At 41.9% G+C, this 144179-nt stretch overlaps 5 protein-coding genes across 5 annotated transcripts; 2 read left to right on the top strand and 3 right to left on the bottom strand.

The window, feature by feature from the left end:
• Positions 1-8053: 8053 nt before the first annotated feature.
• wsb1 (WD repeat and SOCS box containing 1) lies at positions 8054-21873 on the bottom strand. Its single transcript, XM_079166176.1, has 9 exons — positions 21524-21873; positions 18998-19166; positions 17279-17562; positions 16768-16899; positions 15832-15932; positions 13105-13277; positions 12637-12750; positions 10947-11054; positions 8054-10744 (listed from the first exon to the last, which is right to left on the bottom strand). Exons 1-9 carry the CDS (start codon positions 21561-21563, stop codon positions 10582-10584), a joined length of 1284 nt encoding a protein of 427 aa, XP_079022302.1. The 5' UTR covers positions 21564-21873; the 3' UTR covers positions 8054-10581.
• A 10489-nt stretch (positions 21874-32362) lies between these two features.
• Positions 32363-51232, bottom strand: cuedc1b (CUE domain containing 1b). The gene is made up of 10 exons (XM_079166002.1): positions 50758-51232; positions 49656-49783; positions 47926-48052; positions 46325-46589; positions 42516-42581; positions 40633-40713; positions 40430-40523; positions 39883-39941; positions 38171-38240; positions 32363-36153 (listed from the first exon to the last, which is right to left on the bottom strand). Coding segments are annotated over exons 1-10 (1203 nt in total). The 5' UTR covers positions 51070-51232; the 3' UTR covers positions 32363-36152.
• A 5546-nt stretch (positions 51233-56778) lies between these two features.
• On the bottom strand, positions 56779-79438 carry akap1b (A kinase (PRKA) anchor protein 1b). The gene is made up of 11 exons (XM_079166091.1): positions 79319-79438; positions 71156-72771; positions 69159-69283; positions 67213-67339; positions 66953-67080; positions 65420-65597; positions 64148-64298; positions 63226-63293; positions 63023-63096; positions 62867-62932; positions 56779-60800 (listed from the first exon to the last, which is right to left on the bottom strand). Exons 2-11 carry the CDS (start codon positions 72744-72746, stop codon positions 60738-60740), a joined length of 2571 nt encoding a protein of 856 aa, XP_079022217.1. The 5' UTR covers positions 72747-72771; positions 79319-79438; the 3' UTR covers positions 56779-60737.
• Positions 79439-85249: 5811 nt separating this feature from the next.
• On the top strand, positions 85250-92007 carry dhrs13b.1 (dehydrogenase/reductase (SDR family) member 13b.1). The gene is made up of 5 exons (XM_079166199.1): positions 85250-85405; positions 88334-88452; positions 88876-88999; positions 90252-90578; positions 90742-92007. The coding sequence occupies exons 1-5, from the start codon at positions 85279-85281 to the stop codon at positions 90999-91001; spliced, it is 957 nt and encodes a 318-aa protein (XP_079022325.1). The 5' UTR covers positions 85250-85278; the 3' UTR covers positions 91002-92007.
• Positions 92008-99250: 7243 nt separating this feature from the next.
• Positions 99251-105971, top strand: dhrs13a.3 (dehydrogenase/reductase (SDR family) member 13a, duplicate 3). The gene is made up of 5 exons (XM_079166200.1): positions 99251-99408; positions 102566-102684; positions 102964-103087; positions 103245-103571; positions 104144-105971. The coding sequence occupies exons 1-5, from the start codon at positions 99282-99284 to the stop codon at positions 104401-104403; spliced, it is 957 nt and encodes a 318-aa protein (XP_079022326.1). The 5' UTR covers positions 99251-99281; the 3' UTR covers positions 104404-105971.
• The last annotated feature ends 38208 nt before the right edge of the window (positions 105972-144179 follow it).

The following is a 144179-nucleotide window of genomic DNA, read 5'->3' on the forward strand; positions in this document are numbered from 1 at the left end:
CGTATGTCTTGGACACTCGGGTGAAGAGAGGAGCAGAGTTGTCAACTGATCACCACCTGGTGGTGAGTTGGATCAGATGGCAGGGGAACCGGTTGGAAAGACCCGGCAAGCCCAAACGTATAGTGAGGGTGAACTGGGAACGTCTGGCGGAGGACCCTGTCCGGGAGGTCTTTAACTCCCACCTCCGGAAGAACTTCTCAAACATCCCGAGGGAGGCTGGGAACATGGAATCCGAATGGACCATGTTCAAAGCCTCTATTGTGGACGCGGCCGCTAGGAGCTGTGGCCGGAAGGTCATCGGTGCCTGTCGTGGCGGCAACCCGAGAACCCGGTGGTGGACACCGGAGGTGAGGGAAGCCGTCAAGCTGAAGAAGGAGGCCTTCAGGGCCTGTTTGGCCCAGGGGTCTCCTGAAGCAGCTGAGAGGTACCGGCAGGCCAGAAGGACTGCAGCTGCGGTGGTCGCGGGTGCTAAAACTCGGGCATGGGAGGAGTTCGGGGAGGCCATGGAGAAGGACTTTCGGTTGGCCTCAAGGAGGTTCTGGCAAACCATCCGACGGCTCAGGAAGGGAAAGCAGGGCCTACCCCAGGCTGTTCTCAGCAGGGGGGGGGAACTGTTGACCCGGACGGGGGACATCGTCGGGCGGTGGAAAGAACACTTTGAGGAACTCCTAAACCCGACCAACATGTCCTCTGCAGAGGAGGCAGCGCCTGAAAACCTGGGGGGCTCACCCATATCCCTGGCAGAGGTCGCTAAGGTAGTCAAAAAGCTCCTTGGTGGCAAGGCGCCGGGGGTGGATGAGATCCGCCCTGAGATGCTGAAGGCGCTGGACACTGTTGGGCTGTCTTGGCTGACACGCCTCTTCAGTGTCGCATGGGGGTCGGGATCAGTGCCCATGGACTGGCAGACCGGGGTGGTGGTTCCCATTTTCAAAAAGGGGGACCGGAGAGTGTGCTCGAATTATCGGGGTATCACACTACTCAGCCTCCCGGGGAAGGCTTATGCCAGGGTGCTGGAAAGGAGGCTCCGACCGTTTGTCGAACCTCGGATTCAAGAGGAGCAGTGCGGATTCCGTCCCAGCCGTGGAACAGTGGACCAGCTCTTCACCCTCGCAAGACTACTGGAGGGGTTCTGGGAGTTTGCCCAACCAGTCTACATGTGTTTTGTGGACTTGGAGAAGGCTTTCGACCGGGTCCCTCGGGGGTTCTTGTGGGGGGTGCTGCGGGAGTATGGGGTGCCGGACCCGTTACAACGGGCGATCCGGTCTCTGTACGACTGCAGTAGGAGCTGTGTCCACATTCTCGGCAATAAGTCAGACACGTTCCCGGTGGGTGTTGGCCTCCGCCAGGGCTGCCCTTTGTCACCGGTCCTGTTCGTGACTTTCATGGACAGGATTTCTAGGCGCAGCCGGGGGGTGGAGAACGTCAGGTTCGGGGGTCTCGGGATCACCTCTCTGCTATTTGCAGACGATGTGGTCCTGTTGGCCTCCTCGGATCGTGACCTCCAGCATTCATTGGGGCGGTTTGCAGCTGAGTGTGAAGCAGCGGGGATGAGAGTTAGCACCTCCAAATCCGAGGCCATGGTGCTCTGCCGGAAACCGGTGGATTGCTCCCTCCAGGTGGGGACGGAGTGCCTACCTCAAGTGAAGGAGTTTAAGTATCTCGGGTCTTGTTCACGAGTGAGGGTAAGATGGAGCGGGAGATCGACAGGCGGATCGGTGCGGCTGCAGCAGTAAAGCAGGCGCTGCACCGGACCGTCTTGGTGAAGAGAGAGCTGAGCCGGAAGGCAAAGCTCTCAATTTACTGGTCGGTCTACGTTCCTACCCTCACCTATGGTCACGAACTCTGGGTCGTGACCGAAAGGACAAGGTCGCGGGTACAAGCGGCCGAAATGAGTTTCCTCCGTAGGGTGGCCGGGCTCAGCCTTAGAGATAGGGTAAGGAGCTCGTACATCAGGAGGGAACTTGGAGTCGAGCCGCTACTCCTTCGCATCGAAAGGAGTCAGCTGAGGTGGTTCGGGCATCTGATTAGGATGCCTCCTGGACGCCTCCCACTGGAGGTTTTCCGGGCACGCCCAACTGGGAGGAGACCCCGGGGAAGACCCAGAACACGCTGGAGGGATTATATCTCCCAGCTGGCCTGGGAACGCCTCGGGATCCCCCAGTATGAGCTGGAAAATGTTGCGGGCGAGAGGGAAGTCTGGGTCAGCCTGCTTGGCCTGCTGCCACCGCGACCCGACCCCGGATAAGCGGAGGAAAATGGATGGATGGATGGATGGCATGGAGACATAAAAAAAAAAAGGTAAACAAAGAGGACGGCTCACGTGTGTTCAGCCTGGAGTATTACATTTACACAGAAACATTAAGGGTTAAAGATGGAACAAAAAATAAACATGAAATCAGAGAATATTTATTTATTTATTCATCAAATATTAGATTTTGTCATTGAAGCTGTTTTGACAAAAACGAGTAAATAGATTATATGAAGTCACTTCTCATCTTGTGAGTAAAGATCCTGGAAGACGTTCAAATCAGGGAGTACAAAGTATAAAATAAATACCCACAATTATACATCATATTTGTTGTCGTTTTCATGGTAATGTGATATGTTGCAGCAAAGTGCTGTCCCGTTCATATTTACACCATCTCAAGCCCTCACAGTCTCTCACACTCAACCACTTACCAGGTGACGTCAGTAAGTCCTTGAGGGTTCAGGGTTTGAGGGTTTAGGGGGACATTGGGATTTGGCCAATGTCTCACCAGCCACGAACCTCACCACACGTCACTGGTCCACTGGTTATCCCGTGTTTAACGTCACATTGCAATGATTTGTGGGTAATTCCCTTAGGCAACGTTAAGGGTTCACAAAGGGCTCAAGATGTCTGCCAGAGAGCCCTCAAACACTCGTTGACTTGACAGTGGGACAGAACTAAACCCTCACGGACTTTGCGGGAGCGCGCCTCAAAGTCCGTGAGTCCGTAAGGGGGGACATTGGGAGAGTTGTTCACTCATGATTGGTCATAGACCATATGAATAACATGTATGAATTGTGTTCCTCTTTAGAGCACATTTGAAGACATAGTGCTTTACAGAGAGATGAAAAGGCATCTGGCTACAGCGTGACCTGTTCTGTGGTGTCCTGTATCATAGGGTAATTCACTTGTAGTGCAAGCCAGACATTTTCAGCGTATGTTTTGTAAACCTTTTAGTTAAACAAGTGTTTCACAGTGATAGGCCTTCTTTTTAGAGGAACGAGTGATTAGTTAGAACACACTGCCATCTGCTGCCAGAGTCGGTCACTGAGGAGGTGAAATAAAGGCCTGTTAGTCAGCCAGCGTACCAGGGGTTAAACCCTCTCACCGAGGGGGGGTCAAACCCTCTCACTGAGGGGGGGTCAAACCCTCTCACCGAGGGGGGGTCAAACCCTCTCACTGAGGGGGGGTCAGTGAAGTATCACATGAGTCTCACTCACCAACCAAGACTTTTCTTCCTGAAACCCACTCCTGCAGTTTTGCCGAGGACTCAGACATTCACCAATGTTTTCTGATTTGGGATCTTTTTCTTGGGTAAGAACAGAACTAACGCACACTCAAGAGCACACTGAACACATTTGAGTGCTGACATGTTTGTGCAAAAAAAATGGAAATGCACTTTCTTTAATTCTACAGTTGTTTAACATAGAATTTAAATCAACAATTAGAAAACTGTTTAATCTTTCTTTTCATTACAATGGCTAATAGTGATCATCATGAATGAATGAATCATATCTGTTATATTTTTAAATATACATCATTTCAATAATAATATAATATGTACACAATATGCTCAAGTAAACACATATATGGTGTAGTTCATTCATACCAAACTACAACTTTGTTATCATCATAAAACTGAATGTAAAATCTTGTCTGAGAGTCATTTTCATCTACACAGACTGAGATTAACCTGACTTTCATATTTTATGATTTTTATTATAAAATGAAGTCAGCTAGTTAGATAATAATATATTTCTTTCTGTTGGTTATTATGTTAATGTGTTAGATGGTGTACATACTTTCTCAGAAATCTAACATTAGCATATTAATTACGTTCGTCATTACATTACACCTATTATGCACCTTGGTAAATGAAGTGGTACAAAGAGACTGTGGACGTCTGAGTCAGATCATTGAGAGGATGAAGGGTCAACTTGTACCATTGAACTCTGTGGAGCGTTCAAACCAGCTGACTTCAGCTCAGTCTGAGACAGCTGCTCTGATTGGATCACAACAGGCCTTAGTGACTTGTATACAGCCAGAAGAGGAAGACACTTCTTATCTATAGTGATCTAATTCATTATTCATTCATTATTGTTATTGGCTGGTAGCTTACACCGGGGGAAGATGTTGTGAGGTGGCTGATAAAAGCTTCTTTCAGACCTGCAGTGAATTTGTGTTTGGCGTGAAGTTGTGAGGGTCTGTGTTTGCTTCTGGGTACTGAATATGAATTTACATAAGACACATTATACGTTCAGAGTCTGTCTAGTAAATCTCAAATGACCTGCTGAGTTGTTTTCATGTTCAGTCTGTCTATCTCCCTGTTGTAAAGCACTTTGTGCTGCATTTCTTAAATGCAAGGTTGTATACAAATAATATGTATTATTGTTATTATTATTATTATCATTATGATTAGTTCAATAATGCAAGATCATTATTCTGATACAGTCACCTGGATGGAAGTTTTTGAGCCTATTGACCAATGACTCTTCTACATTCTAAACCCTAACCTGACTGTTTTTAACCAAACTAAATACATTCAAATAAAAATGATTTCATATATTTTCCACAAGGATTGGTGTACATACACGGCAGTAGAGGCTTAGAAACAACATTTAGACCATAATGCAGGGAGATACAATTTACAGAAAATGCTATTGAATATTGTATGATTGAATAAATATCACATTTGATCAGTGTTTGGAAGTACTCCTGACCCACAAGTCTGTTGGATCAGACAGTCGGTTCAGCTGTCATTAACTCTTCCCTTATGACACTTTGGATCATGGTAATATGATCATTAAACATGAGTCTTTTTTAATATGAATAAACATGAGTAATTATAAAGATAACCACCAAGTTATACAATAAAATAACACTTAGAAACACCAGTTGATCTTTTTGGTTGTTAGAATGGACTTTATTCTGACAGCACCTTGTGCTACAACCTTATACGTGTCTATAAGATCAGATAGAGTGACCCCATCCTCGTGTCCATGCCCTTCAGTAGAATCTTTTATTCATCAAATTTATATTTCATCCCCATTCTGTGTAGGGTAGCTAAGGATTGTGGGTACAGGCTTGTAGTAATGAACTTCCCTCTTTAATTTGCCTTTTGGATGAAGTACTAGAGGTGTGTGGGCCCTTTAGGCGCCATGATTCCAGCCCCTGCATGCCCAAAAACACCTGGTTCACTTTTTGTGGTTTACGAGTCCGTAGGACGGAAACAGCGCCCTCTACTGTGCCTGCAGCAGGTCACAAATATTGCCAAACCCTTCTCCTACTCACACAATCACTTTCACTGATGGACGTTGCAGCCTGTTGGGGTCAGAGCAGATCTTTAAACTGGTCTGGGGCTCTGTTAAGGTGTTGGCTGGTGTCCCTGACCACTGAGCCTTATGGAGAGTGAGGTAAACGCCAATACACAGACATTCTGCAGCATGATGGGTAATCATTTGTGTGTCAAGTGGAAGAAGAATCAAGCTTATTAAGGTGTGTAAACCTGCTCTTACTCTGGAACCTTCCAGCTCATTTATTATGGAGGAATCTTGAGCGTCTTGTTATCTCTCCAGCAGAGCTGAGAGTCTTCTAGTAGCGTGAGCCACGTACACTGAGGACTCCTGCACTTTCTGTTGTGACACATCAGTCCCAAGCTGTCAAGAGGAAGGAATGCCCGGGGTGTGGAGGGACTACTGAACTATTCGCCCTGCATTTCCCCTGACAGCGCATGTTTCATAGTGCTGTGTGTGTGAGGAGAACCACACACACACACAACAACCTTGTACTTCTATCTTCAATGGCTCGTAATTGTTTTTAAGAAAAATAATTAAAAGGATGAGATTTGACAAAATAATTGGAATTAAAAGTAGATGAAGAATGAAGCCTGCTGTTTGTTTGCTTTTCTCTCGACCTGCTCCACCCTCCTGTCCTTGAGAGCCCATAACACGGCGATGACTCACATCCTTTGTTTGTCGAAGTCTCCCTTTCACTGAGTCTCAGATCCTGATGAGCCACATGATGATGATACAGAGATCACAAAGACAGTTTACAATTTAGATTGGATTACTTCACGCACTGTCAACAGGTTCTGTAGCAGAGCTACTCCGCCATCAAACAGATCTATTTTCTTTACTAATTGTAATGTAGGCTTATGCAGGTGTATATGTAAAATGAAAACAATACAAATGCACTCTGAACTGAAATGAAATGAAGCGTTTGTGTCTGTAAACCACATCCTGTGTTCTCCGCAACAGAAACCAAAAGGTAGAACTTCTGTTTTCTGTTTCGCTCTTTTTGTGCTCGCAGGTTTTAGTAGCTGGTGTATTTAATGAGGAGTCAGAGGATGAAAAGTGACCTCTACACAGACACAAGCTGAGCTGTGTGATGTGGTCACTCTTCAGTGTGTGTCCTCCTCCCTTATCTGCCGGTCCCAGCTCATGCGCACACTGAGCACAGCGTGTGTGTGTGTGTGTGTGTGTGTTTTAGATGCTGGTCGATTTCCGTTCCGCTGAAGGAGGATCCCTGAAGGATAAAAGTACTTTTCTAATTCCTGCTGTCAGTTTTATAATGTTCGTGTCCTCACCAGTCATCGTCACATTGTACATCTTCGTGGAATTTCGGTTGAAAAAGCAACAATGATTTCTATATTTAAAAATAATTAAATTATAATGTGCAGTTTCTATCTTTTCTTATTTTCATTGAAACTCTACAAGAATAAGAGAGGGAGAGAGGTAGGTGTCTTATATTTATAAGTCACTCTGGACAAGATGCAGACTGACTGTCACTAGAATGTATTATTCTGAAAATACCAAAACCCAGACGTCATCTGGGTCATACATGTCTGAGGAACAGCTCATAGGTAGCCGTTTGTAAATCCGATACATAGACTGTGTTTTAGTTCTCCATTTTGGATCACGTTTGTTTATTAGCCACATGACCAAGGCCTATGATGTTCTCTGCAGCACATATCTGAATGGATGACAGCAGACAATCATGGTAATGCCTGTCTGTGGTACAGTATGTGAGGAGAGGAGTGCAGAGTCCTGGTGGATAAGAGTGCAGTCATGATTTGACGTGAATGTAAGGAAAAGGAGCAGTTAGTGAAGCATTGTCTTAGTGGACAGAGCTCTGTAGCACCTCCCTGATGGAAGGAGCTGGTGAGCAGGATGTGAAGGGTCCGACATGATCTTCACGGTTCTGTGAGGATGTGGAGTTTAAACTGTGGGGAGTGGTTTCATATGTTCACAAAACAAGAAGCTGTTTGGTCCGGTATGTTTTAAGTACAAAGTACAGTCATTGTTGAGCTTTGGCAATGTTGTGTTCAGTGTTAGTTTAACGTTTAATGTGACGGTGTGTTTCGGTAAAGTCAGCCGTGGTAATGGGGTCTCAGCATTATTGGAGATGAGGCCTACAATGGTTGTAACATCTGCGTGTGAAATTGTTTTCAAAGACACTGGGGCTCCAGGTTCAGCAGACATTTTTGATAGAGACTGTAAATGGAGAGAGGGACATACTGGTTGTATGGAATGGAACCACTCAGCTATGCAGGCATGTCTGTACTCATCCAACTGGTTCAGGCTGAGTCACATATGTAATGAGACATTCAGTTCAATGTGATGACAGTGGTTGTATACAGGTCAATGCTGATCATTAATTCAAAATATTTCATGTTGTAATGAAATATTGTAGACTTGAAACCAGCTTTTCAAGGGCTTGAACTCTTGGACATATTTTCAGAATATAATTTAAAATAATAAATTGTGTTTTTCGCTCAATGCAGACTCAAATTAATAACCATATACATGTTGTCAAAAAGCTTTTACTGAAACTATTAACACAAACAAAAATATACAAGAAAAGAAACTTTATACATTCATATATGTGTTGCTTCATACTGCATCTCACAGAGGCAGAACTGTTTCTCCAATCACAATGGTAACTGGTATACCAACTTCATGTAATGCAGGAGAAGTACGCACTGCAGCCCATTCATGAGACACCTTCCATATCTCAGCACAACATCATGAGCATTCATACACTATCTGAAAAGGAACACATTTGGCATAAGCACTGAGTCAAGACTGATGTTCTGCACCCGCACAAGCAGGACAATACTGAACGCCCTTTCCCTTCTTCAGACCTCACAGCATTCAAGAAGCAGAACGCTCAGTCAGAGGGCCACTGTGGATTATCAGCTGCATAGATTTCTATCAGAGGACATGAACGTCTTTACCGCCACATGGCCAAGGCTGGCAGCTGATTGGTTGGTAGCTTCAGACTACTTTCAGGGTTGCTGGAATTGCTTTTTGTAATTTTTACTACAAATAATGGCGACAGGGCACAGTTATACCTCCACAGTTTAAAATCGAACCCGTTAAGAAATGTAACAACTTTAGTTATTTGTAGACATTTTCACATTTACAAGGAGAACAAAAAGACGGATACAAAAATACAAAAGAAAAACTGGATACCGATCACAAAGTGGAAAACAAAACTTCAAATTTGTTTATAGACATGATATCATTTTACATATACACACACACACACACACACACACACACACACACATACATATATATATATATATATATATATATATATATATATATATATATGGCATGGACCCGAGGCTCTGTACTGGTGTGGTAGGCACGCACCAAGACACACGTAAACTCCAGAACACTTAGATCACCACTCAGACATTTTAGGGGGGCTGTGGGTGGGCTAAACCTGCATCATGTCAGGGTTGGACCACTGTTGTTTTGCCATTTACTGAAACAGTCACAACAGCCAGTTAGTATAGTTTGTCAACACATGTTGGAGGCCGTTTTAGTAGGGTTTTAAAAAGGTGCCCTGTGGAGTCTTCTTGTAACAAAGATAGTACTTTAGAGTTTCTCACCACAACCTTTGTGTGTATCCATCTTGAATCCATGCCTCCCTCATCAATCCTTTGCAAATGCGTTGTTAGACATTTTGGAAGGAGGAACGTTTACATCCACTACCATACAATGACGACCTCAACCAGCCAATCAGAGGCGCTATGTTGAACCATTAGCAGGAATCTGTGGCCTTGCCGAGTGCTCATACATGCAAAAGGAATAAAATGGTGATCTACTCAGAAAACGTTGCTCCATAGTGCTGCTAGTGTTCAAGAACTCCACAGGGTAGCTTTAAAGCAAAGACAAAACTCTGCACCAAACTCAATTCATTTAGAGGAACGCTGTGATGAGTGGACCGCATTGATGTGAAGCCTTGCTGAACCTTTACATGCAAATCTGAGACGTCAACCAACTACAAACCTATTGGTCGTTAGTGGAGCGTTCAGAAACTGTAGATTTGTAAAGGACAACGCACAATAATGCAGCTGAATGAAGGCGTCCTCAGTGCTCTATGGTGCTTCTCTGGTAAACCGATCACATAGCTGGTGTGATGACACTGAATGTTTGAGGCCAATACAGATATTGATATTAGAGAACTCCAAATCCAATAATGATGCACCAGTTACCTTAAATTTCTTTTTATGACAACTGCAACCAAGAGCTGTAGTAGCAGGACATTTTGCAATTGAAAAATAAACTTCACTACTCTGTGGTGGACAAACTATAAAATGCTGACACCGTTTCAAAACATATCTTTGGCATCACTGTACTTCCATTACCGTCACTTACCGGCTGACATAGCTGATACCAATTCATCTGCAATGACTGAATATCTGCCTGCTGGAGTTATCAGTCGGCCTCACTGTCTTGTGAAGTAGCTAGCTAGCTTGATAGCTGTTAAGATAGCATTGGTCCTCAATCAGTAGCTCACAGATCTGAGTATTGGCCTTCCAAACCCTACATTCTGTCAACATCCCATGTGTCTCTTGCCTTTAGCTCACCCACAAACAACAAACCTGACATTAAGAGCAAGCACCGCTGCAGAGCGTCTGACAGGTGGGAAGAGAAGATGAAGGCTTACTGAACCTGGTGGAGAGCTGGATAGATGCTGGCCCCAACACACATTTACTTAAAAGTACTTACAAAAATAAATATTTACGAAACACAATATCCTGCTGTGAGTGGATGTGATGGGCGTTTGAGATGAGGCTCTGGGGTTTTCCTCTGTGTCTGATTGCTTTTGTTTGTTCAGCAGAGATCTATGAAACATTTCTTTTCTCCTAAAAATAATTCATTGGTTTTCCAGCATGATGCTGCTGCAGCAAGTGCAGTTGGGTCAGCAGGTGCTCTGTGTGTGTGTGTGTGTGTGTGTGTGTGTGTGTGTGTGTGTGTGTGTGTGTGTGTGTGTGTGTGTGTGTGTGTGTGTGTGTGTGTGTGTGTGTGTGTGTTTGTTTAGATGACTTTGTAGGTCAGGTAGTCACGGAGCGGCGTAGGAATAGCCAGGGCCTCTACCTGCTGGCTAGTCATCACCCGGCGCAGCGTCATCCTACAGCTGTGCTGCAGACTGGCAACGCTGCGAGGACACTCCCAGAAGTGCACACCACCGTCACGAGTCCTACAACAAAAACAAAGTGAGGTCAGTGGAAATTTCCACCTCAAAACTAAAACTAGCTAAGAATGCATGCAGCCTGCACATGGCACAATCGAGCTGAGCTTTAAAGAAACACTGAGAAGTGGTTGAAGTCAGTACGGTGTGACTGAGGTAATATGATCTGAGTGCTCAGGATGCTGTGTCTGTACATGTGCTGGTGTCTCACCCAGTAGCAAGGACACTTCCTTCAGCAGAGAAGGCACAGCAGAGGCCATTAGAGAGGGAGGCGACGGCCTGAGGAGCCCTTTCCTCTATGCTCCAGAAACGGACCAGTCTGAGCAGAGACGGAAAAAAACAAGCACACTGCTGTCAGAACCCAAACTCACGCAGGAGTCAGGACACTTTCAGAACAGCTTGTAAAAGCGAGAGGAACGTTGCTGTTCTGTGTAGTTCTGGAGAAGTGAGCGTACAGTGGGATTAATCAACAACCACAGAGATCCTGATGATGTCGGCCTTTATTACTGGATCACAGCATATACGAAGATTAAACAGGACGTCATTTGTAAAAGGACACAGTTGTATATTACAGGGCTCTAAAAACCTTTTTCTGTGTACATGCCGCTTTAAAACTTTCATGCATCCAATGCTTTTACCTGCACAAAGAAAATGATTTTAACTGCACCATTTGGTGTATTTGTCGCTTTCTCTGCACTTCCACCACCTCCAGATCTGAACATGAGCAATCCAACATCTGTTCATCTTGTGCTCACTGTGTGAAAGTTCCCAACCACGAATAACAGAGACCGTCTAAAAGATGACATCAGATCTGTGTGGCAAAGGTTGTATCATGATCCACGAAGAGTCACTGAAGTTTTACCAATCGAAAAGAAAAAGTGAACACATTTCATGTATCTTTCTATTGATGGGGCAAAAAGTCACTTCCGCCTCTCTGTTGTGGCAGTGGTTTCCCTGAAATACTAACCAGCATTTTGCAGAGCTTCCTGCCTCTCTTCAACATATTTTCTGCTAACAGTCTCACTTAGCCAGCCATGGGTCAGAGTGATTAATAGCTACCTTGTGACAGTCATGTGACCCAGCCAAACAGAGCAGCATACAGCAGGTCCCATTAAGACTCATGACTCCCAGCGGGAGCAAACAGTGAGTCTTTTCTGTTTACATATCAGCTGAACATGTGGGTTTGTCGAGGCTCATACTGGAATCACTTCACGTTCACAATTTGAACACAGACAGTGCCGTTTGTAATCTACTGTGAAACATTCATCCTGATATATCTAACCTCTTAGAACAGACACCAGGAAACACAACATCCCAGAAGAGAGAGAAGACGTGATAGCGTTTATGCTGATGTCAACATGTTTTCAGTTTACCCCACTCAAAGAAAGACATCACTTCAGTTCTTGACATTCAGCCACTTTCTCAGCTGAGAGGTTTCAATTTCCCGTCAAACTCACGAGTCTGAAAAACAATATACATATTTTTTCCATTTTTACAGATTGGAGCTTGAACACACCACAAGCTCCAATCTGTTACAGTCGGACTGTTCGGGAGAGACTGCTGTCAGCACAACGTTAACATTGACCGACGTTGGCTCTCCTCTTGCCGAATCCAACAGAATTGTTGTTCACAATGAAGCAGTGACAGGGACCGCCCACTAGAAAGCATTAATGGCGATCTCTCCATCGTATGTTCTTAATGGATATCGGCCCCTAATAAAGAGAACATGTATTTTGCACTTGCCCAAACACAGAGTTTACTTGGCCCAGGCAAGTGTTAGAATCAAGCCCTGTAGATTCCTTTAAGAGCAATGAAAACCCAGCACAGCACTAAACTGCTGGGTTGTGTTAAGTTGAGAAAAGATATATAACCAGTGAAGGAATAGTAGTTTGCTGTCATACCTGTCATCCGTAACGCTGGCAATGTGGCGGCCATCAGGGCAGAAGCTCACAGAGCGAACCCAGCGGTCATTTGCCCCTCCAGCAAAGATGGGTGAAGGAGGAGGGAAGAGGTGGCTGGAGAAAGATGAACGCATGAGCTTCATAACCAGAGTATCACAGCACAGTTCCTCAGGTTCAGAATGACCAGTCACCGTTTCAAATGGTGAGGCTGTTAGATAGAACTTTAACTGAAGAAATGCCGTTTCTGCACTTGTGACCACTGTTAAGTAAACTACTTCCACTGAGGAAAACCCTGAGGTATGAAAGCTCCAGACAAAGTTAGTAAGTGGACCTCAAGTGAAAACTAGTTTCCTGAAATACAATACGTTTACCGTAATTAATGGCAACTAGAACTATTTGGGAGGACAGACGGTTTATTGATCCCTAAGTCTTATGAATAATCCTCTATATTGTGTGCTATCTTCTTACCCCAGCTCCAGCAGGATGGTGGCCTTGTGGTGGTCCCACACGATGACCCGGGTGTCATAAGAGGCGGTGGCCAACAGCGCCCCATCTGGTGAGAACTCACAAGACACCACATCATTGTGGTGCCCCTCCAGCTTCCGGATCAAGGTTAACTTATCCATGTTCCATAGGAACACCTGCAACGTGAGGAGAGGACGGTTATAGCCCATGGAATGACTTGGACAGAGAATAGATGTGCTATGATACACGTATTACTATATGCACAGAAAGCATTTAGAAATTAAATTAAGCAACAGGAATTAAAACAGAATTAAATAGTTGAAATCAAGTTATGCTCCGTGTAATTGTTATGATCTGTAACCTTTAACCAGACCGATCAAACAAAGGCTACACAAGCAGCAAGGCTGTGTCAGAATGCAACACTACATCTACATTAGCATCTTAATGGAATAGGATTAAACTACAACATCAAATGTATACATCTTTTTTTTTTTTAATATATATATATATATATATATATATATATATATATATATTACTTAATATTAGAAATAAATACTTCAACAGTTCTACACAAAAAAAGAGAAAATAGAACAAGTAGTAACTTAAGGTAACATAAAGTTACTCCACTGGTTTCCCCTTTCAGAGTTTTAGTTCTCTGTTTACAATAGGCTCGCACCTCCGGCAGAAGCCTACGAAGAGAGACAGATACTGCAAGAGAAAAGAATATTTTATGGCCAAAGGGTTGATACCTCTGGCAAAATACACATATGCTCTTGCGCGCACACACACACACACACACACACACACACACACACACACACACACACACACACACGTAGAAAAGTAATCTATGGAAGATTTTTGCCTAACCCTAACAATCAGCCATGGTCCGAATTTTAAGTATTATTATCTTTTCTCCAGTTTTACAACTTGTCACTCTTTGATAATTAAAAATTGAAAATGCTCTAAAGTGATGCAAACGCTGCTTGTGAACAAATGCAGTTCATGATTTACTAAATAAACAAACAGTGACATGCTTGAGCTGTTTCCTCCTCTCTGTACTGACTAGTTTCCATGTTATAGATTTAACATTTGAGTGAAAAATATAAGCATCTTTTCTAAGCTGTGTTTTCCATCACAAGTGTGCTGATGGAGAAATGTGATGAAACATTAGAATTTATTGCTGTTCCACTGTTGCTGCCAACAGCAGACACACATAAGTGCTTTTTAGAAAAGCAGAAAAATCCACAGAACTGCAGATGAAACATAACTGTTCAATGTGTCGACTGTTTTAAGGAAACAGCGGACATTTTTAGATTACAAGAGCTCTGCAAAGCACAGCAAATAGTAAACCTAAACTACAAAAGCAGTGGGGTTAAACTGTTGTGGCTGGGTGAATTGTTTTCTACAACTTGCCATTAACACCATTACAATGCTACACTGTAAACATTCATACTCAGTAACAGAAATCCTAGTAAGAGAAGCTAGCTTGTGAAGGCAGTGGATGGCTACTTAAAGAGAGAGAGAGAGGGGGGGGGGGGGGGGGGGGGGGGGGGGTGTAGATGGAATATTTAATAACCACTTTAAAAAGGTGCAATGTGTAACAACTGGCCACATGTTCCAAAGAAATGTGGGTATACGGGTCCAGACAATCTCAATTGAATGAAATAAACTACTAACCAACTGCTGGTCAATACAACACTGTTAGAATCTTCCCGTGTTTAGAGTTCATGCGTTTACCGTTCATGTTGTGTTCACTGCACCACCAACTGGGCCGTACTGGAACATTTCTTTGAGATGGTTTCGGATCAGCAAACTCTAAGTTACTGCCATTACACAGGTAGTGATCTTACACATTGCACCTTTCATGACAGTTTGAAACTGAAATAAATAGAGGAACTGCAACAGCAGAGGTAGACAGACACGAAGCAGCACCTACGTACAGACTGGTGCCAGGCTGCCCCTGGCCAGGCCTTTGGGCATTGTGCACTTTGCGTCCCCGATTTACACCGGCTGCTCAAAATGTCAGCGCGGCGCTCCCTTCAAAACCAATCACACACTGAGCTCTGCCACCACCTGTGACAGGGAGAGCAAGACACACACTGTAGGGACACACACAGCCTAACAGAGCTACCACCATGTCTACATCACAACCATGTTCAGATGGATCTACAGCTGCTACATTGTAGATAAGGTGAACAAATGGTGGCCAGTCAATGGAATCAATATCCACAAACATGTCTGCCATAAGGGCTGCAGATGGGTCAATTCAACATGCAATAGAAGAAGGACATGTTTTTCTTATCTGACTTTGATAATATGCAAGGTTTCCATGAGGCCACAATTGGTTTCAAAACTGCATCAGAGTGTTACTTGAAATGAGATTGCCCTGCTGTAATGCAGTAATTTAGTTTCCCTTCATCATACATACATAACCAAATGAAATGATGAAACTAGTTTACAACAATAGTGAAAACTGTTGTCTGCTCTGCATGCAAACTTCAGAACACCAAAAGCCTGTTTTTTTCCCACTGCAAACAAAAGCAAACAGAATCTAGATGCAGGTGGAACAACGCATCATGACATCGAGCAGTTTGATCTACGGTGGGAGTGGAAGGGCAGATGGGAAGTGTTTCCATTTGTAAGATGATTGAGTATAACTGTCACAAGCAATTGAGCAAAGATGATCTAACAATCCCATCACAGTAAGTAAACTTGTGTACGTACTGCTTTGCCAGCGCCGACTGAGCACAGGGTGGAGGAGTCGGGGGAGAAGGCGCTGCAGTAAACCCAGTTCTGATGGCCCCGCAGGACCTTCACCATGTTACCTACAAGACAACACAACTTCATCTCAGCATATCCTTTACCTTCAACGCGTCACATAATGAGTCATGTTAACATTTTCTTAAGACAGTATAGAGTAGAGGCGGGAAACAGGGAGAGAGAAGGGATGTAGGGTACGCCACAAAGGTCCCAGGCCGGAATCGAATCAGTGCGTCAGTGGTATGTACTTAAAACATTTAGTTATTAAAAGACCCTTCTTGTGGTCTGTACTACAAAGGATAAGGCCGGGCTAATTGTGTGTATTTTTCTTTTTGCCAACTTTTTCCAGAAAAAGACCCAAACCACCACCTATAGCTTCATGTTTTAAGAGGCCACAGAATAAAGCCGCGGGTCATTTTTAGAAAACGTTACTAAACAGGAGGAAATGGAGCATTTGTTGGAGACGTTTTTTGCAGCAGTGGATTAATACCCATTTCCCATAACTTAGTAAGATGTAACAAATTGTTGGTTTTGGTCTTTTGATGGGATTTGTGGACAATAAGGAAAATACAGCATATCACCAGACTTTGAGTTGAGATAACATCCATTAACAGTAAACCAAGTCAGTCAGATGTGAACTGACCCATGAACAGTTTGATTGCAGGTCCCACCCCTAATGTTATGGATAGGGCCATCATCCTATGACATGTTCTGTGAAGGCTTGCATGTTGTGGTTCATGCAGATCAAGGACTCTCATAATGTCTGTGGGCCACTGTATCTTCCTCTGCATATACTAAAATAAAGTACCATTACACTTGGCTTGAGCTGGGCTATTCTTCACATTTACAGGCTAAGGCTGTTGGAAAAGACAGTACAATGAGAACAGCTCATTTACATACCATCATCTTTGAGGTCCCACACACGGAGGGTCTTATCTCTGGATGCAGAGACCAGCATCAGACTGCCATCAGGAGCAAAGTTCAAGTCTCGCACTATGTCAGTGTGGTCCATCAGATTCAGCAACAGCTTTCCTGCAGCAAGCCATCAAATCATATAGGCAATCAATAAATAATTTATACTTGTTGAGCTCTTTGAAAGCGGAATGGACGAGGACCGGCTGGTTGTGATGCTGAAATGAGGAGGTATTTTATAGACAACTACAAAAAGCTAAAAAAAAGGTGCCAGCTGGCTGGAGGGAGATCACCTGACCGTTTCCTACTTGCTGTTGACTATATTGTTTGTCATTTCCAGTAAATTTCACAGTATAAAACGGTTTCTGTTTTCTGTTTAAAAAGTACAAACGTAAGCTCAAATCTGAAATAGAAAGTCTTTGTGTAGACATGCTGTAACAAACCAATGGGAAGATCGAGTTGGTTTACTATTTAAATGCTAATGTGCTAGTGTCCTAACCTGTGTAAACATCCCAGATCTTGATGCGACCATTGTTGAGGCCCGTTGCCAGCAGCAGCTGGTCCTGGCCGAACTGGAAGCGGTGCCACTCAATGTTAACACAGCGGCTCTGCTTCTCTGGCACCGAGGAGCCGAAGGCCAGGCCCCAGACGGTGTCACCGCAGTCGATGGTGTGTTCGCGGGTTTCGTTGGCTTGCGGCATCACCTGGCCTTCGCTGCTGTTCTGACGGGACAAATGGCGAGGGCTCAAGGCATTGGTGGCCTCTCCACCATGGCCTATTGCACTACAGCAGCAGAAAACAGAGAAGATACAAGAAGAGGTCAACCAGAGGCAGCCCGGGTGAGCAGCTGAGACACGCTCGCACAGTAAGATGACGTTGTTCATCTCTACGACATGTTGGGGGGGGGGTGTTAGTCCTAAACCACCTCACTGTGGCCGTTTCAGTTTGTACTGATCCACTTACCAAATACGCCCATATTTGGTTGATTAGACCTGCTTCTATTGAAGAATATCATTGATAATGTATCTCAGCTAACTCTGTGATCAACACATTGCATTTCCTATAATTTGTCACAATAATGGAAACCCTACTGGTTTGGAAACAGAAAGCAGGACTAAGTGTGTCAGCTGTGAGGCGTGGCAGAGGAAATAAAACTTTCCACAAACCCTCCCAACCAGACACGTCTGACTCATTTCCTGACTGTCCTCTCCGTCATGTTAGGCTGTTGAATAATACTTTTGAAAAGAAAGCCGATCAGCCACAGCCTGCTGTTTGGGACAAGAAGCACTTGTTCTACAAAAAATTTCAAACAAAGTGTGGCTCAGTGTCACAAGGCTCTAACGAGTGGAAGAAGCGCCTGTTCAGCAGAAAGGGAGCTGATAATAGAAGCCACCTGTCCTTGGCAGTGAGGAGCAGCTCTTTGTGTACATTCTGCTTCATGTGTGGAGGACGGGCAGGGAACCTGAGGGCTAGTACACCGATAGCTTGTTCCATTAGCACATGGAGTCAGACCAACACTATCTATGTACATCTATGAGACTAAATGAGCACAAATGTGACTTGATTTCATGCAGTGCAAGTAAAGATGTGACTATTATCTGCCTTCAGTGGCTTCTTTTATTGTATTAACTATCAATAGAACAGCACAGTGAACACAAACAATTCTCCAGCTGATCATGTTTTCTGCTTCTCCAAAACATTCCACCTGTAATGTAAAATGTGCACACCTGAAAGTGTGTAGCTTTCAATGTGTAAAAACCAGTATGCCCACTGCCTGCATAGAAAAACTAATATAACTAATATATAGAGTTCCAGTGATTTACCCGACTGCAGGATAAGAGCAGTTTGAGAACAGTCAGAGCGGGATGACCGGGGTCCTCTGTCTTTTGCAGAGAGTGCTGTAAATGACCTGGAGGTGTGTTTTAGCTGCTGTCTTTACAGTACTCTTTGCAATCAAGCTGCTGAACCACACTGTGATGCAGCCTGTCGGCACACTCTCACTGGTACATCAGTCCACAAAACAAACATATCATCAGCTGACCTGTTAAGTTTAATTCCCTTTGTCTTGTTGACTTAAGAGATTGTAGTTGGGCTTCGTTTCCTAAACAGCTGGACACGAGGTCCATTTACCATAAAATGGAGTACTCCAAATGTGGATGTTTTGTTATTCATGGTTGCTACATTAAAGTACTGGTAGGGCATTTCAAATGATACTTACAAGTTCTTCAGACATTTTGTCCAGGGAATGAGCCTGACAATGCGATGCCCCTGAGACCAAGCGAAGTAGGAACCATTGGGTGCAAACGCTACCGTCCAAGCCTCGCGCCCAGACTTCTGGTCGAAGGGAGCAACAGGCACCAGGAGTTCACCGATGAACTTTGCCTTACCTGAAAAAAACAACAGCAACACTGTCACTTTAGCCACACCAATCGATATGATGGCATATTTACATGTCACCACCCATCTGCCTGTTCAGGCCAATCATCCCAAAGTAACCCAGTGTTTCCCCTACCATTGTATTGGGGGTAGCAGCCGGGGTCCTAGTATAGAAAGCAGAAAGCCCCCCCACAAGCAGCTAAAGTTCAGTCACCACCGGAGGACAGGTTTTGACCCAGCTTGGCTGTCAGAGGGGAAATACTCCCCCCGACTGTACTAGACTGATCTTGGTAAGTCAGTAAGTAAATGAATACATTACATACATAAATATCAAGAGGCTCTGGAAATGTTCTTCCAGAGGCCCAGAAAGTCACTGCAGTGACAACATTGTGGATAATTGTCATAAAAAGAAATGTTCCGATGTTTAGTTCAATGTACAGTTCAAATAATTGTTCAGTTGTTATATTGACTGCTGTCTTTAAAAGAAACACATGAACACCATGATTGTGTCCGCACCCCCCCAAGCTGTAAACTAGGGCTGCAACTAACGATTATTTTAATAATCGATTAATCTGTCGATTATTTGTTCGATTAATCGATGAATCGGATAAAAAAAAAAAACATTAATTTCCAACCCTGAACTGACAGTGCACATTCACAGAGCAACACATCTTCACAAAGTGCACAAACAGGTTGCTTGAACATCCCTGAGCTGTTAAAGTAATTATTTAAAAAAATAAATGGACTAATATCTGGAATGGGGTTCAGCGGGTTTACCCACGCCTCTCAGTGAAGGGTAGACACGCGCTGATCCACTCAGTGAACAGCTTTCAGGCGGCTTATCTCTCCGGCGCGTCCAGCGCGATGCACGCGAATGAACACAAATACTCCCCCCGCGTTCATCGCGTTTGGTGGTCACACCAAGGTGTGTGAACACCAAACGCGGTGAAGAGGTCCCCGGCGATCGTGACCAAACGCGAGGTCCCCGGCGGCGGCGGCGGCGGCGCGAATGACGCGAAAATAATACAAATCGCGTAAATCAACTTCCGGTGTTTGCTGTTCCATTATTCCAGCTGCTGTGAACATCTCCGCCACTTATTGAGTGGCGTAATAATCGCCGACACAACGAATCGATAATGAAATTCGTTGCTAACTCTTTTAATAATCGATTTTTATCGATTCGTTGTTGCAGCCCTACAGTAAACCTAGGAGAAACACTGATAACCTCTTCACTCACAGAGAGGGCTCGTCACTGATGCAGGGATCCCATTGGCTTACTGGGCTAACCCAACCAGTGGTTGAAAAACAGCAGGAGGGCAACTTTATGAGATAAATAGGTTCACTCCTCTGTGATTGAACGAATTAAAGCAAGAACTGAAATGCATGTAGGTTTTATGAACAAACCGCATATACTGTCTTGACCTTTACGTGCCTATATGTATTAGTAGAGGACAGTCAGATCTCAAATGTAACCGTTGAACAACATTTCCCCTGTGAATTGTATAGATTTATAGATCGCAACACAACTAACAGATTGAGAGACACTTTCATAACTGTTTTGAACACACAAGCAGCACAGACATCAGAGATTAGTTTTAACATCTAACACCGGAATATGGGCCTGTAGATATCAGAGATACGTAACTATTCATGACCAAATGTAAATAAAGTAGAAGCAATTCTTAAAAAAAAAAAAAAAAAAAAAATGCAGTTAGGCGTTAGGAGACAGAGTTATAGATTCTGACAATAAGGAAAAACAGTACAATAAGCTCAAATGTTGAACTGAAACCATCGAAACATGCAGTTTCTTTAGGGTAAAGATTACAGAGACACAAGCTATAGAATTCATATACATCCAAATCGTACACAGTAACTTAGAGCGTGCACGTCTCCTTCGTCTGTGTGTGAAGCAAGATTATGAATCACTCCCAAGCGCGTGGGGGAGGGTAGGGTCTGAGCCGAGGCTCAACGAACAGTTAACGTACCGAAAAACGATTGAAGGGCAAAAATACAACAGGCTGCTGTGACGTTGTATTGTTTAACACACCAAACAATGCACTACTTGTTAACTAAGACACAAGGTTAGAAGTTAAAGACATTAAGTGAGCTAGCGATACTGTGACGCTAGCTGTATTGCTAAGCACCGAGACTCTGTTTAGCTAACGTTACACACCACACACGGCACGTTAGATACTGAGCTGTTACCATAAGGAAACAAACTGCCACCCACAATAATGCATTGTAGTGAAAGACCATTTAAACTAGCTGGTACGTTATACTAACAATGTGTAGTTTGATGCGATATTATTTTTTAGGTTACAACGGACTGTTGATAAATTATAAATCGAACTTTGGGATTTGTACTTACCTATATCATTTTCGTTTATAGTGTCTGGGAAGCTTGCCATCTAAATAAGAGCACAGACCTAAGAGAAAGCTAAGCACGAACTGTAAAGAGAAGATATCTAGAGGAAATCAGCAACGACGCGGCGGCTGTTGCCCTTCCGAATCCCTCCGCCGAGCGTAACAGTCCGGGTGCAAAAACACAGTCCTCGTTTGCCCGGTGTGAACGTCCTGTTTTTCTTTAGTTCCTCGACAATAGGCTTTATTTTGGTGTTAAATCTGTAATAATGCTCTTCAGATTGACTTAAACAGCCTGATTAACACGTTATTACAGGTTTTGCTTCAATAGATTTCAGTACGATCCCTGGTAGTACAATGGCTTCTGACTAATAGGACCAAGCTGTTTTTATCTAGAGGAGTGACCAATAACACCGGGGGAGGGGTTCACTACACGTCAGCAAAGGATTGGCCCATTACATCTTGCTCTCTCTCTCTCTCTCTCTCTCTATCTCTCTCTTTTTTTTTAATAGATCAGAGGTGCATGCCGCCACCTACTGCACAGGAGTGTGTAACGTCACATCAGTTCACTCTCCTCGTTTATCAGCAGCCCTGTGTTGTTTAAAAAGGAAATAAGTGCTATCTTGATGACTTGCCTGCCCAGCCTCTCTGACCCTGGGTACATCCCAAGTCTCTTTGCATACCCGTTTCCCTCACTTGTGTCCTTTCCTTGCGTCTTAGGGATGCATGGAGAGACGCAAGGAAACCATGCGAGGAGAGAGGAAACGAGGAAATATGGTTTAACAGACATGAGACGACCTTTTATCTGAAGCGTCTCATGAAGCGATGTCTGTTTGTGCTGACTGAGGGCTGTCACTTACTTTTGCAGACAGTAAATTCCTTTAAGTTAACTTAATAATCACATAAATTATACATATTCACTAATTAAAGACTGTCCTTGCAATGATAAAACTAAATGTTTAATTTTGGCAATGTTTTTAAAATCCTAAATTCTTGGAATTGTCTTTTTTCATGAATTAAATCTTATTCACATTGAACATTACATATATTAAATAGAAGATGACATTTAAAAATAACATTGAAATAGCTCATTATTATTACCAATATCAAATAAATACCAGTCACACAGAATTACGTCATTGGTGTTACTGCTACACAAAACACTTTTATTTTGAAATACTACACTGACCGTTTGAGGTTCCTCCTGGATTAAGAGGTCCTTGGAGGAAGGGCAAAGGCATTTGGTAAGTCAGATGTCTTACTTCAAGCAGGTTTGAGCGAAGCTTTTAAGTCTGTCATTTGTGTTAGTCATGTATTGGCTGCAGTGGTAAGAAACTGAACATTATAACTGGTTATATTGAACAGTTTAATGATTTTGATTTGCCTGAAAACATGTGGTCTGATACATGGCAGCCATTTTGTTGTAGGCGTTTCTCTATCTTGTCATTGGAGTTATAGTCACTGGTGTTACTCCTCCTCCTGGTAACACCAGTAACACCAGTAACACTCCTGTATAAACGAGCCACATAAAAGCTGCAAAAAGACATGTAAAATAAAAGTACATTAAGCTCAATGTTTTGTGGAATCATTAAGTTTAGATGTTAGTTGATGTTATACAATAAGGTTTTGGTAAATTCCACCGTTTCTGTAGAATGACCCGTCAGTGAAAGAGCTGACTCACATCCTCTTCACAGATCGTGAGTGCCGGTGGGGTGTCGGCAGAGATGGGCAAAAATACATCAAAATGTATTTTGATACAAAATACAAAATACCCCCAAATAAATGTATTACAACAAAATACAAAATACAAAATACTGGTGCCAGAAAATGTAACAAAATACATGTATTTTGTATTTAAAATATAGGAAATACTTTTTACTGGATTTTCCATTTTCTCACAATGTGGTATAGCAGAGCATTCAGGTTTATATAATGTACACAAAGCTCTGGTGAACCCCACAAAAAGGAAGAACAGTCACAGACTGTCAGTGTAACTAAGCAAAGCTATTAAAAGACAACAACTTGATTGATTATGTATATATATATTTTTTATTAATGGGACTTAACAGCCCATAAACTTTGGCTTTGTAGCAACAAGAAAATATTCATCACATATGACATACAAGCTCCCAATCTCCCTCTTCCTATAGCTAGCTACTCGACTGATAAGTTAACTTGCTAAACACTGGCTATGCACTAGCCTAGACAGCATGCTAGCGTCATTAGCATGTTAGCATCGATTGCTAGCTTGATATTATAACCATCACCATGTATATACAATAGGCTATGTAGCCAGACCCAGCATAAATTATACATCAAGCTAGTTGACATCTGTCACACTCAGATACAATATTTAACTTGACAGACAATCAGCTGAACTTGAAGATCTGAAGACTGAACTCGTGAACTGTTTTTTGATTCGTGGAGAAAGTATTTTGAGTATTTTAGATACAAAATTACTCCACTCTAAAGTATTTTGTTACAAATTACGTTCGATTTTTAATCGGCCCTATCAAATACAAATTACAAAATACTCAAAAGTAATTGAAATACGTATTTCAAATACAAGTAATAGAAATACTGCCCATCTCTGGGTGTCGGTTGGGAGAGATGAGCAGGTGGTAGGTGGTAAGGGGTGTAGGTGGTTGTTTGATGATGGGGCAGTTGGAGGGTGTGAGAGTAGGCTTATCAAACCTGCAGTAGAAGACATTCAGGTCGTCAGCCAGTTGGTGATTCTCCATAGGGGTGGGTGGTCTCCTGTAGTTGGTGAGTGCTTCCAGGCCTCTCGAAACTGACGAGGGGTCGTTGGCTGAAAACTTATTTTCCAGCTTTTCAGTGTAGCTCCTCTTTGCTACCTTGATCTCCCCGTCAGTGTGTTTCTGGTCTGGTTCTACAGGATCCTGTCCTTCTGTAGGCCTCCTCTTTAGCCCGTTGGTCCATCGCCTCACAGCCTTCACTACAGGCTTTGCAGATTTAAGTTTCTGCCTGTAGGTCAGGAGAAGATGGACCAGTCAATGATCAGAGAGTGGGGTAGGGCGTCTGCAGGGATGCGGTGTGGAAGGATAACTCTTCCTTCTTAAAAGAGGGAGGATTTCTCCAAGGGGGGCCGAGAGAGGAGGCAGTGGCCTTCTTGCTAGAAGACTGATCTTAGAAGAGGAAGTTATTTCAGAAATCATACCCCCTTCTAATGGGCCACCAGAATAAGCCTTATCTGAAGAGGAGAGATTAAAATGAACTGAGTTCCAAAGCAATTTATGACATGTATCAATAAAAGCAGAGGAAGCCTTTGTAAGTTCAAGGCAGAAATAGATAGACTGTCTGCCTATCTCGTTAAACTAAAGTAAAGTTTAATTATATACGACAGTGGAAGTATATAAGTAGTATTATATACTACATAATATTCATGACAAAACTTTGAGTTTTGTCATGAATATTATTCTACTTGATACAAAACTAAGTTTGATAGGGATGCCATGTCAGCTTTTTGTAATTATTTGGACAGTACATTCAATCAGCCAGGAGGAAGTTAATGTGTGATATTCCAATTACTTTAGAGGAAGTGAAAGTTGCCATAAATCATCTGAAAAAGAATGGTTGCTTGCACCATTCCTTTTGACAGTATTTTCAGAGAGCATTGCAACACAGGCTGTCATTCCTCTTATACCTTTTAGTATAAAGAGTTGCTTGTAATTGACAATTGGCGACTAATTAGTAAGTCAATAATTATTATAAATAGTTTTCTATTATATCTTTACAAGTGTTTTGAACTCAATTATAAATGAAAATCAATCTGTATCCATCCATCCATCCGTTTGCCATTCCAAGTTTTTTGATACATCAAATCAAGTCATTTAGAGGGAATCTCTATTGCTGGGAGACATGTTGTATTGATTTTTTGATTTCTTTGGTTAATACTGTTGACACAGATTTGTTTCTCACCACCCTGTAAGAATAACGACCGAGCCATTCGCCGAGTTTTACCCTATAAAATATTTTCACAAGAAATTTAAGAATGATTTTGATATAACTTGTACTTTTTGCACAGCTCAACCTAAAACTGTGCTTCATGTGTTCTTGTAAATTATGGGAAGATGCTTCTAAATGTACGTTTTTAACAAAGATTTTGCATTATTTTTGGAACATTTGGAATCTGTTCATTATTCTTGCCACGTGTAACTTTATAAGCCAAACATAATTTTTTTGTGTTTTTGACAGAGATTATTAACTGTACATCAAAAACATGAAATGCTGTACAAACTAAAAGGCCATCAGAACTGTAACTGCATGCCTGTGAACTATGGATGTAATCACACAATTAGAGTTTGAGTTCATCTGGGAGGGATACAGTCATAATCCCGGCACTATAGTGTTTTTTCTTTTGTAATCTGTGATGGTTCTTAGTCCAGACCACATGTTTCTGGTGCTGTGGCCCTGGTAGTTAGACCTGTATCGTCTCTCTGGACCTCCTGTCATCGTGCAAGCACAGACTTTCCCATTAACTCAGGGCTTCAGATTTGGGAATGTCTGGACAGTGATTCTTGGTACGTCATCGATGCATTGATGTTTGTCTGATTGCTCGGACCAGCGCTGAGTGGTCCATGTCACTGGAGAGTTTGAGTTTCTGCCCATAGGCGGGCAGAGTTAAGGCCAAAGTTTCAAAGCACAAATCCAAACAGGACAGTTCCAATAAAACCGTCTTTACTTGCAATCAAGTTCGGTTCACGGGAAGGCAGTTAGACCAAGCAAACAAATTCAAACTGGGACAAGGCAAAACGGAGAAGTAAGGAAATCAGGCAAAGAGTCAAACATCCAGGTATCGATGATCACTAGAGAAAAGCTGGAAGGCTACAGAGAGGCATTTAGAGCAACTGGTAACGGACAGAGAATGAGCACAGCCTGAATACGAAGCAAAGGGAAGGATAACAAGGCACAGGTGGACAAATCAGGTCAGGGCAGGCTATCCATCAGGTGGGAAACACACAGGGGCAGGAAGTGGAGATTCTGAAACGAGAGGAGAGTTGAGTAGCAAAAACAGGAAACCGAGAATGACTAAATGCAAAAAACAAGAGAAACAACCTAGGGAGCCTGAAGAGATGTGACGGGAAGCAGAACTGACCTGATGCCAGGAAGGTTCTGTGTTGGTGATGTCCAGGCAGCTCTTTCCTCAGGTTGGCCATGTTAAAATCTCCGGCTGCAATGAAGGCAGCCTCCGGCCGTGAGGTTTCTGTCCTGTAGAAATCTCCACCCAGCTTGTCCAGGGTGTGAGCCAGGGGTTAGGGTTAGCCAGCTTCTTTCATTTTGTTGGTTTGTTAGAGTCAAAGCTTTTGATAGAGGGAATTTGGGATATCTCTTTGGATCACTCAGTAAATCAGAAAATACTTTCAGGAGCCATAACAAGCTTCCGTCATGTTTTTAGAAATAAAACGTTCCATATATTACGCTATGACTGACATATGAACAAAGACCTCTGTAAAAACCTTCAACAATATAGGAATGATACTTGAAAGTGTGGTGTGTGTGCTATGAAGTGGAGATCTAGATATCACCATGAAACTTTTCCACACATTTTCTGAAATGTTATGTTTAAATATGCAAATTAGTCATTATCTAAACTTTTGGTGACTTTAGGAGAAATCCATAGACTCAAATACACAAAGTAGTAAAATAAACACCTGCATGTGTGTTTTGGATGTTAACCACATGTTTACTGTAGTGGAGCGTCATAGTTTAACCGGCTGGCTACCCAGTTAGAAAAGGACGCAGTTTGTGTTGTGACCAGGCATCAGTACGTGATGAGTATACGAACGTGTTGAAACCAAACATTCTCTTCCCCCGGCTGTGTATTGAAATCCTGTTCATGAAAATCAGAATTGGTCAAACCTCACCCACTGAAAACATGTTTTATAATTTTTCTGTTTGCAATTTTAAACACTGATTTTAATACAGCTGTCCCTTTGACAGGAAAAAATAATTTAAATGGCTAGAAATCTGCTTTAAATTACAGTGAATATCTGTTGAATAGATGTAGCTGATTTTACAAAAATAAAACAACGTACATTTACAGTGAAAGTAAATTCCAATCGTCAGAATTTCCATCATAAATTACAGTAAACGTTTGTTGAATAAATGTATATGTAGCTGCTTTTAATAATAATAATGTACTGTTTATGTACTTTTACAAAATTGCCACTTTTGTGTTATATTATTTAACAGATGAGTGAAAAAGAGTAACTGCTCAAAACATGTACAGAATTTTTATTTTGAAGTGCAAAACAGCATGCTTTTGTTTTACGTATTTCCAGAATAAAATGTATGTTAACGCTCCACACCATCCATGTGATACAATACAAGAATGACTAGTGGTTTGGTTACTATGGTCTAGTTGTGGGCTACACAGACTACATTAGACTTGCCTGTCAGGTTGCAAACAACAACAAAGCATTTACTTTTTCATATCTACATCCTTAATGAGCAATGTATCCCAGGAGATACAAACTGTAAAATGTAAACATTAATTTCATATTTTTATAAAAGAAATGGAAATTGCGTTATTTTAGGGGTTTCATTTTGGGCACAACTTATTCAATTACATTTATTTTGTATAGGCCAAAATCACAAATCACAAATTTGCCTCTGAGGGCTTTACAATCTGTACACATGCAACATCCTCTGTCCCGGGACCCTCACATCGGAACAGTAAAAACTCAGGAAGTGAAAAAAAGGAAGAAACCTTAAAGAGAGCAACAGAGAAGGGATCCCTCTACCAGGATGGACAGAAGTGTGATAGATGTCATGTGTACAGAATGAACAACAAAACAGAGTTACAACACATTCAGTGCATATGACAGAAATGATTCATATAATGAGAGTAGTAAGCAGAATAATGATGGAAAAACTACAACTACTAATAATAACGGCAGAAGTGGATATAGTAGAATAATGATAACAAAAGCAGTAATGGTATCGGCAATAGCAATGTGACTACTACTACTAATAATAGTAGCAGTGGGTGTCAGCAGGACCTTAGGTGAATGAAAGACCAGGGTCCAGCTAAAACCACGATCCACGGAAACCTGTGAAGCGAGAAAGCAAAAAGACTCTGGGGAAGAAGCAAAGTCACTAATGTGCATTAATAGGACATACATTCATACAGAAGGAGAGAGAGAAGAGGAGAGAGGAGCTCAGTGTATCCTAGGAAGTCCCCCGGCAGTCTAGGCCTATAGCAGCTTATCTAGGGGCTGGTCCAAGGCAAACCTGAGCCAGCCCTAAATATAAACCTGAGCCAGCCCTAACTATAAACCTGAGCCAGCCCTAACTATAAACCTGAGCCAGCCCTAACTATAAACCTGAGCCAGCCCTAACTATAAACCTGAGCCAGACCTAACTATAAACCTGAGCCAGCCCTAACTATAAACCTGAGCCAGCCCTAACTATAAACCTGAGCCAGCCCTAACTATAAACCTGAGCCAGCCCTAACTATAAACCTGAGCCAGCCCTAACCATAAACCTGAGCCAGCCCTAACTATAAACCTGAGCCAGCCCTAACCATAAACCTGAGCCCGCCCTAACCATAAACCTGAGTCAGCCCTAACTATAAACCTGAGCCAGCCCTAACCATAAACCTGAGCCCGCCCTAACCATAAACCTGAGTCAGCCCTAACTATAAACCTGAGCCAGCCCTAACCATAAACCTGAGCCCGCCCTAACCATAAACCTGAGCCCGCCCTAACCATAAACCTGAGTCAGCCCTAACCATAAACCTGAGTCAGCCCTAACTATAAACCTGAGCCAGCCCTAAATATAAACCTGAGCCAGCCCTAACCATAAACCTGAGCCCGCCCTAACCATAAACCTGAGTCAGCCCTAACCATAAACCTGAGTCAGCCCTAACCATAAACCTGAGCCCGCCCTAACTATAAACCTGAGCCAGTCCTAACTATAAACCTGAGCCAGCCCTAACTATAAACCTGAGCCAGCCCTAACTATAAACCTGAGCCAGCCCTAACTATAAACCTGAGCCAGCCCTAAATATAAACCTGAGCCAGCCCTAACCATAAACCTGAGCCAGCCCTAACTATAAACGTGAGCCAGCCCTAACCATAAACCTGAGCCCGCCCTAACCATAAACCTGAGTCAGCCCTAACCATAAACCTGAGTCAGCCCTAACTATAAACCTGAGCCAGCCCTAAATATAAACCTGAGCCAGCCCTAACCATAAACCTGAGCCCGCCCTAACCATAAACCTGAGTCAGCCCTAACTATAAACCTGAGCCAGTTCTAACTATAAAGCTGAGCCATGTTTTACAGGTTTATATAGGGCCCAGGCTCTCAAAATGATGCCAAACTGCTGTATTAGATAGATTGAACACTATTAGTGATAAAAGAAGTGAAATATATAGTTATATAGTATATAAAAGTACAATAAAACAGCTATATCTGCTGCTTCCAAAATCAGAATTGACGTTGGCTGACCTCAGCTGACCTGTACACCGGCCTTGATTTCTCAGGCATACTTCACTCTATCAAAGCCAATATTTTTTTAAAAGGACTGCTGACATGTTGTGATATGATTTGGGAGAGTTTAGGCCTGCCTGTGCATCATTTAAAATCAATAAAAGTGCTTTTTTGGGCAAAAAAAAAGAAAAGGCGAACCTGAAGATTTTAAATTTGAGCTGTGTGTAACATTCGTTTCAGCATTTACCAGTAACATATACAATGATATGTACACATATTAACAAAGCTCACATTTATTTGTGTTATTATGCCATTTAAATTATTCAAATAGACCTTGTAGTTAGAGATTTACACCCTCTTGAGTATGGGTATGACATTTTCGAGCAGAGGTCTCAAAATAGGCTTAGGGTTTAAGAGGTTAAAAGACAAATCCTGATCAAACATAACTCCGAGATTCTTTACGGTGCTGCTGGATGCCAGACCAATGCCATCTAGAGAAACTATATCATCAGATAGCTGATGTCGGAGGTGTTCTGGGCCTAATAGAATAACTTCAGGTTTGTCTGAGTTCAACATCAGAAAGTTGCAGGTCATCCAGGTTTTTATGTCCTGAAGACATGCTTGCAGTTTAATGAGCTGGTTGGTTTCATCTGGTTTGATCGATAGATATTATTGAGTATCATCTGCATAACAATGAAGGTTTTGGAGTGTTTTCTGATAATATTGCCTGAAGGAAGCATATATAAGGTGAATAAGGTTGGTCCAAGCACAGAACCTTGTGGAACTCCATGACTAACCTGTACAAACTGAAATCGATCTGATAAATAGGACTTGTTAGAGCCATATATTTTTAGTTTCGATTACAAATCATAATTTCAAAATTTGCTAATATATTTGTATGATCTAAATACATTCCTTTGATTTATGAATGGAGGTTACATTCGTATTCTGAATAATCCTTTTTCTTTGGGAACTTTTGTTATTAATCAGATGAGGATCAGCTGGGATGAAAGGAAGGGGTGGGACTGAGTCTCGGGTTGTTTTTCCTTGTGTAGAACGGGGCATCGGCACAGTCTTTGACCTCACGTTCAGCTCACTTTAGGGCGACTGTGGCTGAGTGGAGAGCAGGGCCGTCTTTCAAGCAGAGGGTTGGCGGTTCAAAACCCCGTCTCTGGCGCCACTGGTTGCATGTCGATGTGTCCTTGAGCATTGCTCCCGTAGCTGTGCCTACGGTATGATAGCATCTGAATTATAAGTCGCTTTGGATAAAAGCGTCAGCTAAATGACTGTAATGTAATGTCACTCACTTTAGACAGATTATATGTTGCTGTTAAGTTTGTTGAAAATGAAAATAAATAAATAAAATAACGGCAAAGGACTCATTTGGACTGTTTAAAGTGTGAGTCAAGAAACGGAGCCCCGTAACGTGGCCGAGTATAGAAGAACAAAGAACCACAGGACTTAAACCAGTTTAGTGCGGTTCCTTTGATGCCAATTAAATGTTCTAGTCTACAGGATTATAAATTTATTTATTGGTTTATTTGATAAGGGACATGGCACATTAATAAAAACATTTCTGGAAATGCGCCAGTTAGCCAAAAGGCTGTTTTTCATCTGTAGTCCCAAGAGGCAGATGTTATAAAATAAACCTAAAAACAGAATGTAAGATTACATTTAAAAGGTTATACAATATTGACGCTTTACAATGCCTGCACAAACAATGAAAAAAAGTGAGAATATTAATATATCATCACTCAGGAGAATGATGTTGAACGCAGCACTAAGGTCTAACAAGACAAGTCCTTTGTCTGATGCAATGAGAAGGTCATTAGTAATTCACCAGCGCTGTCTCTGTGCTATGATGCACTCTGAAACCTCAAATAAACTTTTGTTACGCAGAAAATCACACAATTTGCGACTGCTTTCTCAAGGATCTTAGAGAGGAAGGGAAGGTTAGAGAGGTCTATAGTTAGCCAACACCTCTGGATCAAGACGGGCTTCTTAAGAAGAGGTTTAATTACAGCTACTTTGAAGGACTGCGGTACATGGCCTCTTAGTAAAGACAGATTGATCATATCTAGTAAAGAGGTGCTAACTAACGGTAAAACCTATTAAAGCAGCCTAGTCTAGATGGGGTCTAAGAGACAGGTAGAAGGTTCAGCCGTAGACATTGTTGAAGTCAATTGGTGAAGGTCGATGGGAGTAAAGCATCTAAATATATATCAGGTTTCACAGCTCTTTCTAAGATTCCTATATTTGAGGATAAACCGGTACAGGTTGAGGGTAGAGTCATCAGTCATCAAGTTCAAAAAGTTTGACTTTATAGAAAAAACTTTAATGATCAAGTTATTGTATTTCCAAATATAACTCACAAACCAATCAGACAAGGTACAACATATTTACATCAAGGACTAAGAAATGTCCTTGCGTACAAGAAAACGTACAAATGAAAACACAACAATCACTACGAATTGTTGGAGAAGCAAACATGTCTAATGTTCACTTTCATCAGAAAGTCAGAGTTTCAGATCTAACGAGGGCTAATGTTTTCTTCCTGTTGGGCATTTCAAAGACTAACAGCAACAGGAAGAGGTGAGCTCCGTAGAAGAGGTTTGGAGAGTCTAGCCCTGGGTGTGGTTCCTGCTGTGAGGATATGGCCTACATTCTGAAGACATATCACTGTTAACAATGAACAAGTTGCTAAACGGCTCATGCACATTCATGACGTTAGTGTTTCTGTTAGCAGAGTTTGATGATCCAGCTGCTCAGTGTGCTACTGTGGAGAAGAAGAAATCCCCCCGAACATCAATGTCAACAATGTCTGTGAGTATTTGGCAATATTGTGGATCTGGATTGTTTATGTGGCTGGGTGAAAGGTCATGGACTAAAAACAAAAGCCCACCATCTGGTCATGCTTCCTGTGACTTGTGTTGACTGGCTTCTGTCTGAGTATGACATTGTGTCTTTTGTCTTCCAATTTAAACCATTAAATCAATTTAAAGCAGGTTTTTTTTTAATTGAGCCTACTACACAGGTGCAGTGTCTGTTTTCAAGGTTCATTATGCATATGAAATTCCCCAAAAGCCATTAAAGCTAAATCATTTATAGATTTGTATAATATGAATTCATTCCACTTTTGACACGAGGGTCAACTGAATTCTCTGTTAAAGTTCAACATTCAAACAAGCTGCTCAAACTGGACTTCAAAGTCAACATCAGTAAATATTCTGAATGAGAAAAGAGAAGCAGCACCTTCTGATGACGGGGTCATTTAGGGATTTCTCCCTTAAAGCTGGAGTGCAGGACTTTTGTTCTAATCAAGCGTCTTCCAAACGAGTGAACACAATGCTGATTAACACCGTCACCGCCGGGGCAGCTCTCTGTATTTTTCAGTTTATCAGAACTGAGGCTGGGTAATGTTTAAAAAAGATTCATTCAACGGTGCGGCGAGCTCACATCTCTCCTGCAAGCATACATCTAAACTGCTTGTGTAATTACTGTCAGTGCCACGGGGGGAGACGAACGTTCTGCAGTCTTTAAGGAAACACTTAGAACACCTGAACCTGATGACCCTTGAACCCAGCTAGTTTTTTGTTGCAGCCCATTCATTAACGCTGCATTCATTTCTTTTTTCAGCCACCTGGTAGCAGCACAACTGTGAGACAAAACTTTGTAGCTGCTAGATGCTCCTCTGCGTTCACCTGCTAGGCTCTCACTGAGTGTGTGTGTGTGTGTGTGTGTGTGTTGCTGGGCAGTAGAGCACAGCGGCTTTATCAGAGCTGCTTTAAAAGTGATGTCATGTATGACTTATAATACATGTGGAAAACATGCATTCAACAAATTCCTCAGTCATTCCTCAATCAGTCAGTCATCCAAACTTTGTTCATCACTTAATAAGCAAATAGCACATTGAAGTAGTTTAATCAAAGGGATAGATACGTGATAGATAACACACACAATTGAGAAAACAATCCAGAAAAATTCATTTGTGGAGATTTTCTGAAGTGATAAAAAACATGTTATACACAAAGGGAGAAAGAAAAGAGTTGATGATCTAACCTCTCCTAACACCTTCTGTTCACACAGGCAACATCTCACTCTTACTACTTATTGAACCCATGCTAGTTTCACATCTACACATACAAATGGAGGAGCAGTAGAAAAGGGTCATTTTTGTGTTTGCATTTTGTCCAACTTCATTCAGTCTTCACTTCCATGTCCAAACATGACGCCATTGTTTACAGCATTAACTGTGGGATCTAGAAAATGTTTCTCCCTTCACTCAAGGAGATGACATCAACAAAGACATGATTTGCTACAAGGACGATCTGAGGTATGGCAAAGTAGGTGATATTTCCTATTTCCATAACATCTTGCAAACATCTCCCAGGTTTAATGCAAGAGTTCTGGGAACCTGGCAGAATATTATCAAAGTTTTAGTGAAGCAGTGAATGGAGCTCTATGGGCAGACTTCTAGTGTGGTTCAACAGGTGAGGAGATCAATGCCATTCCCCAACAACGCAGGTCTGAGCCAGAGTCCCGCCCACACTGGAAGGGAAAACAATTCACTACTCTCCATTGACTTGGTACCGTGTGAAGGTTCCTCCTCGTCGCTTTCGCTAGAAAACAGATAAATGGCTAAAAGCTGGCGTGTGGTTCAATGCCCTACCAACACATCAAACAACACAGAACTAAGTTTTTAGAAGCTGTCAAACTGAAAGAGGCATCAGCTGGAAGAATGAGAAATACTGTGGGATCAGTTTGAACTATATTTCTGTATATTAAGCTAAAACATGATGACAGTATGCAACTTGTCTTATAGTAGAATATGGATCAATTAGAAAGCTATTCAGTATTATGTTGACAAGTGCCTTAGCCAACAACAGCTTGCTAACGTGTCCCGTTATCGTTGGAGTTTTCAACTGCACCCCTGGAAGACATAGGGTGCTAAATGAACCCTTTGAGATGCTGAACTCTGCAGCTGGCTACAGGCACTTCAGCCCTTGGTTGCTAATTGTTTCCCCTCCTGTAGGCGAGGTATTCAGAGTAGGTCTGTCTCTTTGCTCTGGATGTGGCAGGACTGATAACATAATCCAAGCTAACAGGACATGACCTCAAACATGCAAGGGTTTATGGGTAGGAGGAGGTAGATATTGACATCTGGAATTGGAGTGCCCAATTCACTTTGAACCTTGCCACTGTTAGCAGTAGTGGTGTCCGTTCTTCCTATCGCTAGGACACCACTGGTTTGCTCCCATTACAAACTGCAGCCACCACAATATTACAAACTGAGGAAGGTATAATGCTCAGACTCATTCTCACCAAAGTCATGTTATTGCTGCGTGGGAAAACAACTGAAGGATTTATTTCATCAAAGTCTGAAGGTGACAACAATATGCTGTTATGTCGCATCACATCTGTAGCATTACGTTTGATAAATGATGTTATCATTCAGGTAACACCCATGTTCCGTCATCCTGGATTGCTATTCGGACCACTGTGCTGTTAAAGGGTGCTACAACAGATTGAATGACATCGTTTCCACCTTGCCACCAAAAACTAAAAACTGGTAAACTGCTCTAAACATGCTCTCTACCGACAGTTCTTCAGATCAACTGGTTACATTGGCCAAGTGTTGACATTTGGGCAGCCACAACATTAATGACCACAATATTCAGACATAAGAATTTCAGTTACATAACCCCTGACTTTCAAAAACAGCAGAATATTACAATCTGATAAGAAAAGATGGTAAAAAAAGCTCTACATGGTTTATTGTATAGAAAGGATCTGAAATGCCAAGCCTGAGGGGCACCAATCAGAATACAGTCTGGAAAAGTAACAAAGGTTCATATGGCAAGATCATCACTACTCTAGTGTTCCTCTCACTTAAGGGAAGTAGTTAATACTGGAAAGGACTTATGCATTTTCCTTTACATTTAAAATGATATATTAACAAAGTGTTATAATACAGAGAGAATGCATTTATTGACAGTTAGGCCAGTGCTGGGAACAGTCCAGCTCCTCTCCCTGGGGAGGAGGGGTCTCATTGCTGAGCCTTACATTGGCTGGTTTGATTAGGGTGGGGTGAGCAGGGGGAGACAGGAAGAGCTGCAAGGCCACCACCCGTGAGTCATGCTGCCTTCGCCATGGTAACCCTGATATGGTGCAGCATCAGAGGATCTGAAAGGCAGGAGTGTGTGTGGTTAGGGATTTACATCCCAAAATAAAACTATGAAGACGTTGTCTGTGCCTTATTTTAAAGCTCTTGAAAGTGCTGGACTACAGAAGGCACAGTGATCAAGTAGGACATCTCTGTTTTGAGCTCAGTTGAGAGGAAGAAAGCAGAAACATAGAAGATGATGGTGGTCAGTATACACATTAGATTCAGACACAGATTGATCAATATTGAAAATGTAATTTATTTGAATTGAGGTGTGTGTAACCTTCAGACAAGATGGCCGCAGCCCTTTGTTCCCTAACTTAACAACCGTTCACCTCATTCCTATCTGTCCACGTCTTAGATTTTCTTGCAAGATGCCACACACACCAGACTAAATGGAGCCAGCCATGATGACTCTTACTGGATCACCAATGGCATCAAAGTGGCAACAATAAGACAACAATTTATCTAATTTATCTCTTGATAAAATGTAACTAGATCCATTTGTGCATGCACTCAAGATGTGAAGACCTTTTCTGTCTCTTAAGGAATGGGCAGCATGGCCGTACTTGGCCAGCTGTTCTAGGGTCCCGTTACTTCGATAGTACCACTATGGACAACATGACCGATAGTGTTTGTTTTGAGGATATGGGATAATAGATAAGTTATTGCCTCACCATTTCTTTATTTCCAATTGGCAGAGATTATATCTATTATCTTGTTGTTGTTTTCAAGGCTCGTTCTTCCTCCATGATAGTCATCCACATGGCTGGTTATAAGATTAAACGCTTGCTGCACACACATCAAGTGGACGTAGGATTTATTCATTTGAAATGTAACGATGTGACACATTCCTCTAATGCTGCATTTCCCCTGCATGATACGGCACAGCTCTACTCAACCTGGTACCACCTCGGTGGAGGTTCCAAGAGAGCGAAGCAGATACAAGAAGGTGGAGCTAAAACACAGCAGGCCACTGACTGGTCAGGGAGAATCATCACGAGCACGATACCGGACATCCAGCACAAACCCACCGTCTTTAAATAGCTACCACTGTATTCACTCAACCGAAATGTGATGAACTGGCAGCCTGTAAAACTACGACGTCCACTACTGTATACACATACATGAAGTACACTACATGACGGCGTACAATACACTGTACACCACGTACACTACAGAGTACAAAGGCGGTGCAGACGCTCCTCTGTGTGGTTGCAGATGAAAGGATCCAGCGAGTGTCCCGTTGAAGATGATGTCACAGCAGTCTGACACGGTGTTGCTACGGTGATCAGCTGACAATCCCGTCTACACTGAGGGCTAACTATCTGCAGTGGAAACGAGCCATACACTCAAATACTAGGTCTGTGGTCATTATGTAACACTCTCTCCTTAACCATCAACCACAACGTTCTAGAAGTAAAGATGGCCGTATTTCTTTGATGAAGACAATTATTGCTGTTAAGAAGTTTGCTTTCATCTCAGTCTCTGACACCCAAAACTATTTCAATCCATGTTTTTTTGTATAAGAAATATTCATCAAACTCATACACGCTTAAGAATCACAACTAGAAGCATTAGAGTAACATCAATGCCTTTCTGAGTGACATCAATCATTGACCACATATTACACGTTCCAATACATAGAATAAAGAGAAAGTACTATAATCCCTGTAGTTTTACAGCTCAGACAAAATTAGATTTTATTAAAACTATTCAATCAGACTGTGGCCTACTGACAGATCTCAGGGGAATCTGCTCACCATTTAGTAAATGATATTAACATTATTCTTAGTTTACAAACACCTCTCTCCCCTCTTTTATGTATTCTCCCCACTAACCTCTGGCCCAAACGATGAGACTCTTGTTAATCATATTTTGTCTCCATTGCTTACATATGTTTGACAATAGTTTGATGGAGTTAAGCACACGTTTCCCTTTGAGCAGTGTGTGTTGGTACATATACACTAGTTACAACATAGTCTTAATAGCAGGACTCATTTTTAGCCCACGTGGAATGGCTGAGGAGCACCTTACCATAATATTGGCTCGTTGCGTTGCTCGTTTTCTTCCTGAGTGTTTGCTCTTCTGGGATGACCATCTTCCTCTGGACACAGACACAAAAACACATGAACATAGCTATATGTGCCCTGACTTAGTCACATTTGATCATCTTCATTTTCTTTTATTAATTGTGTTTTGTGGTAATTGTCATTCGACACTGTGGGAATGCTCTTCCTTAGGTATGACACCAAGGTATCTCCTACATCAGGCACAACCTTTATCAGCTCAAATCTCATAAGACGCCAGCTAAACGCTACAATCAGGACTGTTTTAATAAAAATAAAAAAAAACATGCTTTCACATTAATTCTGATGTGAACCCAGCAGGTGTGGACACAGCACACCCAGCTGTGATCAGGCGTGTGGTCAGATGTTCCCTGTGGAGTTTGTGACCACTAGTAATGCTTTAGGACAATGTTTTTATGTGTGGGCCAAATTGGAACCAATGCTAAAGAGCTGCATTCTCTCTAATGTCCACCAGGGGGCGACTCCTCTGGTTGTATAGAAGTCTATGAGAAAATGACTACTTCTCTCTTGATTTATTACCTCAGTAAACATTGTGAACATGAGTTTATGGTCTCAATCTCTAGTTTCAAGTCTTCTTCAATACAGCATGATGTTCATTTAGTAAATGATGGTCAAACAGACCATAAAGCAGGGGATGCTTTAGGGCGGGGCTACCTTTAGATTGACAGGTCTCTACCACGCCGTTGTCCGATCTGGTTTTACAACTTTAACCCTTTGGACCATTTGTTTTCACCTCAATGTTAATTGTAATCGTTCTGGTCGCTTTAAAATGTCGTTGTACTAGGTTCCATCCTCTCCAGTCACTTCTTGTAGCAAAAAACAACCAAAATGCCGATCTTGAAGGGGAGGAAAACATAAAACAGGGAGCCCAGAAAACAGACCGAGCTGTCTCCTTTCAGATTGTGGGTTTGAGGTCACAGCAGAGACCCACATTTATGTGTATGGACTGAAAAAGTGAGTTTTTCTTAACATGTTTCTAGTTATGTTTTCGCTGCAGAAATGTAGCCATTTTGCAATACAATCGAAGAAAAGTTCTATTTTTGAGCAACATTTAGAACACACCCTGAAGCCCGGACTAGAAATCCAAGCTGAAATAGCAGCCTGTAGTTCCAACTACGTCACGGTTAGTGTTGAATTAAATTGGAAAAAACTATATATACACATTACTAGTGCTGGGCAACGATTAACATTTTTAATCGCATGATTTTTTTGCGATTAATCGCATTGTTATGCGCAAAATTCAATAATGAATTCAAAAGTAGTGTATTGCGCATTTTTATTTTAAAAGTACTGCTATATGAACAAAAGTGCAATAACATTTGGTTTGCAAACACTTTAAACACATAAGGTGCTTTTTAACAGCAGTATTCCCTTTACACTGATTGGACATCCAGATAAAAAAGGTGGCAAATTTTCTCTAGAATTTATTACAGTTCTCATCTTGTGAATTCAAATTGAACCACAGCTCAGTGGTCAGCTCGGTCTCCTCCCAATAAGAATGGATGGATGGAAAAGCAGTGAAAGGCTCTCAGGTCGCTCTTTGTGTGGACAGTGACCTGACGTCTGAGGGACCATCCGCACCCTGAAGCTAGATCAGTTAGGAAGCACTGTAACAACAGTAAAATGTTTAACATCGTGTGGGCGACATGCATTTCTTACCACAGGGGTTTCCCTCTACATCGTCGAGGAGATTGGCCGTAGAGTTGGTTGTGCCCAATCTGGAAAGGAAATTGGTTAAGAACACCAAAACCCTGGTCATGTATCAGTCACACAATTCATGCACTCACAGAAATCAGTTAGGGAGGCTGATCGTTGGCTGATGATGTATGTGTGAAGCAGAAACCTTAATTATGGTGTTGATGGCGTATGACAATGCTTTATGTAGATGATGTAAGACTTTAAGAGGCTAATGGCAATGATTTTGCTTTCTTCCATATAGATCAGCATTAAAGAAACAACAGCACTAAGACAAAACATCGGCAGGTTATGTATCTGCTTGTTGCACTCATGGAGGACAAGAATGTGTTGAGTTGAGTCACTGCTGAATCACTTGGTGTTATTGAAGCAAAATGCTTTTATTTGCTCAGGTAAAGTATGCCCACTTCGATGGTGCATATGTTCGGGGTAAATAAACATTGGCTACTTTACTATCTGAGAACAAAATATAAATAGCCAGATAATGTGACCAAGGTAAAGCAAAGGATACGAATGGTGCTTCAGGAGCATCTTCCTTTTCGACTTTCTCCGCTTTGTCTTTTCTGAGAATGTTCTGGCAATTTCAAACAGCTTCTTTCTTGTTGCTGAAGGAGAGAAAACATTCCAGGTCATGGACAATGACCTTAAAAAGGGTAATGCCAATGTAATTGCAATTTGTGAAATATCAGTGGTCTTGTAAATCAGGACACTTACATTTGCCCATGTGTTTGAGCTTGTCTCTGAACAGGGCGTCATCTGAGACAGCCTCCATTGAAGCTGCAGGGTACCGTTCTCCTGCACACAGACACAGCAACACTACCCCACTGTACACTTACAGTGCATCCGGAAAAGTATTCACAACGCTTCACTTTTTCCACATTTTGCTATGTTACAGCCTTATTCTAAAATTGATTAAATTCAGTTTTACACAATACCCCATAATGATAATGTGAAAAAGGGTTGTTTTTTTTAATTCTTGGAAATCTAATAAAAATAAAAAAAATCACATGTACATAAGTATTCACAGCCTTTGCCATGACACTCAAAGTTGAGCTCAGGTGCATCCTGTTTCCACTGATCATCCTTGAGATGTTCCTACAACTTGATTGGAGTCAGCCTGTGGTAAATTCAATTGATTGGACATGATTTGGAAAGGCACACACCTGTCTATATCAGGTCCCACAGTTGACAGTGAGAGTCAGAGCACAAACCAAGCCATGAAGTCCAAGGAATTGTCTGTCGACCTCTAAGACAGGATTGTATCGAGGGACAGATCTGGGGAAGGGTACAGAAAAATGTCTGCAGCATCGAGCAGCACAGTGGCCTCCATCATCTGTAAATGGAAGAAGTTTGGAACCACTAGGACTCTTCCTAGAGTTGGCCGCCCGGCCAAACTGACCGATCGGGGGAGAAGGGCCTTATTCAGGGGGTGACCAAGAACCCGATGGTCACTCTGACAGAGCTCCAGCGTTGCTCTGTGAAGAGAGGAGAACCTTCCAGAAGGACAACCATCTCTGCAGCACTCCACCAATCAGGCCTGTATGGTAGAGTGGCCAGACGGAAGCCACTCCTCAGTAAAAGGCACATGACAGCCCGCCTGGAGTTTGCCAAAAGGCACCTGAAGGACTCTCAGACCATGAGAAACTAAATTCTCTGGTCTGATGAAACAAAGACTGAACTCTTTGGCCTGAATGCCAAGCGTCATGTCTGGAGGAAACCAGGCACTGCTCATCACCTGGCCAATACCATCCCTACAGTGAAGCATGGTCGTGGCAGCGTCATGCTGTGGAGATGCTTTTCAGTGGCACGAACTGGGGGACTAGTCAGGATCGGGGGAAAGATGAATGCAGCAATGTACAGAGACATCCTTGATGAAAACCTGCTCCACAGCGCTCTGGACCTCGGACTGGGGCGAAGGTTCATCTTCCAACAGGACAACGACCCGAAGCAAACAGCCAAGATAACAAAGGAGTGGCTTTGGGACAACTCTGTGACTGTCCCGAGTGGCCCAGCCAGAGCCCACACTTTAACCCAATTGAACATCTCTGAAGAGATCAGAAAATGGCTGTGCACAGACGCTCCCCATCCAACCTGATAGAGTCTGAGAGGTCCTGCAAAGAAAAATGGGAGAAACTGCCCAAAAATAGTTGTGCCAAGCTTGTAGCATCATACTCAAAGACTTGGAAGCTGTAATTTCTGCCAAAGGTGCTTCAACAAAGTATTGAGCGAAGGCTGTGAATACTTATGTACGTATTATATTTTCGTTCTTTATTTTTAATAGATATGCAAACATTTTAAACAAACTTCTTTCACCTTGTCATTATGGGGTATTGTGTGTAGAATTTTGAGGAAAAAATTAATTTAATCCATTTTGGAATAAGGCTGTAACATAGCAAAATGTGAAGCACTGTGAATACTTTCCGGAGGCACTGTATGCACACAAACAGTATTTATAGTAGGATGTCTGGGGCACACAACCTTGACACAACCAACAAATATCACAGTGAATGCACACAGACCAGTATTCAGTCAAATTCAGTGTGCAAAGACACAGTTGCAAATAGCTTGGCAGAGGAAGCTTGATGAGTGATATCTACCTGTGGAATTCTCCATACTAGATGAATGAGTGGACTTTGATTTCTTTGATTCATACTTCAAGCGATCTAAAAACAGAGAGCAGATGTTATGACCACTGATGTGAGGAATCAAGATGTGATGAGTTCTGGTATAATGGTATAATGCCCAGACTTCTAAACCTCCATGTCAATTCATCTCGACTAGTATCAACCTTGTCTTATCTAGCTTGTCTCAGCAAAGTCGGAATCTCAGAAGCGCTAAAAAGGGAGTAGTAACATTTCTCTCTAGTGGACATTCTGAGAATAAAGTCAAAGTCTTATTTTTGTCTCAGAATGTAGAAAAAAACCCTATAAAACCTTGAGCGTGGTTTAGGCCCAACTTGGCCTCTTAATATACCTACTAAACCAATGGAAGCGAGGGCCTTGATCATAAGCTGAGGGATGTGAGACTGTGACAAATGGAGACCTATGGAATTCATTTTGTCCAAGTAAAGAAAAGCAATGAGAAAATAAACACCAGAAACCCAAAATTATTCAACTAAACGTGACAAGAGCCTATATGGGAAAAGCAAGACAATTGTTTTTCTTTTTTTTTAAATAGAGAGTCACAGTTTAAACTAATATAAGACATTTCAGGAAACATGCTAAAATCAATGAGAGAGTCATGTCTGTACAGTAGGCTGGATGCTGAACAGAGCTAGAGGGGAAGCCTGACTGAGTGAGTGACTGAGTTACACCATTTATGGTCAATGTCTTGAGTTTCCCCATTGGTGCTTGGGCACGGACAGTCCTCAATTATTTGACTTAGCTTAAACACGTCATGTGATATGCTACTTGAAAACATTTGAAGAACTAATACCACATGGACAACTCCAGAAAAGTGCAGATGAACATCAATATTTCTAGGGATTCACATTATGGACAACAACGCTGACTTTCCCTGGAACAATTTGGCTACAATTTAGCACACGGACCATACACGGTCCAGCCATATACTAGTTTAGACCTAGTCTTTTTAAGCTAAGCTAGGCTACCTACCTCTATTCCCACTGGAGCACTCAGTTCACTCTCCATCGATCTCCATCACCAAGCTTCCATCGCTGGAAGTTTGGTGACCGTGACTACTAGGCCACTTTTCATTTGAACTGATGTTCAAGTATATGATCTTTAATGATCAAATTAATAATTCACAGTGCATTAGCGCAACAAGCTGTACAACACTGTGTGCACAATTAGGCAAGTGAGTATTTTGACCATATCATCATTTTTATGGATATTTTCCAACTCCCTATATCAAGGTGTGCATAATTATTAGGCAGCTTCTTTTTCTCAGGCAAAATGGGCCAAAAAAGAGATTTAACTGACTCTGAAAAGTCAAAAATGGTAAAAAGTCTTTCAGAGGGATGCAGCACTCTTGAAATTGCTAAGATATTGGGGCTTGATCACAGAACCGAACGTTTTGTTGCAAATAGTCAACAGGATCACAAGAAACATGTTGAGAAAAAAAGACGGAAATTAACTGTCAAAGATTTGAGAAGAATCAAACATGAAGCTACCAGGAAGCCATTATCCTCCAGTGCCGTCATATTCCAGAACTGCAACCTAACTGGAGTGCCCAGAAGTACAAGGTGTTCAGTGCTCAGAGACATGGACACGGTAAGGAAGGCTGAAACACGACCACCACTGAACAAGACACATACAGTAAGTTGAAGCGTCAAGACTGGGCAAAGAAATATCAAGAAAGGTTTTATGGACTGATGAGATGAGAGAGACTCTTGACGGACCAGATGGTTTTTAGAAGACACTTTCTTCAAGCAGTGATACAGGAAAAGGTCTGCATCGTTCAAGAAGACCATGATTTTTATGCAGGACAATGCTCCATCGCATGCATCCAAGTACCAGTAAAGGTCTTAAGATGAAAGAATAATGACATGGCCCCCTTCGTCACCTGACCTAAACCCTATTGAGAAGTTGTGGGCCCTTCTTAAACGGGAGAAACCGTCCACCTCTCTGAACAGTGTCTGGGAGGCTGTGGTTGATCGTCAACAGATCAAGAAAGTGACAGAATCCATGAATGAAGGCTTATTACTGGTATTGAAAAGAAGGGGGGCTATATTGGTCACTGACTTTTTTTTTGAAATGTCAGAAATGTTTTTGTAAATTTTGAGATGTTTGTTTATTATTCTCACTTTAACAGATGAAAATAAACAAGTGAGATGGGAACATTTTCCGTTTTTCATTTAGTTGCATAATAATTCTGCACACAGATATTCTCCTAAGAAAGCAAAAACCTCACTTTTACTTTCTTAAATATTCAGGTTTCAGGTTTATTAACATTTTGGATTGACCGGGAGCACTGTAGTTGTTCAATAATAAAATCAATTCTCAAAAATACAACTTGCCTAATAATTGTGCACACAGTGTAGAGCCAGGGGTCAATAGAGCTGTTCGTCTCAGGGCCTTTGTTCCCTCATGAGTCAGTATCAGTCAACTGATCGCAACTCCATTCACTGGTAATGATTTAATCTGAAACTTCATAGGTTATTAATGCTGGCTTGGCCACACCTTACGAATGGCAGTTTATTTGACCAATAGAAAAGCCAACCTCCACTCTGCTCATAGATCATATAACCAAATTCACAAAACAAAAGTTAGAAACCTAGAGGAATGCTTTCACACCCGGACTGGGATTCCACATTTTAGATTTGAAATTCTTCAGCATGAATGCAACAGTACACGTCACGGGTTAGTTCATATCGCTGTTAGGAGTCATGGTTCACTAATCCATACAAAATAAATCAAATAATACAAAATGTAATTCACCATTAGAATTGTTTCAAATAGTACAGCACTATATTTAAACTTTATCCATTTGCATCCTCTACAGCAACGAGCACGCCGACACGCTGTTATATACACAACTCTCTCCGTTGCTGCTGGTCCTTTGCTAGCTGACCTTTCAGCGCCGCCGTTTCATTTGCACTCGCCATAGTGTGACTGACTTGCATGCCAATCAGCTCGTTGTGCTCACCACAGCATGTTTCTAACGGCCTACGACTAAAAGTTTCTGGGCGGAAAGTGCGCTTTTGAATCTGCATTCCACGCATCAATCAACGTCACGTGTATTCTGCGTGCGTCTGCGTGCACTGGACCAGCTTTGGTATTTTTGCAGTGTGGTTTGTAATCATACATTTAAGTTTCAATACTTGGACAAAATAATTCCAAAGAGACAGGCATAGGACTTGAGCATCAAGGCAAATTATGGGGATAACGGCACAAATAAAGTCTTTTAAAAAGGTGCCCTGTGGAGTTTTACATGGTAACAGTCAGTGTTGCTCACTAAAACCCATCGTGTGCATCATTGAGCTCCAACAAATGGGTGGAATGTATTTCCTCCCTCACAAAACACTTGCCAAGTCGTGTTTTATATTTGAAATCCAGCATTGTTAAAAGTTTTACAGCTGGCAGTCTTCTTCTTCCTGCCTTTGCTGGCACATTGCAGCATATCTTGGTCTGTTACCAACACCTATGGATCAGCAGAATAGTGTGAAACTACTGGTAGGAGTGTGTACTGCTTCACCCAAGTGTCCTCGTGCGCATGCAGGAGACAAACTAAACAGTTCCACAGCACCACTAGAGGTCTAAAACTCCACAGGGAACCTTTGATGATGAAACCCTTAAAAAGGACAATATCTCAATAATATGTGTTCAATATCTCACAACCTCCAATATACATTATTACCAGTGACTAAATATCCTACAGTACAGCTATTGCCACTGACTTCATGCTGACATTGTGAGCAGAATTTCTCGAACAGACACAGTCATACCTCTCTCCAAGGCGACGAGGAACTCGCGGTTGCGCTGCAGCTCTCTCATGAACTCCTCGTTCTGCAGGAACAGGGCGATGCGCTCGTCTTCCAGGTACTGCTTCAGCTTCTTGTCTTGCTCTGTAGCTCCTGTTGTCAGACCTGGACTTCCAGAGGTCCCCGCGGCTCCAGACTGAGAAGCAGACTGGGCCGTCCATTGGCTTATTGAAGAAACTGAGGAAGACGATGACGATGAAGGCTGGGATAGACTGCTCTGAGAGCTTTGCTGAGGTGAAGACAGGAGAGAGTATTGGTTAATAATAACTCCTGCTATTAGTACTGTACAGGCATTGGTAAACATTTTGGAAAATTTTCCTTTCTTTCTGAGAGTTAAGATGAGAAGACATCAAGGCATCATGTCAGTGTGTTAAATACAGAGCTGATGTCAGCACGTAGAGTTAGCCTAGAGTAGCATCCAGACTGGAGGAAGTGGAAAAGCACCTCATCACCTGACCAAGTAACATGTATACTAGACGTATACTAGACGTATACTAATCGCTGAGCTCACAACTGTTTCCTGTCTGGAAACCCTCGCTGTAGCAGAATACTCTGAAGTGTTGGGCGGGTGGATTAACTAGTTCCAGTACGTAGCTCCCCTAAAACCACCGATTCTCATTTAAACACAGCTGACTGTGCATGGATTTAACAAACAAGATCAAACTCATTTAATTTGTTCATTCAGTTTTCAGCATATTTAAACTCAGGCTTCACTTGTCCTTCTATCTGCAGTCTGTATGCTAGGTCAAGCTAATCAACTGCCGGCTTCACATCCATACTTCCAACCATTTTTTTCCATATTATTGTGGTTGGAAAATGCTTAAAAACGGGTTTGAGTTGTGTAATCACTCATGTCTAACGGTACATTATTGTTTAATGCAGTGCAGGTAATGCACTTTAGACCTCTCAAACCAACCTGCTCTCGCAAGCATCACCATAATGTAACACAGACAAATATGCATTTGAACTTGATGTTCACTAATGGACTACTCAACTCCAGCATGTTTCCAACTGATCTCTGTAATGTATGGAAATTAATGGAAACGAATGGTTGGAAAACAAAACAAATGAAAAGAATAAAAGTCATTAGCTTAACTTTGTGGAAACAAAAACAGTGCTTTGACCTCCTACAGCAAAACAGATCATTTAATAAGTCAATTTAAAGACATCGCTGCAGGATGCTGCCCAGGTGATCAGACAGCCAGATCAGTGACCTCATGGCAGTAAATGAGCCAACACAAACTAAAAGTCATCAGTGATTGATAGGGATATCCCTGGCTGTACAGTAGGTACAGTAGGTACCATTGGCTGGCAGTCACTTGAATAAGCTACTGTGCTTGAGTTAATGTAGCTGCTGAAGCCTGGCAGTTAAGAGTGTTGGTCAGTATTGTTCGTGTTTTCTGTTTACGAAGCACTTTGTTTTTACAACCAACACTGCCTTCTGTACTACATTTCATAATGCATATGTATATTTTATGACAAAATGAAAATGCAAGTACATTTTGAAGAAGAACTAAACTAAATGCACCCATTTAACATCTACTGTATATGAGGACATTTGTTACCTTTATGCTTTCCAACTGCTGTGGCAGGATCCGCAGAAAATCATCGGGGAGATTTCCAAGTAAAGGAGGGTTCCAGTTGCGGTAACTTCTGACCTGCTGGTGACCTGGTGGGGGCTGGGCTTCAAATCTATGAGAGCCCATGGAGTAATAGGACACATAAGTAATTCTACCAACTACATTAAGTACATACCAACTTACCTCTACCCATCTCAAAATACTATTCATTATTTTGTGCTTTAAATTGCCCACTCACAAAATGGCAGGTGATGATCTGACAAGATAAACATCTATTCAGTTGCCATATTTCATAAACAGAAAAAAGGACCTTATAAAAGAGGAAATGCCTGATGAGACACTCACAGGAACAATGTCTTACAAATAAAAGTGTTTGATTACATTTTAAGAATGATCTAACCATTAGTGCATTTTGATTGTGTTCTAATGTTAACAAGTGAGCATAAAATGCATTGTCATGTGTTGTCTACCCTCTATTTTAGCCACACAAGCTGTATGGCTGTACGGATGGCAATGCCAGCCAGTCGAGCTATTACTTTGATCTGGACTGAAGTATCTGAACAGCTACAGGATGGACTGCCATGAAGCATTGTGTGGTCTCCAGAGGATGAATCCTACACAAAGGACCTTTCCCATTGTGAGTGAAATATCCCAACAGCGATTGGATGCGTTGCCATGACATTTGGCACTGATGTCCAAAGTCTCTGGAGGATGAAGTCTAATCGCAACATCTACTTGTGATATAAGGCAGGCCACGAGGTTCCAACGGGAGTCAACAGAGGAGTCGCTTCCTCAGGATAGGGGAGACCAGCACCCACAGGCCACCATTTAGGTATCCAGAGGCAGAGAAGGCAAGCTCTGGCTCTGGCTAAGAAGGTGGGACAAGACATGGGGAGCTAGCAACTCCTTAAGTAGTTTAGTTGCAGGGGGTGTCGGAGAGACATCCCGGGTCACTGCCCCGCCACCAGGTGATGTACCGGGGTAAGGGCCGAAACCTCTTAGAACGGTGGTCCAAGAGCCTAGCAGGATTAACACCTACCTGTTCAAGTCAAAGGTTCACCACCAAATATTTGCAGAAATGTGTGTTAGCTACTACTTTGTGTTAGCAAAATAACACCATGCTAAACTAAGACTATGAACATGGTAAACAGTACACCTACAAAACATACACAATGCAGCTGTTATACAGCTGTTTATACTCGCACGCCAGAGAGTATACATTTGAGTATTTATATTTTGCAGCCAAATCAAAATTGATTACATAATATTCAACTTTCGTTTCATTATAATGCATTAAATACTTGACTTCTTTCTTTACAGGGCTTGTACAAAGGCAATAAAGTAGTCCATGAATATGAGATTACAGTTTATTACAGTTCCTCCTAGGCATTGCGGCGGTTGGATTATGGCGTTTTTTTGTTGGTTTGTTTTTTTAATTACACTCGTTGTCTTCTTGCTTCTTCACAGTACACTTTGTTTGGACACTCTCTGGCGTCTGAGAATACTGTAATGAATTGCGCACTGAGCATTGTAATGTGAGTATTGGCAATGTCCTAAACCAGAAGCAACACTATTAAACACAAACTCTCCCAAATACAAACTCTCCATCCATTTAATAAAATCAGAGGTACACTTAATTTGTGATACAAAAACCCAAAGAGAACAAAAAAACGTCTCAGCTTCTTATATGTGAACGTTCAGTCCCTCTTCCTTACCTTGGCGGGGGCGTTGGTGGGGCTTCTGGGTATTTCCTGTCATAAATGTGCATATCATACGTTGGTGGGGAGTAGACTGGAGGTGGTTCCTCATCTGAACTGTCAGGTTCCAGTGTTCGCTCCAGGATCTAGAGAGGAACAGACAGCGCAGCACAAGCCTTGTTTCATTAACCAGTCTTCCTCTCAGTTGATGAACATGATGTTAGCCTCTCTATAGCTACATACATGTCCTGAGTCATTGTGATGGGGGACACACACAAAGGCCATTCGGCAATGCATCGCTGGGATCAAATTCAATCTTCAAATTCAAAATCAATTAGTGCTTGGCTCAGCCTCATGTCATGAAGCCCTGGGTCAATGCCTTGTGACTGAATAGAGTCAACACATGTATTTATAAGTCAAGGTAATGTATAACATCGCGCATGTGACGTGTAACAGGAGAACGCTAGGAACTCCCAAAATAGAACCAGCCTGTCTTAATCTGCAGAAAATAGCAAAGGTCTTTTGTTAGCTCACTGCATACAGCCACTTCTCCTGTACATGGGATGAACGCCAATCAAAAGGACTAATTGTTCAATTTGTGGTTTACATTTGCTGTCAAAAAGGTTATTTACACCAACGGTTGTTGGGGTCTGTGATCGTATGCTGTGAGCCAACAAAGAATTCTGAAATAAAACATAAAAGGATTCAGCGTAAACGACCTATCACGGTTACACGCAGACCAATGTGTCCCTCCTCCCTCTACGCCACTCACCGTTCATCTGCATGCAGTGTCCCACTGCAGGGACACAGAGCGGCCACAAATCGGCAAAGACTAACCAAAGTGAGCAGAACTTGATAACATTTTGCTGATGAAAAACATCCACTCAGTGATCATTTTGACCTGAACAGACAGCATCACTATAAGCGGTTTCTACTGTATCCGAATTTCATGTCCATGAAGTGACGTTAAGTTTTGCATCGTTAAAAAACATTCAATGAATGCCCAAAAGTGGTCAGGTGTATTTTCAATCTTTCCCCCATCATCTCAACATGTGTATCTGTCACAGACACGACTGGTAATCATTGAAATACGTTCGACTGAGTGGACCTTTCCACTGACCTCTGGTGGAATGCTGTCATCAGAGTCTGAGCTGTCGTCTGAGCCCTGTCCGTCGATGCTCATCTGGAGCAGCTGGTCGATAGTGGCGTCCACCGCTCCGTTGTTGGAGCGCAGCACGCACTCTATCACCTCATAGTCCATGGAGGGGAACATGGTCTTGAAGTCCTCCATGGCCTGGTTGAACTCCAGGCGTCGGACCTGCCGGTTGGGCCTGCTGTTGTTGAGCTGCCCCTGGCCACTGGCGCCCCCACCACCACTTCCACTGCTTCCGGAGCCTCCATTGCTGCTGCTGCGCTTGAACAGGCTCGTCATCCTCAGGTCCCGCCAACCTACTGAAAGGATGGCTCTTCTTCTCCGTCACCAACACACGCACTCTGGCCCCTTCAGTCTCACTTGCTGTCCACTTCTCCTCTGCTCAATTTCTCATTCTAACACAAACATGGCAGTCTTTTAAAGGGAGTTTAGAAAAACTTGAGTTCTCCCCCCACCCCTCCCCCTCCAACGCTACTCGTTAATCAGCTGCATCCAGCATGGCTGACTTTATTATAGGGTGTGCAAGGGCTGGAATAGTCCGGTGGTGACAGAAATGGAAAGGTCCGAGGGTCTGTCACCAGGTAGAGATTAGAGTCAAACTCTGCCAGGACACACGCATAGCTACATCATAGTCATTAGCACCTACAGAGAGAAGAAAGGCAGTGTGTTAGTACGAGTTAGCAGACCAAACTTTATATACTTCTAGTTATTAATCTTATAATGAAACTACATCATGTCTTCATGACTGGGACCCAGACAACTGAGAAATAGATTCAAATATGTTAGAGGTCTGGAGGGAGAAGCTGGCTATAGCTTTCTTTAATCCATTTGCAATGGCTGCCTCTCCCTCCCTCCCCCTGCTTCACTGGGGTTCATTGTAGCTGGCGGCTGCCCAGTGCCACATGGCAGTGCCAGGGCCCATCAACAGCCTGTAAACAGAGCCCCTCTCTCAGCCTCCTATTCACCAAGAGGCTTGCTTTGATGTTAACAAGATGCCCATCCTAACAGCCATGCCTTCCTGCCACAGTGAAGCTGTGTGTGTGCGCACAAAGAACAAGAGACACTGTATGATGCAGGAATTGAAAAATAGTCCCAATACATAATTGTGTGCAAACAGATGAACATGAGATAAGGCCCAGGCATACAGTGAGGGTGTAGTTACATCTAGGTCACTCTGAAGGCACTGGTCGGTAGGCTCTAGCCAGAAGTCTTGTTACAACTTCTGCATTTGATCAAGCACATGTTCCCACTGCAGAACTGTAACTCCTGATGGCCACCAATTGTTGCTGAGTCATGTTCCAGCTGAACCACAGCTGCAAACACGTCATGTTAAATATACTTTTCACATGTTACACACAGTTAGGATTTTGATATTGCCAAACTAGTTTATTGTCTTCTTACTTAATCTGAACTATTGTTGTATTGCTTCATGTGACCGGTGCAACAGATTGCAGTTGTGGCTGCGGTCGGCAAGACGTCACCGCATCACGCTTGGAGGTGGGTCAGGCGCACTTTGGCCAGAGTCCGGAGATGGTCTATCTGCACGCCAAAACTGTTAATGGAAAAGCTCTAATGGTCTTTTATTTGTCCACCTTCTTTTTGATCACCAACGGCCATTCTAAGCAACGGGAATGAAGGAAACGTCAACATCCACATTCAACCCGAGGACACCGCAGCACACGAGGAGCCAGAGCACTTTAAAGGGCCCTTTGTGAATTTGTTTGTCTGGATATATGACACAGGTACAGCACTACATGTCACACACACAGATTGCATCAGCTGGATTTAGACAGACACATGCCGAGTCAGCACTCAGCTCCTGCACATGATAGAAATAACACAAAGGATCCCATCCTGCTGTGGGACAGCCAGATGTTCCATGCTCTTACAACATCGGCTTGAAATAAAGGCTTTAACAATAGTTGAAATATATTATTATTAATACTTACATTTTAACATGTCAAATGCATTTGTTTAAGTTGTATGTGAGCATAGGCTACTGATCTCTTCTCAACTGATTGCAAGTACTGACAAAATGAATATGACTGATTTGAATAGAAATTACAATGGCTTCTTGTTGAGAAGTTCTGGGACAAATTGATTTCCTGAGTGGTGAAAACGACCTCAGTTTAAAGCTAACCTTTATTTCATTTGACAAGAGCCCGTACAGCTGGACACTAAGCTATTTCAGTCAAAGCAGAATCAGACCGACTGTAAAAGACCACTTGAAGAGCACACATTTAGGGTACAGTCAACAGGCACATGGTGGCCATAGTGCAGGAGCAGCACTTTCCAAAGCACCTGCCTTTACCTTGGGAACACTACTGTGACTATATGCATTGCCCGTTAACGACGCAGCATCCCTTCATGCTGGCGTCATATTGAGGTTATTAGGAGGTGGGTCAACTGTAGCACAGCCCTGAAGGCCCAGGTATAAAATAAACGGCACGCCACTGATATGTGGACATCCATTGCTTCAGAATATTGCGTCACTGTAACCATAATAGGAGGACTTGTTTGAAGAGGAGTCTATATTATTTATTTACTAATAAGGGCTACTTTTTATTTCAAGTGATTCAGAATCATGTTTTTGTTGGTTCTCTTTGCAACGCTGGGAAATATGTTGGAGAATGTAAGCCTCCAGTTGACACATCTCTTCTGTTTGTTACTAATGCTGTATTAATAAAAGATTGATCTGTTCTATTCTATTAAATACCAATCATTACAAATATGCTATGTTTCCGAATCAAACCGTGAGGTGCCTAGAGATTCCCACCCCTACGTATGACAGCTGAGTGAGGTGCGCTCACGCTTCTACGGGCTGCACTGATCGGTCAGCTCTGAATATCTGACATGAAGGCAGCTACAGCAGGGAGAACTCCCAAACTAAGACGCATCACGTTCTTAACATTTATGTACTGTATGAAAACGTATGGGAAAAAAAATCATATAAAATGAATATGTTCACTCATTAACAGTGAATCATTTAATATTATGGGATTTTTGGGGCTCTAAAGTATGAAAATGCCACTAAGTGTAAGAGTCCCCTTAACTCTCAAACACCAATATTAGTATCAGCCTCAAAAACCCAGTATTGTGTCTGGCTCTAAACCCAATAGGCCCTGGTCCCTCAACAAACAACAGAACCACTGACTTCACAACTGTGACCCCACATACACTGTGGCCATGGTCACCTACAGACGCTGATCTGTGATCCGATTACATGCCATGCACACAAGAGGCAGCTTGATGATCACATTAAGGATACAGAGGTTTCAGCTGTTGCACCTTTATATGACTTGTTTATGCATTGCAACCTAAAATGCGTGTGTTACAGTCATCTAGCATAACATGATGTCCGTTACCAAAAGGTGACCCCGTGGAGTTCAAACAGTGTTACGGATTTTAAGAGCAGTTCCCCCAACAGTGTGCCATGAAGTGTAATCCAGTGGTACTGTAACAGATCATCAGAAGTACCCACGATACAGTAATGGAGACTCCACGGTGGTTTGCACAAGAGATTAATGTAATCTCTGCTACACTGCCCAGCGCGGTGTATTTTAGGTGGAGGGTATTTTGAGAAGAACAGCTGACGAAATAAGAAGTTGATTTTACTTAAATACTTAAGTGCCTCGTGCATCGGATGTATGCTGAATTAATAAGTAGATCATAGGGGGTCGTCAAAGCTCAAACATAATGTACTTGTGTGTGTCAACATGCAGGGCCACATTAAAATACCATTGTTTTTTCAACTTGCTTCTTGTGCATGTGCTCGTATCGGGAACAGGTCGCTGCTAACTGGCTAACGGTACTGTTCAGCTATTAGCCAACTTAGTAGTGGTCTAAATACCGTGAATAACGGTGATGTTCCGAACGGAATTCATACAATACTACAACGTTGACTGAATGCTACAATAGCTAATGTTAGCAGCGAGCTTTAGTTAGCCAATGGTTAGCGGCGATACGGTAGCTCTTCCAGCTAACTAAACACAAGCAGGCTCTTACGGTCCTGCGGACAGAGGCTTGTCATCGACCGTTAACGTTACAAGGCCTCGGCCAGTGACTCTCGATCGCAGCATATGAGCTCTGTCTGAATATGTCATCGAATACGAGGCACGAATGCTCCGCTTGGAGTGGAACAAATGCCTGCTATTGAAAACGACACTGGCATAGAATATCCACACATAAGCCATTAACGTTAGTTAAAGCGGTGCATCGTCAAACACGGAGCAGTGTTAGCGGTACTCACCGAGGCGCACAGGGTCCTGCAGAACCGATAATACCCGCAGAAGCTCAGCCGAACAGCGGGGCGGCGGGTTAGAGCATTCTAATGGGAACCAGAAAGATAGCGTTCCTCAACAACACACCAATAGATATGCCATTAAATTCAACCGGATGTTTCAAGTCAGCCACAACACACTCAAAGCTTCAAAATAATGGATTGGATAATACTTTTCTATTTTTAATAAATTAAAATAATCAACGCCTTTCAAAGATCAATGTGTGCATACACACTTGTAATAATTATGAATGGATTCCAGTAAATATATGCAACATGATAAGCATGTACTCACTGTAGGGAAGTTCATCCTGCATGTTGAATGTTGAGTTTGGGTTTATTTAACCATACTGAATGACATTTTGAACACTCATCTGATCATTTGATGTGATAAGGACTTTGTTTTGCACATATTCAATTTTCACCATTATGGATGAATCCAGAATAGGAACACAGATGTACATACATACATGTAATTGTGGTATGCTCCTATATTCATGTTGTGCAGTTAACCATTTTTCAAATCTGCAATTCTAAAACATACCAAATGTGAATTTTGGGGCAATTAATGTCATGATGACAAATATATTAAGAATATTATCCTTTTATTTAGAATAGTATAGCCATAAATGGCATCCTGAGGTTGAATTATTAACTGACTAATTACTAATTGAGTATCTACTGTCACTGGTGTGGAAAAGTCTTTGTACACAGTAATTCGAGAATTTAAAAGATAAATAGAAACGTAATGTTCACTACATCACCATTCTTTTTGGACACATTTTGAAGTTTATTTTGAAGGCCACATTCTTTTGTATCCGGTCTTATTTTGGTACAGCCTCTGGTCCTCTGGGCCTTGAACCAGCACAGCAGACTAATGATCACTAGTCAGACAACACAGGCTCCAAATAAATGGCAACTTGGAAAAACGTACACGGATTTCAGTGTGAAACTGCTCCCACTATGAGGTTAGACTTCTCCCATCATGCATTTCAGCATGTCTGTAACAATAAGCTTTCTCAGATGGGTGAAAACAGGTAATCTAACGTAATACAGTCTAATACCAATAATTCAGTGTCAATTACAGTCACATTTAGATATTGATGAAAGTATTATTACGGTTATTATCAACATGGTGGCCAGGTCACAAAACTTCTCATTTTACAGCTACACACAGTAACATTTGTTTCAGAAAACCTTTGAGGTGAGAAATAGGCAACACTGTAACAACATCTTGATTTATATTTGATCAGCTCTGCCTAGTTTGACAGTTGGATCAGAGCTTCTTGTGCAGTGATTGACAGCTGCGTTACAGACTCGTTGGCACTGATTGGATGGTTTCTTGCCGTTGCTGCAGAATCTTGCAAATGCCATTAGGAGCAGTAAAAGGACGCAGAGGAACCAGATTCACATATTATCTGTCTCAGGATATAGTGACTGTTTGAGTACATGTGACAACAACTTATTTTCATCAGATCAGTTCATCCTAGAGTTCAAGTGGACGTTTGCTCCAATTTTAAAGAAATTCTCTCAAGGAGTTCCTGAGATATCGTGTTTAGAATGAAGCGGAGGGACAACCCGTGAACATGACTGTCTCCAGCAAAAAACTGTTCTCTTTAAATGTCCATTGGCCAACAAAACTATGTGACCAAGACTGGCCATCAATCCTTTCATTTTAATGAACATGTGGGGTGAAAAAGTACCATAAACACTTTCAATAACTTTATTTTTTTTCCCTTAATAGATCTGTACAATCAAGAAATCAAACTTAAGATGAGCCTAGCAAAACTGGTCTGTACATGTTAAATGCTTTTGGGCAGACGACCTTAACACTCATTTAAATAATGAAATGATGACTTGTCTAGCTATGCGAACACCTATCTCACAGCTTGAGAACATTGACTGAAAAAGGGGAGGCAGGAAGAACCAGAACAAACCAAACAGAAAAAAAATACCAATAATGTTCCCTTTATACCTCTTTCTCTCCAGTGTTATAGAAAAGTACAGTCAAACATCTTATTTACAGAGAAATGAACAAAACTCTAGTTCGATTAAAATGATGTTTTAAGGTGTGGTGAGGGTTATTTATCTGGATTTAAAAAAGGGGGACAGACGGGATTAGACAGTTTGTATGGAACAGAGAGGAAGTATGCACACAAGCCAACAAGAGACAATATGGCTACTGCTCCGATTCCAGCACCAACATAAGGACACCTTCTTCAAGAACTCATAAATGTCTTTTATGTTATTCTTCGTCAAAATGCCTAATTTCCTTTACATCGGAATTCTCTCTGTTCAAGCACAATCACGCCCCGTTCCTCCATCAGCTGCCCTCAGGCCTGTTGAGTCCCTAACCAACCACCGAATCAACCATTCCTGAGATACATTATTGACAAGATGTATTATTGAGGAGTTTTTAAAGTGTCGTTTACATGTGTTATGTTATGCAGACAACGTGCTCTGTTTGTAGTGGTGTTATATGGAGCACTTAAAGCCCAACCCTTTCCACATTCTGTCCTTCAATTTCAAAATAAAGCTGCCTTATTGCTTGGGTAACAGTGATTTCATTTTCATTGAAAAGAAACTTAATAGAAAATAAGAAATAGACAAGAGTTTATGTTATTTAGAATTACATTATTATTTAGAACATTATGATTCAATGTCTGAAAAATAATGTAATCTATACTACAGTAGCAAGACTGGACTGAAAATCAGCATGTAGGACTGTGGGTCTCCCTGCTCAGCAGGACCTTGTTCTTCATACGTAGTTTAGCTAATCCAGAGGGGGCTTTCATCAAAACATTACAAGGACGGCTGAAATAGATCAAGCTCATTTACAGTTTCATAAAGTCATAATCATCACAGTTTTCTCTTCGGCGTGTTGAATTGAGGTGATCCGTCCTTCATGTCTGTGTTCTATCACCATGTTTCTATTAATCTGGCCACATTCATTTTGGGTTGGGTGAGAAGAAAACTCAACCCTGGTTTGTTAGGCTCACTCAAGCCAAGGCTAACGTGACGATAGACAGCTATAATGGTCTCATCCAGAAGACTTGGTTTGTCAAACAGGAAAAGAATTGATTTGTTAAACTTGGATTACATTATGAGTGACACCGTGCTCTTATTTTGGAATGAAGACATGCTTTTGAAGAAATGTAGAATTACACCCACATTGTGATCATTCTCAAAAACTAGAAAGGTTTCCATCAGGGGCCTGTATCACAAAGTGAGATTAGTGGCTGACTGGCTCACTTCTAAAGAGGGAGAGATTACCATGGTAACATATGCTGCACTGCTACTTCAGGAGATCCAATCAAAATCTGTCAACTGCCCTTCCAACCAATCAGATCACTAGAAAAGGAGTCATCCCTCCTCCAGGATGCTGACTTAGATTCCCCTGGCCTATAGAAACATGACGCTCGTATTACTGTAGCCCTTTGAATCTCTGTGTTTCCGCTGTGGGTTGAAACAGGGCTTCTAACAAACAGCAGTGTGTATCTCACTAAAGAGTAATGAACTGTGACTTCATCTGCACCTTCAGCTTCCAGACAGTGTGGATGAATTTACACTTATTCCATCACTTCAGCGCACATTAACATGACGTATACATTGCTGTCTTTTGTTAGAAAATATTACATTAAATATATTAAATATATACACTGTTAACTAGCTCCCATTCAATTATAAATGTTTTGGTCAGTTAGACCTGATCAGCTATGATCACTTTTCACGTGCATCACATATCAGATTTGAAGTTTATCTTGGGAGAACTACATGTTAAAAGCCAAACATAATTTAAAAAGCCATCACTCCAACACGTATTTATATCCTTACTTAAATTGGGTTTTCTTCAAGTTGTGCATTTCTACTCTAAACATTTCTTTTGCTGCCTCAATAAGCCACTATCCTCACGCCTTTCAGCTGTAAAGTGTTTTTTAATGCTTCATGAGACCAGTCATCCTGCATCACCAACGTCAGGCTCAGTGAAGCCACTTCTCTCAAAGAAAGCCAGTCGAAGTTGAATTAGCTTGTTGATACAGGCCCCGAAAATCAGAATTATGTCAGCGTTTCAGGTTTGGGTTGAGGACTTATTGCCATGACAACTGATCCATATATTTAAGCCAAAGAAGTGATGAATCATCTCATCCACATGAAGAACAAGACCCTGCTGTCTGTGGTGACACACACAGGTGGACAGTGAGAATGCTTTACCATGCGCTCCAATGACACAAACTGGATTTAGACCAACAGTTCATATTAGGTCCATACTGACGAGCAGCACTGAAAACTAACTTGTGTAGTGCTTCCTTCCCATGTCAGTCAGTTTGGTGGTTCCCTCAAGTCCTTGTACTGAAACTCACTAACCGTATGATTGCGCCATCCTTTTCTTTGGAATTATGAAACCAGAGGACAACCATGAGACATTGACCAACATGTGAAAATGAGTCAACACAGACCTCTAGCCGCTTCGCTTCAGATTGAAATGTTTGATCATTTGTTAGAGTTTTGATAGAGAAAAAATAAATAAAAAATGGCAACTCAGTAATGGTGCCGTTAATCAGCAACATTTTACAAGTAGTTTTTGTAGTACAGAATTGTCTTTTAACTGTTTTTATCTCAACTGTGGGGATACTTAATTTAGAGGCGCCATCACACAATGGGAGTGGATCTTTACAGTCCTGTCAGTCTTTAACAAACAGCCCCTCCGTGATGATCTGCATCGTCAGCCACACGTTGCCTTGCTGACATGCTGTCTGAAAAATGCTTCTTGGAAATATTGAGTTAAGGAAATCTTGCCCAACTTAGAGGTCCAATATGAAAAACTGGTCAACTGCATTTTGTCTAGTACGTTGAAATCCCTGGCTCCTCTATAACGCAGTGCAAGTTGGTGGAGAAAGGCAGAGCAAAGGGAAGCAGCTCTGTCCTCCGTCCTGGTTGGAGGTGGAGCAGCAGCTCTGGACGTACACCCCAGAGAAGTCCATGTCTCTTAATGCCACACTGCTGGGCAGACCAGCTGGGTGCTCCACCAGGGACCAGCCTCTGGCCTTGTCTCTTCTGTGCTGTCACTCAGTCTTTCTTCCCCCCACATTCTATCCAGACAAGAACCCCAAAATATCAGATAAATCTTCTTTGAAATGTAGTGAGCTACAGACGACGATAACCGAGGTGTCAATGAAAGTCAAAACTGTTCACAAGTGTCGACAAGTCTGATGGAGGCGTTTGTCCTTCCACACAGCACGATGATCCAGTCAGTGAGCAAAGGCCCGGAGCAAAAATTAAGTTGGGATGTGGGAGGAAAAAAATATTGGTTGAACCTTTATTTAGTTACAATATAGATTTAAAAATGTTTTTTTTTTTTATTTTCTTTTTTAACAAGTACCTGTTCCTTTCCTTCTTTAAGTTATTTTTGTGTACAAGAACAAGAGGGGAGTTCGTCTTATTTTGAAGCAGTGCTGTTCTTGTAGATTTTGCCTGAAAACAATTTTTAATTTCTTTTCAAAGAAATGGGGGTCGGGAAAAAAAATAGGACAAAAAAGAGCAATGAAAGAAAAAACAATCTTCTTAGATCCACCGGCGTGTCTGGTGGGGCTGGGACCTCAGGATGACCCGGGTCCAAGACAGCTGTTCACAAGAGAATACCGGGGTGGCGCTCAGAACATGAGGGAGTTCAAAATCCATCCACCCAAACACCCAGGGCCCTCTCTGCTAGCGTACGGTTCACTGAAATCACCTGAAATGAGAGGAAATGGAATTGGTGAGGGCTCGACATTAAGGCTCGTTAATCAGCAAGCTGTTTGGGCAACAGAAAAATAAATGTGATCTTTATTCAGGACTGATATTCATGAAAAACATGCCATTGGGAGATCGTCATGAATGCTTAAAATCACACTATGAGCTTAAAATCAATGTTGAAATCAGCAGGAGAGCTCGTTAACATTAGCCGTTAGCAGCACCGCCCTCCTCGGCTACATAACGCAGCTAACGTTAACAGAGGATGCATTGAAGTGCATTATGATGTGTTCAAGCTCTATTCAGTAAAAATGTGTTGAATGAAGTCAATTATAAAAGCGTGAAGATGTTTTTTCACCGCAACATAAAATAGACTTGTTTAATTTCCTACAGATTATTATACATAATAGAAACTACTAATGTCAAGAATGTAATCATAGCAAACATTAAAATAGAAATACAATGATTTATTTTCTGATCATTTGAATTGTATATTTTTATACAAATAACCACTAAAGAAAACAATAATGAAGTGAAACGCTTTCTGCAGCCACGGTATCGGTTTGCAGAGAGCTAAAGGAAATAAAAAGCTCAACATTTTCCCCCAGAGGACAATATTGTAGTAAAGACACGACTACCGTCACTTTCACTGGTTGAAATGACAAATGTCACCAGCAGGAGGTCACACCAGCGGTCAATACTTCCAGTAAACTGTAACCTGATGGCTGCTTGTGTGCTCTCTGCAGGACCTTCACTCTGTGGCACCACCGTACAACAGCCGGTGGACACAGTGGTTTTTTGAGTCCCAACAACTCCAACAGAGTGATACATCTTTCGTCTAGTGGATCGTGTAATGTCAATTTCACATCATCTAGCAAAACTTTCTTTATCATATCAATAACTGAAAACAAAAAGGTGTTGATCTGGAATACAAAACAATGTTGCCTGAATAGCGACAGCTTGTTCTTGGTGTTGGCATGTTGAATCCGTAGGAGCTTCAGTTGATGCATGTCCAATGAGGAGTCATGCCTCGGGGATAACATTTAGAGTTGTTGGCCTTTTTTGGTCCAATTGTTCAGATCCCTGTTGATTTTCACTCATTTTCCATTCATGAGATAGCACGGTTCTGTTGTACTGACACAATTAGGGACTGGTTTTTTTTCTCCAGCGGAAAAAGTCAAGACTCTTCTGAAAATGCACTTTGGAGGTGCAACTTCTTTCAGCGGAGATGCTTTGGTTGCTATGATACGTGAAAACGTTGGCTCTGGATGAAGCACGCAGGGAGAGAGGACAGGTCTGTCTTTATGACAGTCTATGGCTAATGAGATGTGCTGGGCGAGGAAACGTCTAATAAAACACATTTGATCATGTCTCCATGCTAGGCTATCTGTCCCTCCTCCACTGGGATTGGATGGCTGGGTAAAAAGCCAAAGAGACAAGCGGAGCGTTTTTAAAGAAAAAAGAAAAAAGGTGTAGCCCTCAGCTCCTCGTCACACTGCTGCCGTTTGTAGCATGGCGTCAATACGATATGTTTCAGAACTTACAGTATAAAACTTTATCAAGAGGAATACAAAGTGCATTTCCTGATTACTATGCTTGGTGAAATGGTGCACCCTCTTTACAAATATGCAGATGTAACACGATCCCATTCATTCCTTATTTTCAGTTCATTGTATGTATTGATGCCAGCTTTCCAGAGACAGCTGTGGTGTAGAAATGTGTATGCAAGTGGTCATTTTAACAAAGTATTTTGTGTGGCTGCAGGGCTTTACACTGCGGGGGAAGACGATGATATTTAGGGCACAACGGCATTGGTTCAGGCCTTTATTCACTGTGTGAAAGCTCAGAAGGTGAAACGGTGGGCTTTTCACAGCGGAACATTCACGTTCTATGTACAGAAACATCTATTGACGTGTGAATTAAATCACACAAAGTAAAACCTCCCTCTGTGTGTTAAGGCCTTGCCACCGACACCCTCAACTTTAAAACTACCAGTACAATTATACAACATAAATACCCCTCAAACTACAAGTACATGTCTCAGACAGGTGCATTGAAGCATCGTACCTCTTCTCCGACCATGTTCCACAGGTGGACCAGAGGGAGGCCTGTGTTGTTGTCGTAGTTTGACACCTTCACAGAGAGAGAGAGAGAGACACATGGTGAGTCAGTTACAGTACACCGACCCTCTGGAGTTCAGCTCAGTGAGGAAGGTGGTCTAACCTGTGCAAGCAATGCCACTCCTCTGGTCATCTCCTCCAGCGCTGCTGTGGCCTCTGGTGAAAAACGATCCTCTCCTGGTAACAGGGCATTTTAAACACATGTGAGAACAACCACAGAGGAACAATAGTTCCAGCTATACACGATCTGCAGCTTTCAGACCGCAACATTAAGACACTAAAATGGTGTATTAAACAATGTTGTACCTGGAAGTGGGGCGATGTTGTCAAGCAATACTTCAGCCCCTTGAAATGGTAGTGTTACAAAATCAGACCTGGAAAATAAAATGGAGGAATCAGTCAAATAAAATCTTTCACAAATCTTCTCATCCACAATGTCCCTTAGTCAGCAATTTGTTGAACCACCAGAAGGACTGCTTTGGCTCTGCCTTTACCAGCTCCACAGTGCATCTCCTCCACACTCTGGTGAGTCAATTACAACTGATGGTGGCAGTAGTGAGAAGGTCAGGGTTCACTGATCAATGCTGCAACAATCACAGAGTTAGAGAAGATGTTTGGAAGTGTGATATACAGCAATTTGCATTTGAAATTCCAAAATGAAAACATTTCGGTATGATTGCACCTCAGGAAACACACTGCTATTTTTTGACTTTGTGGAGATAAACCGACTCAGACACTAAAGTTCTGAGTCTGACAGAGCACAACCACAGCTACACAGCCCGCTGCCAGGGACAAGACAGAACGCAGACATACCGGAGCTGTACAGGGAGAGGATGGACACCAGGCAGCAGCACCAAGTGTGTGCAGCTCTCAGTCTCTGGAATATTACCAGCACCATAGTGAAATGGCTCAAAATGCAGGAGGACCAACAACAAACAACCCCAGAGTCTCAAACTTCTCTTTAAAACTGATGTTTTAAGTGAGAGATATTACAATATGCGTGATAAAGTTAATTTACTCAAATTTGTACACACACACACACACACACACACACACACACACACACACACACACACACACACACACACACACACACACACACACACACACACAGGAAGAATTTGGAATACTTCTCCCACAGCGAGCGCCACAAAGCAGAAGGAAACTATTTCCAGAGAAGCACTTGCATCCTGTTTGTATTGTAAATGGCGAGACCTCCGACACTCACCGTATTTGCCGTAGTGAGTCGATCTTAACTCGGTCGTAGCCGCCATAGTCGACGTATCTGATCTCCACTTCATTAGTTTCTTTATAGAAGGTGATGACCTGAGCTCTCCACCAGGCTTCCTCCGCCGCAGGAGCTGCACAGATCACACCCACTGGAGGACAAACAGACACAAAGACCATTCTTTTCCAGAATATTCAAATTCAAAAAGAATTACAAAACATATTAAAACGATAAAGTTTAACTGGGATTAAGATTCCTATTTCAGTGGTATTTTTTTCTACTTTTGTATTTGTTGATTGTTCAAATATTCACACTGAAGACAAATGTTCCTTTGTTGCTGCATTTTGTGTCCAAAACAGAATTATTAGCAATTGTCTGTTGGCTGAGATTAGTTTTTTTTCGCTGACCTTCTTTATGGGGCCACAACTTGTTGCATATTTTAGACATTTTTCTTCAGCATTTGGTGAACCGAACCTTTATCAAAACATCCGTTTACAAACTCTTACACAACTCTGCAGTATAATCCACATGTCATTTACCCATCATGTGCTCATTACTTCACAAACAACCTACAGTTTTACCGTTGTTCATTTACTTCAATCCATCAAGACTTTTATCTGTTTTTTGGATTCTCTGTTCATGAGAGAACAACTAAGTTTCCTTCAAGAATCACCACGAGGTGAGGAAGTGATAAAGACGTCGTCGCTTTCCTTTCTGAATTATGTGGGATGTTGTTTGTCTGAAGTGTGGCATTGATCCCTGTAAAATGGGAAGGGGACCTAATGTCAGATCCACAGACAAACACATGCTGTCATCTTGGTGTTAGAAGTCAAAGTGAAAACAGTATTATCTGGATTGGTGGAATGTTGGTCTCAAGAGAGGCAATTGGCTTTTTGTTTGGGAAATACACAAATATATGAATGATTTTTTTTTACAGAAAAGAAAAGGCGATTTTTATCAATTTTGAAAACCTCTGTTCAGATGTATTCATTGAGATTTTTGAAGAAGCTCAGGTGCATCAACCATACTGCCTTTAGCTGTAGTGTGGATCAAATAGATACGACTGTGGTGTTAGCTTGGACTCAAACACCAGTTCCTTAAAAATATAATATAATATAATATAATATTGGTGCAATTTCATTTTTCTCTCTCGAATTTTCACTAATTCGATAAGAGAAAAATGCAGCTAGGCATGTTTACGGTGTCTGAAGATGCCCGTGGAGTCTAAGGTTTACTGAACTGCAGACACATCATCAGTGTGGCCATGGTTACCTTCAGCAGGGGAGGGCAGGGCAGGGGTGCCCGGCTGCGAGTAGCAGAGGAACATCTGCTGGTCGAGGCTGCGCAGAGCGTGGTAGGTGGGATGGGTGTGCTGCTGGACAAAGACGTGACCGGCTGACACGATGTTCACCACGATCACTTCAACGGTCACGCCACTGGGGAGCAGGAGCTGAGGACACAAATGACACGAGAGGAAGTGTTACTCTTCCATGATACAGTGGGAATTCCCTTTGGCTTCATCACTGAAAAACAATACTGCATCCTAAATTATTATTAATGAGACCTGTGCAGTGCCAGAGTGCACAGAACAAGCTGAACCTTTTCTACCGTGAAATGCACCGTTATCCAGGCAGAACACCTCGTAGGATGTAGCTTGTTATGTTATGGTCATTTCACTGTCAGTGGTTGTAGAGTCCTGCCTAAAATGAGAATAAAGCCATGTGCAGTGTGTTCGTGTCCAATGAGCTATGAGCCTTGGGACTGGACGTTGTGGGTTGTACCGACTCTTCTGTAGCAGACTCCTGTGGTGTTTTGCCATGTGTCTACTGGGACTTCAGAGTCCGCTTACTGAATCAGAATACTGTTGAATCCCATAATCAAATTGTTTTAGGTTTGTTTGGTGAGGAAGGTAGACAAGTAATGAAGACAAGTATGAACTATTTATTTCTCGCGGCATCCGAACTAAACCGCATGGATTCCAACGGGCTGAGGGGATATAGCTGCTTTCATGAACCTTATCCCGACTCATTTCTCCTTTGGCTGCTCCCTTTAAATGACTGTGGTGGTGCCACAACATACAGCACCATGTTCTGTTTAACATCATCTTATCACAATCACTAGGACTGTACTGAATAGCTCAAAGCTTCATTCATAACGTTGACAACCTCAAAGCTTTGAATGTAGAAATACAAAGACTTTCCATAACGTTAACTTCTCTTACCACGTTTTGGTGAGCAGCCATATGGAGAACAGAGATGTGGGGGTCACCTCCATGGAGAAGAGACAGAAAACTGGTTTGTAATAAAGGATTCACGATTCACTGGTGCTGATTTGGGGCTCAGCGGGGGGACATACCACTCCACCAGAAACATCTCTGAATCATTCTAGAGACTATTTTGAAAACATCTTAGTTCTGATAGTCTGTTAAAATGACATTTTAATCAGTGTAGGAAAAAACAGTTGATCATCCTTCAATTGTGGATAAATGATTCAAAAGCCAGTCGTCACAAGACTACCACATAACCGAGACTGTTATAGAAGTTAAGCAACTAAAGGCAGGGTTAGCACTTCCCACTAGTTGTTCAGAGGTTCTTATCACATTTGACAAGTTCACTCTGCAGAAGGACAAATAAAGAGATGCAAAAAACCTAACTGCTGAGAAACTAGTATGTGATAAACTCCATCTAGCACTGTGATGTGGCTATAATGTGTTTGAAGCCTGGGTGGACATATGCCCTGATCTTTAGCCTCACTCTTCTGCCAATATATCGTAGGCTAAAAATCTGCCAGAGAGCCCACCCTTACCCAGGAGGTCATGGGAAGCGATGGCAATGTTAGTGGGGGCGGCGGCGGTGCATAGAGGTTGGTCATGTCCAGATCTTTAAACTTCTTCCCAATCAAGGACAGGGCTTTGTCAACCTGCTGCTGCGTACCTGGAGAGAAACACAAGTGGTTCAGAACAGCACTGATAAAAAACATGGAGGTCAACAGCTCCTTTGAAATACATCAAGATTTGTACCCCCCTCTCACAAATGGGATGCAGGGATCTAAACCCCCTAACTCACCCTCTATGTGGCAGATCTGGAACTCCTGTGTATAAGGCAGGGTGGAGATGTAGATCTTTGCGCCAGAGTTCTGCTTCAGGAAACTCACATATCTTCCCTGCTTCCCTATTAACCGCCCCACAAGATGCTGGTACAGGAAGAAAGGCAGGAATGACAGGAACATATTAAAATAACAGTTGATTCATACAAAACTGGAGTGGTAACATGTTATAAGAATGTGGACCAAGCTCTGAAAGAAAATCTAAATCCTGTGTTAGAGAGGAAAACACGGAGGTCGAACGGCTACTTTAAAGGTTTCTCTGAGAGACTCCAGAGTTCAGTGTGGATTCACCTGCATACTCCCACACACGGCACTGGCTCTACACACCCCATAATGCTGTCAACTCTGGAAAACTATTAGTTGCAGGTATATCTATCTAGCAAGAGTCAGCATATGCATGAACAACTTTCCACTTTTCAGAGACAGATTCTAGCCTTTTACATTCTATTTAAATGGATGAGGCTGGCGTTACTCTAGATCAGGGGTCACCGATAGGTGGACTGCGGTCCGGATCTGAACCCAGATGCTGTTGTATCCGGACCTGGACATCAAACCAATAGATAATTGAGAATCATTACATTTTGAGAGAGCACTTCTATTTTAACCTGCGCAGCTTTTCCAGAGAGACCAGAGTCTTTAATAGACTCTTCAATGTAATTCTTCCCACAACCACTTTAAATCCAGTGTTCCCACACATGAATCCACTGCCCAACAGAGATGTTAACAGAGAGGAATAGAGGTGAAACAAGTGGTTTAATAACAACAGATGAAGTCCCTGCAAACCAATTTATCTTATTAGAAGAATATAATATTGTGGCTTTTATGATTGACATCACTTCACCGTGAATGAACTGAATTTAAAGCTGCAGGAAAATTCAGTGAAATTCATTTTTTCTAAAAATGAATTACTTTATTTTAAGCTGTAATGTAATTTATTCTGGAATGTATCCCTGATTTTACTTAAAATTAGACATTTATTGATTATTAGAGTATGTACTATTTATAATTCATCCAGTTCAATTTGAAAACTGACAATAATTATTATTGAGGCATTACTCAATTGAACTTTATTTGATTTGACAGTCAGTTGTTGACTACATACAGACGTTAATACAGATGTTAGGCTACTTCATCAAACGCCAGTTAGACATTACTGTGATGTTCTGGACCTTTGTGTGATTCTCTGTAAATGGACGTTGTTGAAGTTTTCATCTTAACAAACCAACAATGTGTTAGTCTCAATGGGAAAAGTGTCTATGCCACAAATCCACTGGTTCATACATCTTAAGATAAAAACATCCAAATATATGATTTCATTTTTAAAACGGCTGATTTCCTAAAACAGCTGATCAATGTACCATTTAGTAAACGTCAAGTTATTTGGGGCCCAGATGATGAGTCGAAACTCAGTCAAAGTGACAATCTTTGCCCTTGGACCTGGACATGCCTGCCACCCTATAATGTAAATTATTAACTGGTTGACTGTGTGACCATCAAAAAGGAGGAAAGCACCATTGACCTGACTGGAGTAGCATGAGTGCTGTGTGTTGTCTGCTCCGATACTAACAGTCAAACACGTTCAAACCCACACACGCAATACAACCCCGACATTGGAGACCGATTAAAACTGAAGTTAGCCAAAATGTTGTGCCTATATTCCATTTCATGAAACATGATCAACATCAAATATGAACTTGTTTATACCAAACTTCAGCATTTTGTGAGAATGTAAAAGCCGTTGTTATTTTGAAACATTCCACTGACACTGGTACAGAGGAAGCTGCTTGGTGCCAGTTCACACTGACAGGACTTCTCTGGTGAACTGGTGCACGGCGTGAAAGGGATTGATATCATGTCCCACTGATAACTTATGGTTTTACTTTGCATGCCCTTTGTACTGACTCACCTTCGGCACCTCAATCTCCCAGATGACCAGCTCAGAGCTCGAGGAGGCAGCATGGTTGGTCTGGCTTTCCCCAGCACCCATAGTGCAGCCGCTGTCCACCGAGTCCATACTGTTCACATCAGATCCTAGACACAGAATCATCACCACCTTTAATATTTACAGCAACATTAGACGTTTTCTACAGCGCGTCTGGTGCATCAGACAGAAATCATCGCTTTAGTTGAGAAACATCAGCATGATACTGGAAAGAACAATAGCTACTCTTTTACATGACATGAAATCATTTCATTCAATCTGTGTCACAATCAAAGCTTTCCATCCCCTAACAATTAGATTAAAGATGCACCGCTATCGGTTGACACTGTGCTCATGTACTCGTAAAACTACTCCTGTATGCATTGTGGTGGAAACATGCAGCCCCTTTCCCAGTCAGTCTCCCCTGCATTACTAGATCAGCTGTGAGGCTGTCAGCCGTGTGTCTGCCTGGTGTGTACTCTGTCACGGTTTCAGCTAGTGTCGCAAGCTCCGCATTACTAATAGTAGTAGTATTATTAACAGTAACATTATAGCTGTGAACGTAGCAGTGCAGCGTGTGTACAGTTTATTTGTCAATAAATTAATGCTTCAACTTCTCAAGATTCAAGGTCAGTCCCCATGTCTTGCTTGTCAGCCACCTGCTTTGTCTCAGCCAGCAGAGAAGTTTACAACAACAAAACAGAACTGGACTGTACTTGCATAGCGCTTTTATAGTCTTCTGACTTTAACACTACATGTCATTCACCCATGCATACACTGATGGCAGGGGCTACCATGCAAGGTGCCACCTGCCCATCAGGATTTCCTAAGCATTCAGGGTTAAGTGTCTTGCCCAAGGAGGAGCCGGGGATCGAACCGCCGATCTTCTAATTGAGGGACGACACCTTCTCCCTTCTTCTCCCTCACTTGTGTAAACATATCGGCGGTGGGTAGGTTTCACTTTTATTTATATGTTCACAGATATTGAACGATAAAGTATTGATAAAGTATTGGCTTTGTACTATTTTATTGCACGTACAGTAACAAGTGTAGTTACCGTCAACTCCAGTATACTTCACCACAGCGGTGTCTCTGCTCATGCCTGTCTGTGTATGTTTGTGTCCGTGTGTGCGTGTCCATCTGTGTGTGTATATATATATATATGCGTGTATATGTGTGAATGACTGTCTGTCTATGGATGTGTGCCTTTGTGTTTATGTATAAGAGTCTGTGTGTGTGTGTGTGTGCGTGCGTGCGTGCGTGTGTGTGTTTATGTATATGAGTCTGTGTGTGTGTGTTTATGTATGTGTGTGTGTTTGTGTTTATGTATACGAGTCTGTGTGTGTGTGTGTGTGTGTGTGTGTGTGTGTTTATGTATGTGTGTGTGTTTGTGTTTATGTATACGAGTCTGTGTGTGTGTGTGTGTGTGTGTTTGTGTGTGTTTATGTATATGAGTCTGTGTGTGTGTTTGTGTGTGTTTATGTATACGAGTCTGTGTGTGTGTGTGTGTGTGTGTGTTTGTGTGTGTTTATGTATATGAGTCTGTGTGTGTGTTTGTGTGTGTGTGTGTGTTTGTGTGTGTTTATGTATATGAGTCTGTGTGTGTGTTTGTGTGTGTTTATGTATATGAGTCTGTGTGTGTGTGTGTGTGTGTTTGTGTGTGTTTATGTATACGAGTCTGTGTGTGTGTGTGTAGTTGGAGGAGCTCAGCCCGACAGAGAGCAGAGTAGATGTGCGCTGCAGCTTCATAATAAATGACATCAAAACATTATAATAAAAAGCACCAGTAACATCTAGGCGGATCAATACTACGATCTTCAATAATTTAGCAGGGGGCCCGTTTGAGCCCTAAACAATTGGGCGATATGTCAATGTCCAATTTATAAAATGCTCAAATATCAGTATCGGCCTTAGGAAATGCAGTATCAGTGTGGCTGTACTCTGCAACACCAATACAGAGAATCAACAGATTGATGTCTCACCTCCAGACTGGTCCGTCTCCACCTCACATGTCCCGTGAGCTCCATTCCTGAGGCCCATTCCATTGAGCCTCTTTCTCATCTCGCACACAGCCAGGGAGTTTTCTTCAGTTGCCTCCGTGGCAGTCTCCAGAGATTGAGGCTGTGTGGCTTCTTTTTCTGACAAGTCTGTAACCTGGATCACATCAATTTGGTTTTTGAACATGCTGTTCTGGAGGTCCTCATTGCTGATGCCATCCTCAGAGTGGCATGTGCTGCAGGCCGAGTCGTCGGCCAGCACTGCTGCTTCATCACCTTTCAGTTTCATGTTTAGCAAAAGGGTACTTTGTGCTGCTTGATGCGAGGGCGTTAGCCAATGGCCTCTCTGTGCATGGTTTGTCTGATGAACCCTGTGACTGACCTCAATCGGCTCCCATACTGGAGCCGAGGAGCATCCGTTCGGCATCCCTTGTTCTCCCTTCTCTCTGGCCTCTCTAGACTCATTGCCTATCTGAGAGGGGCTAGTCAGTAGATGGTGGTGCTGCTGTGTTGCTGTGATTGGCTCCTGTTGGGAGCACAGTCTGCCGCTAGCCAGTGGTGTGCTGCTACTGCAGCTGGGCAGTGTGACTTGGCAGCTGGTGACACCAAGGATCTCCTGGGTAGCTGCTGAGATGACCTCAGTTATGAGTCCAGCCGCTAATCGTTCCAGATCCTGCTCCTCTCCATGGCCGCTGTGTACCTGGCTGTCCTCTTGGGTCTCCGATATGGTGGCGATGTCTTGGACCGTTGTCAGGGCTGTGGAGGTCGGGGTCAGGGAGGTAGGTGTGCTGGTTAGAATGTGTTGGTGGAACTCACGTGCTGAAGGGGGTGTCTCTAGAGAGTCTCCCTCTGATGGGATCAATCTCTGCACTTTGGCTGGGGTGGCTGCACAAACAACCAGCTCATCTTGCGTATTAACAGTGCTGTAGTGCTTTGCAACTTCCCCTTCTGGCTCCGGCCTCTCTGCATCAGAAAGGTGTGTTGTTGTGGGGGAGGAGCTGGTGACTTTGGTAGACTGGCAGGTCAAGATGACCTCTTCTACAGTGGCTTCTGGAGCACAGGCTGGATCTTTGACTAGGTGCTTCTCCAGCTCTTTTACCAAGGCAGGCGTTGAGCTTTTCTCTGGGTCTGTGTGGTCCGTCAATGACACCTGCAGACTGTCTTCTTTGCCAGGTGATAGCAGAGTCGAGACTGAGGGTTTATGGACTTCCTCTTGTTGTATTCTGTCAAGCTGAGGGACAGCTTCTTCAGAATTGGGTTTCATTGAAGGTGCTGCTTCAGTGCCATGGACATGGATTTGGGAAATATTCTCATGTTCTGTTCTCAAGTTACTGACCTTTGGGGGTCTGTGGGTGGGGCTTTCTGTGTCATTTGTGGGAGTTATAGTGCCTTTCTCAACCAAACCGTTGCTACCCTCTGCTGGAGATGCTCTAAGACCCGGAGCTGTTGGTGCCCCGTCTGGGCTGTCATGGCTGATGAGCCGCTCTTTCTTCCGCGAGATGTACCACCACCAGCCGATCAGTGCAAGGACTCCAGGCAGTGTGTAGGGCACAACAGAGCGTAACCTCAGCGGCATTTCCTCAGGACACTAACAGCTACACCTGAAAGACACACATATTTGTATTAGTGAGGGAAAAGTGGTCTGGATCTGCCCGTTGATTGCATGCTGATGGAAGGGTTAAGTTTTAGTCTTTCACTACCGCTGGACCTGAATATTTTATTATTTAAATACTCTTTGTGAAAGGTATTCCATTTTGGTAATCAGATATTCTTTTTTACATATATGGATTAGAAACACACCAAACCTTTTGTAAAATACTTATTTTTCAATAACAAAAAGAAAGTATACAAACAACAATACTATAGAATAACAATCCTTAAAAAATAATGCATTTAATTCAATTCAAAGACAAGTGTAACGCTATGCCGTCCATCTCAGCTGGGAAACGTCTGGCAGAATCCTAACAGAGTCATGAGATGAGCTGAGCCAGAGCGCTCATCGCCGTGCTGCGACCGACAAGTAAAACAAGTCCTCTGCTCACTGGGTCCTGCTGGTGCTGCAGGTCGAGTCGATAACACCTCTCTTCCATCATGACGAAAATACTGAAACGCAAATGTCGTTTGGAAGTGCCGCTCCCCTGTGGCTTTGGGTTAAGATGGCGACCATGAACCAGGGCATCCCCACTTTACGTTGGATTGCTGCATGTCCTTCACTCACCCCTCATTTCCTGCCATTTCTTAAAAAATGCATTCAAATATTGCCCACAAAAAGTTCTGTGTAATTTATGCGCTCCATTGTACATGCAGCAATCCACAAAAAAAATAAAACGCCTCAATGACAACCCTGCAATTGGCTTGGGATATCCCTACTAACAACAAAAAGGTACAACTCGTCTCTCCCTGAAGGTGGCAAAGAAAGTAACAGGCGAATCAGGGACATGTCAATCTAACCCAGCCAGAACTTCCTACAATCAGTCTAAGGCAGTGTTCAGACTGCAGCACGGGTGCCACAGCAGAGGGCTTTAGCGTCGCTAAAAAGTGGAATGAGTCACAACTTTTGCTGCAACACGTCATTCAGCAAGACGCAGCATTGGCCAATCAAATAAATCACCACATTCCCGATTGATTCCTCTGTAACATGAACGTCACATTACTGTTCATCTTGTTACCTTCACAACGAATGATAAAATAATTGCCATGTGTAAGATTTCGTTTCTGCATATTATCAATTCCAGCTGAGCGGTTCATCTTATTTAAAGCTCTTACATGACCAAATCATATTGTGTGGAAAAAGAATGAAATGGAGCAAGAACACAGACTGGGTTGAAAGTCTTAGTTACAAAAGGGTCAGCGTGTACTAGGAAACCAGCCCCAACAGAAGACACTGGAACAGCCCTCTGCATACCCAATTCTTGGTGTGCCGCCTAACAGGAGGAGACTCTGTCCATGTTAAAAAAAGGACATGTGCACATGCCTTTCCTTAACAAACCTGGCCAGGCCTGCCTCCACCAGGAGGAATGCATCACATGATCTGGATGACGCAATCATATCCTGCCCCCCCCCCCCCCCCCCCCCCCCCCCCACACACACACACACACACACACACACACACACACACACACACACACACACACAATAATCAACTGTTGGCCCTCTGCAGAATCCAGGGATATACTTTCAACATTAAATAGGCAATCTCAAAGATTTTCAGTTAAATAAATGTCTGTTAAGTTCCTATCACCAGAGGCAACACAATGGTGATTGAGCATATGTCTTACTAATGAAAGGATGGCAATATTTTTGGCAGTGTTACAAACTGGGAGTCTGTGGCGACACTCTCATTAAAAAACGCTGTATTACAGTTTTACTCCATTATACACACGCACTTCTGAAAAATGCCCAAGACTCCAGACTGCTAACGCTAAGCACAATTCCATTGTGTTCACTGAAATCCAAATCAACCAGGACTGAAATCTTCAGGATTGCCACATTAAATAACAACAGAACGAGCTGATGAATAGCAATAAGAGACCGTCCTGTCAACATTTAGGCTAAAAGGGTGCAGACACATGAATGTGGCCCACGTCTTGAATATTGCACAGTCATGAAGACTCATTCCCAAAAAGGTGGGACAGAGTCTACCAGCCTCAGGGTGATACAAGGACACGTTTAATGTCAAGCCCCGTCTCTCCTAAGAGAGATTCACACTTGATCAGTACTTGTTCCAGTCCCGATAACGATAGCTGGGCTTTTGGTAGGAAAAGGCAATAGGGAGAAAATCAAAGATCACAATACGTTTGACTAAATACCTCAATTGCAACGATATTCTACAGTTGACCAGTGGTGCTTTCACAAAAATATTCATGAGATTTTTGATAATCATCAGTAATGTGGAATAATAATGAATAATAAATGGTTAAAGGCAAATAATAGAACAGCTAACAGTCTGGTAAGACTGACATCACGTTACTGTAATGCAGCCCTTAAAACCAGGAAAAGAGAACACTTCTGCCATATTACAATATTATGATGGCCAAAAGCTAAGGCAACAATATGCCCAGCCCTAGCTTTGGTATCAGCTGATACCAAGTACTGATCTGATGCCAGTGTTTAATTAATAAGCCTCACTCTGTGGAAGTGACCGTTCTTTACGTGCAGGTCAACATCATGCTTGACTTGAGCATTGCTTTCTAAAACAAAATGTTCAAAGATATTAGAGATTGATATTTCTCCCAAAATGAGACAGTCTCTCTCCCGGGAGCAGAAGCACACCATCCCGATCAATCCTGGGAAATGTAAGGTTCAACTTCAGCTACAGTCAAAAACACATCGGGCATCTTTCAAGCAACACTAAATGCAACAAGGAGACATTTGCATAAACCTGTGGATTCCCAACCTGACCGCATAAACTTGACACAGGAAACTAAACTTTTAACTTCTGAAATAATCATTGAAGTTTTGCTGATTTCCCATGAGTGAAAATACGTACAGTGCCTCTCTGCCATGTTCACATTTTAGAGACCGTACCGTAGTTAATATTTTCCTCATTGATGATGTATTATTTCAATTAAGGGTGCAACGGATCAAAAAACTCACGGTTCGGATTGTATCACGGATCAGATGGGATCTGCTCAAAAGAAAAAATGGAGCAAATAGAACTTTAAGAGATGTCCCCATCACGTTGTTTGGCTGATACCATTTGCCAATCATCAATAATCAATATCTGCTGACACAGTTCATTTTTGTGGTTATGTTTTGAAATAGCAGCTGGTCTACAAGGCTCCAGACAATTTCTTTTCACCACCATCCCAAAATTATAACTGCTCTGAGGTCAGTGTAAACCATCAAAGCATGAGGGGGATCTGTACAGATCAACTACAGTTCGTTACATCATTAACTTCAACCATCCACAACCCATCTGCTATTAATCAGAATGTGAATTCTTATGACTCACCCCGCCCCATCTGCAGATGTCTAATGCACAAGTTAAAGGAACTGACAGGGTTGCATTTCACTGGAGTTCTACCATGTACAATATTTTGCAGGCATCTGGATTTTTGGTTTATGTCTAGAATAAACTAGTTTTCCCTTTTTCACGTTCTATTTCCCGAAAAATGTGAATGCGTATTCCCGGGAATCTCGTTTCCTGGGAATAAACCCTAATAGATGTAAATGTACTGAATTGTTCTTTATTATTAAAATACTAAATCCTGCAACTTGGTACGAACTCTTCACATTTAAGTATAAAGCTTTTTAATGCTGCAACATTTTTTTTAACTTTTAATAGACTGGTCCCATTGTCACTGATGTCACTGATGCCCAATTTAGCTATGATATCAGTACATCCACTAATCAATACTTGATTCATTATTTGAAATATATATTTACACTATATTTATAATTTACCTTGGTAATTTTACAGCACAACCCAATTTAACTAGGTCATTAATCACAAATCAAAGACTTAACAAAAATTGATTGTATTTAAAAATCACATTCACTCAAAATTGCTGCTCTGGCTTTAATTTTAATCAAATGTCCTGCAATATGAATTCAGATAAGACTTGCAGGGCACTTTAAACAAAGCCAAAGCAAACAATTGATAGAACTGTAGCCTGCAAATATCTTTATCAAGTAAAAAAAATGTAATGGACTTTCCCTGAGCTCCAAGAATATAATCACATCCATGTGATAGGGGTGAGTTGTATGTGCAGCATGTTCAGCAGTGTTCAGTAATGCCATTCTGACAAGTCAGCAGTTCAGTCCTGCAATGACTAATATCATCTGCGATGTTAAATGTACCAAACGTAACACAAGTCACTATTAAATCAGCAACTGAATGGTCCATGTGGACACCTAAAGGTCAATCCTGATGAGCCTGTATACTGTACATGTGCCTATGCAATGGTGGCCCACACTCCATTCACCTTGTCAAGGTTACTAGAGCAGCCCAGCAGTCAAACTAATCTTGAGCTCTCTCCACAGGTCACACAATGTTCATTGGTGCTTTCCTTCATGATTCAGCTGACCTCTGCTTCACAGAGGGGAGTGGTCCGGCTGTATTTACATGTCACAAACCCTACCACTGCTGAGCAAAGGCAACCTAAGCAGCTTGCACAATGGATACGGAGCAGTGGTGGTATACATTTCACACTAGCAACACACCAACACCCTGCACTAGTTAAATGTGACATCTTAACAGTCCCGCAGACTGTAGAGCACACCTGTAAAACTTGACCATTATAATTCGTTCACACTGTTCGCAGACGTGCGGGGTTACCCGGAAACTCAGATCGAAAGAGTGACATTATATAACCATTAACCGATGTGGGAATTGCGTGTACACTGTACAGTGGCCCTGATTACCGCACAGTAACACTTCAGGAGACTTCAAGGAGCCTGTGTGTGTCAGTACGCCGTCTAATGCTGCATGCAGTCTGGCAAACGATAGGACCGAACGTACAGGGGGCTCCACTGCTAGAGCCAAGTTTGAATAGACCAGCGTTGATGTTAGCCACAACTAGCTACAGGCTAATCCTTCAATTTAGCTGACCGAACCAAAGCTCGTATGATTGTACTTTACAATCCCATGACACGAAGATCATTTTCACTTTAACTGACGACGGTGTCTATGTTCACGAGGGCCATAACACCAACGTTAAACTACCTAATGTAAAAACATTTAGCGTTAGCTTACGTGGTAATAACCCACAGTGAGACGTAGTTACGTGTGGCTCACAACACGTGCCGTTTTTCAGTTATTAACGTTATTTTACAAGACCGCGTCGTGTAAGGTTCCGACCATTTCATCACAACATAGACCGGTTCATGGGATGAGCTAGTTGGCTAGCATGTTCCGTTACACAGACCCCAACGTGAAACTACACTTAGCATTCTGGTATTTTAATGCTTCCTCACAGTCAGGTAGCGGAGGGTACGTTATGTTATTACACTATGCATATCCAATAAGACTCGAGGCTTTTAATTCCTACTTCACGCGAGACCATTTACATACCTCAACAAACAAACACTGCTGCTGCTAACATAGCATAATATACAGTCTATGAGTACAACCCATCTTTGAGAGAAAATAAACGGCGGTGCGATAAGTTAGCAAGCAATGACAACAATTCACAGAAACTAACTTAATATGTGCGGCTAGGTGCCTCAATTGAATGGCGAACTTGTCAGAGAACACCCACAGCTAAACTTATGTCCAGTACTAAAACGCACAACGTTTAGCCTGTAGAATTGGACGTGTTGACCGAAAGGTGTATACTGGGAGTTTGGCTCAACATGGACTGGAAAACGATCCAGTAACTCACCAGAGGTGTTTGTGACCTAACGCTAACGTTACAGTACTGGGAATAAAGCATGGCTGGTTGGGAGGCCGCAGTGCATGATACAAAGTATGAAGTTAGCAGGCTAGCACCGCACAGTGGTTACAATGCTAAACCGTCTATGAAGATAAACACGCATATTACACTATGACCGATACACAATTAAATCCTCGTATATCGCCACTTCAGAGTTTCATTTCACCGACTGACCATCGCATTAGGCCACCACATAAAGGCAATCACACAGCTTCAAACGCAACCAAATACACCAGTGAGGGCTTGTCCCAGACTGACGCAGGGTTTAAGGACGCTACTGGAGTGCTTCTGTCCTACATGGGCCTCAGACCTTCGTGTTAGCTTACTAGCTGGCCTGGCGAAAATTATAGCCAACTACCGTACATTCTTACTACTGCCAACCTATAAGCATGTGTTACTTTTCAAGGCACATGACCATGTTAGTGCATGGAGACCGCACGAAAAAAGGAATTATGGTAATCTAAATTACACAACAGGAAGAGAAGCTAGCTTGAGTGTGCCGACTGTGAAATTGCAGAAAGATGTGCAGGCTAGTTGTTCAATGACAAGGGATTACTGCGCTCAGTCGATCAAACAGTAAACCATAGACAGCTTGCAGAGATGAGTGGAAATGTCAACGGAATGGGATTTTGTACACAGTGCGTGTGTTGCACCCCTGTGAGTTCATTTGAACTAAGTCACGCTGTGTGAGCATGATGCAGATGGCTATAGGCTTGCGTGGTCTTTCCCCTTCATTGCTGCATGCGCTTGCAGAGTCGTTTCATTTACTTACAGTGTTTTAGGGTCCTCGGTGCCGCCACGATGAGAGCGATAGTGATAATGTGAGTTTTTCAAACGTGTCCCTGAAGAAAGTCAGTCTCTCTTCCCCACGTGTAGACCGACGAGCACCAGTCTAAAAAAACAGACGAAACAGCTGGTCAAGTCTCGCGATACTCAGGGGTTGAAGTCGTTTGTAGTCTCGCGTTAACTAAGAATGCAGTAAAGTCACCTATTTCAGACATGCGTCCCTTTACGTTGATCTGATGGCTATATAACATGATGGTGTCATGTCTAAATCAGCGCCATGGTCACTTCTACGTCAGAGACGAGTAGGCACTATTACTAAGTCCACATCACTTTCGTCACGACGCAAACGCCCTGAGATCAACATCAAGTCTGCAACAGCACAAGGTTAAACAGAGAGAGAGAGAGAGAGAGAGAGAGAGAGAGAGAGAGAGAGAGAGAGAGAGAGAGAGAGAGAGAGAGAGAGAGAGAGAGTGAGCGAGAGATGCACCTTCTAAGATCACTGTAATATATAAATAAATTAGTGCTGGGCAACGTTTCGCATTGTTATGCGCAAAATTCAGTAATTAATTCAAAAGTAGTGTATTGCGCACTTTTATTTTAAAAGTACTGCTATAATGAACAAAAGTGCAATAACATTTGGTTTGCAAACACTTTAAACAAATAAGGTTATTTTTAACAGCAGTAATCCCTTTACACTAGCAGTTAAAATACAGTTATAATGATCCTGATAATATGAGTCTGATAAAATGAGTCTGATAATAGATATTCAGCCGGTGTTCACAACGTTATCTTCATGTGTGTAATAAATGTGTGTAATACATTTTTTTTAAATGTTTGTTAAATTCTCAGTAGCGATAACTAAATGATTTGCTTATTATACATATTCCAAACAAAAACACTTTAAAAAAAATATGTAAATTCATCTTTTTTGGTCAGACACATATTACAGTCATTTAGCAGACGCTTTTATCCAAAGTGACTTACAATTCAGATTCTATCACAATTTTACACCGTAGGCACAGCTACAGGAGCAATTTGTTGGGGTTAGGTGTCTTGTTCAACATGCAACTAGAGCCTAAGATTGAACCGCCGATCTTCTGATTGAAGGACGGCCCTGCTATCCGCTTCGCCACAGTCGCCCCACATATGCAATGCTGATTACTATGTGTGGTATTTCTTATACATGTACGTTGGTACATAGAGGGTGATTAGACGCTGTAGAGGGACTTAGGACCCAGGGGAATGTAGGTGAAGGAAACAGGAAGAGACAGAAGAGATGCCACAGCTGTTCACCGCTCGCTGTTGGCAGGCCGGTTAAAAATGTCCGCTTAATAATAAAAAAAAAAACTGAGTTAACGCGCGATAAAATAATTGTCGCCATTAATTAATTAATGCGTTAACGCGTTAACTTGCCCAGCACTAATATATATATATGTATATATATTATTTCAGTAATCATGTCTCATGCACAAAATGAGGACACTCGGAAACACTGTGAAAGAGCCAAATTAATGTTGTTGAGTAGATCTTGTAGAAGTTATTAGAAAATGTTTTTTATGGACCTATATGACATGAAAAACAGTTACTGGACATAACTCCAGTTCTATGAGTAAGTGTGACGCCGGACCCGGAGGCACACTGGTAAATCATTAGATTTCTGTGAGCGGGCCCAACTGCTGCCCAATAGATGCAATGTTGAACGAGCAGGGCGATGCAAGTAAACACAATACAAACATTGGGGCTTAGCCGACTTCATGGGGGTCAAGTCTTTGATAAACTATCTCTATTTTGATGCTTTTTTATGCACTCAGGCACGTTAGTCTCATGCAAAGTAGCCTATATGTCCAAATCAAACTATTGTTTACTTTTCAGATAAATTGTGAATCGTGATGTCAAAAATATGTACGCTCTGCCATTTCTCTACTGTAACGTTTGTCTCTCATCGCTGACCAAATGCCAGCCGTGCCGCTTTCATCCTTTCATCCAAGGTGCTTGGGAGTTGCGTTACTGTTGAACCTGCCGTTACTTAGCAACCAAAATCTGCATGCTGCAATGACGATGACGATTCAGTTGTGATAATTTAGCAGTGAGCCTCACTGACTAAACTAAACACTGTAGCTTTACGGCTTGCCTTGTCTGTGTCAGTTTGGCTGACCTTTCATCGCGAAGTAAGTCAAATAGTCTGTGGGACAGTTGGTAGAACTTTGGATAATCCTGCCCTAAAATAATGAACTTCTCCCCCATATATTCATCGTAGACTGAAATTTACAGAAAGACAAGATATTTGCCAGCTGTAATTGGTTGTTCCATGTCACATGACACGTGGTGCATTCCAAAATTGGAACTATTTTTACCTCTGGATGCAGCTGTCACGTCCTGAAAGATTAGCGCCTGGGAACTCTTGCCCACCGCAACAGCATAGCTCTTGCTTTTGAATGCGTATTCTGCATGTCTATATTGACAGCAATGGACTTCAAGGCACAAAAACATTACATGTGAACTGTCCCCTTACACTAATCTGACATTCAAACATATTACGGTTGTTCTTTTGAGTTTCACATTGATTTCTGTGAGCAGGCCCAATGTTACCATAATAGCTGGCACTGGCACATGAGTATTTTTGTCGGTCAAAACAAATGCAAAGAATAAATCCCTCTTGTAATTGTACACCATGGAAATATTCAATTTCACAGCAGCTGTGTCAGCCAAAGAAGAGACCGTCTACGAATCTTTATACCCGGAACCACACCAGGGTCAGGTGTGGTTCATCAGCTGACGATCAGCATCCTGAAAGACATGGGAGGGCAGGCAAAGAGGAACAGTCAGTGGAGAGGAGGGATCGTCACGCATTAAATAAAAAAACATCAGGACGTCTTAGTTTGGTCACCCACACAGGCAAGTTCAGTGTAACATAAAACATGCAATAGAAAATGTTTATTTCTTGAGATGCCTCTATGGACCTTGTTTTGTTGAGTAAACTAATAGTGAGGTAAAGATCAGGATGAGTCAAACTTGCAATTTGGAATAATGGTGGTAAAGGTTAACTTCAGTATTTTTCAGTTTGGACCCTTTTGCATGCATTTGTGTCTAAGTGACTAATGGGGACAATCATTTTTTAAATGGGTCCAGTATTTAGAGATGAAGCTGAAACAAGCAGCAAGGGCCACTGCACAGTGTCAATGTAACACTGCATTCACTGAGTGCTTGTTTTCCCCACAGACAGGCTCAGATCGTTATTTTAAGGGTCTGACAACATAATAACAAAGCAAAGTACAGAGGAATAAAACATTTTTTTCTTAATCCGGTCTGTTTGCTTTTGTGTTGAAGTCTGGCTCAAGGAGAGGCCTCGTTGTGAAATGTGACAGCAGCAACAGGCAGCAACAGAAATCGGGCAGCAACAGGTCCCACTTTTTACAGCGTTCTTCCTCCGTGGTCATGGGTCACAGCACCCACAGGAACACCACCAGTCTCCTGAGCTTTGCGGCCTTGCAGCAGCTGGTTCCCCCTCCTCTGCCCCCTCTGTCTCTTTTACTATATACAGGTGGCCATCGGATTGAAAGACCTCATCTAGATTCTTGAAATCATGTAAATATTTAGCCATGACTTTAAAAGTCTTTATCGATAACAAGTAACTCTTTCTGTTCTCCAACACAAAATTCTGCCTGGCCGGCACTTGCACCGTTGTCTTCAGCAACATGTCACCGCAAATTCCAGAACGAGACTTCTCCTCCAGCAGGACTCTTTCCATAACGTCAGATACTTATAATAACAATCGAGGGGATGTAAATTGACTGTGCCAAATTGCCCCGATGTGCAGCCGGTTTACTGGCAGCACTCTGCCTCAATACAAAACTCTCTCAACCTACTCAAAGGCACAACCTGGTGGTGGAAGCCATACAAGTAACACATACACAAACATCAATACTGTATTGCATGAAATACTAAGTTATGCAAAGTGGATCCTGGGAAAAATTCTAGATCACTACTTCTTGGAATATAAGCATTACCTGCATATAAATGAATTTCAAATCGACCTGTTAAGTGAATTAAATTAAATTATACTTCAAATAAATTGTGGGTTCCCTGATAACCAATAAAAATCAGTAAACAGGAGGAATACTCCCCAAATAATAAACTCAAACCATCTTCTAAATATCAATTGACCTCTCCCATATGGAATGGAAACCACCCTTTTCAGATTAAATTTGAGGATGCTGATTGGCTAGATTTTATATCATCAATTCATATCTTGTTAAACTGCTGTGGGGGATTCCTCCATCGCCCCAGAGCTGAACTTGAGACATGCAGAGACAGGCAAAAGGAAAAGCATAAGTGCCAAGTTCTTGTTAACTTTTACAGAGGAGCAATAGAAAGCATCCTGACTGGAAAGATTACAAACTAACATGGGATGTGTACGGCTCAGGACAGGAGGCTCTACAGAGGGTGATTTAAAGCACCCAGAACATCAGTGGTACCATCTACTGAGCATCAGTGGTATTGGTGACAAGAGGAGCCTGTGAGGAGCTGAAGGATATCTAAAGACACAACCTGTTCACCCTGATGTCATCTGGAAAGAGATACACAAGTATCAGCTGCTGAACCTCCAGACTTCAGAGCAGCTTGTTTCCTCTGGCTGTGAGACTTCTAAAGATATCCTCCTCCCTCCACATGTGATATTGTTTTTTTTGTTTTTGTTGGGTGTATTTTCTTATGTAGCAGAATTGGATGACACACTGCAAACCTGTTGACAATGACAAAGGAACCTTGTAACCTTGTAACTCTTGAGCAGAGAACTGCTCCGGAAGCGGCAAATTTAGATCATTTTCTATGTGACATCAACATGCCAAAGAGCTGCTATGTGACTGTTTGTAGCCTTCTAACAACGAGACCCAAAATCCAAGTTTCCAGATTTATTTTAGACCAGTTGAGGAATCGCTAATGGAAAAGTGGCTTGCGGGGGCCATCCCGAGGGCCAAACTTTAGGGAACGTTCCCTGAAGGATCCCAGAAGGTTTTTCTTCAAAAACCTTTAGATAACCACCACGGGAAAGGAGTATAACCAAATGGGAATGTTTATGGAATATTCCAGGAGCATTAACTGTTTGCTGCGCAAGTGGTGTATACAACAATATACTTTAAACCAAAAATTCCATATCATGTTAAAAGCCCCATCATACCAACATCCACAGTTCGTTTGTAGTCATTTTTCTGTCTATGCGTGACTCATGTCAGTCCATTATTTGCTCTCCTTTTTGGTCTACACACCAACTTCTGAGAAATAAATATCCAGCTCTTTAGTTACTAAATGCTCCACAATGGTCACCATGTAGCTAAATGTCTGCTGTTTGTTCTTTTGGCCTGAAAAGATGGTTGAGCAGAGCGATGAGAGTCAATCAACGTATGTGTCATATTATCCAAAATCAAACTGTTGATTAGTGCAGCTTTAAGTTTTACTGAGATTTCTTATGGATATTGATATACTTATCCCCCATCCTGCTGCGTATGCCATCAGAATTATTTGAAAGATCCTACAATCAAATATAGTCACATATAAAATAATTAAATATCAAATAAAATAAGAAGCAGTGAAAATAGCAGATTCATATCTACATTTGCAGGTCTGAAACTGCAGGTGGTGCTGCTTTCCTGTTAGATGGTACCGGGTGAGGGAGAAGAGCTTAACTCTTTTGCAAGACATTTTGATTTCACAACACATATATTTGCTCAGGGCTGTATTATTTGATTGCATTCGGAGCTTTATGTAGAGAAAAGTTGAAATACGTTATCCTAACTTGCGCAAACATTTCTGTCGCCTGATAACAGAGAGCACATTGTCACGCCCACACAGGAAATGGGTGTGATTGTTGGAGGAAGTTTCTCTCAAAGCACAAATTCACTCTGACTTTCACCTGGCAGCCAGTCTGGTGTGAGAAACTGGGGCTTAACAATGTCTACCCTTCTGCTGGTCGTGGGTGTTATCTTAGGAGTTGCTTACATTTACCGTCATGTGGTGGTGAAGGGAAAGCGGTGCACAAGTAAAACAAAGCTGCATGGGAAAACTGTGATTGTGACCGGTAAGTATAGGCTCTTTTTTTTATAGACTGCTGTGGGTCATCAGGGTGGCAGTAGTCATATCCACTGACTTTTGCTTGGATGTGGAATTGTGTATTAAGAAACAACACATTGTATAGCTTGATATAGACCGCAACTCTGTATGAAAACAAGACTTTATGAATAAATAATAAAGAATGTAGAGGCGTAAGTTAGGATATGGCGCAAAGTAGGTCAGGTTCATAACAAAGTCATTATATCCCTGATTAAAAATCAGACAGTTACACTCTAATATGAAAGAGTTTTAATCACCAACCTTATCATGAGTGACAAAAGTACAGCCTAGAAAAGCTTTTTTAATGATATATTTTAAATCAAGTCTTTATTTAAACACAATAATGACAATGAAAACAAAGACAAGAGTTTTGGTTCATCCATTGGTGACTTTTCTCTGGCTTCATCATTATGAGTGACTTCTATTCATTACACTTAGTCATTTAGTTCGTTATACTTACATTTTGCAGCTCAAACATGAGCCCCTTGAGGGACCCTGTGTTATGGTTTCAGAGTTTAGAGGTGGACCCAAATACAAGACACCAGGCAGGCAAGTATAATGAACAAAAGGCGAGCTTTAATAAACAAAAGCTGGTGGCAAAACAAAGTACAACAGAAAGAGAGCAAAAAACTAAATTGAGGACAAACTAGAATGACACGAGAAACACGAGCAGCGTGGCATTAAGGAGCACCAGTAATTAACACAGACCACCTGACACTGAAAGAGGGAATGCATACTGAATAAATGAATGAATAAATAAACACAAGGAGAGCAGGGTGATTACACCTATAGACAGGTTGAACAGATCAGGACGGGGCTGACAATCACAAAGGCAGGAAAACACAAAGCAAGCAAAATTAGACATGAAACATCGGCAGAGGGAATTTTCAAAATAAAATAGGAAACAGACTAAGCGCAAACCGAAACCTGGAAATCCTGGACCAAGAATTGCCATGGGTCCCTTTAGACACCCCGTCCCACCTTCACCATCTCTCTGTGTATAATATGCAACAATTTCCTAAAAAAACTATGTATGGACTGAAACAAAAAGAATCCCTCTCAGTGATGGATTATGACCCATACAAGTGTGTGGTGGTGTCTGGTTCTACAGAGAGCCCTGCTGGAATTTCTCTTTTCTTCTTATTTTGCTGTGTTTGGGATGTTTCTGGGAGTCAGCAAAGAGCTTTTAGGCCTCACTTGGGGTTGTAACCCCCAGCCAATAAGCAGGATGTGCAGCCTGTTGTCATTCCCATGTCAAACACAGCAGCACATGTGGCACTCAGCAGTGTCTGTATGAGACAAAGCGGTGGTTGTTACACCCCTGTGTGTTCTTATGTGCTTCTGTGTGAATGTGTTTCTTCTGTCCGTCTCTCTCTTGTGCTGCTGTCAAACTGTGTCGTTGACCGAGCGGAGCCCCAGGCAGAGGCAGCAGACAGGCCACAGCAGGATGAAATGAGCTGTGTGCTGCATTCATTCAAAATCCTGTAACTTCCCGCAGGTTGTGCAGAGGTGTGGGCGTGTTTATTTGTGCTTTAGAACATAACTGCCACGACACTATGAGAAAATAACCTTTTATTCTTCTGATTCACTGCTTTGTTGTCACTGATGAAGGCCCCTCTCTTTGTTCACTCTGTAACTTGTTCGACCGCCCCTTCCAGTCTCTCTCCCTCTCTGTCACTCGCTCGCTCGTTGAGCCAGAGAGGAGGGCCGACGTTTATAAACAGCAACCGACAATGCTAATACATAGTACACCATGAAACAAATCAAACAGGTGTATATAGGAATAGCTTCTGAACTCAGAGTCATTGACATTTCGGTTGATATTGGGATTTAGTTGTCCATATCCCTTTAATTGCAATTGATTACATTTTCTCAAACGATAAACACCATGAACCTGGAGCTTTAGTGTTCCCAAGTTTACAATCCAGCCTTGGCTTCACACTTGTCACCATCCTTATCCTGAGAAACGTAGTTGTCCACTTTCCAAAGCTTCACCCAGATGCCAAAATACTTATCTTGCTGTCAAGGTCATTTCTGAACACATTATGTAAATGATTCTAAGCAGGAATAAAAGTGGAGATAAATCCAAGGCCATTGCCCCCCCCCCCCCCCCCCCCCCCCCCCCCCCCCACACACACACACACACACACACACACACTTTACGCACGAGTAGATAAAGAAAACAACGTGTAAAATGCCACGCCACATATAGCTTTGATGCTACTAATGTGTGAACATGGCCAAGAACGGTTTGAGTGGAATCTACATGTTAACATATTATACATTGGTGTATATAGCCTAATGTAGTGGAGCGACAGATGATGCATGGTCTTGTGGTCTGGAGTCCTGTGCTGCTAAAGTTGCAGTCACTGTGTAGAAAGGTAGTAGGGGGAGAATGACCACATGATCCTACTGGAGGCTGCCATTGCAGAGGCTCCAGGTTTAATCCTATGCTCAACTCGGACAATATAATCACTTCTACTTATTTATCCATTATTAATTCACCGAATAGAATATATGGTTATAGATTGTTTTTGTAGTTTTTTGATATGCCACACACTTTTCCTGTAATTGGTTGTCTTATTATTGTGGGTGTGTCCTACTTTACATAGACTGCCATATCTCTTAAATTCATTGTGCAATTGCAAACACATTTAGTCGACATCCACTCTGAGTGACCCATAAAATCTCATGGCATTTCACTATCAGGTTGGGCTATTAGTTACATAATTAATTTAAATGAACATAACATCCATCATGAAAAAAGGACCATCCTCCTTGCATCAGGATTAGGTATAGTGCATATACAAGCGCATCAATTGAAAGAAGCAATATCTCTTTGTTGGACTTGTAAATAAAACATGGATCACATGTGTCTCTCACTTTTCATCTCCAGGCAGCAACACAGGCATTGGGAAAACTACTGCCATAGATCTGGCCAAAAGAGGAGCCAGAGTGATTCTGGCCTGTCGCAGTAAGCAGAGAGGAGAGGCTGCCCTTGAGGAAGTCAAGAAGGTGAGTAGAAATCTATAATGTTCTGTTTCTTCCTCCAAGAGAGCGCTCTCTGTCATAAATGCCTTGTTGACGAGCTTGTGGGCACCCCATGTCATATAAGCTTATAGTTGCTTATAATGATATATTGAGGCAATAGAAGGTGTTTTGAGAAAGTGTGAGTCACTGTAACCACGAGAGGTCCTTGAGTACATAACCATAACTGGCCACCCAAAATGTTATGCTGTTTGCTGCAGTAAAAAGCGAGATTGTCTGTGGACAGACACAGAAGTGCTCACTCACTCAGATGCACCCACACAGGCCCACACACGACCGATCGCGTGATCCTCTTGACGGAGATGATGATAATAACAAGTGTATTCCAAACATCTTTATTTTATATTTAACTTCTCATTGAGTGGAAATACTGCTTGATTACTCCTACAGGAGAGTGGCAGTAATCAGGTGGCGTTCATGCCGTTGGATCTGGGGAGTCTCAAGTCTGTTCGTAGCTTTGCTGAAACCTTCCTGAAGTCTGAACCCAGACTGGACATCCTCATCAACAATGCAGGTTAGATTGTTCATTGCAGCTTATTGTCAGAAACCTACACCATCACAACTGTTTGTTGTGTGCTTAGCTGTCATCCCTGCTCATTTAAAGTTTTATTTCAAAAACAAATTCAAAGTTTGCAGAAAAATAATTGTATTATTCCTTATAATAAAGGATCATTTCACATGGTATGATGTGGGCAACAATTGTAAATGTTACAGCTTTGTTTCTGACAAAAGTAAAGTACGATCACCTTGAAATGTTGAACGTCACTCAATACAAGCATCCAGAGTATCAAAATATGAAAGATATGAAACATGAATTGAATATAAACATATTGGAATGTGTATGAATACTTTAACACTTGTTGAACCAAGTTTCCTATTACTTCAAACATACGGACACATTCACAAAATAAGTTTCAGATTTTTTTTTTTCATTATTAGATTTATTCATTTTTTATATATTAACTAGTGGACTGCTTGTAATTCAATGCCATTCATCCCCAGACAGACACCATCTGACCAATAGCCTCTGTGTGGTCACACCACGTTAAACAGTAGCCAGTGACCACTGTATAGCCTATATGTGTTTACTTTCTTCACTGAAACTGACGGAAATGAAACAACTTTCAATCAAAGCTCAGCATTGGGAAGGGAGAGATATAGCACAATATGAGGAGACAGAAAAAACAGGCAGATAGAAGGTGATGGAGATGAGAGAGGAAGAACAGGTACTGCCCACTGTGTCATAGGATAAGATTAGTATTATGTCGATGCAAATCAAAACTCACCTGATTCAATTCAAACTATGTCATTACCAAAGAAGTATACATGTTCAGAATAGACCACACATGCCATATAGGAAATGACTCACTCATTCATTCATACATGTGCAATATCAATATCAATGTACATATGTGCAATATAAACACATTATTAATGGTATTATATTGTATTTTTTAGCTTTTATTGTTTTTTTTGCGATTTACATATTTATTATACCTTTACTGTTTGACTATTTATTGTACTTGTTCTGTTTTTATTTTCTTGTTTGTTTTTTTACTGATATATCTTGTTGCACTGTCCACTTTGCTGCTGTAATCCTGCAAATCTCCCCACTGTGGGACTAATAAAGGATTATCTTATCTTATCTTATAATGTTTGCATATTCCAGGAATCAATATTCTAGATATTAGATAGTGTGAAGCCTTGCCTGTTTTAATGTTGCCATTGTCTGGAAACAGGATTAAGTTTTCTTCATGTTGCCTTAGGTATTTACCTACAGGGTCGAACAGAGGACGGACTGGGGATGATGTTTGGCATCAACCACATTGGTCACTTCCTATTAACTAACCTGTTACTGGACCGGCTGAAGGAGTGTGAACCTAGCAGAGTGGTCATCCTGTCATCTATGGCACATACCTTTGGAAAAATAGATTTTGACTGCCTGAACACCCACAAAGCTCTGGGACTGGGGACCTCATTCATGGGGGTTTTTCAGGTCTACTCCGATAGCAAGCTGTGCAACGTCCTCTTCACCCATGAGCTGGCCAAGAGACTGCAGGGAACCAAGGTCACCTGCTACAGCCTCCATCCGGGTTAGTAGACAGAATGTATCACCAATCAACTCATGCAACTCATACTGATCATGGCGATGAAGGGGTTTGCCTAAAAATTGTATATAATATATATAACCCGTTATTTTTTACTGTAGCAGCTAAAAATTAGGCAACTAAACTACAATATTTTATGTTTTTACAGGAGCAATCAACTCTGAGCTGGCAAGGAACACAGACTCCGTATTGCAAATGCTGCTGAAGCCCTTGACTGCGTTTTTCTTCAAAAACACTGTTCAGGGAGCTCAGACCACCCTGCACTGTGCTCTCCAGGAGGGGATCGAACCTCTCAATGGACGTTACTTCTCCAACTGCACTGTGAAAGAAGTCTGTGCTAAAGCCAAGGATGACGCTGCAGCAAAGAAGCTGTGGGAGCTCAGTGAGAGACTGTCTGGTCTCGCATGAAAAGCCTTCCATGAAATTTCTGATGTTGGGTTGTTTTTGTTCTGTTAAATATTAATTATGGGAAGATATCCTCACACATGCATAACATGAAAAAGTGGGCTTGCAGCCAATATTAGGCAAGAAAAGTAAGGTAAAGGTTTGCCACTCTGATGGAGATTGGTTGCATAATGTATGCGCAAGGTGTGTAATCAAAGATAAGTAATTATGTAACAGCTTGTTGAAATGTAATAAATCCCCAGATTTTAATTAGATTTATTAATGGCCAATATAAATAAAAACATTATTACAACTGTTGTTTTTTTTTACAGGGCCTTAAAAAGCATTTCATTATTTTAAGCGATGGGTTTCTACATGAACATTCTAACTTGTTCTATAACCACACTGGTTATTTGACATGAAAGGTTTCTGGTTTCACTGGTTTAGACTTTGGTGAGGTGTGTTAGAAAAGGTGATGACAGGTATTACATGTAAGACAAATAATCAGATGACAGTCAGCAACTCAAATCCCCACCCACTCATCAGTAAGTCACATTTTTAATCTACATCAGTTTATTACTCATGAATGTTGATTGTTGCTTTTTTAGTCCGAAATAATTATTGTTCCAACAAATACTTAAGAAAACAAGTTTTCAGGAGCTTTAACGGATCATAACATCAGTGCAGGTTGTTCTCAGCATCTGCACAACAAACAGCTTGGTGCCCATAGTTCTGCTCCCAATTTAAATGTTGCGTTCAGCTGGCGTAGGTGGGGCCAGAGGGCTAGTTTACAGGATGTTCTTTATGTTATTTCTTTATAAAGAATGTAATACTTGACTTCTTTCTTTACAGGGCTTGTACAAAGGCAATAAAGTAGTCCATGAATATGAGATATGAGTTTACAGAAAATTACAATCCTTTCTTAGCATAGTGGAGGTTGGTTTATGGCTTTTTGCCGGTTACACCTACAGTCTATGGGCATATCTATGGGTTAGACTCGTTGTCTTTTTGATTCTTCACAAATCTTTTTGTTTTTATGTCCTCCGGCGTTTCAGAGAATAATGCAGCACACAGCACATAGTACAAGAGTATTCAATTAAAATTCAGCAAGGCCCATTTAGAGAGAGTTTCCTTATTAAAGGTCCGGAACATCACAATAATGTCTAACTTGCACGATGATTTAGTCCCATATATATAGACGTAGCCAACAGTTGTATCAACGTCTGTATGTAGTCAACAACTGACTGTCAAATCAAATAAAGAAAGTTCAATTGAATAATATCTCAACAATATTTATTATTACAGATTTCAAATTGAACTGTATGAATTATAAATAATACATACTCTAATAATAAACACATGTTCTCTCATTTCAAGTAAAATAAGGGCTGGATGAACATACATCACAGAAAGCTTTTGAAAAATGTGGTTCTTAAAATAAACTATTTAGGTTTTAAGAAAATGAACTGAACTGAATTATCCTGCAGCTTTAAATTCAGTTAATTCGGGTAAGTGGTATCACCCAAAAAAGCCATGATATTATATTCTTCTCATCTTCTAAAAAGAGAAATTTGTGTGCAAGGACTTTATCTGTGGTTATTAAACCACTGGTTTCAGCTTTATTTCTCTCTGTTTACATACCTTTTGGGCAAAGGATTCATGTGTTAGGATTCTGACCATATTGGGCTCTAAGGTTTATTTAAACCGGTGACCATAGTCGTTTATTAAACGTGTTTTCAACAGAAAAAGGCTCACTGGGTGAGATGAGGTGGAAAGTGGGACATTTTGCTGGAATGACACAAGCTACAAATTAACATGGCTCATAAAAAGGTCCCCATAAGAGCATTTGAGCATCTTTAGCCTACTTATAACAACCAGTCACGATCGCATTTCCAACAAGGAAACACATCTGCTAACATTAGAAACATCTGCTAACATAGGTCAACATAAACAGCAACCTCCGCCAAGGATGTTATGTTTTCTGCTAGGTTTGTCTGTTTGTTTGTGAGACAGAACATGTGTGCTGCATTAAACCGTAGCCCTATTTTTAGGCCTCTGCTCGAAAATTTCATACCCATACCAAAAAGACTGTAGTTCTGTAACTACAAGGTCTACTTTAATAATTTTGATGTTCTAATAACAGAAACACTTGTGAGATTTGATCAGATGTGTAAATATCAGTGTATATGTTACTGTTTAATACTAAATGAAGATGGCGCACAGCTCAAATAGAACATTTTCAGGTTCACCTGAAAAAAAAGCACTTTTATTGATATTTTGTTCTTGAAATGAGACCCTGGCTAGCCTAAAAACTCTCCCAAATCATAGCAGTAGTCATGTCAGTAGTCTCCAAAAAAAATGTGGCTTTGATAAAGTGAAGCAGGCCAAAGTCACGTGAGGTCAAGCCAAATTCTCATTTTGGAACCAGCTGTTGCAGCTGTTCCATTGTACTTTTATATACTATATAACTATATATTTCACTTGTTTTATCACTAATAGCGTTCAATCTAACCTAATACAGCAGTCTGTCTTCATTTTGAGAGCCTGAATCCTCTCTAAGGCTGTAAACCATGGATGATTCTCGTCTGAGCTCCAGTCTTCATGTGTGTGTTGGGAGCTCAGCAAGCCTTATGATTGGTCAATTTTAGAAAATGACACCATTTCAGACGCGTCAGTCTTACGAATGCAAATGCAGTAGTGAAAGCCTGGTGTTGATTGACAGAGTCTTTAGCCAGTAAAAATCGAAAAAATGACTCGCACCCCCGAGCCTAAAATTCCATTTCGCCAAAAGTCTGACCCCTTCCCCCCGGGTCCCACAAGTTAGGTTGACCCCTCTTTCACCAGGAAACAGAGGAGAGAGACACAGGACATATGTAGGAGCAGTTTTTAGCCAGCAAACGGGGAATTATGCCGGTCTTTTCGTGATTCAACGTAAAGGTAAGGTCCTGCTTGGAATTTTCTTTCGGTGAAGCGGTTTGTTGCTCTGGCGTTTGTTTGCTCACAGCTCTGTACTGAAATTCTGAAGATATCTCTGGATTCTGTGTCGAACTCTCATGCTCTGCGATGTATTGCTCGGCCGTGTAGCCATTGGCTTCTTTGTTCGTAGCTTTCTCAGGAGTGGTAGTTTCCCGAGTCATGGCGACAAATACGTGATATTGTGGTACATCTTCTAGTTGCTTGTATTAGTTGTGTATAATTGTGTTTGGAGTGTGTAAAAAATGACTTACATGGTAGTGTTGCCCAGATGTTGCTGATTAATCTGTTATATAGCATGTGTGTAGCATTCTTTATATTCGTTTCTGAAAAGTGCATTCTACGACACTCTCTTCGTTAAACTGTCTCGCTGGAGGACCAAATGGTCCTCGGTCGGTAGCAGATGGATTTATTAGACAGATCATTTAACATGTTTGACCTGAGAGAGCGGGCGGGTGAATAAGGGTGAAGTAATTCAGTCACATATAGGAGCCTGACCGTGTAATGCTCTGTAAGTGAGAGTGAGAATTTTGAACTGTGTTAGTGCCCAGCACTTACTGCAGCTTTTTAATCCTTGCTTCCCTATCCCCTGAAAGTGTCATACTTAAATATAGGAGCCATGACAAACATTTTACGAATTTATTCTATTTCATCAATCAAAACTGCACAAGCTGCAATTGGGTGCTTTTGAGATATGACAACAGGAATACCTTTTGGAGTCTGCAGGGACCCAAGTTGATAGGATGGGGGTGGGAGGAGAACAATATGAAGCGATGAAGGCTGCTGTCGTAGCACCCACAATAACTTCAATCTGCTTTGACCCCTGGCTACAACCACACACGTAACAAAGGCATGACATACACAAAGCAGGCTTGGATGTTTATGAATTAATGGGTATCACTGTAATGTAAGTAAAAAAGAGCTCCAGCATGGTTCCATAGATCTTTTAGTCCATCAACAGGACTAATATCTATCTGCCATGTTGAATTCTCTGTGGAACTTGGAACTCATGACATCATGACTAGTGACATTGTACAAGGTGTTTTTGCAGTGAAATTGAGATATTCTCAATATGGGACGTTCCCTTGTGTCATGCTGGTCACAATGTCATTGCCTTCCTGACTGCAGTGCTATTACCTCTCTTTTTACAGGGAGTGCTGCTCTCCAGGACATCAGATAGGACTTAGTGAATCTAAAAACGCCGGACAGCATGACCTAGCAGCAACCATGGAGGAGTAGTGGTTGTTTGTAGAGTTTCTGGGTGGAGCAGGAATATGATGGGATGTGACTTGATGGGAACTTGAACTTGGAACTGTACAGTCTATAGACAGTGGGAGGTGACAGGGGTCATTAGGGGCTACTATATCGTGAAAATGATTTGGGCACTGAGCAGGTTACTGGTTCAACAACATTGGATCTTTGACATTGACCCTTGACATAATTCCATGGCAGCACATGGCGATGATGTAACAACATATCTCCCTGGAGCTAAGTTGCCAGCAGACTAAAAATGGGAAAAAACAACAAAGAAGTAACTGTACTGACATTATGGCATGCTGACATTTATTTCTGCTTCTGAAGGGAGTCTTTTCAAAGAGAGTTTATGCAATGGCAAAAAACTTGCTGCAGCTAATAGTTTGGTACACTTATTTTCAATTTTTTTACAAAAGTCATCCAGCCACACTGAAATACCAAACAGCAAAATAGAAAATGGGCTAAATGTTGTCAGTAACAAAGTTACGCAGCACAGCCATCATGTATGAATCTCAAGTTAAGTCTGCACTGCTGATCACCCGTCTGATCTTTAAATATGCCCCAACTTACATTGTAGGTGCTGTGGTTGACGTATATTTCATGAGTCTGTATACAGAGCTGGCCCACTGGTATGGTCAGAACAACCTGGAGCTAAACACTCTTAAAACTGTGGAGATGACAGTGGACTTCAGGAGGAGCCCCCCCATCACCAGCCTAAACAACACTGTTTCTGCTGGAAGCCATCCAGTTTCTGGGATCCACCGTATGATCTCAAGTAGACGTACTACATAGAATTCAATTCAATTCAACTGTATTTGTATAGCCCAATATCACAAATTTGCTTTTGAGGGCTTTCCAATGTCCCCGAGAAAATGTTGTGTCAAACACTTTATTTCCTGCAATCTGGTGAATTTTTCTGCATCAATTTAATGGTGGAAAAGTCTTTATTAATGTAAAGGAAAACACAAAAAACAGGCGCCAGGTGGCCATTCAAAATGAGAATAAAGTCATTGTGGTTCAAGAAAAAATACACCAGTCTATAAAAGCGACTACAAACAGAAAACTCTTCTGATCGGGTATTCATCTCACCATCATGTAACTTCCACACAAATGTTAACTTCACCACCCCTAAAAAAAGTTCAGGTTAGATCCACTTCATCACAAACATTGAAACCAGCAGAGGTATTTGTGTATTGTGCTAGTGAGCCTTAACTATTCCATTGTCAAGATATAAGCCAACTCTAATCTCATCATCCATCACATTCCTCACCCCTGGAGCAGCGGGGGAACACCGCAGCCGATGAAATCATCATCGCCGTTATAGAAATCCTGTTTAGATTTCATTTAGAGTTATCTGGCCATTACACGCAAACACAACACATTAAATAAAAGGACTTCATTACATTTATGAAAGTTGCTAAGTCATGGTGACACATCCAACAAGTACGACTAGTCTTTTATCTTTTTAGGGCAAGAGTGAAGTGGCAGTGAAAGGAGGGTGTGATCTGAATCTCAAACTATCCACGCTGACAGAAGTTTAGGTTTACACTTGTATAGGCAGGCCTCAGCACACACATTCAATACACACATTACTACTCATGTGCACTCTCCCCATGTCAACCACGCACATACAAAGTACTTCATACACACAAAACTACTATACTCAGTTATTAGACTGTACTGTAGAAGACCAACAGTATCTTTATTTTTATTATTTGTTTTATTTAATGCTTTCCTTCTTTTTGTGTCTCATTTTTCCATACGTAATTTGTCTGCACTGGAAAGGTCAAATAAAAACAGAGAACATCCTCTACAGTAGGCCTGGTTACGTGACAAAACAGTAATGAGTAATGTAATTACAAACATTAACCATAGTCAGAAGTGTTAACACTGTGATTTATACTGGCTTTAGGCTGTGCCACTCTGGACCTCGCTTTCTCTTGTCACTTTTACACTCTTATGAATTTAAATAATTACATGTAATTGGATTACATAATTTGTTGGGGCATTGTTATAGTCAGCCCATGACTAAAGCACACCATTTCAATACAGTTGTATCACAGTTATATTAGTTTTAGTACAAACTAGAGTATTTTTGAATACAGACAGTATAATGTTTGGATTTGTCTTTGACAATAGAGGGTTACTTAGAATGCACATAGCGACATCTGGCGGTTCAGGAATGCTAAACCGGAATCCCAACCAGAAGCAAAGCTGTTGGTGTTGGACTGACCTTCAAAGCAAATTATTTATGACAAGATGATATCATTTCAAATTAAATTTGAGTTTTGTCACTTTTGTCAAAAGCACCATTGTTTTGCATAATTCTTTAAAAGAATCTTGTTACTTTCATGATTAACAAATTCAGCTAATGCTAAAAACTACAGACCGATAGCATTAACCTCCCACTTATGTGAATGGATCGACAACATGATTGTTTATAGGTTATAGTATGTTGTAGAAAAAAGAAAGTTGTTAAATGAATGTGGTTTTAGAAAAGGAAGATCCACAGCAGATGCTCTAATTAAAGTAAGCAATGAAAAAGACAAGACCCTTAACATGAAGGAAGTGATGCTTTAGTCTTCTTTGACATTGAAAAAGCATATGATTCCATGTGGAGAGAGGGACTACTAATTAAAATGAGCAAGCTGGACTTTTGGACTTTTTATCAAATAGAAACATTTAAAGTTAAAGTATAGGAAAAGTTTTGACATCATTAGCGGGATACCAATTCAGTCCAATTCTTTTTAACATCATGATTAATGATATATTTGAAAATACAGGAACAGGTATACAGACATCATTATATGCAGATGATGGAGTAATCTGGAAGAGGGAAAAACATTTTGCTTATGTGATGAAAAGTATGCAGAAAGCAATCGTCAATGTAAGAAGTGGTCTTATGACTCGGGATTCAACATTTCAGTTGAAAAATTATGCTATATGCTGATTACCAAAAAGAAATAATGGACAGGAGCTAACATGATACAGTAAGCCCATGGATAGAGCTAGAGTATTTAAATATCTTGGTTTATGGTTTGCTGAAAAATATAGATGGAAAAATCATATTGAAAACATTGAGACCAAATGTAAAAAGGTGTTAAATTAGACTACAATACAGAGCCATAAGACTTAGCCTGGGAGCAGTCAAAACCACATTAATGCATTGCTGGTGGAATCCAGAGAACTGCCATTACATCTGAGGAGAACTAGGTTAGCACGATCACACTGGATTAGAATTCAGGGTGGACTTAACGGAAATATAGCATCGACTGTCCTGTACAATTGTTGGGAGTACTCGACATTCTCTGGTAAAAGCTTTGGATGGGACATTAACAGGAAAGTGACACATTTCAAATTAGATACCATACAACACAGTCCAGCAGTTATTAGTAGCAACATTCCTCAAATTAGTTTTGGGAGGTCATAAGCAAAATCAGTAATATAGCACGGAATCATTACATCTTGGCAGGAAATCTGGAATAATGACAATAAGGGTAGAAATTATAACAAAATTCGGACATCAGTCAGAGTGTGAATTGATGGAAGTAAATGTAGAAAAGAAGATGTTACTTTCTGTAGATTAAGGACATACAGGACTCAATGACACATTATATACATCGTGAAAAAGACAGTCAGATAAATGCGAGATATGTAACTGTAAAGAAAGTGTTGAACATGTGCTGATAGAGTGGAGGAAGTTCAGTGTGGAAAGAGAGAGACTGAAGGGCAGAGTGCAGATACAGGAAGGGAGTGGAGCATCAAAGGACTTAGAGATAGGGGACAAACAAGTTCAGCTTAAAAGGGCTTCATGTACATTTTTGAATGGAACTGGTTTAATATCCAGAATATAACTTCTATATGAAGTTTATTTTTTTTAATTTATAAATACCATTATCATTGTGTTTATGACAGTTATTATTTAAAGTCATTATACACTCCGGTACAGTAGGTGGCGGGATGCACCTTAAACCTTGGTTTGTAGTCTGCCAATAAACTGAAAGAAGAAGAAGAAGAAGCAGAAGAAGAAGCAGAAGAAGAAGAAGAAGAGACTGCTGTCGCTAGCTCAGCGCAGTGATGTCTGTGTTGCTGTGCCTCGTAGCAGGAGCACTTTTCCTTTATATGATAGTTTATTACAGTGTGTTCAGGGGAGCTATGTGCTCCAGTTCAGTGAAGCTGAACGGGAAGACGGCCATTGTTACAGGTAACGAGTCTGAGTTGCTAGCTCCTAGTGACATGTAGCGTAGTTTGTGTGTATGTGTGCGCGCGTGTGTTTGTGCGCGCGCGCGCATTCTGGTGAATGTTTCTGCATCAATTTCTGGTGTAAAAGTCTTTATTAATGTAAAGGAAAACGCAACATTCAGGCGCCAGGTGGCCATTGGAAATATAAAGGAACATGATCCAGTTAGGCTTTGTCATTCTCAGGCTCTGCATTGCTTTCAAATATGTATTCTTCTGTAGATCAACTTTCCTCCTGTTCTTTGTCTTTGTTTGAGAAAGTAACCTCTCTAAATGTGCACGTGGCATAAATTCACCTCAACTATACATTAATTCATTTTCATTATTTTATTAACCCCTGCAGGACTTTAACAGCTCTTATGTGTTTCAGCAAGATTTCTGCTACATTTTTAAAACTGAAATCCCACATGTGTTCTCTGAGTAGTCGAGAATACAAATGTGATGTTTTGAGAATAACTTTACTATATTTCAAGAAAAAATGCACCTGTCTATAAAACCAACTCCAAACACAAAACTCTTCTGATCAGGTATTCATCTCACCATCATTTATCTTTTAGTCCACACAAATGATAACTTCACCACCTCTAACGTTCAGGTTAGATCCACCTCAACACAAACATTCAATCCAGCAGAGGTATTTGTGTTTGTGCTAGTGAGCTTTAACTATTCCATTAACACCTTTCACTTGTCAAATAAGCTGACTCAGATCTCATCATCAGCACATTCCTCACCGCAGCCGATGAAATCATCATCAATGTTATAGAAATCCTGTTCCCTCCAAAGATAATGTGAACGAGTTGCTCAAATACTGGTATGGTTGTCCCGCCTAGTAACAGTAACCAAGGCTTACAGGACTTAGAATTGGTCAGTTACGGTTTCTTTAAATGTCGTTGTCAAAGCCACCCAGGAGCCGGTTTCAGGTGGAACTGCTGTGCATAAACAACTAGTACTACACACATGTAGGAGACTGTGTAACTTTACTGGGATATTAGATTTCATTTAGAGTTATCTGGCCATTACACGCAAACACGACACATTAAATAAAAGGACTTCATAAACACTATAATTACATTTATGAAAGTTGCTAAGTCATGGTGACACAACCAACAAGTACGACTGGTCTTTTATCTTTTTAGGGGAAGATTGAAGTGGCAGTGAAAGTGTGATCTGAACCTCTATCCACACTGACACAAGTCCTTTGGATGTCACTGTTTGGATTTTACTTGGGTAAATCTCAGATCTCATCCACCCCCGGCGCCTTTCCACCAAGGAGCTTTTTGACTACCTTAGCACAGCCTGGGGTAGGCCCTGCTCTCCCAACCTGAATCGTCGGATGGTTTGCCAGAACCTCCTTGAGGCCAACTAAAAGTCCTTCTCCATAGCCTCCCCGAACTCCTCCCATGCCCGAGTTTTAGCATCCGCGCCCACCGCAGCTGTACCTCTCAGCTGCTTCAGGAGATCCCTGGGCCAGCCAGGCCCTGAAGGCCTCCTTCTTCAGCTTGACGGCTTCCTCCGGTGTCCACCACCGGGTTGTCGGGGTGTAGCCACGACAGGCACCGATGACCTTCCGGCCACAGCTCCTAGCAGCCGCGTCCACAATAGAGGCTTTGAACATGGTCCATTCGGATTCCATGTTCCCAACCTCCCTCGGGATGTGTGAGAAGTTCTTCCGGAGGTGGGAGTTAAAGACCTCCCGGACAGGGTCCTCCGCCAGACGTTCCCAGTTCACCCTCACTATACGTTTGGGCTTGCCAGGTCTTTCCAATCGGTTCCCCCGCCATCTGATCCAACTCACCACCAGGTGGTGATCAGTTGACAGCTCTGCTCCTCTCTTCACACTAGTGTCCAAGACATACGGCCGCAGATCAGATGATACGATTACAAAGTCGATCATTGATCTCCGGCCTAAGGTGTTCTGGTACCAAGTACACTAATGAGCCACCTTATGTTTGAACATGGTGTTCGTGATGGCCAAACCGTGGCTAGCACAGAAGTCCAATAACGAGACACCACTCGGATTCAGATCGGGCAAGCCGTTCCTCCCAATCACCCCCCGCCAGCGTTGAAGTCCCTCAGGAGAACTATGGAGTCGGCAGGCGGTGCCCTTTCCAGGACCCCTCCCACCGACTCCAAGAAGGCCGGATCCTCCGAACTGCTGTTTGGTGCATAAGCACAAACCACAGTCAGAGCCTTGCCCCCCACAACCTGTAGGCGCATGGAGGCGACCCTCTTGTTCTCCGGGGAGAACTCCAACACAGCGGCACTCAGCCGGGGGCTTGTGAGTATCCCCACTCCCGCCCGGCGCCTCTCACCTTGGGAAACTCCAGAAAAGGACAAAGTCCAATCCCTCTCCAGGAACTTGGTTCCAGAGCCAGTGCTCTGTGTGTGGAGGTGAATCCAACTATATCTAGCTGGTATCGCTCCACCTCCTGCACCAGCTCTGGCTCTTTCCCCGCTAGCGAGGTGACGTTCTACGTCCCTAGAGCTAGTCTATGTGCTCGGCTCCGGTAATCGGCTCGCCCAGGCCTCCGGCCTGACCCGCCGCCCGGTCTGCATTGCACTCGACCCGATGCTTGTCCCTGCGGGTGGTGGGTCCACAGGGTGGCTGCTCCATGTTGTTTCTTTGGGCTGAGCCTGACCAGGCCCCATGGGCGAAGGCCCGGCCACCAGACGCTCGCCGACGAGCTCCCCTCCTTGGTCTGGCTCCGGGAGGGTGCCCCGGTTTCCCTGGTCCGGGGGAGGTGGCTGAAGACCGTGGGCTGCTTATCATCAGGGTTATTTTGAACCGCTTTTAGTCTGGGCTCTCCCCTGAGACCTGTTTGCCTTGGGAGACCCTACCAGGGGCTACTGCCCCGGACAACATAGCTCCCAGGATCACTGAGCCACTCAAACTCCTCCACCACGTTAAGGTGGCGATTCGCGGGGGACAACACAGTCAACCGCCAAAATCTTAAAAAATACTGTGATACAAATTTTGGGTCATACCGCCCAGCACTAATCTTAACACCAAATGTATGAATGAGTAATGGTTTTTAAAAAACGCTATGGCTCTAAATGCAGGCAACATGGGTTCAATTCAGTTTTGTTGAGTTTGATGTATGCGACTGGTGTTTCCTGCTCAGGAAGCAACACTGGGATCGGCAAGGCCACGGCTCTGGATCTGGCAAAGAGAGGAGCCAGGGTGATCCTAGCCTGCCGCAACAAGGACAAAGCTGAGGCTGCTGCTTTCGACATCCGGAGAGTAAGTACTCTGATAACTATTGTGTAGGCTCTATAGTCACTGTTCCGTAAGCCCAGAAGAACGTCAAGAACTCCAGTTCAGATGCCAGTTGTAATCCAGAAGACTATAGACTATGTCCAGATATACTCAAAATCTGGATGTTATTAGCCTGAATGACAACATGCTAGAAACACCTCCCACTATAACCTAATACAGCACCACAGGCTGCAGCTTCCAATATAATTGTGTAGTGTTGTGTAATATTTGTGTACCTCTCTTACCAGCATTAATGTCCTTCAGGAGAGTGGTAACAACCAGGTGGTGTTCATGCAGCTGGATCTTGCGAGTTTCCAGTCTGTTCGCTGCTTTGCTGAAACCTTCCTGAAGACTGAACCCAGATTGGACCTCCTCATCAACAACGCAGGTGAGGATGTTAAAAATAGTGGGGTATCCCTCCGTGGTGCATTGATATTTCTTCATGCAAACCAAATCAACACCTGTTAAAGGATTCACTCACATTTGACTTCACCACTACAGTGCTGTAAAATGGAAGTACACTCAGTGTTGACCCGGTGTTTCAGGTGTGATGGGTCCAGGACACACTGAGGATGGTTTCGGCATGTCGTTTGGGGTCAACCACCTGGGTCACTTTCTGCTCACCAACCTTCTCCTGGAGAAGCTGCAGCAGAGCGGTCCCGGTCGCGTGGTCACCGTGGCTGCACTTCTGCACCGCTTTGGCAGCGCTGACTTCCCTCTGCTGGCTTCCAAGAAGGACTCTGTGTCCGGTCAGTCCACCTGGCACAACGTTCGAGCCTACTGCAACAGCAAGCTGTTTAATGTGCTCTTCACCAGGGAGCTGGCCAACCGGCTGGAGGACACCAATGTCACCTGCTACAGCCTCCACCCAGGTTAGTGCCCTCTGCACATTATACATAGGAGCATTGGGGGAAATTAAGGGAGTGTTGTGAGTGTAGTCTTCTGCTTCAGACATCAGTGCCTTTCTTTCCAAAAGGGTTTGAGGTAAAGTCAAGAGGGAGTTCATTCTCAGCAGAGGAAGATTTTCAATCTGGAGCTCTCTGGAAACTACTTAGACTTAGTTGTCCCAAATACAGCTGCCCTGTCACTAAATATTAATTAGTGCTGGGCAACGATTACAATTTTTTATCGCGATTAATCAGCAGCAGCAGGAAGAAAAGGAAGTGACGCCACACAAACAGCTGTTCACCGCTCACTGCCCGTTCTTGTGTTAAAAATGTCCGCTTAATAAAATCTTTTAAAAAACTGCGCTGACGCGCGATAAAATCATTGTTGGCGTTAATTAATGATTGCGTTAACGTGACAATAACGCGTTAACTTGCCCAGCACTAATATTAATATGTCACAACAGTATGTGAGACTGAAAGAACAGACCAAGCTGTGCTGTAAAGTATCATGGAACACTTCCACAATCGTCATATGTTTGGATGGTTTCTTCTTCCAGGAGTCATCTACACAGAGCTGTGTCGCAGTATGAGCCTGTGGATGCAGCACCTCGTGACGCCCTTTGCCAAGCTCTTCTTCCTGGATCCTGCGGGGGGGTCCCAGACCACCGTGTACTGTGCCCTGCAGGAGGGCATCGAGCCTCTCAGCGGACGGTACTTCTCTAACTGTGCACTGCAACAGGTGGGAGCCAAAGGACGAGATGATGCCCTGGCAAAGAAGCTGTGGGAAGTGAGCGAGAGGTTAACCGGTTTATCATAACAGATTGAGTCCTGATTCAGTGTGATCGCTCTGTGCCTCAGCAGAGTCCTCATCAGGTCTCCACAGTCAGTGGCTTATTGTTGGTCTGTACTTGTCATGGTCTTATACATGTACCATGTGAACACAAAGCAGTGCAGTCTTTTACTATTTCTATGAACTGTATTACTTTACACTTGTGCCTGTTGTTGATTTAATGGCAGTTATTAACAAAGCCATGTTTTCTTACTCAAATGTTAGTCCAGTGTGAAGAAGAAGATAACTGCTCCATCAGACCACAAAGTGGCTCAGCAAGTTTCATTCCTGTGCTTGAAGTAAATGCTGCTGGCAGCTTGGTGATGCAATGACTTCTAACTGGACTATAGGTCTTCTAAGTTATTTCAAGGGAATGTGCTATATTTCTATTTTGTGGAGCAGCTTCTACTGTGACAAATGAGGAATGAATACAAAACAGCTGATGCAACTCATCTAATATGTCTCAAAGAATCCTCCTCCCAGCCGGTAGCTCTGACCTCCGTGGTGATGTAGTGCTCTGAGAGGCTTGTCCAAGACTTCATCCCCTCCTCACTACTTCAGTCCCTGGACCTGTTGTAGTTTTCATACAGCTCTGACAGATCCACACTGCCCTAGTCACCGGGAGAGGGAATTATGTTCAAATGCTGTGTGTGGGGCTACAGCACACTCTGCTACTCTGTGCGGCTGGATCTTCAGCTTCCTGACAGGCAGACCTCAGGCAATGTGGGTTTGCTTCCACCTGGAGAACTGGTGCCAGGAAAACAACCTCTCTGTGAAAATCAGCAGCACCAAGGAGCTGACAGTGGACTTTAGGGAGAAGCAGGCGAGGAACTCGACCAGGGCCCCAGTGGAGAGGGTGGACAGGTGTTTGCATCATAGAGGATTTGTTATGGTCCTCTCACATGAACTTCTTGGTGAAGAAAGCCTGTCAGCGCCTCTACCACCTCCGATGCTTTAGGGACTTCAGGCTGCTTCTAAAGGTGATAAAGTCTTTCTACACCTGCAACATAGAGAACGCCCTGACAGGCAGCATCAACGCCTGGTTCAGGAACAGGACTGAGAGGGGTTACATGGCCCTGCAGGAGTTTCTTCACTCAGGCCTAAACTTGCCATTTTATTGTTTTACTGCTGCTTTTGTAAAATAATATTATGCTATACTATTTAATCTATTCCTTTTTTTAAATATATTTGTTTGCTGGAGCAAGGCACAAAACACTTTTCCTACATTTGGTTGTGATGCACCTTGTTCACTCATGAGCCAGTACAAAGTGAGTAAAGCTGGAGCAGAGAACCAAGGACTGTCGTGTTTGCTGCTTTATGATCAGCTGCATTGCGTGGTTCTGTCTATTTAACATGATGTGCAGTTTCCCACTAAACAATGGACAGATGTGCTTGTGCCAGATTTGATCTGGACAATGTGAGCATGCCCTACCACCCAAGAGTAGCAATAAACATATGTCACAAACAGTGGTGGGCCGTGCATTTTATACCTGGGCCTTCACTTCTGAAATACCACCTTATAACCTCATGATGGCGCCACAACTAGGGTTATTATTCGTTTCTAGGGCTGTAACTATATACGTATTCGTATTAAACCATTCGGTACAAAGCTTACAAACCGAACAATACGTTTGAATAATACTAGTACATTTGGAAAATGAAGAAGCTTAAATTGTAGGAAATATAATGTTTTCTGCGCTCACTAGGACCTCTGAACTGGAACAAAAAAAAAACGCAACAAAAAACAGCTGGGGCTCCTAGGCTAACTAGCTTAATGGGAAAACAACAGCAGGAACACGCATTCTGCTCCACACTCAAGGGCCATTCAGATATTAGATGTAAAAAAATGAACCAGTTGATTTACTAAATGCTGATCACATCCTCCTTTCTTTGTTGACAAAGAGTTTAATCCCACGGTTAAATCCCAACTCACAAATCCGTTTATCCTCCAATTTCAGCCATTGAGTGTTAAAAAAACAAAGCTAGGTAAAAAAATAAATAATCTACACCAAGCAAAATGCTAAAAATATCATCATTTCTTCCATATCTTTCAATTTGAACTCTTACTACTCCGACTAAGCCTCTGCTGTAAGTTTCGTTTCACAATAGTCACATGCTCGCCCACTGACCAATCACAGCACACGCTGCATCTCACTGCATCTCACTGCAGAGCTATGGGGTCAGATCAGTCTCAATAATTGCAAATGCACACAAAGATTCACAAATGCGCACAGAACAATTCACAAATACATTCCAATTCACACAAATAAATTACGATTTATATAAATGTAAAAAAAAATCACAAATATATTTCTGCATTTGTATGTATATGTATGTATTTATTTGTGGATCGCACTGCATTTATTTGTAAATCGCTTCACATTTATTTGTGGATTTATGAGACTCCTGATGTCGCTGGATTCACAAATGCGTTTTTTTCAACATAGACCTATCTGTAGCCAATCAGATGTCAGCCTCATTTTCAACCAATCACATGAGCGCACCTCCCCCCTCCCCTCCCCACGAGACTGTCAGCTTTGTTGAATCAGGAAATAAATATTGTAGCCGTCTGTGTTCACCCAGAGCTCTACGATACCTCATATCAGTAGAGACCGGACCGGACTGAAAAAAACGTATTTGTGAATCCAGCGACGTCAGGGGTCTCATAAACCCACAAATAAATGTGAAGCGATTTACAAATAAATGCAGTGCGATCCACAAATAAATACATACAAATACATACAAATGCAGAAATATATTTGTGATTTTTTTTTTACATTTATATAAATCGTAATTTATTCATGTATGCATTGGAATGTATTTGTGAATTGTTCTGTTTGCATTTCTGAGTCTTTCTGTGTGCATTTGCAATTATTGAGACTGATCTGACCCCATACAGAGCTGCACGTAATGCTGACGTACTTGTAGGCCAGCTAGAAGGCTCTGGCACGTCAAAGAATACGCCCAACATGTCAAACTAAAGATCTGATTGGTTGAAGACTAAGACAATCAACAATATCGTCCCCATTCACTTAAACTGCAAAGGGATTCACTTGTGAGTCTGCAGGCCTGGGGCCTCTCTTCTTACCTAGAGACACAGAGGTGAAATCTGATTGGATAAAAGCTCTACTTAAAACAAGCTGCACTGGAAGCAGAGCAACTGAGGAACACAGTAGCTGTGCAATGAGATAATAAGATAATGGGAAAAATATTTTTATAAATTATGATACATGAAATTATAAAATAGCTCTAACTTTGTGATTCTGTTTAGGCCAGCAGAGAAGGCTTTGCTGGCCCTGACGGCCCACCACTGGTCACAAATAATGCTACTATTAAGGCCTGCTAAGTGAGGCTACTGGCACAAACATTACATGGACCAAGAGCAGTAAAAGTCCAAGTTACAACACCCACGAAAACCTGTCTATGAAGCATTAGTTGAACTCACATCAACCAAATTACTGCTGAGTAAGAGCACTTATAGAGCCACAGCTGACCAATCCGATGCCCCAGGCAGGATTTTAGCTGGTGCCCCTTCAATCACAGCCAATTTCAGCCCCAATCATTTTGTTCATACACCCACATAGAAACTGCACAGCTTTAAGTTTTGAGATGAAGCTATGCAGACCACACTCTCAAGAAAACCCCAGAAGATAGGGTTTGTTCAATAGGCAACATGTTGTTGTGGGCTTTTTTTTTTGGGGGGGGGGGGGGGATATTTCAAATGTAATAGTATTAAAAAAGTATAAGCTAAAAAATAGTAAAAGTTGTTTTAGTTTTTTTCTTCTTCCCTTATTTGGGGCAGCTCTATGAATGGATGGCGCCCCATAGCATCCACCTAAATGACATTAAATTGCATAATACATACAAGGATGTGAATAACCTTCGCTCATAAAGTGTCATGTCTGTCTCAGAAGCTGCTAAAGGCGGGTTTAGTCTCCTGAAACAGTCAAGTGAAACAATGGGAATCCACTGGAGGTTGTCTTTGCCCAGTGTGTCCACAGGGGGGCAGTAGCGTAGCACAGTTCTAGCATCAGGAAACCGCGTCTCTTCATGCTGGGCCTTGGCCGTTGTTGCTTGGAGCAAGGTTGTTGAGGACCTTAACCCAGCAGACCTATGGATTCTGTTCATTATGAGCACTGATTATTAACACGGGTAGGCATGAAAGTCGGGTCACTTGTGTGCGCGTTAAGAGAGGTGCTCTTGTAATTACTCAGTAGGACATTCTTCTGCGCAGGCCTCTCCTTTAACCTCGGTGTTGGTGGGGAGGAACACACTTCCATGATCGATTCCTATCTCCTGCTGCCTTCTAATACCACTCCTCCCCCTCTGCTGTCTCCGCTGCAAGCTGAAAGGACCTGTGGTAAACTTGAGTCCTCACTGAGGAACAGCTTTAATGGTAATCTTGTCTTTAGTAACAGCTCAGCACTTCTTCTCACCTGAGCCAGAAATCTCCACTTAGCACTTATATATACACCAAACTTTCCAGTTTCATTCCTATCTATGCTTGTACAGAGGTTTGTTCATATATCATTCACAGCCTGATTCATACAACATTTTATTACTACAAACATGGAGAAAGATTATTTCATGAATGTTGAAAATAACTGATTTATGGAGTGATACAAAGAGATTTCCAGAATTCCCTCTTTAACATCTTTGACTCTAATATATCAACACAATTAAATTGGCTTTTAAATGTTGCATGCCATGCAAATAAGCACATATTTAATAAGATAATGCTCATTTGCACATTCAAACATAACATTTCAGAAAACTTTGTAAGTAATCCACTGGGTGAGTTTTATGATGACATTTAGTGGTTAGAATGTTTGCCCGAGTGTCTCCACTTAAGCCCGAACAAGAACACAAAGTTCAACACAAACGGTTGCAATGATGAAAGCAAGATCTGTGGATTACCCTGGAAACTGACAGTGACAGACAGAAGACATTGTTTCTAGTCATTTTTTATGTTGTTAGCACTACAAATGATTTGATTCATCTCGACTGTATTGGGATCGTGCAGAAATCTCAAAAACATCTCACAACCTCAGCAAAGGAAACGAGAACTCTCGGCATGGCTAGATACCACTACATGTGGGCAAGAGTTTTTTCCTCAAGTGGGTGAACCAAACCTTTGCTGGAATATAAAGGATTTGAAATAGTCTTCAAACTTATAAAATCCTCAAACATGGTATTTTTTTCTCTTACAAGCTGTTTGCTATTGTCCTGTGGGGCAGGATGGTGGTTGTGGCTCAGCAGGTAGGGTGGTGGTAGGACATCTTTCAAACATGTTGAGTCTCCCCCAACTTAAGTTCACTGAGGTTAGCCCGTTCACCACGGCTATGCTCTAGGTTATTTTGAATCTGAACCAATCTACCTCATTTTGAGTGTTAAACATATTTCCTGCATTCTGGTGAATTTTTCCGCATGAACTATGGTGGAAATATCTTTATTTATGTAATGGAAAACTCAAAATCCAGGCGGCAGGTGAGAACTTGAAAAATTATGGAATTTAATGCACTGTAACGTTTTTACAAATATTTATTCTCCTGTCGATCAACTTTTCACATTTAATGTTGTGCTTGACCAACCCTGTCTCCTAAAAATTACATTCCCCCAAAACGAAAAAAACCCGAAAAATTTGCCGAATCTTCTCTGCCAATGGCAACAGAGCGGTTTATCAGAGACTACCTCCAGAATTTGCGAGTGGAGAGGATGGAATGGCCTGCCAGCAGTCCTGACCTCACCCCAATTAAACACTTGTGGGATCAGCTTGGGCGTGCTGTTCGTGCCAGAGTGACCAACACAACCACGTTGGCTGACTTACGACAAATGCTTTTTGAAGAATGGGATGCATCCCACAGCAGTGTGTGAGCAGGCTGGTGACCAGCATGAGGAGGAGGTGCCAGGCTGTTGTGGCTGTGTATGGTTCTTCCACACGCTACTGAGGCTTCTGTTTGTTTAATTAATACATTCTTAAATTGCCAATGTCTTGTTTCTTCAGACTTCAATCATCCAATCCACCAAACAACACCAAACAAGAGTCAATAGCAACAGCAGATTAAGCTGTTTGCCATTGGCAGAGAAGATTTGGCACATTTTTCATGGGCGCAACCCACATACTCAGCTCTGCTGCTCATCCCACAAATGCATGTTCCTTACAAATGTGGCACCGTTTAAAAGGGAACTAAACAGGCTTTCCAACGATATAAGATTTATTGCCAAGAAGCATTGTTACAACAAAGAAATAATCTACCAAACACAAATTTCCTTACTTTTTGTGCTATGTTTATATCCCACAAGTTCCCCGTGCAGCTTATTTCAGGGATACGTTTGCTTCTTTCCTTGTATGTTGTGGTAGTTGGTGGAACTGATGGCAAAGACAGGCTCAGGTCTTCAAGGTCCACTGAATGCTCGGATGCAACCTTGTCTGGCTCTGGACTGAGCAAACCAAAATGATGACATAGGGACCCAGTATCCAGAGCATGTGCCTGTTCCTTATTATGGAAACTGCAAAGAGCAATATAGATGCAGTCCACAGTAAATAAACACCATGTCATTATGGCAACATTTGGATTGTTTGCCGTATTAACTTAGTTGCAAAAAGGCCAACCTGGAGCCTAACAGTTAACATGAAGAAGACCATGAATTGAAATGCAGTTTAGTTGAATGCAGCTGGATTTGATACAGTACAAAGAGCAACTCTAATGAGATTCATTTGCAGACAGTTAAATTGCATTCAAGTCATAGCTAGTGTGACATAGTTCTTTCAAAGAAACCTGCTTGGACATTACGGGCACACCCAAGGCAAAACATTGTTTTTCGTTCTCTGAAAACAACTTCAATTTTGAGATTTTTAGCTATTTTGCTTCCATAACACGTCTTCTTTCAGACTAGTGGAAAGAAAATATTTATTTGACTAATTTGTCTATTTGCATCTGTAGATTTCTCCTAAATTCACCAAGAGTTTCTATTAGATAATACCTAACTAGCATGTTTAAACATAACATTTTAGAAAACTTGTATTACATTAAGATAATTGTCTTAATCATTAATCAACTGGGGAAGTTTCATGGTTATTTTTTTTACCCTATTAACCTGGGGTGTCTCTTCTTAATAAATTGTTACTGTTTTATTTCCCAACATGGAGATTCAAAATGTTGTTTCAAAAGTATTCTGAATGCTCTACCTGGAATAACTTTCTGGTGGACAAACATTAACTTGTCAGTTAAATCTAATTGATCCCTAAAAAGACTGGAATCAACCCCAAACACCCACCACCAGAGGACATGACCCTAGTGTGGGGTGATGCTTACCCCTCTGTCCCATGTGTATAATGATATTACAGAAAAGTACAAATGTGTTGCAGCCTCATTTACCGAAGTTCAGTAAGATAAGAAAGCAGAGTTGTTTCAGGCCAAAGGTGTGCAGCTCAGGAGTGTGCACCTCTGCCTTGATCTATAGTTCATAGATGTTCCGTCAGTCCTGCTCCACTCTGTTTGAGAAGCAGCTCATTGATGACTTGTGTGTTGTGTTTGCTTTGGGCAGACTCCACAGCGCTGCAGTACTTAGTGACTGGATTAGTGCATCAATTAGGCAGCTATTGGATGCATAGAGCCATGCTGATTGATTTAGATTCTTTAGTCGCTGTGTGCAGGTTGTTTGTGTGGGGACAATATCAATACATCTGAGTGAAAGAAAAACTGATGTTCTTTCTGCTTCACTCTGTCAATGTTTATAATAGATAGAGCATTTTTCGCTGGCAGTTTGCTGTGGTGATCAATCTATCAGCATTTAAATACACAGTAAAAATAATCCTATTTGAGATAGTTAACCTACCTTGTGATCATGAAATAAAGGCGATAAAGTTATATGACATCATTTGTGAGTATTTATTTATCACACATCATTGTAAGGAGTACTCAACTGATCTGAAGTTATATGGAGGGCACTGTGTCACAGAGATGCTAGAACATATTTAACCTAGTTTAGTTTCATCTGCAGACACAGATGGTTCTTCTAATCATAGAAAAAGACCAGTAAGCATTTGTAATGTGTACAATTGTACACTTTGGAAGACATGCAAGAACTGAGTAGTTGGTGTCAGTTAATGACTCCTACTAAAGAAAGTTTTCAGCAGAGCCTGGATCTTCTCCATCAGTATTGTCGGACCTGGACCGTAACAGTTAACATGAAGAAGACCAAAATGATCACCTTCCAAAAAAAGATCACGGCCTGGAATGGATCTCCGCTTGGGAGTCTTCCCAAACTTCCTGATGGCCAGTCCGCTCCTCCTCGACAGATACAGTATACTGTGGCAGACTACCAAACCACAGTAACTGATAAGAACCTGAGAGACATTGGCGATGTACAGACTGAGTGACCATAGCCAACAGAGAAGGTCTGCCCACAGATGGCAGGCTGTTCTGTCTTTGTAATGAGCGAGCTGTAGACACATCATTTTACTTTCTAACACAATGTAAAATCTTTAGATGTATTAATTGCCCTGAATTTTGAAGTCTGACAGGGAGGAAGCCCAAAAAATGGAAGCCAGAGGAACCTTTGGGTGTATGCACCCAGTGAGCACCTTTGAGTCCCAGTGAGTCCCCAAAGGAAAACTGTGTCAACATGTTTTATCTAATAAGATAAAGTTTTCAGTCTGTTCATCTCACTTCAATCATTTTTATTGCTGCATGGGACAATGGGATTGTCAAGCAGACAGACTGACCAACACTGTCATAAAAACCTGTCATAAATGTTGCACCTGACAAACTGAACCGTTTGTATTACAGTCTATAGTCCAACTTAACTGAATGTAAACGTGTCTATAACTTCTATGATACGATATAAGAGTTATGTAACTCAGTATAACTTGCGATGCGTGGACATGGAGGGCAAAGAGCCAGTTATGCACCGCACTCTCCCCATGAGCCTGGCTGCTGTTGGCAGATGTAACGCCCGTTGTGAGCAAAACACTTCACATGCAGGAATCCCGCTAACTGAACAGCAACGCCAATGTTAGAAGTGTTGTCGGTTACAACCACCAGGTTTTTGTCGGCAATCCCCCATTCTTATGCTGTATTTTACAACGAGAGACATCAGTCACCAGTCCTCTGTGAGATATTGTGCTGTTATAGTCACACAGGAATCCACTGCGCTTGACGTCAACGCATCGCACGTTAATGCAACTCTTACTGCTGTACTCAAAGATTCCTCCACTTTAAGCTTCACTTCTCTGTAGAGCTTGGGCACGGCTGTGTCGGTGAAAAAACGCTGCGACGGCCTTCCTTGTTAAAAAAAAATCTAAATAAGTCCAGACGTCTGATATAAACGCGGACGGCGCATTTCTGATTTCTTTCTCCGATGTCTCCATCTTTGTTTTGACCAACTTCCTATCACACTGACCCATGACCTCTGCTGACCTCACCAGAAAACAACTCAGCGCCATCTAGTAGACTGAAAAGGCAATTGATTTTATTTTTCTAGTACCAAAAGGTTTATAGCTTATAAAATAAAAGATCGATACTTGGCTTCCGTGTATCGATACAATATCGCCACGCAAAATATCGTGATACAATGCTGTATCGATTTTTTCCCGCACCCCTAGTAACCAGTCCTCTTAACACATCCCTGCCTCTCTTACGTTAACACATCCCTGCCTCTCTTACGTTAACACATCCCTGACTCTCTTACGTTAACACATCCCTGCCTCTCTTACGTTAACACATCCCTGCCTCTCTTACGTTAACACATCCCTGCCTCTCTTACGTTAACACATCCCTGCCTCTCTTACGTTAACACATCCCTGCCTCTCTTACGTTAACACATCCCTGACTCTCTTACGTTAACACATCCCTGACTCTCTTACGTTAACACATCCCTGCCTCTCTTACGTTAACACATCCCGGACTCTCTTACGTTAACACATCCCTGCCTCTCTTACGTTAACACATCCCTGACTCTCTTACGTTAACACATCCCTGACTCTCTTACGTTAACACATCCCTGCCTCTCTTACGTTAACACATCCCGGACTCTCTTACGTTAACACATCCCTGCCTCTCTTACGTTAACACATCCCTGACTCTCTTACGTTAACACATCCCTGACTCTCTTACGTTAACACATCCCTGACTCTCTTACGTTAACACATCCCTGACTCTTACGTTAACACATCCCTGACTCTCTTACGTTAACACATCCCTGACTCTTACGTTAACACATCCCTGACTCTCTTACGTTAACACATCCCTGACTCTTACGTTAACACATCCCTGACTCTCTTACGTTAACACATCCCTGACTCTCTTACGTTAACACATCCCTGACTCTCTTACGTTAACACATCCCTGACTCTCTTACGTTAACACATCCCTGACTCTCTTACGTTAACACATCCCTGCCTCTCTTACGTTAACACATCCCGGACTCTCTTACGTTAACACATCCCTGACTCTCTTACGTTAACACATCCCTGACTCTCTTACGTTAACACATCCCTGACTCTTACGTTAACACATCCCTGACTCTCTTACGTTAACACATCCCTGACTCTTACGTTAACACAGTAGTCACAATAAATGTTGTGTTTGTCAGAACAATAGAGAAAACTGGGGGCTTGACAATAAGAAAAAAAGGCGTTGTCTCTACCAATACTGCCAATAGGTTTTTGCTTAGTTTAAAATGTATGAAACTGATATATAATACAAAAAAAGCAGTTGGACTTTATTTAATAAGCATCACTCCAAAGAATTTATTGTAATCAGACATTGTCTAAAGCTCATGAAGTTGTCTGTCTACTCTAAATCATAGTTTGGCTGACGGCTTTGCTAGTCACTTTGGTTGTGTGTGTCTGTGTGTGTGTGTCTTATTCGGAGAGAAAGATGTGGGTGGTAGACAACAAAGCAACGTGTTGGTAAGCTCATATTTAACATTAAATCCCCCTCGTCACCTCTTTCCTCCAGACACTCCTCACTTTTCAGTGTGAACACACGCACATGCACGCACGCACGCACACACGCACACAAACAAACACGCACGCACAAACACCTACACACCTACACACACACACCCATCTGGCCTTATCAGTAACAGTGGGGGTGTCGATAAATAGAAGCATCCTCTGGGTCTTGTTATTTCCTCCGTTGCAATTAAGGTTCTCATCTGCTAACCTGTGATTAACGGTGTTTACCGATATGCTGCGGCGTGTTCAACTGCTTGAGTCACACACACCTTCCTCTCCATTTCCCAACCCATCCCATATGCAGCTTAGGCTGTCAACAGTGAGTATAACTACACAGGTTCACCTAGGGAAACTCTGTTGCTTTGGCCTCAATGGGGGGAAATTAGTTAATTATTATAATTCCATATTGTAGTGTATATATATCGGACTGATGCTGATCCTTGAGTAAAGGTAGCATAAAACATATCATTTTCAAATTTACTGTATCAAGTTATAACAAAAGACATTTTTTTAAATATTGTTTTTATTTTAGTTTAGCACTTGCCACCATCATCCATCAGGTCAACATTTCCACTTGTAAAAAAAAAAAGAAGTTAAAATACTGGCAGATTGCAATGGAATTTACATTTTCTCCATTAGGCCAAGTTATCAACTTTACACACAACATGATGAAGATGATGAATGCTGTCATAGTGAACGTTTGACCCTTCCTCTAGCCTTACACCAAAAGCCCAATTTGTTTGTAAATATTACAATGAAGTGATTCAGTGCAAAGTATTTGGTTTAGGACGTCCTCCCAAACCATGTTCTCCAGCCCTTCCTCGCAGATCCTGAGGCATCCCCAAAAGGGATATGTAATCCCTCTGGGTCTGTCCCGTCGTCTCTTCCCAGATGGACATGCCCAGAAAACCTCCAGAGGGAGGCATACAGGAGACATCCTAATCAGAGGCAGCGACCACATTAACTGGCTCCTTTTCTTTGCAAAGGAACTTCTGTTCTTCTCCTGGTTCCTTACGGATGTCTGAGCTCTTCACTAGGTCCCTAAGGGCAAGCTCAGTCACCAACCCGGAGAAAACTCACGGCAACACAGGGAAAACCTGCAAAAAGGGCGGGATCAAATCAGGACCCCTCTTGCTGTGAGGTGTCAGTGCTCACCACTATAACTGCCGTCCCAGCACAGTCCCGCTTGGCTAAATAACAGAGCTATCAGCTATCATTAACAGAGGATACATTGAGTTACATTATCATGCATTCAAGTTCTATTCAGTCAAAATGAGTTTTGGGCGAAGGTAAATCCTAACATTATCGTGATGTGTTCAGGTGTAATCTCGTAACATGAAGGTTTTGGCGAGAAACTTTAATAAATATATTTGTTTGAAGGAGATGTTTTAGCAATATAAAATAGATATTAGAGAAGGAATTATGACCTGTTTAACTTCCTCACAAAAGCTCGTATTACTAAAATGAATATTGCCAATAATCAAAGCAAATATTCAAATAAAAAGACATTTGCTAATCATTTGAATTGCGTGCTGAATAACAGGCTTTTAGGAATATAGACGTAGTGGGCACAGCACAAAAACAATCTAATCATCTTCTGAGGAAGGCAAGAAAGAAACATTGATCTGCTATCGATCAGAGCTCAATGGACAATTCAAGGTTTTGGGATTGTTTGAAAAACATAAGAAACATGAACTTTGACAGGAAACAGCTTGTCACTCTGAACTCGACAGCTGACAAACTGAATGACTTTTTTACTCAGATTTGAGACAACACTTTATTTCAGGAGGGGGCAAAGGCCTTAGATTATATTACCATTGCTGGTTCCTCTTACTGGCTAGAAATTAAACCACAGGTACAGACCATTTTTGGTAAAGTTTGCAATAGGAAATCATCGGGGCCGGATGGCTTGGCTGCCTTTCTGCTAAAAAAATGCTCATCAGAACCAGCTGCTTCATGGTGCCCTAGTTTTTTGCAATTCTTGAAAATTCACACAGTTCCAGTCTCTAGCAAAAAGCCCATAATCATTCCTTTGCCTAAAATACCTTCCCCATGTGCTGACAATGATCTGCAGTAATGAAGTGTCTCCAGAGAGTCATTGTAAACATGCTCAAGTCAGATTTGGCTTCATGTACGGACCCTCTTCAGTTTGCATGTAGGCGGGGGTGGAGCACAGACAATGCTGTGGTCGCCTAATTAACAAGCATGTAGAGGTCCCAAGGTATGCTCTTGTTTTATTTGGAGATTTCAGTTCAGCTTCTAATACACTCCAACCACACCTACTTGTCCAGAATTTAAATGACATGCAAGTAAATCCCTTCATTATGAAATTGTCACGGTGTCAGGGAAGCAGTTAGGACCCAAATGCAGAATGAATTGATGAGGAGGCAGCAGGGGAAGTTCAGTGATTTATAAAAAAACAACCAGTGTCTGAAATCAGGTAGGTAACAGAAATAAACTTATCACAAATGAAAGGATGACTCACTGGAAACACTAGGAGCAAGGCAGGTACACTGGCTAGAAAGAATGGCGGTGAACTAACAGGGAGAGGGAAGCACTCATACTATACATAGGGGACTAAGTAATGAATGAAACACAGGTGTGGCAAAAACAGGCAGGAAAACACACAAAGACAGGAAATAAAACCAAACATGACAAATGGGAAGAATAGATTTTAAAATAAAATGGGAAACAGACTAAACAAAACCCATGACACAAATGGTTTTATTCTTTCTTAACAGACCCTACAGGTAAGGGTCAATGGCTCCCTTTTCAGATGATACAGTTATATTTAGTCTGCTGCGTGATAATGACTGCCCCTTAGTGAATCACACCAAGAGTGGTGTGACAGCTACCACCTAATTTTAACGTTGACCTAGCGATGACCTATGACCCTGTTATCATTGGGGACCGTGAAATTGATTAGGTGGGCCCCTAAATAAATGCAGCCACCAAGAATTTCCCTTCCTAGTTCAAGGCCATCTGTCTGCCAGCCAGTTCCCAGTCAACTTCAAGCTGCTGGGAGTCTTCACTTTCTCCCCAGACTCAAGTCCTTTACACACCAGGGGCATGACAAATAAACAACACTAAAACACAAAATCCTAAGTATTATATTTCTAGGGCTTTTATTGTGATAGGTAAGAATGGAAGGAGTGGATCTTGCCTGTGTCAAGGTTCTTTGTGGAGTGCAAAAGGGTAAGAAATGGTCAGACAATCATGAAGATGTTTATTAATATAGTATTTCCCTGTCTGTTCTCTAGTAACTCATCTACAATAGATTCAGAGTTATTCTGAAACTACCTATTCATATTTCATTCATTATCAGGTTGTTCCATATTTGTTCCTCACTCCTTGTCTTTCACCTTCCAGGTTTTGGGGGTCGCTTGCTAGGCTTAAGACATTTAGGCATGTTCAGATATGCAAAACTGGATATTAGTTGGCTCAGAGGTAAGTGCATCACTTGTGGGGAACACATTCTTATTATTGCCTTGCTTTATTTGTCTGTTTCGAACATTTGCAAAGATACTGTACATTGGCTGATATACAAACTCTGACATAGTGCATATTCACCAGCCCAATTTGAAGGCTTCTCCTATGAACAAAGACCAGCTTCAGATGTTGTGACAAATCATTGCACAAAAATATCAGGCTCAGTGTGCAGGTGCTAATAGAGGTTGTATTCATGTTAATGCTTTCCATTTGTCTTGTAGGTATTTTAATTATCCTGGCTGTTACCCACTGTGTCTGGAAACAACATTAAACTGGCATGGAGAGATGGCAAACCTTTTAAAAGCCTCTTAAACATACAGTCAGTCATAGCACTTAGGTAGATGAGCTCACTCTTGTGCTTTTTGCAATTTGCAATAAGCTAACAAGAAAATGCTACTCGCTGAGCAGAGACTATAAAACAGCAACATACATGCTGTTAATTGGACATAAATTATACTGTTTTGTTGTGTTGCTATGGTAACAAATTGCCAATTAGGTATGCTGAAAAATGTATTTGGGTGACACACATCCATCCATTCACAATAGCTTTATTTCCTGAGGACTCTTGCTCCTTTTCTGTGGTAAGTGCAATACATGAATAAAGGTCTATATTTTGACTTGATAAAACTAGTCACTGCTCCATCAACACATGCCATATGTAGTTTTTAATAATACATCTTATGGACAGAAAAAGTGGCCTGCTAAATGCAGATTTCACTGATTTAATGATTAATCAAAGTTCTGATTAAAACTTTCTCACAGTTCTTACAAGAACATAAGTTCTAAATTGAACTATGGATAAATGAGGGTGAACGATGACCGTCATCACGGTCTTTACCTTGAATATTGCCATCATCTACATACCAAAAAATTATTACAAAAGTCATGTGTCTGACTTTAGGAGGCTAAAAGCATCCAGGTGAACACACCCCCTCCCCTTGCCTTGAGTGCCTTAGGCCGATCAAAGCTTCAAAAGATGTGATGGTCGGCGTTTAGTATAATAAATCCATAGTTATAGTCATAACTTCTGATCTATTTTGACCTCACTACCTTGGAGGACATCAACATCGCAAGGAACAGAAGACTCCACTCTGTCACATCCTTTGCCAGCAGCTGAGAGCAGCACAGCAGAACACAACAGTGCAGAAGATGCCACATTGAAATATGGAAAAAGTACAGGGCACACTCCATGTTGCTGCTGCCCAGATTTGTAAAAAAGGAACCCATTTTACAGCGGCCCAGAAAGTGGCTACGCCTCTAGTGAGGTGAGCTACCTGATCAGGAGGGGCTCCCAGGTTGGTCAATGTGGAGGCGATGGAAATCCTGGATGAGGGTACAGCCCATGATGTTGCTGGCGGAAGTCCATGATTGTTCCTCCGGACCGTACCCTTCCCAGGCCACCAGGTACTGTAGACCGCGGCCCCTTCTGCGAACTGCCAGACGACATCTAACTGTGTACACCGGGCCTTTCTTTGATGATCCGGGAGGGAACTTTCTTTGGCTGGTTTGACACGGGCCACATGGAACGTGGGATGCACCCTCAGGGATCTGGGGAGCCGCAGTCAAACTGCTACCAGGTTGACGACCTTGGAGATAGGGAATAGACTGACAAACCAGGGAGCCAACTTCCGGGATTCCATTCGCAGGGGGAGGTCGCGAGTGGATAGCCAGACTTTCTGTCCTGGTTGATGGTCGGGGGCTTGGGTCTGTCAGAGCTCACCCATCTTCTTTTAGCGGAGCATGTCTCAAAAGAGAATCTGCTGGGTCCAAGCCCATATGGGATAACATATGCCTCGGGCGTAGGCACACTAAAAAGGGGGAGACCAGAAGCTGAACCGGGCAGGGTGTCATATGCGTACTCCACACATATGAGGTGCTTGCTCCAGGAAGCAGGGTTCGGGGAGACGAGGCAAAGCAAGTAGGGCCCCTGATTAAGCCGCTTGGTCTGTCCTCTAGACCAGTGATTCTCAACTGGGATTTTTCAGGCCTTTGCCTGAAAAAAAAAAAAAAATGTTATGCAGCGGGGTGCCGTCTATTCACACTCAACAATATTTGGGTTAATGCCTTGTAATGCTAATATCAGCAGGGGATAAACTGAAAACTATACCTCTGTCAAATGACACTATAAGTAGACGAATTGAAGACGTGTCGGATGACATCAAACAACAGACCACAGCTCAAATTTAGGCAAGTGGTCATATTGCATTACAAATGTACGAATCTACAGACATAACAAACAAAACAGTTTTACTCGTTTTACCTGAAACATGTGTGGGACGGGGACTTACAGGAACAATTTCTCTGCACAAGAGAGCTCCCTATACTACAACTGCAGACTGCACATTTTCAGCTCAGGTTCAAACTGCACCATCTTTTCATTAAATACATTTGAGAAGTTGAAAATTGTCCTTGCTTTGGGTCACGGCTTGTCATTAAGGGGTGATGGTGGGTCCCGCAGTCAGACCAGTTGTGAACCACTGCTCTAGACTGTGGGTGGTATCCCGATGAGAACTGATAGTGTCGACGAGGAGAGAGCAGAAACCCTTCCAGAACTAGGAGATGAACTGCGGGCCCCCGGTACGACAACACATCCCGAGGGAAACCATGGATACGGAAGATATGACACAAGATAGCTTCCGCCGTCTCCTTGGTGGAAGGCAACTTGGGCAGAGGAATGAAATGAAACCTCTTTGAGAATCTGTCCACTACATTGAGGATGACAGTGTTACCTTCTGAGGTGGGTAACCCTGTGACGAAGTCAAGGAAGATGTCGGACCGGGGTCGATGAAAAACAGGGGGAGGTTGAAGGAGACCATGGGGTGGATGTCGGGAAATCTTGTTGCGGGCACATACTGGACAGGCAGCCACATACTTCCCCACCTCCTTCTCCATGGCGGGCCACAAGAAACGTTGTTTCATGACAAATCCGGTGTGCCGAACACCAGGATGACAGGAGATGAGGGAAGTGTGAGCCCAATGGATAACCTGGGAGGGGAGAGGAACAGGGACAGAAAGGGACAAACAGACGATTGGGCGGGCAGCCCTCCTACACCAGAATGTCTCACTTCTGAGGTTGGTTCCATTTATATATATTTCCTTTTGCCTTATCTTCTTCATGTAGGGGCTCCCAGAACACAAGATGAGGGCAGGATGCTGGAAGGAGAGCTGTGAGCAGACTTAAAGTCAAACAGCTTGGACAGAGCATTGGGTTTGAGGTTTTTGGAAACAGGGCGGGAGGACCAGGTAAAATGAAAACGGTTTAAAGAAAAGGGCCCACCTGGCTTGTCGGGCGCTAAGCCGCTTGACTGACCGGATGTACTCCAGGTTTTTGTGGTCAGTCCAAACCAGGAATGGTTGCTCTGCTCCTTCAAGCCAGGGCCGCCACTCTTCCAGCACGACCTTCACTGCCAACAGCTCCCATTTCCCCACATCATAGTGTGACTAGGCCAACGGGAGTTTGCGGGACAGGAAAGCAGAGGGATGGATGAACCTTGTTGGTCCGTTGCGAGAGGACGGCCCCGATACCCACATCCGAAGCATCCACCTCCACGATGACAAGCTGTCAATAAAATGGTGAATGCATTGCCTGAGTGGACTGGTTGCTGCACTGTGAGTCTGAAACACCAGCTGATCTTCTCGCAGTCTTTCAACATGGATTAACAGTCATACCCTCTGGACCCAGAGATGTTAAGGCTGCCGTCTATCGCTCAACTGGAGGCATGTCCCCTAAACCAGTCTCTGGAGCATACTGGAGTCAGTGGAGTCAGAACAGTCGGTTTCTGGCAGCCTGCATTAAATTTAAGGCGCCCTACTTGGAGCCAAAATGGGAATTTTGAGCATTTCTCTAATAGTAACTCTTGTTTTAGCTCTGTCTTTGGTCTCTTCAACTCCTGAGAAAATGGGCACCGTAGAGCTTAGGGGAACTGCAGCGTTGGTCGTGATTCTCTGTCGGTTCATCACTGTGACCAACACCTTTCACATTGTGCATTTATATGAAAGAATGGGCTAGTGACGACAATTATAAAAGTGAAGTGTAATCATGACCTACATGTGACAGTTTGTATCTTAATATCTGTGTAAGATCAAAAGGAATTAAAAAAATAGGGAAAATGTATTCACAAACGAAAAAAGAAGATAATTGTTTTTAAATCCAATCCTATCAAGACACAGCAAATCAAATCAAAGACCTCTTGTGTTGATAATGCTTAAAGATGAAAGAATGTGAAGAGCACTTTTGTAAAAAAAAAAAGTGGTTCTAATGTCTACTTCTTCTTCAGTGACTGTAAGACATAACCACTCTAAACAGAATCAATATAAGAACATCTGTAACATTTGCAGTTGTTTTTTTTTCAAGTACAAGGATGTGATGCTGATACCAACACAGGCTTCTCAAGGCTGCTGCTTTTCTCTGCTTTTCATCAAAAATTGATTGAGAAATTCCTCTACCACTATCGATCAGACACTGATTGTGGCAGGTGAGAATAGCCAAACATCCAGAGCTGGCAGTCATGGATCGAAGTCAGCTATCTGCGCAATTAACACCACATTGTATATACAATAGCCTGCATGACAAAGTGTGCTTTTGTAGGTGTTGTGCTATTTTCCTGCAAGTGTAGTGCAGGAATCTGGCTTCCTTTGTGAGGTAAGCATGTTTGCACACCGCACAGTCTTCCTTTCACTTGTGACATCTGAAACGAGGTCAGCATTATAGATTAGACAAACATTTAGACATAAGGTTGCTTTGAAAGTCCGCTTTGAGTTGGAAGAGGTTGTTCGTTTTTAGTTGGTTAACCAAATTCCACAGACACACACATTCATGGAAACAAACTGACAGACAACATTTGGACACCCAAACAGGGATACTGTATGTGCGGTGTTTGCTGTGTATAACAATTATCTTGGAAATTATCTTGGAAGTCACAGTCCAAAGTTGTATCCCTCTGACAACTGAAGGCCATTGGGCTGAAGCCTGACCATAACATCATCACAACTTGGCCTGGCACTTAATCTGTAGATTTTGGGCTGGTCGAATCACATGGTAATGCACATCAGCTTTGCCTCATATATTTTCTCTCTTATTTCTCATTTACACTCAATGGGCCTCTTGAAAGAACCAATACCAACAGATTTGTTGTTAAGTTGCTTGTACGAGGAATTCAGGAGAACTTGCTGCAATAATCATTTTTTTGTATTTACAATTTTTCTCTTGGGTACGAACACAATTTACGTGTGGTCCAGACCTGTCATGGGAATCATGTGCAGTTAGTCTGCTGTTATCCAAATCTCAGTTTTTCCCCAATGAATTGAATATTTCATTACTTTAACGCAAATTTGTGTTTGAAAACTCTATATAATTGACACTTAATTATTACACATCATTATATTGAAATGATTGACTGTTTGACTCTGCAATTCAAATTGTAAGACAATATAATAAAAAATGTATTCTTATGGCCAAACAATATCACCATTCATTTAAATTGGCTATTGATGCTATTGTATAACACATCATCAATACAATATGAACATCTCAAACTGCAAAACGACTTCATTTTTCCTTCCTTCATCTTCCCTATTTCATTTCCTGCTAATTGGTTATAACCATTCCAGCTATTTTTACATTCATGGTTTAATAACTCTACAATTTTGGCCTCTTCTGTCTGTTTAGCAGTCTTAATTTAGGAAGACCATCTTTGGACCGATGCAGCATGGGATGTGGAGGAGCTTGACAGGAGAAATGTGGAACAAGACTGCACCTGAGCTACAGAATGAGAGCCCCCTCAGTCGAGATCCCAATTGGATTTTTACCTCAAGGCCTCCTTGTAGATATTTGGATGAGCTATGAATCGGGCAGCTGCTGTAGATGAGCTCTGACACAGCCACCTGGTGCACCTGACAATGTTTTCATCCACAGTTCTAAATCCTATTAGAGAAGTATATGGTTTACTCCAGGGCACACAGATTGGCCACACACACACACACTTGTTTGCAATGTACAGAAACTGTCTGAGAGCGATTGACCCTGAGAGCTCAATGCAGAAAAAAATTCCACAAAATCAAATACAGAAATATGTTGCAAATACAGAAAACACAACCAGAAACACATAACAACAGAAAGTGTTTCCAGGGGACACTAAAAAGTGATGCACACAGCTAGAACATACTTGGGTACATGCCAAGTCTCTTAATTGTCATTTCCTCGCTCCTCGATCCTCGCTCGAATCGGAAGTTGTTCTGCGCTGCCATATTGTCGGCCGTCCCAAAGCTCTTATTTAGCTCTGAGTAGTGAAGATCGAGAAGGGAGGAGGGATCTCCGAGGAGCCATGAGCGAGGAACCACGAGAACAGACTTCCAGGAAGTGTTTGAAGGGCCGACACGCCCCCTCATTGTTCATCAGTTATGTGATTGGACGCTGCAGCCGATTGGACTGACTGACTGGAGTTTAACACCAGAGTGAAGACAGATCAGATTAAACTCTAGTTTATATGTGATTCATTTTCTGATTCACCATCTGGTTTAAATAGATGTTCATTGTAGTCCGAACAACAAAAGGACCACAAACAACTTTTTTCATTTATTAGAAAGATTTGTGCAATATTTATCATCATGTCACGTGAGGCTGATCATTCCTGGGTGTTTGATGAGTTATATAATTTAAGAGAAACAATAATCATATTATGGGTTATTTAATAATGACGTCACAGTCACAATTTCAAAACATACAGATGCAAATCAGTCATAAATAAGACGATCGCATTCCACCGGTAGAAATCGATCCTGCGCTTATAAACAGAATACAGACACAGTTTGTTAACACTACAGAGAGAAAACACCTCTACAGTCATGATTACTGTGTGTCTTTATTAGTTATTAGTATTATTAGTTAGTATTATTAGTTACTATTATTAATACAGTGATCATGTGAACAGACACAAACTTCTCAAAAGTCTCTCCAGCTGTTAAAGCCGACTGACAGCTGATCCAGCTGTGATCAGTGGCCGCCGTCATCAGAAACAGTCGTCGCTTCACGTGACGCAACTGAGGAAAGGACGTCTCATGTCTCTTAAAACAGATTTCCTCGTTTCCTCTCTCCTTGCATGGTTTCCTTGCGTCTCTCCATGCATCCCTGGTGGGAGGGACTAAGACGCAAGGAAAGGAGCCAAGTGAGGGAAACGGGGATGCAATTAAGAGACTTGGCATGTACCCCTTGTTGTTGCCATGGTTTGTGGGTTATTGAATTCGGCTATCTGTGTGTGCTATCTTACAATGTATTTCTATCTGAATAATTTATTGATTTTCTATATTTGTGTTTGAAATTGTTCACTGTGGGTGCCATTCTATAAGTTGATGTGTACGGCGCATGGTTGGGAGAAGGCAGGTTACAGCAGATACCATCATTGACCTCATCCTCAGTGTCAGCTGGTACAATTTAATGTCACTGAAACAACAGCATCCCTAGCAAACAAAAAAATTGTTTTGAAAAAGAAGGCTGCGAGTCTGGTATGTTGCACCCGCACTCTCTAAATGTTAAACACAACATGAGATTGGAATAGGGGTGAAAGGAAAAACCCAACCATAATTATTTTTGGCTTGTTGAGCTAAAATGTAGTTAGTTTTCTTTGGCTCATTTGTGTTCACATGATTCAGTTATTATCGCAGATATCTCGCTAATGAAGACAATGTAACATGCTAACTTCGCCAGCTACTTAATTGTTAACCGATAAACAAATTAAGCTGAGGGATATGTTTCATTTTATTAGTCGTGTCGGCAAATCCTGGTTTGCTTATCCCTTATTACGAGTTCTGAAAGTAACGTTTCAGCCAGCTAACATAACTTTAGACTGTTTCACAAATGATTGTGTGTATCTCTTAGGAAGCGGAAGGGGTAAAGGGTAGAGGGATGAAGGGGAGTAGGGTAGAGGGATGATGGGATGTGGGGTAGGGATGAAGGGATGTGGGGTAGGGGTTGAGGCAGAGGGATGTAGGGTAGGGGTCGAGGAAGAGGGATGAAGGGGTGTAGGGTAGAGGGATGAAGGGATGTAGGGTAGGGATGCAGAGATGAAGGGATGTAGGGTAGGGGTCGAGGTAGAGGGATGTAGGGTAGGGATGAAGAAATTGAGGGATGTAAGGAAGAAGAAATAAGGAGGGTTTGTAGAAAGGAGGTTAGGCGATCGATGGGGACCGTTGGTGTCCGGTGGCTGGCAAGAACAGGGGGAACGGAGACTGTAGGGTGGGGGCTATCTCTTTGGAAGCTCTGGCGGCGCAGAGTCCTCTGTCGTTCCTGTAATCCTGCAAGAGAGAGAGAAAATAGGAAAACAAAACGGGGTTGGGGGGAGGGATGAGAGAACAGAGTCGAAGAGGAAGTGAACGGGTTCGTTGAGCTTAAATACTTGTGCGGGGGAAATGAGCCGTATTCTGGCAGTGGTCCTGTTCCTGAACAAAGTTTATAAAACTACATTTAAATGACAGGCTAATAATAACCAAAAGGCTAACACTAGGCACTAGAAGACAACACTAGATATCTGCAAAAATATCTGAATCATGTGATCACAGTGTTAAAATGTTAGTGCGACTAGGACAGGACTTTCAAAGAAAATGTAGTAAAAAGTAGAACAAAATACAAGTGCTTGTGTTTGTGTGTGAGAAAGAAAACAGTTAAGGGTTTGCCGGACTGTCAACCCTCATTACTGTCTGTCATCAGGGGTCTACAAAAAGTGTTTGTGTGTGCGTGCGTGCGTGTGCGTGACAGGCCAACTCCATCTCACCCCACCACTAGCTGTGAATGTACAGCAGATGAGTAAGAGCCATCAATCACTAGTCACTAGCTATTGATTACCTCATTGATGAGGCTGGGAAAGAGGGGGAGGTGGATGGCTGGGGGTACTGCTTATTCAGGGTCATAGGCCAACCCAGTTGTGTATAGCTGGGGCCTTTCATGGGATTTTGCCATGTGGTAGCTGTCAGTCAGAATTAAGCCTCCAGTCTGGGCCTGGTGTCAAAAGGCTGCAGTTAGTAGTCCAGATAAAATTGAGGCACAAGGGTCTTCTTTTATATCAAGGTCCTCATCGTCATGGTCAAGTCCAGTGAATGGGCATCGTTCCTGACATCGCGGTTGATCTTACAACTAACCAAGTTAGGGTTCATGATCAACTGGAAGGGGAGCAGCAGCCACTCTGTCCGACCACAGACAGATGGACTTGTAGCAGGCAGTCTACATTTGCCGTGGGATATAACAGTAACGGCCTTGCAGGCACTGGGGTTTGTTGCAGCTGCACATGCGATGCCTGCAGAGGTGGTTTGGCAGCCTTCTTTTTGGAGGTAGGCATGATTACCATCCCCCCCCTCCCTACCACTGAACAGACCTGCCTCAGAGTGGTAGGTGATATAATATATATAACAAGGAGTTCTATCAGATTCAGGGTCATATAGCTTGATGCTTCTTGTCCTCAACATCATGCCTGGGACAGGGAGGCAAAGTTGCACCTGCTTTGTCCAGTTTGTGCGTTGGCATGTTATGTTGAACACACAGACCATCTGCTGGCGGCCCTGGTCATTAGGATACATTGTTTGGCCAATAATCTGTCACGCAGATGTTGAGCTGTTTCACTAGATACTTGGTGTAAATGTAATGGTAATCCATCCAGTGGCGGGCCATGCATTTTATACCTGGGCCTTCAGTGCTGTCCTGCAGCTGAAACACCACCTAATAATGTCATTATGTGCAAGTTACGGTTATTTGTTTCTAGGGGTGTAACAATACACGTATTCGTATTAAACCATTCGGTACGAGGCTTACGAACCGCACAATATGTTTGAATAATACTAGTGCTTTTGGAAAATGCAGAAGCTTAAATTGTGGGAACTATAATGTTTTCGGTGGACTGCGCTCACGTAGGAGACAACGGGCTGTGACCTCTGAACCTGGAAACAAAAAAACCCCAAAACAAAAGACAGCTGAGGCATCGCACTTCTGGGAGGCTACGTTAATCTAGTTTAACAAACAATAACTCCGCGCATGACGGTATGCTTCGTAATTAACGGACAATGCATATCGTCCAAATCTATATAATTAACATAATGACAACAACAAACTCACAAGAACCAGTCACATATATTCATATGATAACAAAGAATTACAATTTCAATTACAATTTCAATCCAGCAGACCTCCAGCAACACACGTTCTGCTACACACTCGAGGGCCATTCAGATATCAGATGTAAAAAAACAAGCGCAGTTGATTTACCAAATGCTGATCACTTAAAGACAAACTCCATCCTCCTTTCTTTGTTGACAAAGAGTTTAATCCAACGGTTAAATCCCAACTCACAAATCCGTTTCTTCTCCTCCTTCAGCCATTGAGTGTTAAAAATATAAATCTACACCAAGCAAAATGCAAAAAATTTCATAATTTCTTTCAATTTGAACTCTTACTACTCAGACTAAGCCTGATGGCTGCTTTAAGTTTTGTTTCACAATAGTCACGTGCTCGCCCACTGACCAATCACAGCACACGCTGCACCTTACTGCAGAGCTGCACCTTAAAACTGAGCTGCCCGTTAATGCTGACGTGCTTATAGGCCAGCTAGAAGGCTCTGGCACGTCAAAGAATTCGCCCAACATGTCAAACTAAAGATCTGGTTGGTTGAAGACTGACAATCAACAATATCGTCCCCATTCACTTAAACTGCAAAGGGATTCACTGGTGAGTCTGCAGGCCTGGGGCCTCTCTTCTACCTAGAGACACAGAGGTGAAATCTGATTGGATAAGAGCTCTACTTAAAACAAGCTGCACTGGAAGCAGAGCAACTGAGGAAGACAGTAGCTGTGCAATGATAAAATAAGATAATGGGAAGAATATTTTTATAAATTATTATACATGTTGTGTATTTAAGAAAAATTATCACATTATACAATAGCTCTAACTTTGTGATTCTGTTTAGGCCAGCAGAGAAGGCCTTGCTGCCCCTGACGGCCTGCCACTGAATCCATCCAATAGTTGTTGAGATATTTTAGTTTGGACCAATGATGTGGAGAAACCAACTGCTATTTCTATCACCATGGCTAAAAACATCTTCATCCTTAATGTTCCAGGAAATACAATATACTGTGTAACACACTGGTATCTTTCATCTGGCTTTGTCCACCCAAACCTCTGTGTGAAGGAAAGTGCTGTTTCATTAGCTTTAGGCTTTGTTGAGGTCAAGTGTCTCACTTGTAAACTTGAGGCCTTTTGATTTGTTGTTCCAAGCACAAGTTGTAATATTAGAGCTGTAAGATTCTAGAGCTGGCATGTTTCTCAAGACAAGCAATTACACACACACACACGCACACACATTTTGCTACCTTCCCAGCTCCCTGCTGACCCCTCGAGCACACATAGCTTTTTTTCTGCACACACACTAACAAACACACCTGTTTGCTGCAGTCTTGCTCTGTGTGTCATTGACCTTGTGTCTTTAAATCCCTGAACTGTCCCATTTGACCAGGCTAAGCTACTTGTTTTTCATGTACTGAAGCTCCACTGGGACTGCAGCACCCAGTGGACTGTCAGTGGGTGGAATGTAGGGCAACTTGACTTCAGCAGGCCCGTTAAAGGGTTTCTAGGTCATGTTCATAATCAATTTTTCAATAAATGTGGAGCCCCACTGAGGTTCATGTGGCGTCACTGAATACCTGACCTTATATGGCATGTTATCTTGGGGCACCACTTTCTAAATACACACTTTACAAAGAGTTTATGAATTGTAATTTACAAACACTTTTTAATGACACCTATGTCATAATGCATAATAAAATTGTATGATTATTGTTGTATGCACTCATAAATATTCATAATACTCTATTGTTATAATCACGGCACATTATAAAACATTTTATAATGACTTGAAGGTCAAGTATCCTAATACTTCATAATTGCTGGTCATTCACTGCCTTTTCTTTGTGCAAGGATCATATTGTATTATAACAACGCGTTCTTACTTCCAACTCGTCAAATAACACAGCTTGGTCAGTGCTCCTCGGCTCTACAGGAAGAAATTTGTTGCTTTTCTCTTATAAAAAGGCAAAAGTGAATGCACATATATAATCATGTAGTTCATTATGTCAATAAAGAAGCTTTAGTGTTAAGTTAGTTTTAATGACTTGACTAGCAACGGCCTCCTGAGCCAGAGGGCAAATAGCTGATCTATAAAGCATTAGTGAATAATTCAGGGTTAAACACTACATTTAAAAGTGCTTGCAACCAGGCATTAGCTTTTGGTCTCAAAAACAGAAAATATGGAGGCCATTTTCTCCCAGCCGTTCCCTCCCTTTACAATGAAGTTTTTATTTTTTTATTTTATTTTTATGCAATTTATTTTTGTGGACATTTGTGATGATTCTCACCACAGATCCATTGGTCCTTCAGCACTGAAGTCTTGGATTGTGGGTCCCTCAATGACACCAACGTCAGCTTGTCCATCATCTTTACTTTCAGAGATGACCTCCAATCTGTGTTTATTGTGCTGAGACAGTTGAATCTCCTCTCACACACAGTGGAAGAGATGGGGCTATCCCTAATTCTGACGTGTTAAAAAGTGGTTCCCACTGATGGCAACCAAAGACCAAGAATTGGTTGCCAATTTCTCAAAATAGATAAATATTCATCCATCCTGCATCTGCCAACAGTCAGTGCCACAGAGAGACGGCAGTTTTGGTGGTTTTTCAATTAAAACTATGACCCGGGGCACTTCGTTAACTTATCATGGAAAACAGAGGCACTGACCAACGCCCTCTCGACGACACACACACACACACACACACACACACACACACACACACACACACACACACACACACACACACTCTGACACACACCTTACTGCCTTTTGATAAGGCTTGTACCCTTGTCAACAGGCACACAATTTAATTAGTGTTGATTGTTGTTGGCATGTTCAATAGTTATTAATTAGAGTGGGGAGGGGCCCTGGTCGAGATTGCACGCCTGAAGCTGTGACGCATCGTGTTGTCTCACACTCCAGAATAACAGAGATGCTGTGAAAACTCAAAGACTGGTGGGAGGGGTGTGGGGTTGGAACCCTTTAGATAACATCTTTTTAACTAAGGACATATTAATGAACAGGAAAATGTTTTAAGGAAGTGTGCTACTAGTCATTTATTTGCTGCCATTGAAAAATGACATAGGAGTAATAACACTGAAGAGTTCTGAGATGGTGCGAAGTGTGTTTGAGTTTTGTTTTGTTTTGTTTTGTCAGCAAAATACTTCAAGTAAAGCATTCAATCGCCGGTGTACTAGAATGCTGCAGTACGGGAAGAACGTCACAGTATTACAGAAAAGAGACTGTGAGAAGTTTAATCTTGTCATTCAGAGAAAAAAACAGAACGTTGGGTTTTTGAGAGTGTATGTCAAAATGTCATTGCCTAAAGCAGGGGTCTTCAACGTGTTTCAGGCCAAGGACCCCCAAACTGATAGAGAGATGGAGCAGGGACCCCCGACTATATATATTGTATAAAATTGTGTTTTATATTAAACTGGGCCTAGTGCCATGTATAAACTCTTTACTGTGCATTCAATACTAAGCTCTTCTAATAATACACAGGTTCATATACTCATGTTTTTATTTTAAACATGTGAAGGTACAGTGAGTAGGGGGGCCGTGCCACTGACATTTAGAAACATACCTTGTCAACTGATACCAATATCAACATTGTCTGTCAATTGCATGATAATCATGCATACAAGCTATTGAAATTGATGTTTTCATTTTAAACATAAATGTGGAAATGAAAATGAGTGATGGCCTATTAGTGCCACTGCCATACATAAACATACCTGTTATCTTGCATACAACTGCATACTACTGAACTATTGAAAAAAAAAATGATAATAAAAAACAAATGTGTCTAATCAACCCAAAATTTGGCGGACCCCCTGCAGTACCTCCGCGGACCCCCTAGGGGTCACGTACTCCCTGTTGAAGACCTCTGGCCTAAAGCAACAGCCTATATTCTGTATAAAGCCATATCTGAACTAACACAACATGTACCAGGGCTTCCCCAGCAGACCTGTAAAGAACTGAAATTTTCAGTGGTTTTGCAACACCGCCAAGAACCACTGCCAAGCTCCTTACATAAAAATTAAGTCTTTCGGCTGTTTCAGTTTTTTACAATCTCATTGTGTATGAAAACGCATTGATGTCAAAATCTTCTTATTAGGTTCTTTTTTAATTTAAAGGGATAGGTTGGGTGTTTTGAAGTGAGGTTGAATGAGTTACTCATCCATAGTCCGTGTATCACCTACATGGCAGTCTGCTGCCCCCAGCTTAGAGAAACCGTCAGGAGCAAAAAGCGATATCAGTGTAAGTATACACTATCATTAGGATATATTTTAGCACTCAGGGACCTAAACTGAAAGTGCTACTTATCCATGCTCTCTTCATAGCCAAGACTTTATTAAATATGGACGTAGTCTCTGTGACGCCAATCATAGCTTTCTGAAGAACCGTTGTGAAGCTCAAAGTGGGTGGCTCTGGCCATTGCCATCTTGGCAGCGACGACACAGCTTAACTGTGAATATGGGTAAAGAGCTGGATCTTCGATGGAGCTGAAGCGGGCCAGGTGACACAGCAGAACAGACGGCTAGCAGCACAGGACCTGCGATGACGCCGCTCTGTCACTTAAAATGACTATGCCCTCAATTAGGCCTATATTTCAGCCTTGATTTAATCTAAACAGGTAAGTTATATAAGAATTCACCCTGTACAGTTGTGAACAGGGATATTAGTTATGAAGACTAAAGCCATTTTTTTACTAGGCTGTAAAGGTAGCTAACCTAGCTCACCTGGTAAGCTCACCTGGTAGCGCGGGCACCAATGTACTGAGGAATCTTTGCTGCAGCAGCCCAGGTGCATGTCATCCCACCTCTCTCCCCCTTCTCCAGTTTGCAGCTGTACTGTCAAATAAATAAAACACTGGTCATTTTAACATGGGAATTGACTCACTTTTGGAGCCAGCCTTAGTGGCCATTTGAGGAACTACCGTTTTGGCACTTCAACATTGGCTTAATTTGTCCATTAAGAAAAACAGTATAGATGAGTTTGACTTTCAGTTTAGTTCCCCATCTTAAAATGAATGACGATGAAGTCTGAAAGTAAGGATAACAAAAACTCTAGCTTCAAAATCTTCATCCATCAGCTGATATGAGGAAATAATTCTGCTTTAGATGCACTCGGTATTGGTTTATTTCCTCATATCAGACATTTTCAAAATACTGCTCTTATAGCAAACTTTGGAGGGGGGTTACCCCTTTTTTATACCTGCTCTTCAGACTCTTGATTGCCTAAAGGAAATCTCCCACACCCCTCTCAGGTTTTATGGGTCCTGTGAAGTTGATATCAGCGTGTTGGCAAACCTAGTCTATTTACACATCCGGCAGACAAAGAGCAACATGATCGTGCAAATTCAGATAAAAGGATTCAGGATCACCAGAAACTTCTTCAGGTCAGGCTCCAGCGGGGCCTTCGGAAGAGACTAGCGGACAGACACAGATCCGGCTTCACTGCAGTCTTCAACCTGCAGTTGGAAGCTCAGGCAGGAGATGGAGAGCTCTGTGCCCGGCAGCAGTGTTCCCTTTCCGACCAGGAAATATGGCTTTGGCCTAACAAAGGCCAAAGCCATATTGCTCGGCCCTCTGGGGGGAAGGGAGGCATGGGAGAACCAGAACCAGGACAGAGCGGGACAAACTCAGACCTTGCAGCAGTAATATTAGAGGTTTTCTAAAGCGACTATGGTGATCGAAAACACTAACACTTTCACCCTCAGGGACTGCCAAGTCAACACAAAATGAAAATGAAAATTCCTCAAAGTAGCTTTAAATAGTCCACCAGCTAGTCTGTAACTGTGTCTGTCAACTATTTGCTGATGAGCAGGTAGTGTACAGTGGCATTTTGGAGCTGTTTCACTGACAACAGCTGCTGGCAGCATTTTGAAATGAGTGAGGGGGTGATGCGGGCCGTAAAACCAAAACAAAGAGTTGAAAGATACTAAAATACTTCGTACAGCTGGTGGGACTCCACAGTTGGTGATATTTATCACTGTTTTGTCACTGAAAGCGACTCCTTTGGAATTTCACAGTTAACTGCCAAATAGTTGAAAAATAAATCTTGATTATTGCAGTTTTAAATTGGAGAAAATAAGAACAGGTTCCTCACATACATGCAGACTAATTGGCCTTCCTCTTACAGTCTTATTGTGCCTTTTTCCTTTTCTACAGTTTTTTAACCCTAACCCTATCCCATTTTTCGTTTATTGTGTATAGTGTTTCCAGTGTTTTGCCTAATTTGATGAAAGATAAGATAAGATACACATTATTTTCCCGCAGGGAAATTTGCTTGGGCTCTAAGCCGCTGCATCACATAATACACTTGCCAGTGTCACAATCCACATGCACACATAGAACATAGATCACACTCATGCATAAATACACATGTCGACAATCACAAGTCACAATATATTAGTCCCCAATAAAATCATATCATATAATACTACTTGGAATGAATGCATTTTTGTGCTGATTTAGCCTGCAGAATGGCATTCTGAACCTTCTCGCTGAAGGCAACAGCTGGAGTTCAGGGTTCAGAATAAATATTAGGTCGTTGCTCTTTTTTCCTTATGAATTTCATGGCCATTGAGAAAGAGCTTAGACTTTAACTGTACTGATAGGTTACCATACCATACCTGTATGCCATATAGACTTACACTCTCTAGAATCATTTGATAAAACAGAATCATGAGATTACTATTAACACCATAGTCTAAGCCTTCTCAAATGTGCCATGTGAGCGAGCTGTCAATGCAGACACCAAGATATTTATATGAAGAAACCTGATGTATGGGTACACTGTAAATGCTTACTGGACTATGGTCACCAATTGACTTTGGGATGAACCTCATCCCCTCAGTATTCCTCACATTCACAATAAGGTGGTGAGCATCATACAGGTCCTCAAAGTGTTGGATTTCAGAGTGATAAAGTTATGTGTCTTAATCTTTGTGGAGTAGGCCAAGAATGGCGGTGTCATCTGAGAACCACATGTGTCACCGCTTTCCATGCTTTAAAATCAATAGGGAGATGGGAACAAACCAATTAAATACAATCTAGAAAGGCTAAAAAACAAATACATGTGTCCATGGCTTCAGTGTTGAAAGTGGGCAGTCTGTAGCTCCTACAGCTGCACTCCTATTGACCTCCTTCCCTGTGCTCCAGTGCTGACACTTCATCAAGAGGCCTTGTGACAGAGCAGAAGTGACGAGGACCATCCCCCCCTCCGCCTCTTCCTCTCTGTCCTGCTCTTGATGTGCCTTTTGTTTGGTGTCTAATGACAGCTGTGATGGAACCGTCATGCTCTGTGATCACACCGGCCCGCAGCCAGGCCTTCTTTCTGCTGCCGCCACCGCTCTGCTCGTTCCCCATCTATCCACTCCCATAGGCTTCCAGAGAGAGCTCACCTCATCACCCCTGATCTAAGCTGGCACCACATCAGATCTCATTTCACAGATCTAGTTTGTTTTGTAAAATATGCATGTGTGTGTGTGTGTATATGTGTACGTATGTATATATTTATATATGTGTATGCTGCCAAAAGCTGCAGACAGGGAGGCCCAGTGGCTAAAAATATCATTTTCCCTGGCTCTGGAATTGTCTGGAGGGTTCATTGGAAACTTGTGCAGCTGGGTGGGTTTCCTGCTGTTCGCCTGAACACATACCCTCATTCGGAGACGGTGAGCAGCTCTGCCTATTAAAATGTAAATTCTCTCTCGATGCAGCAGCGACGGCAGCAGGCAAGCTCAGACGAAGATGCTGCGGTGAAGGAAAAAGAAGCTGGTGGGGGTGAGAGGTGTTCGCGCTATAGGCTGGATGAGTCTTCCACCATGCAGCGGCTCCCAGATAGGCAGCATGTGGCTGTATAATATGCTCCACTGGCCGGCCGGGCCCTTCAGCGGATTTCAAAACCCAGGCTGGAAACAAAAGGTGATTCCTCTGATGTAACAGACTTTATTCTCCTGACTGGATGCAGTCTCTTTGCTCATGTTTGTGTCTTCTTTTTTTGTTGAAAACATAGAACTGTAATTATTTATTTGTAAATGTTTGTGGGAATAAAAAATGTTCAAGGAGCAGTTTCAAATAATGCTACAATAATGTTTGTATTAATACACTTCCTTCTTAAAACTTAATTGATCAGCCATTTCTTTCACATTACAAGTTTAAAACAAAATAGCTAAATTCGTCATAAACCCATTGAATTAACAAATGCTTATGAAGCTGTTGTCTCGTCTTAGTCTTGTATATTGCCTGACTATCAAATGTAGAGTAAGAGAAATTTAGAGTCGTATCTATGAATTAGTTTGGATCATGTACTTTCAATGTAATTGCTTTTCAACATCACAGATTATGATTTTTAGTCAGCACATTCAACCAAGTTTTCTGCTTATAAATGAGGCCCCTCACAAGAAGGCCCTGACAAGTTGTTACAAAAATACACCAAATATTACACAATAACATGAGCGTTGTGTCTACATGTATACTTTGACTCACACACACTCTCAGTCATGCAGAATACACACATATGCATACACACATGTTTTATCTGTGCTGTTGTTGTTTATCTGTTTGTTTGGTTGCTTGAACCTGAATAGATCTGTTGCCTCACTTCTTCATATGTAACAGTGTGTGTCTGTATTGTCCCTGTCAAATAAACTAATGGGGGAAAAAACAAAGAAAACATTAACAGTAGTTGGGGTTTTGAAAAACCCAGAGAATATAAAATGTTATTATATAATTGTTGCAATGCTCAGAATAGTTATTAACCTTTTTTAAGGACGGATTGCATTCATAAAAAAAAAATACAGAAAAAAGTTCGACATGAAATAATGATTATTAAAAATCATCAGAGGACATGTTTTACTAACTGTAGAAAATGTGAAAAAGTGGGTGAAAATAATACCATATGCTCTAGGAATAGTGATGTTTATGTTTCTGTTATGCTTGTTTTATATGATACAGACTAAGACAAAGGTTGGACCTCTATTTTATAACACATGTGGCGTCTTTTTTATAATCCCTATAATTATTTCCCCATATTATGAGTCCCCTGAATTTATGAACTTGCATTTGTGTCATTGTTTATATTTGTAAACTGTATACATAACGTGTGTTTTTTCTTCATTCTCTTTCTTTCAAAACGAATACAAAATTGACAAAAAGGTCTAATGTAGTTGCTCTGACACGCACTGTTAGGTAAACATGCGTCGCCTTGTTTCCATTTATAGTCTGAATTCCCAACCAGATTATTTTCAGCCTTCAACATGGATTAGTCTCCAAAGACTAAATGATAAGAAGAAATGACAGGAGTTGATGAATGATAGGAATTTACTGTGTAACCGTAAGCTGACTGCAAACCATTGTTGAAGCTGGCTGAATTTGTCTGGCCTCATGTCTGAGTTCTCAGTGTCAAACACTAGATGGAGCTGCGATCATACTGCAGACAGCCCACACACTGACTGACTGACTGACTGACTGACTGACTGACATGGTTCCACAGCCTCCGTCTCCGTGTCCCCTACACATGCTGAACACAAGAAATACAGCTGGCTGCTTCTCCTGTCGGCCTCTGTGCATAATGACTTTACTGTGTTGCGTTCCACTTTTCCCATTCAGCATGTCATCGTATTGAGGAACAAACAATTGGACAAAGAGAAGAAAGGGAAAAAAACACATGATGGCATGCTTACCATGTCAGTGGTGTTGGCCTTTTTTGCTTTTCTACAGCATCTGTATGTCCTGCATGTGTTTCAGAGACCCAGAGGGTGCAGAGTCTTCTGGCAGAAGCTCATTATTCCCTTAAACAGAAAGACTGTGGAGGAATTAACCCGATACTGCCCATTGTGTGACAATAAGCAGCATTGATTTTGCAGTTACAGTCTGAGGTCCGCTGCCCTGGCAGAGCCCGTGTCCTTTCTCTGCTTTCGGAGGTGATCAAATATGTGTTTTTGAATGGCTTTCTTGCTCTGTCACAGGCTGTAGTGATGATGTTGTGAGTTGAAATTCACTCCTAAGCATACTGAGCAGATTTAGCAGAAGTCACATGCTTTATGGTTGTCTGCCAATTATAAGGCTTGTGGCATTCTATTTTTTCTCAATGTCAACAAATCATAGAAACACCAAAACAAACAAAGAATATATTGTACTAACAGGTGTAGTCTGTGTAGCCAAAGCCAGATATAGCGAATACATTTAATAATATTCACCAACATCATTTCCTCCTGTTTGTTAATAACTACAGCGCACCACTGTTTAAGGAAATTGTGGAGCTGTTAAAAAAATGTAAGTATAACTTTCTTAGCCTTTAAAAAAAAGATTAGCTTCTTCAGCAGGAACCAGTGGGCTTGATGCTGAGCCACAGAGGAGGAAAGTCAGGAAATATTGAGAGATAGACTAACACATCTTTTTTTATTTTAGTGGGATTTGTTGGCAATAAGAAAAATAAGGAATACCACCAGCATTGTTCTTTATTGAATCGAGTATTGGTTTATTTTGTCACTCATTAATTCTCTCCATCTGTAGGAGAAATAATGTGTTATTCCTGTTTTCAAAAATGTATATTCTCACTTTGAAAGTTGGAAAAAATGAAGATAGGCACATCAATCCATTACAATCATATGAGAAAAAAAATCAACCTGTGAAATATATATTGAGGATGGCTGTAGCTCAGGTGGCAGAACAGGTTGTCCACTAGTCTTAAGGTTGGTGGCTTGATACTTCCTTCAAATAATGCGCTGCCCTGGAGCGAGACACTGAGCCACAAATTGCTTCTCACGTGGGGTTAGAATACATTGACAAAAGCATCATTTTCCTTATGATTTAAAATTCAAACAGTTGAAACAATGCTTACATTATGACATATTCGCTTATGCCTCAGGCTGGCTCACACAGTTTATTCTATACATGTAGATGTGAAAATCCACAGACGTAAATAAGATTTTTTTTCCCACATGTCATTTACACAGAACATACTACATTTTTTTCCACATGGGCACAACATGATGAAAACAATCTAGAGTTAAGACACCTATTTTACACATTAAGTAATTCCATCACATTCACAAAGGAAGCCCAGCACGTGTTCCCCTGTGGATTTCACAGGAAATCTGTGACTGTTTTAAGTTGATTTTATTGCTAATTAATTATAGTTTTAATAATGTCATAGTGATGAAACAAATGACTAGATTATAATTGTACCCTGCAGTGGCTCTGACAGACTGCATTTGGCCATCAGTATTTGACCATGTATTGAATCACCAGTTTAAAGTCTCCATAATTGAATAAGATCTGTGGAGGCAATTGCTTTCTCAATACTGATTATGTTACACTGTGTCTTATAAAAGTGCAGCCTGAACCTGGTGGAACCAACCAACCACACACGTGAGCCGGTTCCTCTTGCTGAGGAAGGACAAACACACGCTTCCTGACTGCTGTTACTGAAATAAAAAAAGTGAATTGAAAATGAAAAGCTAATCAGGAAACAATGAAATGAATTAAAATGCACCTCATTTATTTTCTTGTCTTTTGCCGGTTTTATGAGATGGGGAAGAGATTGTCATAATTGATCCCCTGATAAACGCTCCAGTCATCACTACACGTATGTGTCCTGTTGCATTGGTGAAGCATTGTGTCTGTTAGTATGTTCAGGAAGCACATTACAATTTTTAAATAATTCCCCGAAAATAAAAAGTTTGAAGACATGATTTGACAAATAAGTAAAGTAAAAAAATAAACTAAAATGGAAAAATATGTTTTTTTATTGCCACAAGCCTCCTCTCAGCTTGGTCATGTGTCAAAATCAGGCGGCAAACTCTGGATCTGAAAAGTTAAGGCAAAGCTGAAAGTGTCTTAAAGCTGCATTCTCTCTAATGTCCATCAGGGGGCGACTCCTCTGGTTGTATAGAAGTCTATGAGAAAATGACTCTACTTCTCTCTTAATTTAGAGTCAAATAGACCATAAAGCAGGGGATGCGTTAGGGCGGGGCTACCTGGTGATTGATGGCATTGTACGGTCTGCGCGTTGTCCGTGTATTGTCTTAAAACCTTAACCCTTTTTACAGTGTGTTTTCAGTTTATGAAAGTAAATTGGTTGCCTAAAAATGTCTTATTCAGCATTCAATTGTCCTTAGCTCCACCCTCTCGTGTCACTTCTGGTTAGAAAAAAACAATTTGGCAAAGGCCATTCAACAAGATGGCGACTGCCTAAATGCTGAACTGGGCCATGTCACAGTGAGTGTGTCCACTTCTTATATACAGTCTTTGGCCAAATTGATTTTGACCTCATACCATAACAAATTAAATAGGATGTTGTCATTGCCTTAAAAAACCTCTACATGCCACCTCTGTGATGAAGGATTGGTTACGTTTAAGCAACTAAAACTACTTGGGAGAAAGATGATAGTAATCGTCATGTTGACTGTTGGTGGGAGATGTGTCAAACTTAAAAACCTTTCCCTTCCAACCATCTTGACCTCCCTAAATCCAGACTAAAGGTCATTTTAGAGGCAAAGTGTGTAGAAAGAAGTGATGATCAGATACTATAGTGGGGACTTCAAGCTATAGTTACCATGAAACAGCATCTCTACTATTCACAGTACCATATTTCATTTACTTACCCAAGTTTTTCTACTACAAAATGACATTCCCATACAATAAACTGCATTCTCGCTTGAGTTTCGAGGAAGCATATTTTCTCCCAGATTGCGACCAGTTTTAAACATGTGGTTAATGTTGTGAATAGAAACAAAACAAAAACAAAACTACTATTGGTTTAGTAAGAAAATCATGGTTTTGCATAAATAACTGTTTGTCACGTTCTTTACACATTAAGTGTAAGTCGATGTTGACTTTTTTTATTTTTGTTTTACCCAATCGTCCGTCCCGCCCTCCTCCCTGAGTCACCTATACAACCTGCAAACACCCGGGCATCATCACTCACTGGCTTACAACCCACTCACAGTGCCAGTTGTCTTGGTTTAAATGTCTTGCCAAGCAGTTAGCACCACGATTACAAAAACAGTCAGCTGTTGGAGTCTTGCAAATAATGTGAGGTGAAACCTTACCACCCTGAACACACCTTAACAGGTGTTGCAGTGCAATAACAACAAAGCCCTACGTCTGCCTTTTCTTCTGAGAGGACAGTCTCTCTCTCTCTCAATCTCTGGCTAATGTCAGCTAAATGGATAGGTGGTTTCAAACATTTCATGCTGTCGTTTTTCACTTCATTTTTTCCTATCATTTTGCCCCTGCACATCAAATAATTAAATGTATTGTTTGTAGCAACTTGTATGCATTGCATGGGGCAGGCCAAAGCAGGCTCCACCGAACCTGCGCTGTGCCTGCTGTGTTGCATTGAATTTGACTGGTAGTCTTCAGTACACAACTCCTCACCTGTACTAAGCTGTTCAGACCACAAAATGGTCCTCTTCCTCCTCACAGTGAAATGGTTTATCGCTCACAAAGAGATTTAAGAGTTGAAAATTGTCCATCTATCTTTTTCAGTGAAAACGAATTCCAGGTCTAACCAATTGTCAGGCCTTGTGCAATTGAAGAGACTGCTCCAAATATCTTTTAAGTAATGAGCAGTCATTTTCGTGACTGTTGTGCGTATCGCACAAAGGCTTCCATTCTGTCTGAAATGGTACATTCAGCCATGATGAGGGAAAAAAAAGTCTGAATGACTCCACGGCCTTTTGAACCCGAAGTCAAATATCATTGTGTGAGCTCCTCTCCTGAGAGGCAGTCACCAAATACTGCTGTTAGTACTGATTGAAAATCCATGAGGACCTTCGAGAAAGCAGAACAGTGCCCTTGAAAAATGATCCAAAAAATGTCTCTGTGCTTCCTATCAAAATGTTGTGTCTAATGTGCACAGCACCTCAACTCCCAGCTCAATTATTTCACCTGAACAAAGAGAGAGAGGCCGGAGAGAGTTCATAGACAATTTCACTTTTATTAGAAATGACTGTGACCACAGCAGTTACAATAGATGTTGAGAGGCCATCAGAGCTGTTTTGGTGGTATCAGCTTTGCCCCACGTCTAACTGATTTGTCAGTTTTGTTGTTGTTGCAGTGTTTGTTTAGAGGCTAACTACAGGGAAGACATGAAAAGCCATTGAAATAAATAACTGCAATTAATACATACGTAAATCCAAAAGTGCGTGCACGTTGGAGCAGGCCGATTGCTTGCCACCAGAAGTGCTAAAGTGTTGTCGAGAACCGCTCATCACTCGTTGACTCCAAGGAAGTGAAGAAAAGTCTCGTTGTAATTTAGTATATCTAGTATCCAGCAGCAAAAGTAAATTGCAGTCAATGAGGCACGTTTTGTAAAGGCCTGCATGGCACGTCCTTGGATCCCCAGCAATACACTCACCAAGTGTGGAGGAGATCGGATCAACGATTCTCGAGACATGCAAAGGACAGACCCACATACAGACAGAGAGACAGACACAGCTTCCTGGCTTTATAGTTAAAGGCCAAAACAATTCAAGGTAAAAAAAAATGGTGTTTTGAAACCTGGTGCTTATCACAATTTAAAGAGTTAAAGACAAAGCAAGCCACGTTTATTTAAATGGCACATTTCATTTCAAAACATAAAACCTTAGAGGCATCTTGACAAAGTGCAAAGGAAACAGATTACAATAGGAGATTCAAATACAATTCAAAACAGTCGCTAGAAAGACAAGAGAATAGAAAATAAAAACAAGCTATATTTTATAATACTAATTCTATAATTCTATGAAATAACAGAATAAAAGTTACAGTGCAGTTTAAAAAAATGATAATTACTTGAATTAAAAGACAGCTGCAAACAGAAACATATTCAGCCTTGATTTAAAAGAACTGAGAGTTGCAGCACTCACACACTGTCTCCAATTCAATAAAGTAAAGGTGAACAGAGTAGCTCAGTCTGCTTTGCGTTCACGGTGAGTTTAAATATCTCAACTTCAGCGAGTAATTTGCATTACATCTTTCAGCATTGAGATTCTCCTGTCATCACTGGTGTCCTGACATTGAACCAGAAATGGAAAACGTTATTGTAGCTGTCTGTGGGCCCCCAGAGCTCTACGATAGTACCTCACATGTGTGTAGAGACCGGACAAAACTCTATTTGTATAAATGTTTGTGTATAAACCATAGACTTTCTCTGGTATTAACAGTAACTTAGCTGCCGTATTGACGCCTATATGACATAAAGAGTGTTGATGGATC

This window comes from Pholis gunnellus (assembly GCF_910591455.1).
Source record: "Pholis gunnellus genome assembly, chromosome: 9".
Taxonomy (NCBI): Eukaryota; Metazoa; Chordata; class Actinopteri; order Perciformes; family Pholidae; genus Pholis; species Pholis gunnellus.

Coding starts and splice junctions, on each gene's coding strand:
- wsb1 (XM_079166176.1), bottom strand. CDS start 21,563: ATGGCAAGCTTCCCAGACACTATAAACGAAAATGATATAG. Junction 17,563..18,997: donor ACAAAATGTCTGAAGAACTT/GTAAGTATCATT, acceptor CTGCTGCTGTAG/TGCAATAGGCCATGGTGGAG. Junction 16,900..17,278: donor GATCTGGGATGTTTACACAG/GTTAGGACACTA, acceptor GGCTTGCTGCAG/GAAAGCTGTTGCTGAATCTG.
- akap1b (XM_079166091.1), bottom strand. CDS start 72,746: ATGCCGCTGAGGTTACGCTCTGTTGTGCCCTACACACTGCCTGGAGTC. Junction 67,081..67,212: donor CCAGATCTGCCACATAGAGG/GTGAGTTAGGGG, acceptor GTTTCTCTCCAG/GTACGCAGCAGCAGGTTGAC. Junction 60,801..62,866: donor GGAACATGGTCGGAGAAGAG/GTACGATGCTTC, acceptor CTCTCATTTCAG/GTGATTTCAGTGAACCGTAC.
- dhrs13a.3 (XM_079166200.1), top strand. CDS start 99,282: ATGTCTGTGTTGCTGTGCCTCGTAGCAGGAGCACTTTTCCTTTATATG. Junction 102,685..102,963: donor CTGCTTTCGACATCCGGAGA/GTAAGTACTCTG, acceptor AATGTCCTTCAG/GAGAGTGGTAACAACCAGGT. Junction 103,088..103,244: donor CCTCCTCATCAACAACGCAG/GTGAGGATGTTA, acceptor CCGGTGTTTCAG/GTGTGATGGGTCCAGGACAC.
- dhrs13b.1 (XM_079166199.1), top strand. CDS start 85,279: ATGTCTACCCTTCTGCTGGTCGTGGGTGTTATCTTAGGAGTTGCTTAC. Junction 85,406..88,333: donor GAAAACTGTGATTGTGACCG/GTAAGTATAGGC, acceptor TTTCATCTCCAG/GCAGCAACACAGGCATTGGG. Junction 88,453..88,875: donor CCCTTGAGGAAGTCAAGAAG/GTGAGTAGAAAT, acceptor TTACTCCTACAG/GAGAGTGGCAGTAATCAGGT.
- cuedc1b (XM_079166002.1), bottom strand. CDS start 51,069: ATGACGAGCCTGTTCAAGCGCAGCAGCAGCAATGGAGGCTCCGGAAGC. Junction 49,784..50,757: donor ATGACAGCATTCCACCAGAG/GTCAGTGGAAAG, acceptor GTTCCTCTCTAG/ATCCTGGAGCGAACACTGGA. Junction 48,053..49,655: donor CCACCAACGCCCCCGCCAAG/GTAAGGAAGAGG, acceptor GGGCTCTCATAG/ATTTGAAGCCCAGCCCCCAC.